This window comes from Nomascus leucogenys, chromosome 18 (genome assembly GCF_006542625.1).
Source record: "Nomascus leucogenys isolate Asia chromosome 18, Asia_NLE_v1, whole genome shotgun sequence".
Classification (NCBI taxonomy): Eukaryota; Metazoa; Chordata; class Mammalia; order Primates; family Hylobatidae; genus Nomascus; species Nomascus leucogenys.
In genome coordinates this window covers 97,971,177-98,093,072 of record NC_044398.1, presented here as the reverse complement: position 1 = coordinate 98,093,072, position 121,896 = coordinate 97,971,177, and the positions used below count along the sequence as shown (strand labels likewise).

Sequence of the window (121,896 nt, the reverse complement as noted above, 5' to 3'; positions counted from 1 at the left end):
CACGATGACAAATTAAAAAGAAATTACAGGCCGGGTGCAGCAGCTCATACCTGTAATCCCAGCACTTTGGGAGGCCCAGGCGGGTGGATCACTTTAGGCCAAGAGTTCGAGACCAGCCTGGCCAACATAGTGCAACCCTGCCTCTACTAAAAATACAAAAATTAGCCGGGCATGGTGGTGCATGCCTGAAATCCCAGCTACTTGGGAGGCTGAGGCATGAGAAACGGTTGAACCCGGGAGGCAGAGCTTGCAGTGAGCTGAGGTTGCACCATTGCACTCCAGCCTGGGGAACACAGTGAGAGTGTCTCCAAAAAAAAAAAAAAAGAAAAAAAAATCCAGGGGCCACAGGACTCACACCACTCAGCATGTTTGAGTCACCTGACCTGGGACACCTCTAGCTGTGCTGTGACAGGCCCTCTTCAGGTACTGCTGCCTCTGGGCCTGGATTCCACTACACAGTACTGTCACTTTTCCAACTTAGCCACCAGCACAACAGAGGACACAGATGTCCCCTCAGAGGTCATGGTTCTCAGGCCAAGGGTCATTTCAGGATAGCCGTCACAGACATCATCGTGGCCATGGCCTCAGACTGAGGGTGATCCCTGTAGATTCCAGGATCTGCAGCCAGGCTTGGGAACTGCTCTTAGGAATACACCTGAATGACTGTAAGGTGCCTGACTTTGCAGCTCCTCTTAAAGAGGCAGAGCCCCTTTCCCTTCTCCCTGAATCTGGGCTGGTCTGGTGACTTGTGCAGGCACCCACCAGAGCTGCCAGATCTTTAAAGAGAAACAAGCAATCTGGAATTTTTGTCAATCCCTGGACGTTTTTTTTGAGATGGAGTCTTGCTCTGCTGCCCAGGCTGGAGTGCAGTGGTGCGATCTCGGCTCACTGCAACCTCCACCTCCTGGGTTCAAGCGATTCTCCTCCCTCAGCCTCCCGAGTAACTGGGATTACAGGCTCCCACCACCACAGCTGTTTTATATTTTTAGTAGAGATGGGGTTTTGCCATGTTGGCCAGGCTGGTCTCGAACTCCTGACCTCAGGTGATCCGCCCACCTCAGCCTCCCAAAGTGCTGGGATTACAAGTGTGAGCCACTGCACTGCCGCCCTTATTTATTTTAAAATCTCGACTTTTAAACATGGGTAACTAATTTAAACTCTATAAAAATACTGTGAGGAAAAACTAAGCCCTGGTCATTCAAGTATGGTCAGGGGCCAGGCGCAGTGGCTCGAACCTGTAATCTCAGCACTTTGGGAGGCCAAGGCAGGAGGTTCACTTGAGGCCAGGAGCTCGAGACCAGCCTGGGCAACACAGTGAGACCCCTTCTCTGCAAAAAAATTTTAAAAATTAGCTGGGCATGGTGGCATGTGCCTATAGTCCCAGCTACTTGAGAGACTGAGGTGGGAGAATCACTTGAGCCCAGGAGGTCAAAGTTGCAGTGAGCTGAGATCGTGCCATTGCACTCCAGCCAGAGCAACAGAGCGAGACCCTGTTTCTAAGAAAGACAAGAAGTGTGGTCTGGGGACCTGAAGCATCAGCATCGTCGGCGAGCTTGTTGGAAATGCAGAATTGCTGGCCTCACCCCAGGCCCAAATCTGCATTTTAACAAAATCTCCTCGTGACCTGTGGCACATTAAAGTTTGAAAAGCACTGGATTAAACAAGCAGGGAACAGGACTTGGCTCCAGGACGCCGTTGTGACTTCTGTTTCAGGATAAGCCACACCTGCTAAGCCCTAGCAGTGACCTAAGTCCATGATTCAGAATCTAGACACCACCTGGTGGCTCCTTTTATTATATCAATTTATTCAAGTGATTGATTAAAAAAACTTCTGGGCAGCAGGATGACAAAATAGGTCTGTAAACATGATTTCATCCCCCCCTCCCTTCTTCCAAGGAGCTTCCTATGACAGGAAATCGAATCCTAGTTGGCAAATCCAGCGATGAGGTCTGTAGAAAAGGGGTCCTGTGTCACAGCCGGGAAGGCAGACTCGTCCCTTTAACCCACTCCAGCCAGGGGTGCTGGCCAGGATGTGCTGTTTTGTCATGATGTGGTCGCTGACTCTGGTTTGTTGGCAGCCCCTTCCCCAGGAGGAGGGAGACTCTTTGGCAGTGCGGCAGCCCTCCCGGGGGCACACGATTCTCAGCAGCAGACACAGGCAGGCAGGAAGCAGGCGGCTGAGTCTCTCCAGGGAGCGCGGTATTGCTAGGGTTGCAGGTGCCCTGGCAGGTGGCCAGGTGAGGGGCTGAGGCACAAGTGCTATCAGGAACTTGGCTGCCCCACAGGGGCTGAGGACACCCAGATGGTCCATGCCAGTGGCCTTGAAATTTCCCCTGCAGAAGCCAGACTGTGGGGAAACAAGCTTTCGGGACGTGCCACCCTGGGCAGCTTGAGGCTTCAGTCCTTGAAGGGGTTGTGGGCACCCCCTGGCTGCTCCTTCTCTGTGGCCAGAGGCTCCCCGTTCATCTCCTGCAGCGGGTGGTATGCATAGTCCCCATGCAGGCGCCGGTTCCTCTCTGCTCTGGACAGGAGCAAGGACAGGTTTGCTGCGGTGCTGATCAGCAGGAGGAAGGCCAGTGCCAGGGTGAGGGCTAGCCAGGCGGTCCTGCAGACAGGAGAGAAGCCCCAAGTGGGGGACTGCTGGGTGGGCTCAGGGCTTGGGGAGCACTTGAGGGGCTTCCCTCTACCCGGCATAGACAGCACTAAATTAGGTGCCTCCAGGGACCACACAGAGAATGTTATGAGCAAAATAGACTAGGTGGGAATGGGGCAACATTTAAGACATGTGCAGGGAACAGCAGAGGCAGTCATGACCTACAATGCAGGTCTGTGCTGCCCATCTCCTGATTTTTTTTTTTTTTTTGAGACGGAGTCTCGCCCTGTCGTTCAGGCTGGAGTGCGGTAGCGTGATCTCAGCTCACTGCAATCTCCGCCTCCTGGGTTCAAACGATTCCCCTGCCTCAGCCTCCCGAGTAGCTGGGACTACAGGCTCGAATCACCACGCCTGGCTAATTTTCGTATTTTTAGTAGAGATCAGGGTTCACCATGTTGGCCAGGCTGGTCTTGAACTCCTGACCTCAAGTGATCCACCTGCCTCAGCCTCCCAAAGTGCTAGGATTACAGGCGTGCGCCACCACGCCTGGCCTGATATTTTAAGAGAAGCCATTAAAAAAGTTTTTAAGGCTGGGCGTGGTGCTCGCACCTGCAATCCCAGCACTTTGTGAGGCTGAGGCGGGCGAAATCCTGTCTCTACTAAAAATATGAAAATTAGCCGGGCACCTGTAATCCCAGCTACTTAGGAGACTAAGGCAGGAGAATCGCCTGAACCCAGGAGGCGGAGGTTGTGGTGAGCTGACATCACAACACGGCACTCCAGCCTAGGCAACAGAGTGAGACTTCGTCTCAAAAAAAAAAGTTTAAAAAAATGTGAATGTTACTGATTATCAGATACTGCTAATATATTTTAACTTTTAAAAAATTATGTAAGCAAAATAAAACACAACTGGAGGCTGGGCATGGGGGCTGGGAGGCCAAGGCGGGAGGATCACTTGAGCTCAGGACTGTGCATCTCGTCTGTGCAACATAGTGAGATCCTATCTTTGAAAAACAGTAAGAAATAAAATTAGCCAGGCGTGGGGGCATGTGCCTGTCGTCCTAGCTACTTGGGAAGCTGAGGCGGGAGGATCGCAGTAAGCTGATTGTACCACGGCACTTCCGCCTGGGTGACAGAATGAGGAAACCCCCGGCCCCCACCCTGGCATCTCTTCTAGCCCAGTTTGCATTCTGAGCTCTAGTGGGGACGCTGACAACAGAGGCTGGGCACTCAGGCCCTGGGCTCTGCTCCAGGGTCCCCAAAGCAGACAGTGGGGAGAGCTGGTCCCTCTTCCTCTAAGGCAGGGAGCTGGCAGGGGACAAGGGCAGAGATAGACCTCACCGGGGAAGGATGCGGGAGAGAAGGGGGAATCTTCCCACCGTGGCCCCAGCTCCCACAGAAGCACCTACCTGGTGAAAAAGGAGAGTTCTCCCGCCCTCAGGGTGGCTTCAGATGGCTGGAGACACTGCTTTACTGTAACATACCAGAGACGGGCTGAAGGGGCTGGAGCAGGAGCGTCTGCCCATACTGCCTCCCCTCGGAGGGGTAGGTACCTCCAGAGATGCTGCAGTTGCCAGTCTTGGGGTCACAGGGACAATGGTGCTCACACTTACAAGGCCTCTGGCAGTCGGGCCCATGCCAGCCAAGGGGACACTCTATGGAAAGGAGATGGGAGGAGGGAGGAGGGAGGAGGCAGGTTGGGGCCTCCAGTGTCAGAGCCTTTCTCGACAGGATAGGATACCTGCCCCGGCCCATGTGTACAGAGCTGGGCTAAAGGTGAAGCACCCGCTGCCCTCCCTGGGCTAGCCCCTGAACGTGACCTTATTTGGAAGCAGAATCTTTTTAGAGGCACTTCAGTTAGGGTCTCAAGATGAGATCGTTCCGGATTTAAGGTGGGCCCTGGAGCCAGAGCCCAGGGATCCTTGTTTTAGTCGAGCCCTTTGTGGAATGGGCCGCAGCAGCCACAGGGGAATCATGCAGCGATGTGCAGGTGAGGCAGGGGCAGAAGACAAGAGGCAAGCGGTTCCCAGACCAGAAGGTGGAGACAGAGGCAGCAGAGGAGCAGTGGGGGCTGCCGGGCCACCGTCTCCCCATCTGCTAGTGGCGTGGCGGCTCCTACCTTCACTGCAGTTGGACCCAGTCCATCCAGCATCACAGCGGCAGCCGGCTGCCGAGACAAGACCGGGGAAGCCAGGTGAGGGCCTAGGGAAAGGCAGGGCTGGGCAAAGCCCCCTCCCTGGAACGCCCACTCACTCTCCGTGCACAGCCCGTGCTGGCTGCAGTTAGAGGGGCCACAGTCCAGCTCATCGCAGCCGGGACCCTGCCAGAAGTGCCCAGTGCACTGGCAGTGCCCGTCCACGCAGGTCCCGTGGCCGTGGCAGTCAGGCGGCTGGCAGCGGGGTTCGTGCACACACACCACGGTGGACACTTGGCGGGGACAGCGCCACATGTTGTCTTGGCTGTAAAGGGATGTGATGTGTGAGGAGAGGACACCCCCAGACGGCCCCTCAACTCCCTCCAGGCTGCCCCCAACCAAACCTCTCTCCATTCTCACCTGTCTACCCACCTACCAACCTACAAGATGAGGTCTATCTATTTTTGAGATGAGGTACTGCGATCCTTCCACCTGAACCTCCTGAGCAGCTGTGACCATAAAGTGTGCACCATCACGCCTGGCTAATTTTTTTTTATTTTTTCGTAGAGACGGGGTCTCACTATGTTGCCCACGCTGGTCTTGAATTCGTGGGCCTAAGCGATCCTCCCACCTCAGCCTCCCAAAGCACTGGGATTCCAGGCGTGAGCCCCTGTGCCCAGCCCTCTCCAGTCTTTTATAGGTTACTCTGCTCCCTACAATCCCTCCCAGCCCTGGGTCTTTCACATGTGGTGCCCTCTGCCCGGAAGGCTCTCCCACCCCTACCCAGCTACCACCTCCTTCAGATCTCAGTTCTTATTCTGTCATCCTCAGGGAGGTCTTTGCTGACCAACTGACCCTGTTCCTAGGCCTGGGGAGTACTGGCATCCTGGGGGAGGGACTGCAGCAATTTCTGCTCTCTTGGACCCCCGGGGCCTGGCACATAGCAGGCACTCAATATTGGCTGAATGAGACAGGCTGGGGCAGACCTGGCCTTCAGCCCTCATGAAGGCGGCTCTCACGTGCTTACCAGTGATCTGATGGGTAACTGGCCAAGGTCCCATTGAGCACGAAGGTGGCAGAGCCACCCCCATCCAGGTTGATAGCGTTGACCACGTCCTGTTTCAGCAGGAACTCCGCCATTTCCCACAGGTTGATGCTGCGGCACAAAGCGGTGGTGCTCAGGCTTGGCGCCCACCATCATTTCTGATTTAACTCCTTTTCCTTCCACAGCGCACAGCATCACGCCCACAGCGCAGGCACATTTCTAAGTGGCCCCCGCCCCCAAGCATGTCTCATCCTAGCTCCTGGAAGCTGTGAACATGTGAGATCACACCCATGCATGTGCTGTTACATGGCATAGGCATCCTTAAGGGAGGGGAAACAGCCTGGAGGATCTGGGTGGGGCCACTGGAATCACAGGAGCTGTTCAACACAGAGAACCTTCTTTGGCTGGTGGCAGAAAAGGAAGTGAGATTTGAAATGCGAGGGGGAGGAGAGGGTGGCTGGACAACTGGGGGAGGGGACACACATGGGAAGGAACCTGGGCAGCTTGAAGGAGCTGAGGCCCCAGATGGTGGCCAGCAGGGAAACCAAGACCTCAGTCCCACAACTGAGGAGGGGACGTGGATTTTTCCAATAACCTAAACAAGAGGATTCTTTCCAGATAAGAGAAGAGCCCTGCCTAACTAGCATCTTGGTTTTGTCCATGGGATACCCTGAACATAGAACATTCCAAGTTGACCAGCCTGGCCAACATGATGAAACCCTGTGTCTACTAAAAATACAAAAATTAGCCAGGTGCGGTGACTCACGCCTGTAATTCCAGCACTTTGGAAGGCTGAGGTAGATGGATCACCTGAGGTCAGGAGTCCGAGACCAGCCTGACCAACATGATGAAACCCCATCTCTACTAAAAATACAAAAATTAGCCGGGCGTGGTGGCGGGTCCCCGTAATCCCAGCTACTTGGGAGGCTGAGGTGGGAGGATCACCTGAACCCGAGAAGTAGAGGTTGCAGTGAGCTGAAATTGCACCACTGCACTCTGGCCTGGGTGACGGAGTAAGACCCTGTCTCAAAGAAACAAACAAACAAAAGAACATTCCCTGTTGAGTGTTGCTAAATGTGTGCTAGTTATGCAGCCAGAGCAAACCAAAACACTCTCTTTACAGGGGATAGAAATGCGGCTCAGGGAGGCTGAGTGACTTGTCTACGGCATAACATGGCTAAGCTGGGATTGGAACCAAGGTCTTCTCCCTGCTAACTTTGTGACCATTTCCTTGTATCCTATCTAGGGTTCAGGAAAGGTGAGGCCTAAAGCTGAAGACGATGAGTTCTTGGAATTGGCAAAGACCTCAGGACCCTCATCCTGTGGGAGGGTGAGGGGGCCCTGGGAGGGGGGACAGATAGGTGTCAACATCCCAGAAAGCAGGTAGAGTCAGAGGGTGGCTGTCACTGGGTCAACGTTCCTCCTAGCAGGACTGAGCCCCGGCCAGGGGGCCTCAGCTCGCAGGACTCACCCACGCTGCTCCGTTTGGCCGTCTGCATGAAAGAGCACCAGCTGCCCTTTCCGGTCGTGGCCAATGGCCGTCCTGGCTGATATCACATTCACAAATTTGCTAAAGGAACCTGAAGGAGAAGCAGCCTGGCTGATCACCGGCCCCTTGGGAGGCCTCCTGCTTCTTGCCTAACTCCACTTCCCACTGGTCTGAGCTACCTGGTACGTCCCTGGGAAGCACAGCAGCCTCCTTGCTCGTCCCCATGCCTCCCCTCTGCACATCCCAGTCTCCTCTGGGCAGCCGGGGGGCTCTTCTTACAGGTGAACCAAGCTATGCCAGCCTCCAGGTGAAGACCCTCTAATGGTTTCCCCTGTTCTTAGAACAAAATCCAAAGGGCCAGCATGCCCTCCCCAGCCTCTTCCTCCTGCTGCCTCAGCTCCTGGGTGTCCCCTCACCACCCTGCAGCCACTTTGCACTTCCTGTTCCCTCTGGCTGGGAACTGTGCTTTTCTCTAGCTTGCTCTTTTGTCAGATCACCTCCTTAGTGAGGCCTTCCTTGACTGCCCACTCTTTTTTTTTTTTTTTTTGAGACAAAGAGTCTCGCTGTGTTGCCCAGGCTGGCGTGCAGTGGCATGATCTCAGCTCACTGCAACCTCCGCCTCCCAGGTTCAAGCAATTCTCATGCTTCAGCCTCCCAAGTAGCTGGGACTACAGGCACACACCAGCACGCCTGGCTAATTTTTGTATTTTTTTTTGTAGAGATAGGTCTCACTATGTTGCCCAGGCAGGTCTTGAACTCCGGGGCTCAACCAATCCTCCCGCCTCAGCCTCCCAAAGTGCTGGGATTACAGGTGTGAGCCACCACACCTAGCTTACTGCCCACTCTAAAACGGCCATGGTATCCTGTCCCCATCCCAGTATTCCGCATCCCAGTGGTTCTCAACCTTGACTGTCGGTCAGAATCACCACGGAGGCCCGTTAAAACATAGACTCTTCGGCCTTGCCTCTGATTCTGCAGGTCTGAGGTGTGTGTGGCTTTGGAACAAGCTCCTGGGCCATGGTGACGCTGCAGGCCCATGAAGATTTTTTTCTTTTCACTTTTCTCTTCCTGTACCCACAGCTCCTGTCCCCGTCTCTCCCCTTTTCCCCTAACTTTATTTTTCTTTCTGAGCACTTACCAATTCTTTTCAGCATATTCTATAACTATTTTCTGTCCTATATATTCAACATAAGCCTATCTTCATCCCCATGAATCCCCAGTACCCAGAATAGTGCTGGGCACAAAGTAGCTGCTCAATACTTGTTGAAAGACTTAAGAACAGCTCCGCCCAGCCCACTGGTCCTGGTTCTCAAGAGGGCTGTTGCCAACAGCCTCCCCATCCAACCTGTCTCCTGTGTCTCGTCGCACTCTGTGGCTTGGCTCTCGTTGATGTAGATGCTTCCATTACGAATCAGCCACACGACCCCACTCAGCAGCTGCACAAACGGGTTCTCAGTGTCCAGCACCTCCTCCTCAGACAGGTACCTGGATCCGGGGAAGGTGGTAAGCTCACTCACCAGCAGGGGCAACTACAGATACTCAGGCTCTTTCTCCCTGGCCGTCCCAACCTGGCTGCTAGATTGCCCCTCACGCCCCAGGAACCTGCTGAGGCCTGAGTGTAGCTGAGACAACTTAACAGCCCTAGGAATCTCCCTGTTGTCAGAGCTGAAGCCGGACAGGGTTCTGACAATACGATCCCCACGAGCCTTTGCAAACAGTCTAGGTTTCATTTAATAGAAACGACCATCCCCCAACAGATCTCAAATCCATCTATGGCCGTCAATCTCCAGGCCATACCCAGCCCAACTACCACTTGATCCCTGTTATGGCCCTTCATTGGGTTCCTCGTTTCTCCACTGATCTCTCCCACCTGGTCACACTCAGGATCAGAACAAGCTTTATCATCATCAAATAATTTTTTTTTGAGAATCAAATAATTTTTAAGATAATTTTAAATAATTCAAATCATCAGTCTTGGCGGGCGTGGTGGCTCACACCTGTCATCCCAGCACTTTGGGAGGCTCAGGTGGGCGGATCATTTGAGGTCAGGAGTTCGAGACCAGCCCGGCCAAAATGGTGAATCCACTCCCCCGCTCCGCCCGCCGCCCCCCCGCTCCCGCTATACTAAAAATACAAAAATTAGCCGGGCGTGGTGGCACAGGCCTGTAGTCCCAGCTACTCCAGAGGCTGAGGCAGGAGAATCGCTTGAACCCGGGAGGCAGAGGTTGCAGTGAGCCGATATCACGCCACTGCACTCCATCCTGGGCAACAGAGCAAGGCTCTGTCTCAAAAAAAAAAAAAAAAAAAATCAGTCTTGATGAGTTGATGTTTCTGACACCCCACTCCTCTTTCAGTCCCTCATACACAGAAGCCCCCCTGAGTCTCTGAGCCTTTGTGCTTGGGGTTCCTTTGGACTGAAATGCTCTTCCTCCAGTTCGGACCTTGGCTGACTTAGTGATTACTCTTCAAGTTTCAACTCAAAGGCCACCTCGGAGAGGCCTGTTCCAGATCACCCTCCCTAAAATCAACACTATTTACAACCGGTTCACCCCGCTGGTTGCTCTGCTGCACACAGAACAATCAGAATGTATGTTAGCTATTTACCTGGCTTTTGTTGATTTTTCTAGTAACGGGGGAGGGCTGTTAAGGCAAAGACTGTGTTGGTCACTGCTATCTCACCAGGGGGCAGCACACTGCCTGATACAAGCAAGTGCTCAATGACACTGGATGATGAATAAACTCTGCAAGGAAGCGATTCCTATCCCCATTCTGCAGATGAGGAAACAGAGGCTCAGCTTGGTTAAGTGACTTGAACACGGAGGCACGGCTACAACCCAAATCTCAGGCCCTCTGCCCTCGACAGCACGGGGCTCCCTGCCTCCTCACCCAGTGACCAGGGTCCCGTCGCGGCGGATCCCGAACTGCGCGTTCTGCAGCCCTCCGGAGCTGCTCACCCGCCGCGCGTCGCTCACCACGTTCCCCAGGCACTCGCCCGAGTTCATGCGGAAGAAGCCCCCGTTCTGGGCGACGCGGCAGTGGGCCGCCCGGGCAGTCTCCTCCACGGTGGCGCGCCGTCTCGCCGCGCAGCCGCCGGGCCCACCGGGCTCCAGCACCGAGAAGGTGCGCAGGGGTTCAACGGCCCGCGTCAGGTGGCCGGCCACCGCGCGGTCCCTGAAGTGCGACACGAAGGTACGCACGGCCAGACCGCCGGCGCCGGGGGTCGCGGGGGGCGGAGGCCAACTCTCGTGCTCGCGGCGGCCGGCGCGCACCCGTGTGCAGTCCCGGGGGAGGCGCGCGCGCGCGCGTGGATAGGGCAGGAGCAAGTCGTCGTCGCGGGAAGCCCTGCGGGGACGGGCGGCCGTGAGCTCGGGGGCTGTCCTTGTGAGCTCGGAGGACAGGGGGGACCCCCCGAACCAGGCTCGCCCCGGGAGCTGCACTCACCCCGAGTCGAGGCCGCCGGACGCTTCCAAGAGGAAGCCGAATAGTGCAAGCCGGAGGAGAAGCCAGCGACCCGTGGAGGTCGCCATATTGGACCGGGGCCTCGGGTCACGTGGGTCGCCTCACGTGACTCAAGTTCCAGGGTGGCAGCTTTTAGCTCGGACTGAATTACCTGAGCTCTTTTCGGCTGGCGGGCTGGCGGGCGGTGCTGGTGATGGTAACTTTTTATCTCCAGGTAATCTCAGACCTACAGGAAGTTGCAAGGAGAGCATAAAGAACTCTCGTAGAACTTTTATTCATGTTTAGCAGTTTTTGGTAGGCTTGCCTGATTTACTCAATCATTTGTACTTTTTTTTTTTTCCTGAACCAATTGCAACCAAATTGCAGACGTCATGATCCTTTCTTTACCCCATACCTCACTATGCATCTCCTAAGAACAAGGGCATTTTCTTAACCACAGGGCGAATATCATTAGGACAACTCCCATTGACAGTTTTGTGATCTCATCCACAGCTAACCTTCAATTGTCCCTCTAATGTCTTTTTTTTTTTCCTTTCCTTTTTGGCTGCCCCTGACCCTGTAATCCAGGAGTTGCTTTTAGTTGTCATGTCTCTTTGATCTCTTAATCTGGAAGGCTCCTCAGCCTTTTGTCTTTTACTACCTTGACATTTTTGAAGACAGCCCAGCTACATAATTTGTGTGACTTAATGCAAAATGAAAATGTGGGGACACTTGCTAAAAACCCCAGAAAACTATTAAGAATTTCAAGATTGTCAGAGCAAACGGTTGCAGCAAGCCAGGGACCTTCTGAGTGAGCCCATGAAGGTGGCCCTGAGTACGGAAGCCAGTTTATTTTGTAGCATGTGCGTCAAGCTTCCTTTGAGAGGATTCTTCTCTTCAGGCCTCTTGTCCAGGGTTGGGTGGTGTCCAGGGTTGGGTGGTCTCTTGGTGCCAGTGCAGTGCATCGGCCGTTCCAGGAGCCACGGCAAGTCTAGTTAGCTTGATACTGTTGCAGTCTTGCCAGTGTACCTTAATATAGCAGTTTCTCCTTGTCTGAACTAGTACCCGGGTTCTTTGTTCTACCTCCAAGAAAACCAAGGAGCGTGGACACAAGGGTGGGGTTGGAGCGAACGTTTAATAGGGGAAAGAAGAAAGCTCTCCAAAGTGGAGAGGGGAGTCTGAGTGGATTTTCGGGTTACAGCTGAATGCAAAAACCTTCTTCTTCTTTTTTTTTTTTTTTAAGACAGAGTTTTGCTCTTGTCGCCCAGGCTGGAGTGCAGTGGTGCGATCTTGGCTCACTGCTGCAACCTCAACAGCCTCTGCCTCCTGGGTTCAAACGATTCTCCTGCCTCAGCCTCCCGAGTAGCTGGGATTACAGGCACACACCACCACGCCCTGCTAATTTTTGTATTTTAGGTAGAGACGAAGTTTTACCATGTTGGCCAGGCTGGTTTCAAACTCCTGACCTCAGGTGATCCGCCTCCTTCGGCCTCCCAAAGTGCTGGGATTACAGGCGTGAGCCACTGTGCCTGACTGCAAAAAAACTTTTATAAGACACTGCTCTCCTCCCGGTAACTGAGTAACTTCTTACCAGTAAAGCTGCCTGTGCACCTCCCCTTACGCAGCTGTGGGTATGTCTCTAGGCAAGTGCAGATGGCTGCTTCTCTTGTTTGTGTAACTGTGGGTTTGTTTTAGATAAGGCCGCCTTCTCCCTGTGCCAGTTTGCACGGAGCCCACCATGTATACGCCTGAAAAGGAGAGGAAACTTTTTCCCGGGAGCCTGCTAATTATACAAAGAACAAAGGGCTTCTGTGCTGGACCCTGTCTGCTTATCTCTGTGCAGGTCCAGCCTGAGTTTTTTCCCAGGTTGCTTTTTGCTTTATTTTTGCCAGTTGCTGTGACTTTTCAGGCAGGCCACTTCTGAGGTCGGAATTTTCCCCAACAGATTTTGCTTTTCCTTCTCCCTCACTACCACAGGTATGGGGCGACACAGATAGAGGCCAGGCCAGCCCCTTTTCATCCACAGTCAGCACTTCTGATGCTTGATCTCAGGCCCCTCCTTGAGCCGCTGCTCCTTGGACCCAGTGCACGGTGAGGGTTAGTGAATACAGTTAGAGAGTGTCCCCCGCAAACTCATGTCCTTACCAGAACCTCAGAATGTGAACTCGTTTGGAAATTGGGTCTTTGCAGATGTAATTAGTTAAGATGAGGTCATACTAGAGTAGGGTGGGCCCTGAATCCAATCTGACTGGTGTTCTTGTAAAAGACACAAATACACATGGAGGAAAGAAGGTCATATGAACACAGGCAGAGACTGGAGTGAGGCAATCATAAGTCAAAGAATGCAAAGATTGCTAGCAGCCACCAAGAGCTAGGAGAGAGGCGTGGGACAGACTCTTGAGCTTTGACAGAGAACATGGCCATGCTGATGGATTGCTTTTGGAAACTAATACAATTCAGGGACCTCAAAGGGGTCCCGGGAGCAGCTCTGATGCTCCTAGTTCACTTTAACCACGCACAAAATGGCTGCTCCTCCTAGAGGCTTAAATGACCAATATAGTGATGTGAAGGGAGTATATCTTTCTGATCTTTGCATTGGGCTGCTAAAAATAACCAGCAGAGGAGCCCAGGCCTGACGCCTACTGCCTGCCTCCGGAAGCGCTCTTTTTTCTGCCTCAGGAGTTACAGGAACAGGCAGTCTTTGGCAAGTTCTGACTTTGGTTTTCCCCCTACTTTGAGGTTTGCTACTCCTTTGCCAAGTTTTTCTAAGCACATAACGGCTGCCACAGAAATTCTGCATTTGAACAGAGCAGCCCGTATCCACAGTTCTAGCCAAATCTGCTAACGAAGCCAAGGGTTTTCTTTTTTGCTCTTCAGCTTGGAATACTTTTGTCCCCTCTTAGCGTCCTCGTTTGAGTTCTGCCATCATTTGTGTGTTCAACAGGCTGAGCACCTCGTATGTGCTCCATCGCAGCTGATCCCTGCCTTCATGGAGCTTAGCTTTTCAAGGGGAAACAGACATGAAACAGTCATGTGATGAATGCAAAAAGCAAAGGGCAGGACTGCAAGAGAAGGATGTTGCAGGTGTGGCAGGGAAGCCTCTCCAAGCCCATTTAGAATGTGATTTGAAGGAAAGAAAAGAAGGTGTGGCTGTGGGCAGATCTGGGCCAGAGCCTGAGGTGGGAAACAGCTTGGCAGGTGCAGCAGGAAGAGCCACCTGGTGGGAGAGGAGGGCCATGGCGGAGGGGTGGAGGTGGTGGGCAGGGTTGAAGTGGGAGGGCCAAGCCAAGGCCAGATCCTACTTGCAGGGATCCAGGGAAATGAGTATGGATTTCAGCCAAAGTGAAATAGTAAGCCATTGGGAGGTTTTTTAAAAAACTTTATTAAGATATAATTTATATACTGTAAAATTCTCCTGTTTTAAGTGTATACACTGCAATGATTTGTAGTAAATATACAGTGATATTCCAGCATCACCATTATCCAGTTTTAGGATTTTTTTTTTATCACCCAAAAAAGTTCTGTCATGTAATTCTATTATTATTTAGAGACAGGATCTCATTCTGTTGCCCAGGCTGGAGTACAGTGGTGCAATCATAGCCCACTGCAGCCTCAACTTCTTGGGCTCAAGCAGTCCTCCCACCTCAGCCTCCTAAGTAGCTGGGACTACAGGTGTGCACCACCACACCAGGCTAGTCTGTTTGTTTGTTTATTTATTTATTTGTTTATTTTTAGACGGAGTCTCTGTTGCCTAGGCTGGAGTGTAGATTGAAATGGCCTGATCTTGGCTCACTGCAACCTCGGCCTCCCAGGTTCAAGCGATTCTCCTGCCTCAGCCTCCTGAGTAGCTGGGATTACAGGGGCGTGACAACACGCCCGGCTAATTTTTGAATTTTTAATGGACACGGGGTTTCACTATATTGGCCAGGCTGGTCTTGAACTCCTGACCTCTAGTGATCCACCCCCGTTGGCCTCCCAAAGTGTTAGGATTAGAGGCGTGAGCCACTGCGTCCGGCCCGAAAAGTTGTTTTTATAAAACTCTTAGGAAATGTAAACGTAAAAGGATCAATATTTTCTTTCCGTGCTGTGTGGAGTGTCTGTTGTGTAAAGGGCTGGGAGGGCATTTATAGCATCCCAGAACCTGGTGTTGAGGCTCTGAGAGGCAGGAGATTCTATCATAGGCTGCATGTCTGGCCCCCAGGTCCAGTTGGGTACATTAGGGGTGCCCCTCTTCCCACGTGGACTTGCAGGGTGGTGTGGGGGCTGCCAGCTGGGCAGACCAGACTCAACCACGCTCACAGCCCAAGGTCCCTTCCACCAGCTAAGACCTGGACGAAACATCTCCAGGTGCCTCTTTTTTCTTTTTTTCATTTCTTCTATTTAATTCAGCAAATATTTTTTAAACACTTCTGTGTTCCAGGCTGTGTAGTAGGAGACAGGCACTTGAAGGGGAGTGAGACATCGTCCGTGCCCTAAAGTCGTTCACAATCTGAAAATAGAATTGACAAGCACACAAACGAAGCCAGAGTGAGGTGCCACAGAGCAGTGTAGGGAATGAGTTGGACAAGTAGGTGTGAGGAGGGGAGGAGGCTTCATAGAACAAGGGACAACCTTGGGGAATCTTTTTTTTTTGAGACGGAGTCTCGCTCTGCCGCCCAGGTTGGAGTGCAGTGGTGCCATCTCAGCTCACTGCAAGCTCTGCCTTGCAGGATCATGCCATTCTCCTGCCTCAGTCTCCCAAGTAGCTGGGACTACAGGTGTGTGCCACTACGCCCGGCTAATTTTTGTATTTTAGTAGAGACGGGGTTTCACCATGTTGGTTGGCCAGGATGGTCTCGATCTCTTGACCTCGTGATCCGTCTGCCTCAGCCTCCCAAAGTGCTGGGATTACAGGTGTGAGTCACTGCACCCAGCCAATCTTGGGGAATCTTAAAGGACAAATCAAATTTAACCAGGTTGGGGGTGGAGGCAGATTCGCAATTGCAAAAATGTGGAACCAGCCCAAATGCCCATCAATCAATGAGTGGATAAACATCATATATATATGATGGAATACTACTCAGCCATAAAAAGAAATGAATTAATGGCATTTGCAGCCACCTGGATGGGATTGGAGACTATTATTCAGGAGTGGAAGACCAAACATCATATGTTCTCACTTGTAAGTGGGAGCCAAACTGTGAGGATGCAAAGGCATAGGAATGATACAACGGGGCCAGGCACGGTGGCTCACACCTGTAATCCTAGCATTTTGGGAAGCCGAGGTGGGTGGATCACCGGAAGTCAGGAGTTTGAGATTGGCCTGGCCAACATGGTGAAACCCTATGTCTATTAAAAATACAAAAATTAGGCCAGGCGTGGTGGCACACACCTGTAATCCCAGCACTTTGGGAGGCTCAGATGGGTGGATCGTCTGAGCTCAGGAGTTCGAGACCAGTCTGGGCAGTATGGTGAAACCCCGTCTCTACTAAAGCACAAAAAACTAGCCGGGTGTCGTGGTGTGCACCTGTAGTCACAGCTGCTCGGGAGGCTGAGGCAGGAGAATTGCTTGAACCCGGGAGGCGGAGGTTGCAGTGAGCCCAGATCGCACCACTGCACTTCAGCCTGGGGGACAGAGCAAGACTCTGTTTCAAACAAACAAACAAAAAAACCCAAAAATTAGCCGGGTGTGGTGGTGCGTGCATGTAATCCCAGCTACTCAGGAGGCTGAGGCACAAGAATGCTTGAATCCAGGAGGTGGAGGTTGCAGGGAGCCGAGATCGCCCACCACTGCACTCCAGCCTCAAAAAAAAAAAAAAAAAAAAAAGTTACAATGGAATTCGGGAACTCGGGTGGGAAAGAGTGGGAAGGAGGTGAAGGATAAAAGACTACAAATTGGTTTCAGTGTATACTGCTCAGGTCCTGGTTGTACCAAAATCTCTCACATCACCACTCACGTAACCAAATACCACCTGTTCCCCAAAAACCTATGGAAATAAAAAATGAGAAAGAGAATAGGTAAAGACCTGGAAAAAGCAAGGATACTGGTGGGACGTTGCCCAAGTCAGTCTTCCTGGCTCTGGTGGGTGAGGGGGGCAGAAGCTTAGCTGCTGAGAGACAGGAGTGGGGAAGCAGTCATGAAAGGGTGGCTTGAACTCGCCCCAGCTCTCACCAATCCCTTCCCCGCCGTCTTGCTCTCTCAGACCTCATTCCAAGCAACAGTTCTGCAGACACTGTTCTCAACTCCTTCACACTAAAGCTACGTGACGGAGAAAGTCTTAACTCATTCTGTTTCCTGTGTATATTTACATCTTAAGAGAAAACACTTTCAACCAGGCATGGTGGCTCATGGCTGTAATCCCAGCATAGGCAGGAGGATTGCTTGAGCCCAGGAGTTCCAGGCCAGCTGGGCAACACAGCAAGACCCCTGTCTCTTTAAAAAAAAAAAAAAAAAAAAGAGGGGCCAGGCATGCTGGCTCATGCCTATAATCTCAGCTCTTTGGGAGGCCAAAGTGGGCGGATCACCTGAGGTCAGGAGTTCGAGACCAGCCTGGCCAACATGGACAACAGAGACAAACACTGTCTCTACTAAAAATACAAAAATTAGCCGGGTGTGGTGGCACGTGCCTGTAATCCTAGCTACTCGAGAGGCTGAGGCAGGAGAACCACTTGAACCCAGGAGGTGGAGGTTGTAGTGATCTGAGATTATGCTACTGCCCTCCAGTGTGGGTGACAGAGTCAGACCCTGTCTCAGAAAAAAAAAAAAAAAAAAAAAAAAGAGGAAAAGCTTTAAGAACATGATGACTTAATGGAATTACTTGTTTACAGTGGGATTTTATACCTTGAGCCGGGAGCCGGAGGGAATGCACTTTTGACTAAGGATTGTAGCAGGGGCACATAGAGCCACCGTGGGCCAGGTGCTCCCACCAATGAGGGCCTCTCTCTCGGGGTGTGTATTTGGAGGGGAGGGAAAGAAGGCCTTGGTGAAGCCCTGAGGTGGGGTTTGTGCCGGGGGACCTGCTTTTCCATCCCCCTCTCATTTAACTCCAAGTCCGAAGCCTGCTTTCCTCCCTGTCTTCCTCCCACCCGCACCTAACAATCTGCCTGTGACTGGTTTTTCCGCTGTCTGTGCTACTTGAACAGGAGGCTGTCAGGAGCTGTTCTGCTCCAACGAGGAGAACCATTGACTCATTTATGGGTGCTCCTTGTCTTGGCCTCGAGTTTTGTTTCAAGCCCTTTGGAGGGTTCCCTCTTTTTTCTTTTGAGACAAGTTCTTGCACTGTCACCCAGGCTGGGATACAATGGCATGATCATAGCTCACTGCAGTCTCAACCTCCCAAGTCTCAAGTGATCCCCCTGCCTCAGACTCCCAAGTAGCTGGGACCACAGGCACGGGTCACCATGCCCAGCTGATTTTTGTGTTTTTTTGTGGAGATGGATTTTCGTCATCTTGCCCAGGCTGGTCTCCAAATCCTGAGCTCAAGCAATCCACCCACCTTGGTCTCCCAAAGTGCTGGGATTCTAGGCATGAGCCACTGCGCCTGGTCATATGAAAGGGCATTTGAGTAGAGACTGGGGCAAAGTGGAGTGTGAGCCACGTGGATGTCAGGGGAAAAGTATTCAGAAAGATAGGAGGCCTTGCAAGGGGCGTGAACTCCGTGTGGGCTGGATGTGTCTGTTGAGTGGATAAATTCCAGGGAGTTTTTGCGCTACAGTTTGGCTGTGGCTTGCCACTGAGAAAGTTCTTTTTGCGTTTGTTTGCTTTTGCTTTTTTGAGATGGAGTCTTGCTCTGTCACCCAGGCTGGAGTGCAGTGGCATGATCTTCGCTCACTGCAGTCTCTGCCTCCCAGGTGCAATAGATTCTCCTGCTTCAGTTTCCGGAGTAGCTGGGATTACAGGCGAGAGCCACCATGACTGGCTAATTTTTGTATTTTCAGTAGAGATGGTGTTTCACCATGTTAGCCAGGCTGGTCTTGAATTTCTGACCTCAAGAGATCCGCCCACCTTGAGAACATTCTTTTTAATTTTCGGTTTCACATCAGTCCTTTAAATAGAGGACAAGGCTGTGAGCCAGGTCATCAGGACGGGTCATCTGCTTCCCCACGGGTGTGGTTGGGCTGCAGGGACCTTGTTGCTGAGACTAGGAACGGCTCCTTGAGGCAGATGCTGCATTAGTTTCTGGGGCTGATGTAGCAAGGTACCATCAACTGGGAGGCTTAAACCACAAAAATTTATGGTCTCACAGTTCAGGAGTGCTGGGATTATAGGCATGAGCCAAGGATTCCCTTTCCTTGAAAGTGACTCATACGCTCCGCTTTCCTCCACAGTCATTTCACCCTCTCCCTGGTTTGGTAACCGAAGCCTTCTGAAATGAACCAGTGTCAGGCTCCAGTGAGGACTCCATCCCCAATTCAGGAAGCACAGGGGTGGAGCATAATCCCCCCGATTTGTTTATGTGCAGCTGACTTCTGTCAAGGTGGTGTGCCTGTTTTGGAAAACCTTTGTTTGCAAGACAGTGTGAAAGAAATCCTTAAAGCTCACAGAGTGCCAGGTGGATATGACATTCTGGCCCTTGGTTCTCCCAAGAAAACAGCAACCTCCAGAAAGCAAGTCAAACTTGTCAGCAGAATCCAGGGATGTTCCTCGAGGCCTGACAACTTAAGAGCAGTCATGGGAAGGCATTCAGAGGACCGCAGCAGAGGATCAGGTCAAGGGAACCTACCTCCTAAAGAAAAGATCGAGAAGAACCATGTGCCCCACTACCCAGCTGGGCTGCTCAGCTGGGCACAGAAACAGCCAAGGATATTTTAATTCAGATGCTCACATATGACTAAGTTGCCACATGAGGATGATCCGTGGTGATTTTCCACCTTGAGGCAAAGCAGGACAATGCGTGTAAAGAGGTTTGCAGCCCTGGGACCGGGTTTTTAGCTGGTTTTTCTACCCTGGGCTCTAATGCATGCAGGCTGTCATCAGCACCACAGACAGCACCAGAACCCATAATAACTTCCCAGAAGGTTTTATTGCTAAATTAGTGTCAGAGCTCCAGGGAACACATTCAGATATAGTCACACTGTGTCAGAGCTCGAGGGAAGAGCTGTAAGCTGGGAACGAGAGAACCGATGACAAGGCAGCGGCCTCTTCTGGAAGCTTCTAGAGGAGCCCACAGTTAATGGGACATCAACACTTGAGGCAGCAGGTAACGTTTACCTGGCACTTAGTGTGTTATGGGCACTGTTTCCAGTATTCTAGAAACACAATACTCACAGCAGTGGAGGTAACATTGAGGTAGGGGCTGGGTTTTGTTTTTTTTTGACTCCCACTGTCACCTAGGCTGGAGTGCAGTGGCGCAATCATAGCTCACTGCAGCCTTGAACTCCTGGTCTCAAGTGATCCTCCCTCCTCAAGTGAGCCTCCCGAGTAGCTGGGACTACAGGTGTTCACTACTGCACCCAGTGAGGGTTGGTGGGGAGGTGTCTCGTTATGTTGCCCAGGCTGGTCTCGAACTTCTGAATCCAAGCGATCCTCCCACCTCAGCCTCCCAAAGTGCTGGGATTATAGGGGCGGGCCACTGTGCCCCTCCAAGGTGGGGGTTATTATTATCCCAATTTTACTGATGAGAAAACTGAGTCCCAGAGAACTTGGTGACTTTGCTCATGGACACAGACAACTGGGACTTGAACTCAGGCAGCCTGGCTACAGAACCACACCATCAACCTCTATGCTATACTGTGTTTTGTAAAATGACATGATGGCCATGTGATGCAGTGTAATGATACGGCAGAGTTTTGTGCTCAGGATGTAAAAATGAGTATGTGCTGCCTTTCGTGGTTATCTCTTGAGTTCTGGCTCATGACCTGAACTGTTTTTTCCAAGACAATTCCTTCTCCCACTTGGAAAGATACTATATTTGATACCTGAACAAATAGCCTTTAAGATATCAGTTTATGGGTCTTTTTAGAATCTGTGGCTGGGTGCAGTGGCTCATGCCGGTAATCCCAGCACTTTGGGAGGACAAGGCAAGAGGATCACTTGAGGCCAGGAGTTCGAGACCAGCCAAGTCCATATAGTGAGACCCCCATCTATACAAAAAATTTAAAAATTAGCTTGGTATGGTGGCACACACCTGTTGCCCCAGCTACTCAGGAGGTGAGATGAGAAGATTGCTTGAGCCCAAGAGTTCGAGGCTGCAGTGAGCCTAGGTGACAGAGCGGGACCTCATCTATTAATTAAAAAAAAAAAAAAGAATTTGTGTTGAGTGGGATTGGAGAGTTGAAACAGACCAAGAGGTTGTCCAAGGTTGTCCTCAAAGCTGAGAAACAAGACTCAACCCTGGGTCAGTTGCAGTTGAACTTTATTCATCCGTTCACACCTGGGTCCCTCCCGGCCCCCACCTACCCTGGCCCTGCCTACTCAGGGCTTCCAAGATGGGGAGTCGGGGTGACTTTGCTTATCCTGCAGATGCCTTCTTCCCAGGATGTGACCTGTGCCCTCGAGGATGTAAGGGATGAGGACTAAAGGGAGCTGTTCCTCATCCAGGCAGCAGGCGTGGAACCATCCGTCTCAGTGGCTGCTTGGTGGTGGCGGTGTGGATGGGTGTGGCTCTCCGTTTGCTGGGGGGTGTTCTGCCAGGATGTATAGGAAGCCACCCAGGGCTGCCACTGCTGTGGCTGTGTTGTGGGAGGAGCAGCCATCTGGGGGAGAGAGCCCCCATGAGTGCTGGGTGGCAAGAACCTTGGCCCTTTATTCAACACAGTCCCATTGAAAGTGCTTTTCAGCCAGGCGTGGTGGCTCACACACCTATAATCCCACACTTTGGGAGCCTGAGGTGGGCAGATCACTTGAGATCAGGAGTTCGAGACCAGCGTGAGCAACATGATGAAACCCTGTCTCTACTAAAAAAATATAAAAATTAGCCAGGTATGGTGGCATGCTCCTGTAGTCCCAGCTACTCGGGAGGATGAGGCAAAAGAATCGCTTGAACCCAGGAGGCAGAGGTTGCAGTGACCCGAGATCGTGCCACTGCACTCCAGCCTGGGCAACAGAGCGAGACTCTGTCTCAAAAAAAAAAAAAAAAAGTACTTTTCAGATGTCATTCCAGGCAACTTGCAAGACACTGAGTGGGTGCTTTGGTGCTCTCTTAGTCCCCTTTTGCTGGGCTGGGTGCCCTTCCACCAGCTGCTAAGGGCTCCCCTCTCTGGGAGGTATGTCCCTCCCAAATAACTTACCAATACAGGGATACAAAAGCCTGGCCACCTTGTCCCAGGGGGATGACTCTGTGGTGCAATTTATGCTCCAAGGCATTCCCCTCCTACCCTGCGGGGGGATCTGACCTGAGGCTGCATTCTGTCCAGCTCCTGCCTGGCTTAGCCTGCTTCCCTGACTTACCTACCTCATGCACCGGAATCCTGTCCCAGGTCCTATGTAAGACCTTCTGAGATGGGGAAACTGAGGCTCGGGTAGCCGAGCTGAGCCCCTGGCCCTCGTGACTCCACAGCTCATTTCCTGACCCCACCGTCCTTCCTCTTAGTTGCCTCTGGTCTGCCTGGTCCCATGTGACCTCATGGCTCATGGAGTCAAGAGTCTCAAGCCTGAGCACTTGTCTGAGATAATAACCCTTAGATGTAGTTAGTTCTTTGAGCTCAAAGTGGGCTGCACGCCTCTAGTCTCACAATCTGTGCGCTTGTGGGAGGGAGCCAGGAATTCTTTCCTACCTACCCAGACACTTTGGGAAGGGGAGGGGACCCCAGCCAGGTCTCTTGAAGGGAGGGAGAATGCAGATTTCAAGGTGCCAAATGATGAACCCTGGCAGGTCATGCCTCTTGGTGGCCTACTGTATGCCAAATACAATGGGGAGGGCTTCGCACAATGATCAGTTATTAGTCCCCAACAGTTTGGTGCCCATTTTACAGATGAGGAAAATGAGGCTCAGAGAGGTTGTGTGACTTTCACAGCAAGTAAGAGGCAGACGCGGGACTGAAACCTTATGCTCCTAGTCTCTATAGCAGCTGCCTCCTGCTCCGCGGGCTTGTGTCATAAGTGCCATAAGTGCAAGAATGAGCACACCCCTCCCGGGCAGTTTTCTAGGCTGCTGCTGGTCAACCTGGAGGTGTCCCAGGAAAGGCCTTGGGCTCTGGAATTTCTGTGGCTTCCGCCCCAGTCCCTAGGACAGTCCTCGTGTTGGGCTGTGGGGACAGGCAGCTGACCAGGTAGTGCACAGCAGGCCCCTACCACCCCAGCCTTAGGCAGCCCTAGTCCCTCTGTGTCATAAAGGCCTAGCTAGGGTAGGGCCTCTGGAAGTCTCCTGGGAACTTCTCTCCCTTCTCCTGCGTGACCTTTGGTGGCAGCTATGAAACTGACTCACTGGATTTCTGCTTTCACTCCTCTCTCCTGTCCACCTATAGGTGGGTGATGAGGCCACAGTGGGGTTGATAGAGAGATGTTTAGTTACTGGAATCATATACCCACGTATGTTGGACATCCACTCTGTGAGCTGGCTATTCCGTATCCCTTCCTGCTTTTGCCTGCAGTTATTTATTTTCTACTTTATTTTATTTTATTATAATTATTTTTGAGACAGAGTCTCACTCTGTCACCCAGGCTGGAGTGCAGTGGCACAATCTCAGCTCACCGCATCTTCCGTCTCCTGGGTTCAAGCAGTTCTCCTGTCTCAGCCTCCCAAGTAGCTGGGACTACAGGCATGCGCCACCACGCCTGGCTAATTTTTGCATTTTTAGTAGAGATAGGGTTTCACTATGTTGGCCAGGCTTGTCTCAAACTTCTGACCTCAGGTGATCCACCCGCCTTAGCCTCCCAAAGTGCTAGGATTACAGGCATGAGCCACCGTGCCTGGCCTATTTATTTTTTATTAATGAAAAATTGAAATCAAAGTCCTCTCTTTCTTCTTGGTTCCTCCCTTCCTGTGTCCTTCCCTCCTTCCCTTTCTTCTACATTATTTCTTGCCTTTCTTCCCTTCCCAATATACTTATATCCTGTTCTCACTTTCTCTACATTGGCGAACTGACCATACAGTTTATTGTCACAACCAGGACACTTTGGAGGAAAGAGGGCACTATTCATAATGGCTCCAAGACAACAGGTGTAAACTGGGGCAGCTCTGGGAGCACTGGGCTGTGTGGCCACCAAAACTGTTCTGGTCACTTGCCCATTCATTGGCTTTCGGGTCCCTTCTCTGCCTTTCCTTATTCCAAACGCCAGCACACAGACCTCTCCAAACTACCTTTCCCAGGATGCCTTGCCTACTGGTTTCGACCAACAGGAGGTGCAGGTGGAATGAGGGGAGAAGCCAGAATATTTCTCCCTTCCTCTCTCTGTCTCCGCCTTGTTCAGCCCCTGCAGGCTCTGTTAACACCGCCTCCTCCTGCCATTCTCCAGCTCTAGGGAGGGTAGTGGCTTCCTGAAACAGTAAAATCTCTGGGTTTTTCCACCTTTTCTGTTTTCAGCTCTTACAACACCTCTGAGATGAGTTTTTTCTAGTAAATTCCCTCTGTTGAAGTTCCTGATGCAGGTTCTATTTTCCTGACCAGACCTTGACTTAGAAGGGTTACTGTTGCGATTTTTAACAACTGAAACTTCTCTTTTATGCTCCTTTAACAAAAGACAGTATCTCTGGACTCCCCACTTTCTTTCTTTCTTTTTTTGTTTTTTGAGACAGGGTCTTGCTCTGTCACCTGGGCTGGAGTGCAGTGGTGCAATCTCAGGTCACTGAAGCCTCCACCTCCTGTGTTCAAGTAATTCTCATGCCTCAGCCTCCCGAGTAACTGGGACTACAGGCGTGCGCCACCATGCCCAGCTAAGTTTTGTATTTTTAGTAGAGACAGGGTTTTGTTATGTTGCCCAGGCTGTCTCCCCACTTTCTAAGAGGAGGCCATCACGGACCCCCATCCTCCCTTCCACCTCTCAAACATGAAGGCCCTCTGATTAGTGCCCCTTTGGTGATGCCAAGTTGAGCAGAGAATAAACACAGGCCTCTGTTTTGCTAGGATATTTCAGTTTCATGTCAAGAAACTCCCTTGGGTATTTTCATTACCTGAAAATTGTTTTTCTCGCCTCTTCACTCTCCTCAAAAAATGCTGCTGAAATTGAATAGCTTTAGGTAATTCTTCATCTTCAGCATCTGGGAGAAGAGCAAAAGTTGAACTTCTCAAGAGAGATTTTTATTTTTTACACTTTTATTTCTTTTTACTTCTTTTCTTTTATTTTAGAAACAGGGCCTCATTCTGTTGGCCAGGCTGGGTGCAGTGGCACAATTCTGGCTCAGCGCAGCCTCAAACTCCTGAGCTCACAGAATCCTTCCTGCCTCAGCCTACCAAGTAGCTGGGACTACAGGCATGAACTACCATGTCCAGCTGTTTACAAAAAAATTTTTTTTGGTAGAGATGAGATCTCAGTATGTTGCCCAGGCTGGCCTCGAACTCCTGGGCTCAAGTGATCCTCCAGCCTTGGCCTCCCAAAGTACTGGATTATATGTGTGAGCCACTGCAACTGGTCCCAAGGTGAATTTTTAAATGTTACTCACTAAACCTCCTGCCCCATAACATTTCAAGGAAGTTAGGTCTTCTCTTGAAACTTGAGGCTATTCCAGAAGTTTCCACCTGCACCTGTCTGCAGATCCTTTCTCATGGCCTGAATTTGTCATCTACTGATGGTTTTCCAAATTGTGACTCCCCAGACACCCACCATCAGAACCACTGGAGGTGCCTGTTAAAAATGGAAGTCCCTCCAAGATAAGCAAAAACTGACCACTAGATCGGCCTTACAAGAAGTGCTCAAGGGAATCCTACATCTGAAAAGAAAAAGACAATAATCACTATCACGAAAACATGAAAAAGTATAAAAGTTACTGGTAGAGGGAAAGCAGAAAGGAGAAAGAGAAAAGAAGCAAAACTATCACCAGAGAAAAGCACCAAACAGCAGTGATAACAATAAGAAAGGAAGAAAAAAAATCAAAGGATATAGAAGATAACCAGAAAGCAATGAAATGAGAAGTAAGCCCTCACATGCCAATAATAACTTTGAATGCAAATTGATTCAGTCCCCTACTTAAAAGATATATAGACTGGCTGAATGAATGAAAAAACATGACCCAACTTTATGCTGCCCACAAGAATCTCACTTCACTGGTAAAGACACATATGGAATGAAAGTGAAAGAGTGAGAAAAGATCTTTCACATAAATGGAAACCAGAAGGGAGAAGGAGTAGCTATACTTACATAAAACAGACTTTAAGTCAAAAACTGTAAAAAGAGACAAAGAAGGTCATTATATAATGATAAAAGAATGAATTTAACAAGAGGACATAGCAATTCAAAAAATATATGTATTAAACACTGGAGAACCCTAAAGCAAATGTTATTAGATATAAAGGGAGAGATAGACTCCAATACAATAATAGCTGAAGACATCTACACCTTGCTCTCAGCATTGGACAGATCATCTAGACAGAAACTCAACAAAGAAACGCTGAATTTAAACTGCGCTTAAGACCAAATGAATCTAACAGACATTTACAGAACATTTTATCTAAGTGCTGCAGAATATATATTCTTCTCATCAGCACATGGAACAGTCTCCAAAATAGACCATATGTTAGGCCAAAAAACAAGTCTCAGCAAATTTAAAAGAATTTAAATCATAGCAAGTATCTTCTTGACCACAATGGAATAAAACTGGAAATCATTAACAAGAGGAACTTTCAAAATTGTACAAATACAGGGAAATTAAACAACATGTTCCTGAATGACCAATGGGCAAATGAAGAAATTAAGATGAACATTTAAAAATTTCTTAACACAAGTGAAAATAGAAACACAATATGCCAAAACCTATGGGATATAGCAAAAGCAGTATTAAGAGGGAAATTTACATCAATAAATGCCTACATCAAAAAAGCAGAAAGATTTCAAATAATGAACCAATGATACATCCCAAGGAACTAGAAAAGCAAGATCAAATCAAGCCCCAAATTAGTAGAAGGAAAGAAATTGTAAAGATCAGAGCAGAAATAAATAAGACACTAAAGAAACAATACAAAAGATCGGTGAAACAAAAAGTTGGTTTTTTAAAAAGATCAACAAATAAATTATTAACTAGACTAAGAAAAAAAGAGAAAAGACTCAAGTAAATACAATCAGAAAGGAAAAGGAAATACTACAACTGATACCACTGAAATACAACGGATTGTTAGAGACTATTATGAACAACAAATTAGAAAACCTAGTGGAGTGTGCTGGGCACGGTGGCTCATGCCTGTAATCCCAGCACTTTGGGAGGCCGAGGTGGGCAGATCACTTGAGGTCAGGAGTTTGAGACCAGCCTGGTCAATATGGTAAAACCCCATCTTTACTAAAAATTAGCCAGGCACAATGGTGGGCACCTGTAATTCCAGCTACTCGGGAGGCTGAGGCAGGAGAATCGCTTGAACCTGGAAGGTGGAGGTTGCAGTGAGCTGACATTGCGCCACTGCACTCTAGCCTGGGCGACAGAGTGAGACTCTGTCTCCAAAAAAAAAAAAAAAAAAAAAAAAGAAAAAAGAAAACCTAGTGGAAATGGATAAATTTCTGGACACATACAACATACAAAGATTGAACCAAGAAGAAATAGAAAACCTGAACAGACCAATTATGAGTAATGAGATTGAATGTGTAATAAAAAGTCTCCCCAAAACAAAAAGCCCAGGACCTCACAGCTTCGCTGCTGAATTTTACCAAATATTTAAAGAATAAATACCAATTCTTTTCAGTCTCCTCCAGAAAATTGAAGAGGAGGAAATTTTTCCAAACTCATTCTACAAGTAGAAGTTCAGCATTACCTGAATACTAAAACCAGACAAGGACACAACAACAGCAAAAAAACTATAGGCCGATTTCCCTGATGAACCTAGATGCAAAAATCCTTAACAAAATACTAGCAAACCAAACCCAGCAACACATTAAAAACCGTTCATGGCTTTCCTACTTTGACCACTTCCAGTAAGTAATGAATGTTTTGCATTTAAAAAAAAATCATTCATCATGAACAAGGGGACTTTACTGGAGGGATGCAAGGATGGTTCAACATATGCAAATCAATAAATATGATACATTACACCAATAGAATGAAAGACAAAATCATATAATCATCTTAATAGATGCAGGAAAATGCATGTGATGAAATTTAACATCCCTTCATGATAAATCTCTCAATATATTAGGTATAGAAGGAACGTACCTCAATATAAGAAAGGTCATATATGACAAGCAAACCCACAGCCAACATTACACTGAATGAGGAAAAATTGAAAGCTTTTCCTGTAAGAACTGGAACAACACAAGAGTGCCTACTTTCACCATTTTTATTCGACATAGTACTAGAAGTCCTAGCCAGAGCAATTAAGCAAGAGAAACAAAAAAGGGCATCCAAATGAAAAAGGAGAAAGTCAAATTGTACCTGTTTGCAGATGACATGATCTGATAGACAGGAAACCCTAAAAGTTCCACCAAAAAAACTCTTAGAACTGATAAATGAATTCAACAAAGTTGCAGAATACAGAATAAACATACAAAAAATCAGTAGGATTTCATACACCTACAATGAACTAGCAGAAAAAGAAATCAAGAATGTAATCCTATTTATAAGAGCTAAAAACAAAATACCCAGGAATAAATTTAACGAAGGAGGTGAAAGATCTCTACAAGGAAAACTGTAAAAGACACTGGTGAAATAAATTGAAGAGAACACACAAAAAATGAAAAGACATCCAATGTTTATGGATTGGAAGAATTAATATTGTGAAAAATGTCCATGCTACCGAAGTGATCTACAGATTGAATCAAAATACCAATGAAATTCTTCACAGAAATAGAAAAAAAAAGTCCTAAAATTTGTATAGACCCACCAAAGACCCCAAATAGCCAGGCAATCCTAAGGAAGAAGAACAAGCTGGAGGCATCATATTACTGGACTTCAAAATATGCTTCAATGCTACAGGAAACAAAATATGGCCAGGTGAGGCGGCTGACGCCTGTAATCCCAGGACTTTGGGAAGGCAGATCACTTGAGGCCAGGAGCTCAAGACCAGCTTGGCCAACATGGAGAAACCCTGTCTCTACTGAAAATACAAATATTAGCTGGGCGTGGTGGTGGTGGGTGCCTGTAATGCCAGCTACTCGGGAGGCTGAGGCAGGAGAATCGCTTGAACCGGAGAGGTGGGGGATGCAGTGAGCCGAGACTGTGCTACTGCACACCATCCTGGGTGACAGAACGAGACTGTCTCAAAAAAAGAAAAAAAGAAAAGCAAATGAGCTGCATAGACATCTCTCAAAAGAAGGCATACAAATGGCCAACAGGTCTATGAAAAATGCTCACCATCCCTAATCATCAGAGAAACGCAAATCAAACCACAATGAGATAGCATCTCACACCTGTTAGAATGGCTACTATCAAAAAGACAAAAAATGGCTAAGTGCAGTGGCTCATGCCCATAATCTCAGCACTTTAGGAGGCCGTAGCTTGTGGATCACTCTGAGCTCAGGAATTCGAGATCAGCCTGGGCAACATGGTGAAACTCCATCTCTACAAAAAATACAAAAATTAGCCGGGTGTTGGTGGCTCCCACGTAGTCTCAGCTACTCAGGAGGCTGAGGCTGGAGAATCTCTTGAACCCCGGAGGCAGAGGTTGCAGTGAGCCGAGATCGCACCACTGCACTCCAGCCTGGGTGACAGAGTGAGACCCTGTCTAAAAAGAGAGAAAAAAAAAAAAGACAACAAATAACAAATGCTGGCAAAGCTGTAGGGAAAGGGGAACTCTTACACAGTGTTTATGGGAATGTAAGACATTATGCTACTGAAGTGATCTACAGATTGAATCAAAATACCAATGACATTCTTCACAGAAATAGAAAAAAAAATCCTAAAATTTGTATAGACCCACAAAAGACCCCAAATACACAGACATTATGGAAAGCAGTGTGGAGATTTCTCAAAAAGCTAAAAATAGGACTGTCATATGATCCATCAATCCCACTACTGGATATTTATCCAAAGGAAAGGAAATTGGTATGTTGAAGAGACATCTGCACCCCTATGTTTATTGCAGCATTATTCACAGTAGCCAAGATAAAGCAACCTGAGTGTCTATCAGCAGATGAATGGACAGAGAAAATGTGGTATACAGACCCAATGAAATACTATTTAGCCATAAAAGTAACCATATTCTTTCATTCATAGCAACATCGATGAACTTGGAGGACATTATACTAATTGAAGTAAGCCAGGCATGGAAAGGTAAATGTTGCATGTCCTTCCTCACATGTGGAAGTTAAAAAAGTTAATTTCAGAGAAGTGGAGTGTTGAGGCTGGGCGCCTGGAATCCTAGCACTTTGGGAGGCTGAGGTGGGTGGATCACTTGAGGTCAGGAGTTCGTGACCAGCATGGCCAACATGGTGAAACCCCCTCTCTACTAAAAATACAAAAATTAGCCGGGCGTGGTGGCATGCACCTGTAGTCCCAGCTACTTGGGAGGCTGAGGCAGGAGAACCGCTTGAACCTGGGAGGCAGAGGTTGCACTGAGCCGAGATAGCGCCACTTCACTCCAGCCTGGGTGACAGAGCGAGACTCCATCCCTGAAAAAAAAGAAGTGGAGTGTTGAATAGTGGTTACTAGAGGTGGGGAGGAGGATGGGGGAGAGGAGATAACCAGAGGTTGGTTAGGGGATGCACTAGTACAGCCAGGAGGCGGAATAAGTGGTACCGTTCCATAGCACTATAGGGTGATTGCAAATAACAACAATTTGTGGGATTTTTTTTTTTTTTTTTTTAAAGACAGTGTCTCGCTTTGTCGCCCAGGCTGAAGTGCAGTGGTGCAGTCATGGCTCACTGCAGCCTCGACCTCCTGCTGGGCTCAAGTGATTCTCCCACCTCAGTCTCCCAAGTAGCCGGGACTATAGATGTGCGCCACCACACCCGGCTAATTTTTTTGATATTTTTGGTATAGATGGAGTTTTGCCATGTTGGCCAGGCTGGTTTCTAATTCCTGAGCTCAAGCCATCTGCCTACCTTGGCCTCCCAAAGTGCTGGGATTATAAGGCATGAGCCTATTGTATATTTTCAAATAGCTAGAAGAGCGAATTTGGAATGTTCCCAACACAAAGAAATGACAGATGTTTGAGGTGATGCATCTGCTCTTTACATATTGTATACATGTATGGAAATATCACACTGCCCTATAAATATGTACAATTATTACGTGTCTATTAAGAATAATAATAAAGCCAAAAATGCAAGTTCCACAGCCCCATCCCCAACCTGCCAAAGCTTTACGTCTGGGGGCCTAAGAATCTTCATTGTATAAGCTCTGTTTTAAAAACGCACCATCTTATTTCAAAAGCTTTTGCTTCTTGGAGCATCACAAGCTCCTAATGAGGACGCTGGCATTTCCTGGGAGCTGCCATGTACCTGGCACAGGCTATGTGGCTTCAAATGTGTTAGGTCAACTCTCCTTGCAGCTCAGGAAGGGTGGGGATTACTATGCTCATTTATTTACAGACAGTGAAATTGAGGCTCAGAGGGGTGAAGCTGCTTATTCTAAAGGGACCAGCTGTCCAGTGTCATACGGCTAGGAAGTGGCTGAGTCCTCTACCTCTCCACCCTCTGCTACGTCACCTCCTCCCACGTAGTTGTTCCCGGCCACCCACCTGGAGAGCCTTCCCTGGAGTTCTTTTCTTCCTCACCCTGTCGTCTCCTTTATAGCTCTTATCAGAACGTGCAATTATTTCACTTCTTGGTTTGTTCAGGTGATTTATGTTTCTTTTCCTCGGGCCTCTGGTTTTCCCTAGAGCCTAGATGGTGTCTGGTACATTAGTAGGTGCTCAATATGTACTTGCTGAATGAATGGTGATGTGGTTTGGCTGTGTCCCCACCCAAATCTCATCTTGAATTGTAGCTCCCGTAATTCCCATGTGCTGTGGGAGGGACCTGGTGGGAGGTAACTGAATCATGGGGGCCGTTTCCCCCATACTGTTCTCACGGGAGTGAATAAGTCTCACAGATCTGACGGTTTTGTAAGGGGTTTCCCTTTGTGCTTAGTTCTCTTTCTCTCTTGTCTGCCACGATGAGAGACATCCCTTTCGCCTTCCACTATGATGGTGAGGCCTCCCCAGCAGTGTGCAACTGTGAGTCCATTAAACCTCTTTTTCTTTATAAATCACCCAGACTTGTCTTTATCATCAGCATAAAAACAGTACAATACAAATGGGCTTGTTAATGCAGCTGTAGGGGCCAACACCTTCCAATAAGACGACCTCCTGTCTTGCCACATTTTGGCTTCCAAGGCTCCGAGCCCATTTCTACTTGTGTGTACACGTCTGTGTGTGCACCTGCAGATTACAAATCCCTCAGCAACCTTAACACCAATGCATTGTTTCCATACCTGGCCTAGAATCTCAGAGCCTCCCCCACCCCCACTGCCCCCGCTCTTCACCAGGGCAGCAGCGCAGCTCACCAGGCTCCCCGAAGCATCCTTCCCGCTGTTTCTGCCAGCTGAGAATGGCCTCCAGCCACCGGAGCTTGTAGAAGTCAGAGAAGCCGCCCATTCCACAGAACATGACTGGAAGTAAAGACGGGGCCCGTCTGCAGGCCTGCCCCCAGGCCCACCTCCTCCCACTCCCCAGGGCTGCCACGGTGCCGCCTGCCTCCATCTGCCTGGGTTAGGCTTAGGACGTGGCCGTTCGATGCAGGGGTGGGAAGGAGGCAACTTAGGCCTTTGCCTGAGCAGCTAGGGGCTCCCACACTTGTGTCCTGCCTCCCACTGAGGGCCTTGGTCAGGGCTGCTCCAAAGTCAGGATGAGTGGAGGGGTTTGGACACCCCAGCCAGCGAGCAGCCTCCCAAGGACTCCCTGTCTGTCTCATCCATAAGGCTTTGTGGGTCTGCCAGTCACCTGGTCCATCTGTGTAGAGCTCCATCACTGGGGCAGCCTTTGGGGGCAGGAAGCTGTCACACAGTGGCAGGTAAAATACAGGCTGCCCAGTTACATTTGAGTTTTTGATAAACAATGAATATAATTTTTGAGTGTAAGTATATCCCATGAAATAGCTGGGATAAACTTATATTAAAAATGGATTCATTGCTTATCTGAAGTTCAAAGTTAACTGAGCACTCTGTATTTTTACTTGCTTAATCTGGCAACTCCGTGTGTGTGTGTGTGTGTGTGTGTGTGTGTGTGTGTGTGTGTGTGTGTGTTGGTGGGGGACACCCTGCTCCTTTGTCCCAGGGGCAGAATGCTGGCCATACTGTTTTCCATGAAGATGTCCCGGGTAGGGTAGGCGTATCCGATGGCCTCAGCTCTGCGGTTCAAGTCCATCATGTTGGCACAGAAGAGGTTGATATAGTCCTGGCTCTGTTGGAATGGTCCCTGTGTGCATCCCCTCTGGGGAGACAAACACCCAAAGACAAAGGAGTCAGTGGTACAGATGACAGACACACGCCCTGCTATGGGAAAGTCTTGCAGTTCTGAGACGGTCTTGCAAGGGGCTGTGTTTAGGGCTGTGTTTAGGGCAGGTCTTTTTCTCCTTTTTGCAGGATTTCTTCCCCATGCACACCCCCAGCCTGCTGGGACTCCTTCATCAGAGAGACCTGAGTTCGAGATCCAGCTTTGCCACTTAGGAGCGGTGTGATCTTTGTTTGCTAAAGTAACCTTTCTGAGCCTCAAGGGTTTTTATCAGGAAAGGGTGAGGCCTCTAGGAACGGCACCAGAGGGGCTCTCATGTAGGAGGATGACACAGCTGGGAAGTGCCCAACGTGATGCCTGGGCCACTAGGAGGTGCTATATGACCGAACGCGGGGGCAATGCAATCTACAACCAGCCTGAACCCGCGGGCAGCTTCAGTGCTACTCAAAGTGTGGGCCAAGAACCGGGCTGGTCACTCCCCACACTGGGAGAGAAGAACAGGAGTTGACAGCAGGCTTTAGACACTTCTGTAGCAGTGGTCAGAGTTACTTTCCACCTGCTGAATCTAATGATCAAAATAATTCCCTTGTAATATGGTTTTTATTGTATTTATAAAAATATTGGTCTGTCACAGCTTGCAGAGAAATAATAATTTTTAAATTCTGTTGAACAAAAACAGAGAGTGTCTCCTCAGCTAAGGATTTCTGGACACTGAATCACATTTTTTTTTGAATAAAGATAATGGACCCTACCTTTCTGTATGAGGAAATATATATGGCCAGGCACAGTGGCTGGTGCCTGTAACCCCAGCACTTTGGGAGGCCGAGGCGGGTGGATCACGAGGTCCGGAGTTCAAGACAAGCCTGGCCAACATGGCGAAACCCCATCTCTACTAAAAATACAAAAATTAGCTGGGCATGTTGGCATGTGCCTGTAATCCCAGGTACTTGGGAGGCTGAGGCAGAGAATTGCTTAAACCTGGGAGGCAGAGGTTGCAGTGAGCTGAGATCGTGCCACTGCACTCCAGCCTGGGCAACAGAGTGAGACTCCATTTCAAAAAAAAAAAAGAAAGAAAGAAAAGAAATATATATATATAGTGGCATATATATATAGTGGCATATATATACAGTGGCATATATATAGTGGTATATATATAGTGGTATATATATAGCGGTATATATAGTGGTATATATATAGTGGTATATAGCGATATATATATAGTGGCATATATATATAGTGGTGTGTGTGGTGGTACATATATAAAGAAAAGCAATATATATACTGGTGTGTGTATATATATATGCCACTATATATATATTTCTATTCTTTTTTTTATATGTATATATATAGACAGCAGCATATATATATATATATAGTGGCATATATAACGGAGTGGCATGATCTCAGCTCACTACAGCCTCTGCCTCCCTGGTTCAAGTGATTCTCCTGCCTCAGCCTCCCGAGTAGCTGGGATTACAGGTGCATGCCACCATGCCCAACTAATTTTTGTATTTTTAGTAGAGACGGGGTTTTACCATGTTGGCTAGGCTGCTCTCCGACTCCTGATCTCAAGTGATCTACCCACCTCAGCCTCCCAAAGTGCTGGGATTACAGGCGTGAGCCACCGTGCCCGGCCTCATTCATTTGTTTTTGTTTACAGAGTTCTTTCTGATGATTCTCTTTTATTCTCTCTTTCTCTCTCTCATTGTGTTTTTCTGATGCCCTACAGTCCAGTTCAGCAGGCAAACCTATCTGTTTCACTGGCCCAACAGAATCCCAAATGCCAGATCCCAAATCAGCTCAATTACACAGCAGGAGTATGGTAGGGGCCCTACTTCTCCCTCCTGAGGTCCCAAGTAGAAATCCAAAGCTCTGCTTATTTTCCTTGTGTGTAGCAGACAAAATTACACTGCCACAAGCCCCGTTGCATTTCTTTCTTTTTTCTTTTTCTTTTCTTTTCTTTCTTTTTTTTTTTTTTTTGAGGCAGAGTCTTACTCCATTGCCTGGGCTGGAGTGCAATGGCACAATCTTGCTCGCTCTAACCTCCGCCTCCCGGGTTCCAGCGATTCTCCTGCCTCAGCCTTCCCTTGTAGCTGGGATTACAGGTGCATGCCACCATGTCCAGCTAATTTTTTTTTGTATTTTTAGTAGAGAATGGGTTTCACCATGTTGGCCCAGCTGGTCTTGAGCTCCTGGCCTCAAGTGATCTGCCTGCCTTGGCCTCCTAAAGTGCTTGGATTACAGGCATGAGCCACCACGTCCGGCCACCCCTTTTCCTTTTTCCTTCCCCTTCCCCTGGCACGGCGGGGGCTCCCTGGGCACTCACCATTCTGGCCCAGAGGAAGAAGAGCAGTTGGTGGGACAGGCAGTAGCCCGAGCAGCCGGGCTTGGTCATGAGGCTCCTGCAGAGGTCTGAGAGGCCACAGGGCTCGCTGCTGTCCATCCTGGGGGAAAGTGGTTCCAAGCTGTTAAGGATGGAGCGCTGACTCCGCCCTGCATCTTCCCAGCCCCCCAGTTGTAGTTGTTGGAACTCCCAGTAGATTCCAGACACCCAGCTGGGCATGGGGGTTGCCAGAGAAAATACAGCAGTCCTGCATCTTGATTTGCTAAATCTGGCTGCCTTAGCCCAGGAAAGATTACGCTAGAGCTATTCCGGGGTTGAGGAAGCCACCAAGGCTGAAACTTCCTATTGCTCCGTGGGCCAAATCACATCTTTTCCAGCCCTGAACAGTGGGTACTTGAAACCAGACCCCTTGGAATCTGGGCCCAACACGCTTATTCCTCCTGCACCAGCCAGGCGCCGTGGCTCACACCTGTAATTCTAGCACTTTGGGAGGCTGAGGCAGGCAGGTCACCTGAGGTCAGGAGTTCGAGACCAGCCTGGCAAACATAATGAAACCCTGTCTCTACAAAAAATACAAAAGTTAGCTGGGTGTGGTGGCACGTGCATGTAATCCCAGCTCCTCGGGAGGCTGAGGTAGAATCACTTGAGAATCACTTGAATCTGGGAGGCAGAGATTGCAGTGAGTTGAGATCGTGTCACTGCACTTCAGCCTGGGAGAGAGAGCGAGACTCCATCTCAAAATAAATAAATAAATAAAAATAAAATAAAATAAAAATAAAAAATCACACACAAATACAAAAATTAGCTGGGCTTGGTGGCACACATCTGTAATCCCAGCTACTCAGGAGGCTGAGGCACGAGAATCGCTTGAACCTGGTAGGTAGAGCTTCCAGTGAGCCGAGAAAGAACACACCACTGCACTCCAGCCTGGGGGACAGAGTGAGACTCTGTCTAAAAAAAAATAAAAATAAATAAAAATTTTTAAAAAGCAGGGGTCCTTGGCTGAGGCCCAGCCCCTCCGTGAGTCCAGCTGTGTCCTGGCCCAAGCACTGCTCTGAAGGGTGCTGAGAGGATGCGGCCTGGGCATCTGCTGCCCACTTTGCCCATGGGCCCCTGCACCCAGGGCTGCCCTGGGGCCTTGCTCCAAGCCCACCAAACACCAGGATAAAGTGAGGAGTCCAACTAGGCTCAGTCCTGCCTTCCCCAGAGCTGCATCCTCACTGGGGATGGGGATAGGTCCATAAAACAAATGTAAATTGCATCTGTGGCTATAAGAGGTGCCAGGAGAGGCCCTCACAGGAGGTCTGCTATGTGCTGGGGTCAGAGGTAGGATGGGGTTTGGAGGTAGGATGCTGGTGCCAGCCCTGAAGGATGGGCAGACTTCCTGAGGCCCAGCAGGTGGAGTGGGTGGGGTGGGGGGAGCAAAGTCTTTGAAGTGGGAGGAAGCCTTGGAGAGTCTGAAAAGAGGCCTCTAGGGGCCTGGAGACTGGGAACGGCGGAGAGGAATTGGGGATTTGTCCTGGGGCCTGGAGGTGGTGTGTTCAGCCATGGCTGCTGGAAGACCTGCTGTGGCATGGGAGGCCAGCGGGCGGCTGGAGCAACGCGGACCCTGCTGGAGTAGAAGAGGGCAGTGCCTGGCGGCTACAGGGAGCTGCACCTGTGTCTGCACAAAGCCCTGGCTTCAGCCCTAGGGCTTGGAGAAGGAGGAGCGGGACAGGACCAGCTGAGAACGAGTGCGTTTGGGTTTCCAGCAAATAGGGCAAGTGCAGGGCCCACCCGGTTCCCAGCAGCTGCACCAGGCACGCGTCGCTTCTCTCCTCTGAGAATGAGTCCTGGGGCTCGAACGTGGGGTACACCAAGGAGGCATCAGTGTGGATCCAGGCATGTGGGAGCTTCCAAAACCCGGGCTGGAGGGTCAGCTGGAACTCTGGCAGAGAGGACAGATAGATGGGGTGGAGTGTGGGGGTGACCCAGGAGCGTGTCCCCACCTCCTCCTGCAGCCCTGCCCACTGGCAGGTGCAGCTCAGGACTCTAAGCCCTGTCTCCTGGTCCCAGATTGGGTTTGAAACACTCAAGAAAGCTCCTTTTGCTTATAAAACCATTTTCCCCCTAATCAATAGGAACAGTGTTGGGATGGGATTTGACTAAACCCACTGCATCCCATGGAAGCCCCAGATAAATAAAAGGGTTAGTTTCCCAGGTGCAGGGCTCACGCCTGTCATCCCAGCACTTGGGGAGGCTAAGGAAGGAAGATCACTTGAGGCCCAAAGTTCAAGATCAGCCTAGGCAACATAGCAAGACTCTGTCTCCACAAAAATAAAAAAAGTAGCCAGATGTGGTGGTGTGCACCTGTAGTCCCAGCTGAGGCAGGAAGGTTGCTTGAGTCTAGAAGTTGGAGAATGCAGTGGGCTATGATCAGCTTTTTTTTTTTTTTTTTTTTTTTTTTTTTTTTTTAAGAGGCATGGCCAAGAGCGGTGGCTCACACCACTTTGGGAGGCCGAGGCGGGCGAATCACTTGAGATCAGGAGTTAAAGACCAGTCTGGCTAACACAGTGAAATCCCATCTCTACTAAAAATACAAAAAATTAGCTGGGTGTGGTGGCAGGTGCCTGTAGTCCCAGCTACTCGGGAGGCTGAGGCAGGAGAATAACATGAACCCGTGAGACAGAGCTTGCAGTGAGCCGAGATCCGTCTCAAAAAAAAAAAAAAAAAAAAAAAAAAAAAAAAAGAATTAGCTGGGCGTGGTGGCGCATGCCTGTAGTCCCAACTACTTGAGAGAGGCTAAAGCAGGAGAATCACTTGAACCCAGGATGCAGAGGTTGCAGTGAGCTGAGATTGTGCCACTGCACTCCACCCTGGGCGACAGGGTGAGGCTCTGTCTCAAAAAAAAAAAAAAGAGAGAGAGACAGAGTGAGATGCTGTCTCAAAAAAAAGCAAAACAAAAACAAAAACAAACAACCCAAAAAACTCCCCCGCAAGAAAAACAAGTGAGGAGGTGGAATTAGTGGGGAGGTGATATTGGTTATACCCTTCGGTTTGGTGAGAAAGTGGAGCTCTTAACTAAACAGATGCCCAGTCACAGGCATCTTTAAGATGACATAGGCGGGGACAGTGTTAGGGACCAGGCCTGGGAGAGAGTGGGGGACCTTAACATTGGAAAGGTCAGCCTGGGCTGTGGTCCCTGCGGCTGGACTGCCGTGTGAGCATGAAGCATGGCCTAGCTACCTCCCCGCTCACCCCCATGCATCTGATGGGAGGGGGGACAGGGTTGGAACAGCATGATGGACTGGTTATTTGTGCCCCGCCCTTGCCATCCAGGAACAACTCAGCCAGACTTATTAGATGGGACCTTTTGCAGGGTCACTCGGGGCTGGTGAGGAGAGAGAGACTCTCAGTGGTCATAAGGCATGAGAAAGATAAACCCCATTGTTTTGCAAAATAGTGTGTGGACAACTTGAGGAATTTCTACTGACATTTAATGAAGTGGATTAAAATAATTTGGTGACATGGGATACTACTATTTTCTGTGCAAAGGGTTGAATTGCCTTTTGGACACTCTTCCCTCTGGGACAGCCCAGCCCCTCCGCTCTGGTCTAGGACCAGGACCTCCAGCTTGCGCGTGCGCTGAATGCGTGAGAGAAGACACCCTGCCTCCTCCGCACCCCTCTGTGTGGGTAGGAGAGCCCATCAGAGTCTGAAGTCAAGGATGACCGCACGTCCCCAGGGCTCGTCTGTGGCTTGCTCGGCAGACAGGTCCAACCTGGTTACGGACTGTCCCAGCCCAGCCTTGCCCCAGGAGAGCCCACACTGGGTTATTTCAGTCTACATCCCCGGAGGCACTATTCCTGAGGGAATGGGACACCCTGCGTGTGCTCACCTCTTAGGTACTTGGGGTCACTCAGCTTGAGGTAGAGGAGGGATCTCTGGATGGCAGCCTCCAGCTTCTCCCCCAGTGTCCCCACGCGCAGGGCCAGCGGCTGCAGCGGGGGCTCCTGGGCCCACTTCTCCTGGACACTTTTTAGCTGCTCTGGAAGGGAGCAGAGTTAATTGATTCTACTATTTGGAATCGGGACTTTTTTTTTGCCTTGGAACAGGAAAAAAAATGCCCCAAAGTCTAATGCTTCCTGGGAGCCTCTCTGCCTTCTCCAGCACTCAGAGGGGAAGGATTTACTGAGCTGACTGGAAATGAGGCCGGGATGGGGGTGATCTGGGCAATGAGAATGGGTGTCAGAGTGGTAGAAGGTGGTGGCTGAGAGCTTGGTTTCTGGAGGTGGGCCTGGGTTCAAATCTTTGATACTTGAGGTTCAAATCCTCAAATCCTTGACTCGTATACTTTCTTGCTGGATGGCCAGAGAAAGGTTGCAGGGTAGAGAACCATTGTGTACAGTTGAGCAGGTTGTACACTGCACAAGGGCAGCACACATTTGGATCATGGGTTTGTATATGCAGTAAGACAATTTCCCAGTAGATGGCTGTCAAATGACTTCAAGAAGGAAGTGCCTTTTTCTAATTCCCACAGAGGTACCCTGTGGGCTAGCAGTGGCTTTGTTGGGGTGGGAGACAATGGTGAAGATCCAGAGGTGGCCAGAAATTGGGGAGACATGATTGAGAGCATCCACGCAGGGCTGAGAGGGCGAGGGATGAAGTAGGGCAGCTGCAGTCAGCTAGGAACCTTGTTAGGGAGGATGGGCTAGGTTAAGAAGGATGCTGAGGTAGTCCTCCAGGGCGACGGGCTCTGTCACACCCCCTCTGCTCAGCCCCCTCCGTGGGCAAACCCACAGGGAAGAAGTACAGGCTTGGGAGTGCTGACAGGGAGGGCCTACCTGTGTGTCACAGTGTCTAGTCCTGTGATTGCACCGGGTCTACAAAGTCCAATAGGACAGAGGTCCCCAATCCCCAGTTCAGTACTGGTCTATGGCCTGTTAGGAAGGGGGCCACACAGCAGGCGGTGAGTGGTGGGTGAGCGAGCTGGGCTTCATCTGTAATTTACAGCCACTCCCTATCATTCGCTTTCATTACCGCCTGAGCTCCGCCTCCTGTCAGATCAGTGGCTGCATTAGATTCTCACAGGAGTGTGAACCCTGTTGTGAACTGCACATATGAGGGATCTAGGTTGCAGACACCTTTTGAGGTTCTAATGCCTGATGATCTGTCACTGTCTCCCGTCACCCCAGATGGGATTATCTAGTTGCAGGAAAACAATCTCAGGGCTTCCACTGATTCTACATTATGGTGAGTTGTATAATTATATATTGTAACATAATAACAATAAACAGAAAGTGGGCTGGGCACGGTGGCTCACGCCTGTAATCCCAGCACTTTGCGAGACCGAGGCAGGTGGATTACTTAAGGCCAAGAGTTCAAGACCAGCCTGGCCAACATGCTAAAACCTCATCTCTACCAAAAATACAAAAATTAGCCGGGCGTGGTGGTGGGTGCCTGTAATCCCAGCTATTTGGGAGGCTGAGCAGGAGAATCGCTTGAACCCGGAGGTGGTGGCTGTAGTGAGCTGAGGTGGCACCACTGCACTGCAGCCTGGGCGACAGAGCAAGACTCTGTTTCAAAATAATAAATAATAATAAATAAAAAATAAAGTGCACAATAAATTTAATGCACGTGAATCGTCCTGAAACCCTCCCCTCCACCTCAGTCCATGGAAAAATTGCTTTCCACAAAACCAGTCCCTGGTGTCAAAAAGGTTGGGGACCGCTGCAATGGGACATAGACCCTGCCCACTGGGAGCTCATTGTTTAGAGAGACACAGATGAGGAAGCCGTTGCTGCTAGTCAAGGATGCTGAGTGCTTTGATAGATGGAAACAGTAACGGCTGACAAGTACTGAGCCCCACTGTTAAGATGACACAGACACACAATCCCACGAGATACATGTGCATGATCGTGTGATGCTCCCATCCACCAGCTGCGGCTGAAGGATGAGGAAACCAAAACTCCACGAGAGCAGGTAAGTCAGTGCCATGCAGCCAGCTGGGGGAGATCCGGGATTTGAACCTGGGCAGTCCAGTTCTGAAGCTCTGTTCTGGGCACTGGCACTGCTTTTGCTCCCTTCTGGGCACAGTTCACGGTTGTGGTTGTATTAAGCGCTGAATTCCTAGGGAATCTGTTATGGAGCAAGATTATTGCGAGGAGAAGGGGCAGTGGATGTGGGATGTGGCATGGGCGGAGAAGCCGGGCTCACTGCAGCTGCCAAGGAGGGTGGACCCTGGTCTCAGGCTGTTAGGTGGGGCTGCTTTGCCAGTGAATGCTACCCAGTCGTGATTAAGAGAACCCCCTCCCTTCATTGCTAAAAGAGGATAATAATAATGGGTGTAACCTCAGGGATGACGGGGAGAGGGCACTGAAGTACCCCATGCAATGCACCTGGGTTGTGCCCACTTTGAGCAGATACTTAGTGAACTACAGCTTTTGCTATCACATGCGCCCCAGGAAGCAGCCAGCCCAGTGGGAGCCACCTGCGTGCTTGTGTGTGTGTGTGATATGCTTGTGTGCATGCGTGCTTGTGTGTGTGTGATGTGCATGTGTGTGTGCATGCGTGCTTGTGTGTGTGTGCATGATGTGCGCATGTGTGTGTGTGTGTTTGCCTTGGCCTGTCTCCAGCCCCCTTCTTGGGGATCTTATAGCTCTCAAAGTTAAACAAACACTTGACTGTTTTTGCAGAACCTTCAGGAGACTTTGGCTGGAAGTGGAGGAAGTGGGGTTGGAACCCGATCTTGAGGGTCCTCAGTTTTGTCCACAGCCACCTCACTCAAGGGGAGGGGCCCTCCCACAAATATCTGTTAACGGGGCACTCTCCCTGCTCCTCTTGTTCATAGCGTGTCAGGAGGGGCTGTCAAATGGATCATTTCATTCTGAGAAAAAGATGATTCCCAAATCCCTTCCCATGTTGCCTTTAAATCTTTCCTACTTCTAAAAAATTGCATAACAGTTAGCTGGGCCACAGCCGCCAGGAAGATCCAGCCCCTGGCCTCCTCTCTCCTTATAGCCTGGGGCCAGGAGACTGCCAGGTCCCAGGCGTACAGAGCAGGGCAGGGGACAAAGCTGAGAGCTAGCTTCCCAGTGTCCAGCCAGGGGAATTGGGGCTCACTCACCTTCCAGCACCCGGACCCCCACCATGCCATCCAGGTTGATTTCAGGCAGCCTCCGTTCCAGGAAGACGGTGGCTCTCTCCAGGGCAGACAGGATCAGGTCCGCAATGGTGGCTTTACTTTCAGCAATGTCCAGCCCAGGCAGGGAAGAGGACCACAGCGGTGGCAGTGCCGTCAGTAAGAGCAGGAGCAGCAGCCCCGGGCTGGCCATGGCTGGCCTCTGCTCACAGCTGGTCACACCCTCAGCACCCCGAGCTCTGGCCCAGCCCAGACTGCCTCTGCACGCCCTCCTCCTGCCTCCTCCCCACCTCCCCCGGCAGACCTGAAGACAAGTGGCCCGGCAGGGCTGCCAAGAAGCCTGGGGTGGCCTGGGCAAAGGACTCTGGGAAGGGTGGCTGCAGGGGGATGACGGTTAGGCAGCGGAGGTTAGGCCAGTCCTGGGCATAGAGCCTGCTGTCCGCGGGATGCTGGGGAGAGGGGTGTCCGCCCTGTCCTTCTCAGCCCTGATTCTCCAGGCTCACAGGCTAGATCTTTGATCTAGCAATTGCAATTCAACCCACAAATCCAAAAGCTCTGAAAGCAAAACGATTTTTTTTTCTTTCTTTGTGTTTTGAAATAGGGTCTCATTCTCTTGCCTAGGCTGGAGTGCAGTAGTTTGATCACAGCTCACTGTAGCCTGGACCTCCTGGGCTCAATAGATCCTCTTGCCTCAGCCTCCTGAATAGCTGGGACAATTGGCATGTGCCACCATGGTTCCCTAATTTTTGTAGTTTTCTAAATAGAGACAGGGTCTCACTATGTTGATCAGGCTGGTCTTGAACTCCTGGCCTCAAGCGATCCACCTTCCTCGGGCTCCCAAAGTGCTGGGATTACAGGCTTGAGCCACCACACCGAGGCTTTGTTTTAAATAAATTTGAAACACACTCATTTGAGGGCACATCTGCCTTGAACTGAGGCAAACTTCCTTAGAAGGGCACCGTCCAACTGAAATAGAATTGGAGCTACAAAGATGAGGCATGTGTGCATTTCCAAATTCCCTAGTAGCCACATCTAAGAAAGCAGGAATAAGCAGGTGAAGTTAATTTTAACGATCTAGTTTATTTGACCCAATATTTAAAATATTATAATTACATCTGTAATCAATATAGAAATGATTTATTTTTATTTTTCTCATACTAAGTCTTTGAAATTGATGAGTAGTTTATGTTCACAACACAATTATTTTATTATTTTATTTTTAAGAGACAGGGTCTCATTCTGTTGCCCAGGCTGGAGTGCAGTGGTGTGGTCATAGTTCACTGCAGTCTCGAGCTCCTAGGCTCAAGGGACCCTCATGCTTTAGCCTCCCAAGTAGCTGGCGCTCCAGGTGTAAGCCGCCATGCCAGGCTAAGCACATTTCAATTCAGACTATCCATCTTTCAAGGGCTTGATAGTCACATGTAGCTGGTATACTGGGCAGTGTCTTAGTTTTGTGCTACTACCACAGAATACCTGATACTGAGTAATTTATAAAGAAAAGCAATTCATTTGGCTCATAGCTCTGGAGGCTGGGAAGTCCAGGTTCAAGGGGCTACATCTGGTGGGGGTCTTCTTGCTATATCATCCCACGGTGGAGAGCAGAAGGGCAAGAGAGCTAGAGAGAGAGAGAAGAGAAAGAAGCTAAACTCATTTATCAGGAACACGCTTTTGCAGTAACAGCATGAATCCATTCATGAGGGCAGAGGCCTCATGAAAGATTCCATCTCTCAACACTGTTGCATTGAGAATTAAGGTTCCAACATACGAACTTTAGGGCACACATTCAAACCACAGCAGAAAGTGAGGACCTAGCGTCCTTATTTATTTCACTCAGTGTGAACGCGCATCTCTTTCCTTGCAGAAATTTTAATGTTGGTTTCCTGGGTGCTGTCTCAAACCTTGCTGGGGCTGTTGTATGTATGTGCACCACATTATCTTTCTAAAATCCAAACAATTTTGAATTCAGAAACATACTTGGTCCCAAGGGCTTCAGTTAAGACATTACAGATCTGTATCAATAATCAAAAGAACACCACTAAAGTGTGTATTTGATGCTCCCTATGTGCAGGTGCTAGGTTAGGGCTTCTCCATCTCTTAACTTCGTAATTGTTCTTTTTTCTACCCCTGGAGTATTTTTAGACATTTTAATCCTGAAAAATCTTTAATAAGAGGCTTATTGAGATATTATTCACATAACATAAAATCCACCCTTTAAATGTATACAGTTTCACAGTGATTTTTAGTCAATTCACAAAGTTGTGCAGCCATCACTGTCTACCTCCAGAATGTTTTTGCCGCTCCGAAAAGAAATCCCATATCCATTCCCAGAAACTCCCTATTCCCCCCTCCCCAGCCCCTGCCAACCATGAATGAACTTTCTGTGTCTATGGTTTGACCTATTGTGGATATTTCCTATAAATGGTTTTTTTTTTTTTTTTGAGACGGAGTCTCACTCTGTCGCCCAGGCTGGAGTGCAGCCGCGCCATCTCGGCTCACTGCAAGCTCCGCCTCTCAGGTTCACGCCATTCTCCTGCCTCAGCCTCCCGAGTAGCTGGGACTACAGGCGCCCGCCACTACGCCCGGCTGATTTTCTGTATTCTTAGTAGAGACGGGGTTTCACCGTGTTATCCCGGATGGTCTCGATCTCCTGACCTCGAGATCCGCCCGCCTCGGCCTCCCAAAGTGCTGGGATTACAGGCGTGAGCCACCGCTCGCGGCCCCGCCCCTGACTTCTAACAACGAAGACTGGATTTTATTTATATAGACGGAACTCTACAATTCGTACTTGTCAGCATCTGGCCCCTTTCTCAATGTTAGGATGAGATTCATCCAAATTCTTGTGTCACTATATTTTGAAATTATCTTTGAATCCTGAAGAGAGTTCTTAGATCCCAACACAGTAACAGCTTTACTTTAGTCGGGGAGATACACTGGTGTTTAGGGAGCCTGGTGTATGTGCGTGTGTCCTACTACTACTAATTCTTGGCCCCAAGGAGCTCCTGGAGGTTCCTGGGCCTCTCTTAGAGAACCACGTCTCCATCTCGCCCTCTCGGCCGACTTCGGAGGTTCGGTCTGCGGCTGCGCACAGCGCTCGTAAGCGCGGTCACGTGACTGCTGCGGACCCGCCAAGATGGCGGCTTCCTGCTTGGTGCTGCTGGCGCCGTGTCTGCTGCTGCCGCTGCTGCTGCTGGGAGGATGGAAGCGCTGGCGGCGGGGAAGGGCGGCCCGGCATGTAGTAGCCGTGGTGCTGGGCGACGTGGGCCGCAGCCCCCGTATGCAGTACCACGCGCTGTCGTTGGCCATGCACGGCTTCTCGGTGACCCTCCTGGGGTTCTGCAGTGAGTGGCCAAGGGTCCGGGAGGGAGGATGCTCTCTCAGCCTTTGATCCTCGGTTCTAACCGCCCCGGGGAGTCGAGGCGGAAGTGCTCCTTTAGTCGCCGCCTTTGGGCAGCTCTCCGAGATTGGACGAGCGGGTTCTGCCCAGCCTTTCCTGGGTGGGTCTCTAGGTATAGCCGGCGTTAATCTTGCCACGTGTCAGAAATGTGTTAAGTGAATCCATCGCGTGGTCTCACGTAATTCTCGTAGTAAGTGGAACCCAGGTGCATGGGACTCCAGGGCTAGTGCTGGTAGCTACGTCCGTGTGCAGCTACCCTTGTCAGGCTGTGTCTGAGTGTGTCTGAGCTGACAGGGTATCTCATTCCTCATCCCTCAACGCAGAGCTCTGCAGACAGATGTTTCATTTGTTCTTCATGTCCAGCTTTTCCCCACAGTGTGCAGGGCAGCGGTGTCTGCTCCCTCATTATTCTCCACGTTGGTAACTTGAGAGGATAGCTCAACCCCATCTCAGGGAGAAGTGGGAACAGCACTAGTTGCCTTTAATCCCTGTTTAGAATCTGCTATCCTAGGGTGATGGGGTAGAGTGGGACTTCCTAGGGATGGCTCTGTGGTGGAAAATTCCACTATCCAGAGAATCTCGATTAGTTTAATTGAGCACCTACTGTTTGCCAGGCATCGTGTTAAGTGAAGGTAGGTCAGATTCAGGCCCTCTCTCTGTGGGATATCCAGAGGAATCTGAGCAAGAATTGGCCGCATTCTCTGTTCTGGCTAGTGAGGAACAGAGAGAGGTTTTGAAATAGCTTACTTTCCAAAACACTCTCCGTGATTCAGTCTGAGTTGGGAGATTATCTGACTTTAGATTGCTGCTTCTGGTACATTAAAGGGATCGTTCTCATTTTTCAGACTCCAAACCCCATGATGAGCTTTTGCAGAACAACAGAATTCAGATTGTGGGCTTGACAGACCTTCAGAGTCTTGCAGGTAGGGTGCATTCCACTCCAGAATCCTCTGAATTCATGGGCTGGGGGCAGGGGGTGCTTGTTTGAAAAGCCGTGCAGATTGCCAGACGCTCCTTTGGTAGTCACAGGTGTTTTCTGACTTGCAGTTGGGCCCCGAGTTTTCCAGTACGGAGTCAAAGTTGTGTTTCAGGCTATGTACTTGCTGTGGAAGTTGATGTGGAGGGAGCCAGGTGCCTATATCTTTCTCCAGGTGTGTATCAGCCTCTGCCTCCCTCTGTGAGAACCATGTTAGCAGTTTACTTTCCATCACAAATTGGTAATATATTGCATATTCATATGTGTGTGTGTTGTGTGTGTGTAAATGTTCAAAGACATGAGTAGCAGCCTATGGGATGTGTCTATTTATGGCACCTATCCATGCTCTGTGTCATTACAGATAGTCTTACATTGTACTGACTGTGTATCTAAGTGTTTTCCATGTATTAACTCATTTAGTCCTCACAGTAACCCTAAGAAGTATTACATTTAGGTAATACAAGAACCTATTTCTTAAGGTTGTTCTCATTTAGATGAGAAAACCTAGACCCAGAAAGGCTCTGTAAGTAGCCCATCGCCATACAGCTAGGAAGTGGTGGAATCAGGATTTGAACGTAGGTAGTCAGTCTGGTTCTATAGTACACACACACACACACACACACACACACACACACACACATTTTTTTTTGAGACAGAGTTTCGCTCTTGCCGCCCAGGCTGGAGTTCAGTGGTGTGATCTTGGCTCACTGCAACCTCCACCTCCTGGGTTCAAGTGATTCTTCTGCCTCAGCCTCCTGAATAGCTGGGATTACAGGTGCCTGCCACCACGCCCAGCTAATTTTTGTATTTTTAGTAGAGACGGGGTTATGCCATGTTGGCTAGGCTGGTCTCGAACTCCCAACCTCAGGTGATCCGCCCACCTTGGCCTCCCAAAGTGCTGTGATTGCAGGCGTGCGCCACTGCGCCTGGCCTATTGTTATACTTTTAACCTCTTCCCTTGATCACTTTTTTCTTTAATAAATTTTTCTTTATTTTCTAGCTGAAGGAATACCTTTTTTTTCTTTATTCAAATCAATTTTTAATATGTAGAAGCACTTTCCTCTTTTCTTTATTTATTTTTATTTTTCCTGAGATGGAGTCTCTCTCTGTTCCTCAGACTGGAGTGCAGTGGTGCGATCTTGGCTCACTGCACCCTCCGCCTCCTGTGTTCAAGTGCTTCTCCTGCCTCAGCCTCCTGAGTAGCTGGGATTACAGGCATGTGCCACCACGCCTGGCTAATTTTTGTAATTTTCTTTTTAGTAGAGATGGAGTTTGGCTATGTTGGCCAAGATGGTCTTGAACTCCTGACCTCAGGTGATCCACCTGCCTTGGCCTCTCAGAGTCCTGGGATTATAGGCATGAGTCACCACGCCCTGCACCTTCCTCTTTTAATAGGCAGCTTCGAATTCCAATATGTGATGTACCATACTGCATGTATTTAGTCTGATGTTAATGGATACTCAGATTCTTCCTGATTTTGTTTTTACTTTTACAAATAGTGTGGCTCCAAGCACAGTGAGCATATGCCTTTTGCATAAGTCCAGTTTCTTTCTTAGGATAACTTCCTAGCAGTGGAATTGTGTAGTCAAAGTTGATGCATTTTAAAAATGTGTATGTTACTGGACAGCTTTAGAGTAAGGTTGGGCTAGTTTGGCCCCTGCTGAGTGGGGTACCTCTTCTCCCCCATGCTTGCCATCACCAGCTGTTGTTAGACCTTTTTAGAATTTGCATTCTGACAGGTGAAAAATGCCATTTCTTTGTTCTGTTTTTTGCCTCCTTGATTATTGATGATCTTGGACTTCTCAGGTTGGTTCTGTTTGCTTGTTTTTCGTTTGTTTTAGAGACAGAGTCTAGCTCTGTCTCCCAGGCTGGAGTGCAGTGGCACAATCATAGCTTAACTGCAGCCTCATCCTCCTGGGCTCAAGTGATCCTACCTCCTCAGCCTCCTTAGTAGCTGGGGCTACAGGCGTGTCCCACCTCACCTGGCTAATTTTTAAATTTTTTGTAGAGATGAGGTCTCACTGTGTTTCCTAGGCCGGCCTTGAACTCCTAGGCTCAAATGATCCTCCCGCCTTGGCCTCCCAAAGTGTTGGGATTACAGGCGTCAGCCACCGCACCTGGCCCATTCTGTTTCTTTTATGACTTTTTACACCTATTTGGGTGGTGGAGAGGGTCTTTCTTCTGCGTATTATCAAGAGCTCTGTAAAGATAACACTCATCACCATGTGTGTTGTGACTATTTTTACTGGGTTTGTTGCCGAGCGTGGTCTGGGTTTCCTCCTCTTCAAGTCTCTATCTTTCCTAGAACCCCCCAGGTCTGCCTAGCATTGCTGTCTGCTGGTTCGTGGGCTGCCTTTGTGGAAGCAAGCTCGTCATTGACTGGCACAACTATGGCTACTCCATCATGGGTCTGGTGCATGGCCCCAAACACCCCCTCGTTCTGCTGGCCAAGTGGTGAGAGTCTGGGAAGAGGGTAGAATACCGTCCCCCAAACCACTCAAGGATGAGTGAGAAGAAGGGCCATTGTGGGCCTCCGGAAGCTGGTTCCTTGTGTGCTCTGCAGGAGGCGGGGTGAGGCTGATGAATCAGGCTGAATGCTGGTTCCAAGTGATAGAAAGAGGCCTCAGCAAAGGACCACATTTTTGTGCCATGAAATGGAAGTGTCTGTGGAAATGGTTGATTTCGAGCTCAACAGTGTCACTGGGGCCCAGTTCACGTCTGTCTCCACATTCCCTTCTGGTGGTGGTTCCCGGAACTCTCCTAGCTCTCATCCCCACCCAGGCTCAGTGGGGAGGGCAGCCCTCTTTGATTGGCTCTTGTAGGTTACCTGCCTTCCTCTGATCTGTCTATTGAGGCCGGGGGCAAGTGCTCCTGCAGAAGAGCTGGGTCTCAGGAGCATCCATATCCCATGGACAGAGGGTGGGTGAGGGCAGATCCCCAAATTAAAACCCAGGGCTGCTGTTGGGAGCTGGAGAAGTGGGCCACAGTTGCTGCAGCTGATGTGACAGGGAGGGAGGAAGGGCCAGTGGTAGCAGTGGGATGTGGAGCTGGGAAGGTCACCTGCTGTACTCTGAGCCCGACTATAACATGTCTGTCATACTCTGTATGGCCAGCCTTCATGTGCACATCCAACTTCCGTGTGCATGTCCAGCCTCTGTGTGTACTTCCAGCCTTGGGCCATTGGCTGGCTGTGGCCTTCGCCCTGATGAGTTTGCTCACTGGCAGTAGTGACAGCAGCAGCAAACAGCTCAACTGAGCAAATTGAGCAAAATGCTCATTGGTGAGCACCTGCTGCATGCCAGTCCTCCAGCCTAGCCCTTTTTATATTTTACCCCATTTAATCTCCATGCACCTCAGGAGGGTGTACCTTTTACAAGTCAGGAAATTGAGGCTGAGAATGATTACGCCTCTTGCTACGCAGCTAAGTGTGAGGACCAAAATGTCGTCCCAGGCAACCCCATTTCTGAGCTTTCTCTGCATCTTGAGAGAGGAACAGGCCATGATACCCTGGCGGTGATAAATAACCCAGAATCACTCATGCGCTCTTCCGGCTCTACCCTGCGATCAGGGCTCAGTCTCCATTGGAGAATGTGTACAATGTTCACTGAATCCCTTTGCCCCACGTTGAGAGCAAGCCGTGGCCTTACAGCCCTTGCAGTGGTAGCACAGGGTGGCTGAGATCCGCTAGTGAGGCCTTTATTGTATTTCTTCCTTTTTTTTTTTTGAGACAGAGTCTCACTCTATCCCCCAGACTGGAGTGCAGTGGCGCCATCTTGGCTTACTGCAACCTCCGCCTTCTGGGTTCAAGCGATTCTCCTGCCTCAGCCTCCTGAGTAGCTGGGATTACAGGCGCCCATCACCGCGCCTGGCTAATTTTTGTATTTTTAGTAGAGACAGGGTTTCACCATATTGGCCAGGCTGGTCTCGAACTCCTGACCTCAAATGATCCGCCCACCTCGGCCTCCCAAAGTGCTGGGATTACAGGCATGAGCCACCACCCCCGGCCTGTAGTTCTTCCTTTTACAGCAAGAGAGAGGATGTTCACTTTGGCAGTGATACACAGTGTCCTTTTATTTATTTTTTAAATTTGTATGTATGTATGTATTTATTTATTTATTTGAGACAGAGTCTCGCTCTGTTGCCCAAGCTGGAGTGCAGTTTCCTTTTAAAGTGATTGTATTTAAGCCAACAAGTGACACAAATAAAGAAGGGTGTATACAGCGTAAAGAAAGAACACTGGCACAGGTGGGGCTCAGGGAGCACAAACTCTCCCAGCTCTGCGGCCTTTTCTCTGTTGAGGGATGTCGAGTCATGTTGTGGTGGTAGTGGAGGCCTGTCTAGGGCTCTGCTGACTGCTGATCCCTCTTTTCAGGTACGAGAGGTTCTTTGGGCGCCTGTCCCACCTGAACCTGTGTGTTACCAATGCCATGCGAGAAGACCTGGCGGAGAACTGGCACATCAGGTACCACGGCCTGGGATGACGGCGGCCTGGGAGAGGCGCAGGGCCCCTGACTGGCTGCAGTGAGAACTGCCTTGCCTGCTGCGGTCGTGCTGGAGGGGCAGTTTGAAATACTGAGGGCCTGGGAGGTGGTCTCTGGTTTGGGGAAGCCGGGGGAGGAGGGGGCAGAGTTTCTTTCCCAGCCAGCCAGGGGGTCCAGGCAGTTTTGGTCCTAGGACGTCTCTGTGTGCATTCCCAAGTGATTGCAAGGCTTCTTTTTGTCATCATCTGAGACTTGGATTCCCCAAGTGTCCTTCTTTTCCTGGAGCCTCTGAGTCCTCTATTCTTGAGGCCTTTCTTCCGCCCTCCCAATAGCCCCGCCATGATTTCATTGCAGGGCTGTGACCGTCTATGACAAGCCGGCATCTTTCTTTAAAGAGACACCTCTGGACCTGCAGCACCGGCTCTTCATGAAGCTGGGCAGCATGCACTCTCCGTTCAGGGCCCGGTAGGCCTTGCATCCTCAGCTGCCTTCTCTCCTGCTCGCCACTGCCCTGGCCTCTCCCCTTCTCACTGCAGACCTGGGAACCCACTCATCCAGGGGTTGGCAAACTAGGGCTACAGGCCAGTCTCCTGCTTTTGTAAATCAAGTTTCATTGGGACAAAACACACTCATTACCTGCTGAGTTGTCTGTAGCCGCCTTTGAGCTACAATAGCAGAATCGTGTTTTGCAGCAGAGAACCTGTGGCCCGCAAAGCCTGAAGTATTTACTCTCTGGCCCTTTAAGAAATGTTTGTGTACCCCTGCGCTGTCTTACTCTCCTGCCGGTGGGTTCCCAGGCCTGTGGCAGGATCTGTGGACCTGTGTGTCCCCTGTGGTGTCTCATGGGGCTAAGGAGGGGACCTTTGTGCAGGTCCACACACCCTGAGGTGTGCCCCTGGGTAAGCTGGGGTGGTGTGGGAGGGCGTCCTAGCACCCTCATCCTGAGTCCAGGGGATGATAAGACAGTAAGTCCCATGGAGAAAAGGAATGAGTCTGTCTTGTTTGCTATCGTAACCTTAGCACCCAGCAACAATATTAGAGAAAGCAAGCCCAGGCCTCGGATGGCAGGGGTGGCCTGGTGCTGCTTATGTGGCCGGGCACCCCAACCTTTGGGAGCCTGCAGGCCTTGCCACAGCAGGAGATGCCCGTCCCGGGTCCTGGGCCTGCTGTGTGGCCTCTCACAGGCTTTCTTTCTGCTCCTTCAGCTCAGAACCTAAGGACCCAGCCACGGAGCGGTCGGCCTTCACGGAGCGGGATGCTGGGAGCGGGCTGGTGACGCGTCTCCCCGAGCGGCCAGCCCTGCTGGTCAGCAGCACAAGCTGGACGGGTCTGCATGACCCCTGGGGCACTTGGGGTTGGTGTGATGGGCACCTGGCCAACCTGTGTTCTCCTCACCCCTGCCAGTCCTGCATGCCCCCATCCCTCCACGGTCTCAATGAGAAGGGGAGGGCGTGTGAGCTGGAAGAGGGGTGTCCAGAAACAGGCCCCTGACATTCAATTCTCTTCTCACAGAGGACGAAGACTTCTCCATCCTGCTGGCAGCTTTAGAAAGTAGGTGTGTGGCTGCGCTGAGGAGCTCTGGGCTTGTGGGGGCCACTGAGCTGTGAGCTGCTTGCCTGGCCTGCAGCATGTTCCTGTCCCGGGCCACTGTGTGGGGCAGCCTGGGGACAGTGGGGGTGGTGGAGGTGGGCCGCCCTGAATCCCCAGTTGGGTCACTGAGTGACCAGGCCCTCGGGCTGAAATGCCCCCTCCAGGAGAGTATCTCACAGAGGCTGGTGGCCTCCCCGCCAGAGCAGTGCTCTTTCTCCACCTGACCAGGTGACTCTGGCTATTGTTTATTTAAAAATTTTTTTCTGAATGGGCATGGTGGCTCACACCTGTAATCCTCGAACTCTGGGAGGCCGAGGCAGGCAGATCACCTGAGGTCAGGAGTTTGAGACCAACCTGGCCAACATGGCGAAACCTTTCTCTACTAAAAATATAAAAATTAGCTAGGTATGGTGGTGGGCGCCTGTAATCCCAGCTACTTGGGAGGCTGATGCACGAGAATTACTTGAACCCGGGAGGCAGAGGTTGCAGTGAGCTGAGATCGCGCCATTGCATTCCAGCCTGGGTGATAGAGCGAGAGTCTGTCAAAAAAAAAAAAAAAATTCTATCAGAAATTCCATGTAGAATTGTTTCTTTTTTTAAACACAGAGTTTGAACAACTGACTTTTGATGGACATAACCTTCCTTCTCTCGTGTGTGTGATAACAGGTACTGCCTGGGACCCTGGGTGTCTGGTTGGGGGATTGCGGAGCGGAAGGGGCACACAGCCTTTACCCTGTGCTTCCCAGATCTTGTCTCCTTAATCCTCACTCTAGCTCTCTGCCATGGGGTCTTATACTGCTTGACATGGGGGAAACTGAGGCTCAGAGGGTTTCACAGCAGGGCAGGGAGCCCAGATTTGAATCTGTAGATACCAAGCTTTCTACTTTTTCAGTAGTTTCCAAGCATCTTTTTGTTGTTGTTGTTACGTCATTGGTGTCCTTTTTTTTTTTTTTTTTTGAGACAGAGTCTCTGTTGCCCAGGCTGGAGTGCAGTGGTGCGATCTCGGCTCACTGCAACCTCCGCCTCCCACATTCAAGCAATTCTCATGCCTCAGCCTCCCGAGTAGCTGGGACTACAGGTGCCCACCACACTCGGCTAATTTTTGTATTTTTAGTAGAGACAGGGTTTCACCATGTTGGCCAGGCTGGTGTTGAACTCCTGACCTCAGGTGATCCACCCACCTCGGCCTCCCAATATGCTGGAATTACAGGCACGAACCACTGTGCCCAGCCGTGTCATTGGTGCCTTAACCAAGCCTCTTTTAATTTTTCAAACGGAAGAGCCCCTGTCCCACAGTTACTGCTGCTGAGCACTTTCAGGGTGACTCAGTGAAGAGGGGGAAAGGTGGAAGCGGTGTGGGAAGAGGCAGGGTCTGGGCCAGCTGCTGGTCACGCTCTCCTCCCTCCTCTGGCCTCTAGGCTCCCAGGAGTGGTTTGGAACCCGAGCCATGTGCTCTGGAGACTGTGGCAGGGCAGGGGCGGCTTGGAACCCGCACCATGTGCTCTGGAGGCTGTGGCAGGGCAGGGGCGGCTTGGAACCTGTGCCACGTGCTCTGGAGGCTGTGCCAGGGCAGGGGGAGTCCTCGTGTCCTTGTGCACAACACAGACAAAAGGCTGGGTCCACCCAGTGGGCGGTTGGGTGCCAGGCCAGTGCTTACCCCGCCATGTTTGCAGCCCGAGGCCAGCTGGCTGCAGGTGCAGGGCTATGCGTCAGGGGTCAGGGTGCACACACCCCTGCAGGTCTCGGGGCTCCTTGGTTGCTTCTGGAAGGGCCCGGATGGGGCCTGACTGGAGTTGCCGAGGGGTGGAGCTTCTGGGAAAGGGATCCCTCCTGGGGGAGAGTGTCTTGGGCCTGGGACCACGTGGCAGGGACAGAGATGGGTCCATGGCAGTGTCTGCTCTTCTCTGTGAAGGCAAAGGGCCTCTGAGGGAGTATTACAGCCGCCTCATCCACCAGAAGCATTTCCAGCACATCCAGGTCTGCACACCCTGGCTGGAGGCCGAGGACTACCCCCTGCTTCTAGGTGAGAGGCCAGCAGGAGGCTCAGGGAGGAGGCGGGGCCTTAAGCAGGGGGAACAGGGGTGGGCGGGATGTACTTTTTCTGAAAAGGTGGCTCTGGAGGCCACTTGGAGACAGGACCTGGGCTCTGGCTGAACTCCCGGGAGGAGGCTACTTCTTGGTTTGCCAGCCCCTCCCTGCCAGGTGGCCCCAGAGGCCCTTTACCAAGGGGTTTGAGGAGGCCACGTCCTTTCAGCCTGCCACGCCCTCCATTCAGTCCTCTTCCTTCCTGCAGAAGGGCTGGGCCTGGGGCTGGGGCCACTGTTGCCCAGGTGCGGGAGGGCAGTGGCTTTGGGAGGTGCAGGGACGATGTGTCAAACAGCGTTGCCTCTCCCAGTGAGATGGTTCTCCCTTGCCTCTGTCTCTTTTCCTGTTGATTTCTCCAAGTGGGGAGTCGTGGCTTGGTCCTGATGCGTCTCTAGAGCCGCATCTTCCAGCTTCGAGTGAGCAGAGCAGTTGGAGGCTGAGGGCCTTTTCCTGGTAGGATTCACCAGCTAGTCTTTGTTTTACACAGTCTTGCTCTGTTGCCTAGGCTGGAGTGCACGATCTCAGTTCATGCAACCTCCGCCTCCTGGGTTCAAGCGATTCTGCCACCTCAGCCTGCCGAGTAGATTACAGAATTACAGGAGCCCGCCACAACACCTGGCTTATTTTTGTATTTTTAGTAGAGACAGGGTTTCACCACGTTGGGCCAGGCTGGTCTTGAACTCCTGACCTCAAGTGATCCTCCCACCTTGGCCTCCCTAACTGCTGGGATTCCAGGCATGACCCATCACGCCTGGCCCCAGCTAGTCTTTAGAAATGTTAAGCTGTTTGCCTTTATTTTCACAGTGACAGCTGGTTTGTGGTGGGTGTGCTGTGGTTTATTATTATTCTTATTATTATTTTGAGATGGAGTTTCGCTCTTGTAGCCCAGGCTGGAGTGCAAGGGCCCGATCTTGGCTCATGCAACCTCCGCCTTCCCGGTTCAAGTGATTCTCCTGCCTCAGCCTCCCGAGTAGCTGGGATTACAGGCACCTGCCACGATGCTTGGCTAATTTTGTATTTTTTTAAATAGAGATGGGGTTTCACCATGTTGGCCAGGCTGGTCTTGAACTCCTGACCTCAGGTGATCTGCCCGCCTTGGCCTCCCAAAATGCTGGGATTACAGGCGGGAGGTGAACCTGGGAGGTGGAGTGGAGGTTGCAGTGAGCCGAGATTGTGCCACTGCAGTCCAGCCTGGGTGACAGAGTGAGACTCTGTCTCAAAACAAAACAAAACAACAACAAACCAAATTGTGGTTACGTAGAAAAAGTGTCAACTTACATTTTCAGATGTCCCAGCCAGGCCGTGTGGCTGCTTGGCCAGCTTAAGCCACTTGTGCTTGGGGCTGTCGGGGGCCTTATCCGATTTTCACTCTCCTCGGGGGATGTTACCTCACTGTGCTGGGAGGATTTGTGTTCCCAGGGCAGAGACCAGCGCTGTGACCCACCCCTCTTGCCTAGCAGGGTCGGCGGACCTGGGTGTCTGTCTGCACACGTCCTCCAGTGGCCTGGACCTGCCCATGAAGGTGGTGGACATGTTCGGGTGCTGTTTGCCTGTGTGTGCCGTGAACTTCAAGTGGTAGGAGCAGAACCCGCATCTTTCTGGGGATAGCTTCACGGATCCACCGCTGAGAGGGAAGCAGTGCAGAGCGAGCTGCCCACAGTGAGGCCCTGCCCCTCAGTCAGTCCAGCACACACTGGAGGCCATGAGGAGGAGCCGTGCGGTTACTGTGGCTGGGCTGAGCCTCACTGAAGTAGTTGCTTCCATTTAGAGCTCATGTTATATTTAGGTTGGTACAAAAGTAATCACGGTTTTTGCCATTAAAAATGGCAATTACTTTTGCACCAACCTAATATGAAAAAAAAGCATCTTAAATACTAGAACTCCACTCGGGGCTTTTGCTCCTAGAGTAGAATTGGCGGGAATTGCCTGCAGGCTTACATGGTTTGGTTTCTTTCTCTCCCATCATGTCCCTTTTGGCCACGCTCACATGGGGGGTTTGAATGAGTGTCATGCTGTGGCCTCACTCCACCCAGCACAGACGGGTGTTTGGAAGAGTGGCGTTAGAGGAGATTCTAGAAGCAGTAGCCTCAGCACAAGCTGAGCCCTTGGCCCCTGCTCAGGAGCCGGCCCCTGGATGGGATTCAGGGATGCGAGCCCCTCATGTGAGCTGAGCTCAGGGAATGTCAGGATCAAACCTGGTGCCTTAGAAAAGTCATCTTTTATGTGCTAAGCCAGTCCCCAGGGGTTGCCTTTTCTTGTTCCATGGCCATGGAATGAAGAAAAACATGCAAAAATCATTATTCAGTCCTTGAAGAGCATCCAGCACAGAAGGTACAAACCCTCCTAAGGCTCCCTCCTTCAATTGGTTTGGCCATTTTGCTGTGCACCCCCCAGGCCTTTATGCCCTTCAGATGCCAAATCTAAGAACCAGCTCCTGGAAACCACACCCCCTGTTCCAACCCCCAGCCTGGCTTGAGCGTGGGGTGGGTGGGAGCCCAGGTGGGCACCCCAGGGGTTTGGTGTCTTCTCCAGGCAGCTCTCAGGCTCCCTTGGTTCTCTCTGCAGTTTACATGAGCTGGTGAAACATGAAGAAAACGGCCTGGTCTTTGAGGATTCAGAGGAACTAGCAGCTCAGCTGCAGGTAGCCACATCTGCCACCACACCAGGGTGGGCAGGGTTCTGGAGACTGGCACCGAGCCACGCTCCCTGATCCCTGCTTCCCACAGCCAGGGTGGGACCATGTGGGGTCTGGTGGAAAAGCTAGGGAGGGAGCAGAAGTCACAGAGGCTGGCCTACTCTGCTGTCCTGTTTGGGTACAGTAGGCTCGGGAGAGTCAGGACACACCCCTACCTGCCCTCTGGATTTATGGAGCTGACACTCCACAAATGATGCTGGAGCCGGGTGGGCCAGGCTGCAGTTTAGGAAGTGATCAGGATCAGGTAGGTGGGCGGGTGGGCGGGTGGCCGGGCAAAGGGAGCTTCTGGGACCGGCCTTGAAAGATGGGTGGAATTCTGCAAAGGTTACTCGTTTCTTATTGCAAAAAGTAATACATCATTCTTGCCAACAGAATGATTGGCAGAATTTTCGGTAAAGGTCCGGGTCGCAAGTCATTTAGACTGGGTCCCCCAGTCTCTGTCAGAACCGTGGTACTCTGTTGTGCACTGAAAATGGCCACAGATCTTCTGTAGATTAAGGGGTGTGGCTTTGTTCCAATAAAACTTTATTTACAAACACAGGCTGTGGGCTGGATTTGGCCTGCAGGCTGTAGTTTGTGATCCTTGATTGAGACAGTTTAGCAAGGCTGAAAAGAACACTGACACCCCCTTGTTACCCACAGATGGGTGGGACTGTGTTGGCCAGAGGCCGAGAGGAGGCTGCTCACAGGGGAACGTACAGCATGTAGAGGCCGGAAAGTGCTCCAGGGCACCAAGTGTGGGAAAGTGGGACATACGGGGAAGTTTCCAGAAAGCATGATGTCACGTTGGAGGCGGAGCACTGCTGGGGTGTGAAGGGTCTAAAGTCCAAGTGAGGGAGTTAGGGACTTGAGAGGGGTTGTTGTTGGGTCGGGGACCTGGGGTCAGCCAGGTGGTGACCTGGGATGGGGCGGGGACAGGCAATGAGGTAAGCTCTGCTCTTTATTTTTTTGCAGATGCTTTTCTCAAACTTTCCTGATCCTGTGGGCAAGCTAAACCAGTTCCGGAAGAACCTGCGGGAGTCGCAGCAGCTCCGATGGGATGAGAGCTGGGTGCAGACTGTGCTGCCTTTGGTTATGGACACATGACTCCTGGGCCAGAGGCTGAACCCCAGGACCCCTGCTGTCCTTCCGCAGCTTCTTCTCGGAGTCTCAGGGCAAATCCTTTCGAGCAGCGCCTCCCAGTGGCCAGAAGCTGAAATGACGGCAGTGGTGCCGCCTGGTGAATGAATTGGTTCTGTGACCCTGGAAGCTGTGGTTGGCCGTAATTTCTTCTCTGGAGGTTCGGAAACGCTTCCTGTCTTCTTCTGTTCTTCACGCCCCATGCCCCTGCTAGCGTATTACTGTTCTGTGACTTCCCTGTGACCTCTGCAGTACTCCTCATCCTGCGTTTGGTCTCCAGGTGTCACCTTTCTGCCGTGTTCTTAACACTTTGATTCCTCTCTTGAAAAAAGCACCTGCTGCACCATAAGCCCAGGGATGTGGCAGCTGCAGTGGGCTTGGCTTTGTGAAGAACCGAGTGTGCCCACGTTGGGGGAGCGTCATACTTGATACACACGTTTTTATTTGCATAAAGAAATGCTATTTTTGGAGCCACAATTTTCATGTCTGATTTATGGTGATTTTCTTAAGAACCAGAACTGCTGGCAGAAAGGGGGCACCCACACGCTTAGATAGCCGATGTCTTATTAGAGGGCAGTTTGTGGTTCCTGATTTGGAATTTAACATTCTTCAAACATTCCAGTCCAATGAAAGTTTTATCCGCTTTCCCATATAAAAATTCTTCCCACGATAGTGACTTGATTCTCACAGTCACGTTGGAGTCGTGTGTGCGTCCTACAGTGTGAGGCTCAGCATTGCCATCTCCAAGTGCTCTTCGTAGGGAAACAGTTTCTGGTCATGACGAGCTTCCGCTTCCCATCTGATCCCGGCCCGGCCTGGAAACAGCACATGTGTTTCAGGATGGTGGTGTTTGGGGACAGGACATGAGCGTATTGTGTGGGACTTCTAGGACAGGCCTGGTGGGGTGGGGGGTGTCCAAGTCAGTTTACTTGGTTCACAGGTTCTCAGGCCCACCCAGGTGCCTAGAATTGGCCTCCAGGATGGGACCAGAAATCTGGTTTTGCATAGAAATGGCTAGCAGCGGGCACCGTGCCGCTGTCCACTCTCTGCCCGTGTCCGCACCAGCACTTGGCACAGCGGGACAGAAGCAGAGATCTGAACCCACATCTACCTGGCTGCTCAGTCAACCCACTCTTCACAAAGCTTAGAAAGCGGCCGGGCACAGTGGCTTATGCCTGTAATCCCAACACTTTGGGAGGCCAAGGCGGGCGGATCACTTGAGGTCAGGAGTTCGAGACCAGCCTGGCCAACATGGTGAAACCTCATCTCTACAAAAATACAAAAATTAGCCAGGCACGATGGCGGGTGCCTGTAATCCCAGCTACTTGGGAGGCTGAGGCAGGAGAATTGCTTGACCCTAGGAGGTGGAGGTTGCAGTGAGCCGAGATTGTGCCACTGCACTGCAGCCTGAGTGACAGAGTGAGACTCCGTCTCCAAAAAAAAAAAACCACACACACACACACACAAAGCTTAGAAGGGGCTGGCGTTCTCATAAGCACAGATGTCTGAAGAGCCATTAGCCAGAATGATTCTTTTTTTTGAGATACGATCTTGTTCTGTCACCCAGGCTGGAGTGCAGTGGCACAGTCATTGCTCACCACAGCCTCGACTCCTGAGCTCTAGCAATCCTCCCCCTTCCTGAGTGGCTGGGATGACAGGTGCGTCACCATGCCAGTAATTTTTTATTTTCTAGAGATGGGGTCCTGAATGCACGGCCTCAAGTGATGCTCCTGCCTTAGCCTCTTTTATTTTTTTTTTTTAGATGTAGTTTTACTCTGTTCTCCAGGCTGGAGTGCAGTGGCACAATCTCAGCTCACTGCAACGCTTCCCAGGTTCAAGTGATTCTCCTGCCTCAGCCTCCCAAGTAGCTGGGATTATAGGCGTGCACCACCACACCTGGCTAATTTTTGTGTTTTTAGTAGAGATGGGGTTTCACCGTGTTGGCCAGGCTGGTCTTGAACTCTTGACCTCGAGTGTTCCACTCACCTCAGCCTCCCAAAGCCTTAGCCTCTTACAGTGTTGGGATTACAGGCGTGAGACACTGTGACCCGGGATGATTTTCAATCACAGTTTTTTGTTACGAGTGGAAAATGCGTATTTATAAAAATGAAGTAGTAAAGACATGAACGTGTAGAAGTGTCTATAATCCTGCCATCCAAGGATGGCACCTGTTAACGTGTATATCAGGGATGTCCAATCTTTTGGCCTCCCTGCGCCACACTGGAAGAAGAAGAATCGCCTTGGGCCACACATAAAATACACTAATGCTAGCAATAGCTGATGAGCTAAAAGAAAAAAAATCATAAAAAAACCTCATATGTTTTAAGAAAGTTTACAGATTTGTGTTGGGCCGCAGGTTGGACAAGCCTGCTATATACATATTCTAGGTTTTCCCCTATAGGTATACTTATGTGAAAATGATTATTGTGATAAATTTTTTTTTGAGATGAAGTCTTGCTGTGTTGCTCAAGGTGGCCACAAACTCCTGGGCTTAAGCCATCCTCCCGCCTCAGCCTCCTGAGTAGTTGGGAATACAGGTACTCATAACCATGTGTGGGTGATTATTATCAGTTTTTAAACAAAAATGGGACTGGGCGCAGTGGCTCACGCCTGTAATCCTAACACTTTGGGAGGCTGAGGCGGCAGATCACTTGAGGTCAGGAGTTCAAGACCAGCCTGGCCAACATGGCGAAACCTCAACTGTACAAAAAATACAAAAATTAGCCAGGCGTGGTAGCATGCGCCTGTAGTCCTAGCTACTCAGAAGGCTGAGATGGGAGGATAGCTTGAACCTGGGAGGTGGGAGGTTGCAGTGGGCGAAGATGGCACCACTGCACTCCAGCCTGGGCAATACAAAGCCAGACTCTGTCTCAAAAGAAAAAAAAAAAAAAAAGAAAGGTTGGTGGGGGCTTATACTATGCGTGCTGTTTGGCACTGTTTTTTTCACTTAAAAGATATTGCAGGTTTTTTTTTCACGTAAGTATCTGAAGAAAGACTTCCTTTTTTTTTTTTCTTTTTTGAGACAGGGTCTTTCTCTGTTGCCCAGGCTAGAGTGCAGTGGTAAGATCAGGGCTCACTGCAGCCTCCACCTCCCGGGCTCAAGCCATCCTCCCACCTCAGCCTCCCGAGTAGCTGGGACTACAGGCGTGTGCAACCACACCTGGCTAGTTTCTGTATGTTTTGTGGAGATGGAGTCCCACTATGTGGCCCAGGTTGGTCTTGAACACCTGGCATCAAGTAGTCCTCCTGCCTTAGCCTCCTAAAGTGCTGGGATGACAGGCCTGAGCCCCGTGCCCGGCCAGCCTCCTGTGCGAGGTTGTGTGGGACTCTGTCGTGGAACCCAGTATGCCTTCGTGTGCTGGCTTGTTTGTTGGCTCTGTAGTTAACGGGCTGCCCCACGTGGACAGGCATTGGGTCGTCCGTGTCTCTGTGCAGGCAGAGGCTGCTGCGGGTGCATCTGTGCACATGGCTGCCAGGAGGGGCTGTGCTCAGGGGGAGCTGGGGCAAAGGCTGGTGGCAATGGGGGGCCTGGGTGTAGTGTGGAGGCGTGAGAACCAGGTGGCCGGGCTGCAGTCTGGGGGAGCTCAGGGGTCGCTTGGCCTCCGTGTGCCCTAGTGTCTTTGTCGGTGAGATGGGACAATGACAGCACACCCTCACAGGTGCTGGGGGCTGACAAATGTCAGGTCTGAGGACAGTGGCTGGCCCACTACGGGGCCAGTTCCCCTTCTCTACAGTCACCCTGCTCGTCTTCCATCGACTGGGTGCTCAGGACAGTGGCATGGTAGATCCGCCTGGACAGCCTGTGCTCCAGCGTCCTGCAGGTCACAGCTGTGTCCAGCCCTGACCCCGACTGCCTCTCCCGCAACGTCCATTTTATAGATGAGGAAACCGAGGCCCAAGGGCTTAGGGAACCCTGCTGTGAAGCACAGTAGGGCTGCTGGGCTCAGACCCTCCCTCCCTGTGCTGAGCTGCCCTCCTCCTGCCCCAAGCCCCCCACGCCGTGAGCCCACCCTGCTAACCGGCCTCTGCCCGAGTTCCCCGCATGGTGTGGGAGTGTGGGGCATCCTAGCTTTTCCCCGGCGCCCAGTTCTTTCACTTCCACTGGAGTCCTGCAGGGATAGCTCGGGGACCATGCAGGCCCAGGTGGGCGTGGGGGCTCACCTAGCTCAGTGGTGAACAGCTGGCACGTCTCTGGGTTGCGGATGGTAAAGGCCACGTAGACCTTAGGAGCCCGCTGGTGCTCCCGGCAGGCAGCCAGCCTCTGCAGGACCCCGACCAGCGACATGATGGCTTCTGGGCAATACAGCACGTCTACGGTGAAAGCTTCAGGTTACCGAAAGGGACCAGCGGACAGTTCCAGTTCATGCTGACCTCAGCAGCAGGGCGAGGCCACAGAGGCAGCGGTCATATGAGACTATTAGATGCCATTTGACCATTTGGGCCACTAGATGGAAAGGCAATTACTTGGGTGAAAAAGGAGAACCCTTAGTAAAGAAAGCTGCAGAAGACCGAAGCAAAAGAAAAAAATCTCCAGACTCACTGGTGTTCCTTAAAAAACCAGCTCTGGTTCTCGGCCTATCTAGAGGGCTTCGAATGACACAAAGCCTGACCCTGCCGTGAACTTCGTGTTTCAGGCATCTGCCGATTTGTCTGCTGGCTTGCAGGGGTGGGCCTGTGTCCCTGGCCACCGCTGGACTTGTGGTTTTCAGGGCTGGGGCCCAGGACCACAGGCAGAGCTCTGTTCCACCAGAGAGGGAGCTGAGTGCTGGCAGGGGCGAGGGGTTTTCGGTGGCCCAGCCAAACACCACCTTCTCTCAAGGGCCCTGTCCTCGTCCCAGAAGTGTTTGTTTTCCTCCTGTGGTCTCTGAAGGACACAGGGCATGGCTCTGGGACACAGCCATGTGGTGACGACTGTAACGGAAGTATGCGTGTCTCCAACAAGAGGGCTGTGGCTTGAAGGTCACCTTAAGAGGCACCCCTGTCCTTTGATGTCCCCCTGGAGGCCCAGAGTAACTCTTCTGGAAGCCCCATCATGTCCATGCCCGACAGCGTCCATTGTTCCCTTTTCCCAGAGCCAAGAGCTGGGTAGAGCTGCAAGGACACCGCCTGCACAGGGTGCCAGGGGCTGGGCATTACCTGCTGCAATGACAACATCTGGCTGGAAGGCAGAGAGCTGATGGACTGTTGCGACGTCCCAGTCCAGCTGGGCCACTGTCACCCTGGGGCTGTTTAAGTTGGCAGTGATGTCTGCCTCTAATGAGAGGCCATTGAGAAGGACATTCCCTCGGAGCTGCTCGAGGACCCGGCTGTGACAGTCGCTGAAGATGTATGCCCGGGGACGGCACATCTTGCAGATGGCCAGGCCTGTGAGGCCGGCGCCACTGCCAAGCTCTAGGACAGTCCTGGTGGGAGGAAAGGGGACCGTGTCTGCGACTGCACCAGGGTAAGCCTGCCTTGGTGCCCTGCCCTGCGCCCCGAGGTCACCTGTGATTGAAGGCTGCCGGGTTCTCAATGGCCCATTCTGCAAGGTAGAGGGCGGCATCCCATGTGACCAGGCCTGTGGTGCCGTGGGAGATGATGGCTGTGCTCTCGGACAGTGTGACCGAGCCTCCCGAGGGCTGCACCAAGAGAGGGCAAGAGAGTCAGTCCAGTGATGAGAAGGCAAGTGGCTTAGAAGACAAGTAGCCATCCACCACATGGCTGAATAAAACATGACAGGACCAATCGCCACTCAGCAATGAGAAGCAGCTAACTGTTGACATGCCAGCAGCTTGCACAGGCCTCAAGGGTGTCACGCGGCATGAAAGACACTCATCTCAGGCCACACAGGATTCCATTCATCGAACATTCCTGAGACGACGGAAGTCTGGCGATGGAGCACAGGTCAGTGGTGGCCAGGGGCCGGGTGTGGCTATGAAGGGGTGGCTGCCTTGTGATGATTCAATATGCTATGTTTTTCCTTTGTGGTTTCCTGTATCTATGTTTTATCTTATTTTTTTGAGCTCTGTTCCCCAGGCTGGAGTCAGTGGCACGATCTCGGCTCACTACAACCTCCACCTCCTGGGTTCAAGAGATTCTCCTGCCTCAGCCTCCAGAGTAGCTGGGATTACAGGCTTGAGCCACTACACCCTGCTAATTTTTTATTTTTAGTACAGACAGGGTTTCACCATATTGGCCAGCTGGTCTCGAACTCCTGACCTTGGATCCACCCGCCTTGGCCTCCCAAAGTGCTGGGATTACAGGTGTGAGCCACCACGCCCGGCCCTGTCAAGTATTCTTTGAGGACTGGACACCAGGTCCTTGTGAAGCAGGTAGTGTGTGTCACCTATTGGACAAATGCCCAACAACCCCACGAGACATACTATTGTTGTTGAAGTGCTTGATTTACAGACAGGGAAACTGAGGCTAAAGAAGGTTAACGGACCTCATGTCTAAGACTGCAGAATGGGTGAGTCAGGATTTGAACCCACACCCACGTTTTCACTTTGTCTGTGCAGGAAGGGTATCTGGGCTGTGAGGGGGAGGAGGGTGCCCTTCTCATACCAGCAAATAGCTCCGGTGGCCCTGCGTGGACTCCGTGGCCATCAGGGTCTCCGCCAGCGCCTCGTACAGCTCGTCCAAAGGCTCCGTGTGGACAGCCTCGTGCTGGGGGCAGACAGAGTCAGAGCTTGTTTGCTTTCGTTCTAACCTGTAAAAATGGCCAGATGATTTTCACCAAGTTTAGAGGGAAGATTTGGGATGGAATGGTGTAATACCGGCCAGCTGGCATATAAAATATTCACTTCGTTGGGCGTGGTGGTGTGTACCGAATAGTCCCAGCTACTCTACAGGCTGACATGGGAGGACTGCTTGAGCCCAGGAGTTCGAGGACAGCCTGGGCAACAGAGACCTTGTCTCTAAAAAAAAAAAAAAATTCACTTGGTAGGGAAACCTGGATGGGAGGGCCTTCAACAAGAGGTGTTGAGAGGGTAGGGTTAGGTGTAGTCTAGGGCAGGAGACAAGGATTCCGTGAGAGCTGCCACAGGACCATGACAGAGAGCTCTGTGTTTGGATCAAACACAGAGAGGAGGAAAACAAAAGTTGCTTTTAAGTGAGCCCAGGCAGAACTGTGAGGGCGGCCCATGCTGCAGGCTGTGGCTGTCAGCAGGCTGCTTCTCCATGGCTGGCCCCGTCCCAGGATTCACAGGGCAGCAGCAGGGTACACTGAGTGACTACTGCCCTCTCCTGGTGGCACAGGACAGACCTGCTGGTGACCACAGATGCACCCTTTTGGGGAGGACTAGGGAGAAAGCAGGTATTGGAGAAGCAGGGGATTGTTTATTTGCTATAAGTGTGGCCCTTTCAACTCAGCGGGTCTGCTACTGCCTACTGAGGAACAGCCTCTTGACATCCTCACGTCAAACCCTGCATGTTCGGGCCCATCTTTAAAATCCATCCTAGGCCAGGTGCGGTGGCTCATGCCTGTAATCCCAGCACTTTGGGAGGCCGAGGCAGGCGGATCACCTGAGGTCAGGAGTTCGAGACCAGCCTGGCCAACATGGTGAAACTCTGTCTCTACTAAAAATACAAAAATTAGCCAGGCATGTGGTGTGTGCCTGTAGTCCCAGCTTCTTAGAAGGGTAGGCACGAGAGCTGCTTGAACCCAGGAGGCAGAGGTTTCAGGGAGCCGAGACTGTGCCACGGTAATGCAGCTTGGGCAACACAGTGAAACTCTGTCTCAAAAAAATAAACAAACAAGTAAAAAATAAAATGCATCCTGTATCAGTCAGGAAACAGCTCGTTCCAGCAGGATCAGTGCGGAGAATTCACCAGGGGAACTAGTTCCAAAGGTATGGCAAGAGCTAAACCTTCCAACAGGGGCCCGTGGGGCAACCCACAGATGGACATGAGCAGGAAACCCCAACCCCTTCGGCAGGCAGGACAGACGGTGTGTGTGGGTGAGGGTTCCAGTGCTGTGGGCTGGGCCAGCCTGGTAGGAATGAGAATCCATATGCTAGGAGATGGGGCCCCAGAGAAGCAGCTGCTGCGGAAACCCCAGGAGGCAGAGTGAGGGAGAGATGCTGGCCTCCCCTTCTTCCCGCCCTGCACTGTCTCCCGTGGGTCACACGCAGCTGCAGCCAGTTGCCCGGGGAGGGCCCTGCCATGCTGGGGTTTGCGAAGCAGGCCCAGGGCCTGGCAAGGAGGGGGGCTCCAGCACGCAGGTGGCTATGCTGTCTGGCTACTGGGCAGACACTGCCCATAACTGACCTTTTTGATGAGTTCTGAGAGAAAGCACCGGGCATACTTGACTGACGGTGGGTGCTTCACACACACAGGATGCTTCACAGTCTACGGCAAAGGACAGAACACTGGTTGCTGGGGAGAGCCCGTCTTAAGTCTCCTGTGAGCTTCAAGTCAACACAGCAGAGGGCAAACTCCAGGCTACCCGATCCCTCAGCAAAGATGTAGATGGACACAGTGTTCTGGCCCCACGCATCTGAAGTTTGTCTTAAGATATAAGCTGTTTCCTAAAAATGCTTCCACTGCAGTGGCACAGGCTATGGCAGCATTTCTAATGCCCATTCTGAGCAGGAACACAGGGCATGTGGGCCCAAACCACCTCCCTCCCAGGGGAGCCAGTGTGAACCAGGGTTTGCAGTAAGGACAGTCGCCAACTGTCTGACTCTATGGAAGAGGCGGGAAGGCCCAGTTGGCAACTGCTCTCTTGGAGCGTGTGTCCCTGGGGACAGGACGGAGGGGAAGGGACGCTCAGGGTGACACTCCAGCTAAAGCCGAGAGAAGCCAAGTGCAGGACGAGCAAGTTCCAGGCCGTGGGAACAGCCGGTGCAAGCTCTGAGGTGGCCACGGCCTGGCACTTGGAAAGGAGGGCAGAGGGAGTGGTGCAGCAGGAGTGGGGGCGGTGGGAAAACAGGAGCCTGGAGGGAGAGGGAGGAGACGGTCCGCAGCGCCTGCTGGCTGGCAGGGATGCAGATTCTGCCCAAGGACAGCAAAGTACCCCACGCAATACACAGGCTCTTCAGGCTGGTGCTGGTTTTTCATTTTTTCTGACAGAGTCTCGCTCTGTTGCTCAGGCTGGAGTGCAGTGGCCCGATCTTGGCTCACCGCAGCCTCTGCCTCCCGGGTTCAAGCGATTCTCCTGCCTCAGCCTCCCAAGTAGCTGAGACTATAGGCGTGCACCACCATGCCCAGCTAATTTTTTTATTTTTAGTAAAGATGGGTTTTTGCCATGTTGGCTAGGCTAGTCTTGAACTCCTGACCTTAGGTGATCCATCCACTTCAGCTTCCCAAATTCCTGGGATTACAGGTGTGAGCCAGTGCACCCAGCCTTCTGCTGGGTTTTAAAGCAGCTTTCCCTACATTTCATGCTTCACCACCTATGAGAGTGAGGCTCAGGGTGCAACTCAGAGCAGCGTGCGATATAACTTCAGGATCTCCACGCTCGAAGCCCTGACCTACTGTATTGCCCCGAAAGTGTTCCCTGCTGTGGCTGCATCTTTTCCACGTGGATAATCTTGGTTCACTTCTAGCACAGGAATTCTTAACCGGGGCTCCTAGGATGGGCTGGGTGGGTGGGGGTGAGGATGTCTGCCTCCCCTGAGTTGGTATGGAAAATGTATTCTTCTGGTGCACTTCTTTCTGGGAGGGAGTCTCTTGCTTTGTCTTTTCAGAAGGGCTCATGGCCTTTGTCTCTTCAGAAGGTGAAGACCCAGGATGCAGGGTGATCTGCACTTGGCCCTCAAGGCCAAGGTCAGGCTGTGGCTGGGCCGGGTGGTGATCCTGCCTCTCACCTGCATGCAGATGCTCTTGAGTCCAAACTCCACCCTGGGCAAAGCAAGGGCCCATTTAGGTCTAGAAGAGACAGGAGTGGACAGGACAGGTCTCATGAATGCAAAAAAGAAAGTCTCTGAGCATCTACCAAATGCTAGAAGCTGTTCTGCACCTGTCATCTCTGTTTTTGCTGTGGCTGGTTTAAAAAACATTCCCTAGATTCCCCCCTCTCATGCAGATTTTTGTATATTCTGATGTCTTTGTCTTAGACAGAAAACGAAAGCGCTGGAGCTGTCGGAGGTGCTGACACCCACCTGCAGTGCTGACTCCATGGTTCTGTTCTTTGAACAGGGGTGTTTTTAAAGGGTACAAGCACACCTGTGGTGTGGAGGACCTCAGGTCTTCTGGACAGATTCAGGAGGCAGGGTCGTGAGTCCCAGGGACTCTGGGATTCTTACCTTCTGCAAAATATCCCGCAGCAGCTCAGAATCTGATGAGTCTTTTAACTTTGCTTCTAAGCTCTGTGTGGAGGGAGAGAGAGAAATCTCAAGGGCGCATTCACAGGAACATTAAACATGCAATAGAATGTGGGGGCAAAGCGCTATGTGAGCCGTCCCTGGGGACGTGGAGCCAGTTGGAAGTGGAAGCCACAGCGGCTGAAAGCCTGACCTTCAGATGTCACAGGGTGCACCTGGATGAGTCACAGGAAGAAGGCAAGAAGACTGACTCTTGGCCACATTAGTCCTGGCTACTTAGCGGCCACCTGGGTCATGGGCCAGCTCCCTGGTTGCACTGGTCAGCAAGGAATTACCAGGGCAGCCATGGCACCAAGGTCTGATGGGCTTGCCATCTGAGTTTCAGTGGAAATGCAGAATGTGCCCATACCAGCGTGGGTTACATTGTCCTCTTACAGGGGCCTCAAGCCCAGCAGTGAGCTTTGGCTCCCGAGTTAGGCAGACTGTCTCGGCTGGTATGTGACACAGGGCAAGGCACTTCATTGCTTCAGAGTTCCTTCCATGCCGTAAAAGGCCCTACAAGCCCTGGTTCTAATCGCTCTCTCTGGCCTGTTCTCCCTCACCCCTGGCCCACCCTGCTCACTCCACTCCAGCCACACTGGCTGCCTTGCTCTTGTTCCTCAACCACAGCTGGCTTGTTTCCACCACAGGGCCTTTGCATATCCTGTTCCCCAAGCCCTTCCCATGGCTGGCTGCTTCACCACTCAGGTCCCAGTTCAAATGCCACCTCTTTGGGGAAGGCTTCCCTGATTCCCCGACTTTGGTGACTCTTCTCCCCAGTTGCTCCATTCACCATTTCCCTGTTTTCTTGGCTTTAAAGCCACTCTCATCTGGTCTTTTCTTGTTTATTCATTTATTTGTTTATTCTCTGGCTCTCCCATGCAAGCAGAGCCTCATCTGTCATGGGCACTGCTGATCCATAGTGCCTGGCTCATGGAAGGCATTTATTAAACATTTTGAGACTGAATAAAAACACCAGCTAACACCGAGATGCATTCACCATGAACCAGGCACTGATCCACAGGCTTTTGTACTCAACCTTGACAACAACCCTAAGAGGTAGGTATCATTATATCCCCCATTTTATCAATAAGAAAACAATAGCACAGAGAGATGCGGTCACTTGCCCAGCGTCACACAGGGCCAGGGGTTGGGCCAGGATTCGAAGCAGGCAGGCTGTCTCCTGGGTCTGAACTCTCAACTACTGCACCCTAATCAAACAATCCCTCTGGTCAAATGTGAGTGATAATAGCACCCACCTCGTGGGTGTTGAGGGTGAGTCCAAGTTAGCATTCAGCGTGGGCATGTGAACAATTATAGTCAATATTGAATGGAAACCTATGATGCTTTTATGAAGGTTTCTATTTTGGGTTAAAAATGCACAAATTTCTCCTGACCAGAAGTGATCTCTGAGTGCTAAATATTTTATGTCAACGGAATAACGCAAATGATTAAGCAACACCCCATAAAATGGGGCAGACCCAGGGAGGAATACATATCCAAACTGACTCATCCCAGTGAGCTCACCGCACATGAATTACAAATGGGGCCGGGTGCATTAAGCCCCTCTGCTGGCATAAGGGAGGCTGCTGCCTGCCATGCGCCTGTGCTGAGAATGGCAGGTCCCCAAGGAGACGAGAGGCCACCCCCTTCTCTGTCTCTTCCATCACAGGCGTGAGAGCCTCAGCGCATGAGCCGATTCTGTGCAGGGCTCGCCATACAGATGAGAACACTGAGGCACGAGGGACAGTCTGTGACCTGGTCACCGCGGCCCTGAGGGCGCTGACTTTTTAGAATGGGCAAGGGCAGCTGTGTCCCAGTGACCAGAACGATTACTGCCTTTAAAAAGTCGTGAAAATGATCGTGAACTGTACCCCACACCGAGCGCGCGTCTGCCCCCCAAGACGGTGGAGACACCCCCAGCTTCCACCGCCAGCCCGCGGGGCAAGAGGGGTGCGAGCGATTCTGGCCAGGCCCCAGGGACGGGGAACTGGTCGCGCGGCCCTGACCGGCGGGAGCCCAGGCACTCACGTGGCGGGAGCACCCGGGGCTTCAGCACGGAGACCCATCCCGTCTGCCCCTGGACTCCCGCGAGCCCCCCCCGGGCCTCTCCGCTCGCCCCGCCGCCCACCTGCCAGGGGAAGGAACGCAGAGCGCGCGCCGCCAGGAAGCGGCGCTCGAAACTCTGCAGCAAGAGTTCAGTCCCCGCTTTCTCCTCGGGCGCCATGACGTGGGCGGGGCCGCAGCGTAGCCGGGAGACCGGGCGGAAGCCGCGCCTGGACTGAAGACAGGGCGGGCCCGGGGCAGTGCGTGGGGGCAGAGAGGGGGCGGGGCCCGGGGGTAGGGTCAGGAGGGGCGTCGTGAGGGCGGACCCTAGGGCGGGGCGAGGATGAGCGTTATGAGGGCGAGGCCCGGAGTGGGGCCAGGATGAGCGTCATGAGGGCGAGGCCTGGGGTAGGGCCAGGATAAGCGTCGTTGGGGCAGTTCCTGGGGAGAGTCCAGGTTGGCGGGTCCTGGGGCGGGGCCGGGGTAGGGCTATGCTGGAAGCGGGGCTTCGGAAGCGTCCAGGTTGGTGGCGTCCTGGAGGCGGGGGCCTTGCATGGGGGCAGGATAAGAGTCCTGGAGGCGGGCATTAGGGCGGGGCTAAACGATGATTGGGTTCAGGAGGCGGGACTCGGAGCACAGCCCAGGAGACAGGCCTTAGGGCGGGGCTAAGGCCAGACCCAGGGAAGGGCTCAGGAGGCGGGGCCGGGGCGGGGTGTTGACTGTGTCGTAGCACATGGCCAGGCGCTGCTCGGGCCGTGGGAGGCGGAGCTTAGGGAGGGGCCGGGGTCGGGAGGGACCCGGGACTGGGAGGCGGGCGGGGCGGGGCTCAGGGGCCGAGACGGAGCTGGGGTTGAGGCGGGGCCGAGACGGAGCGAGGGGTCCAGGGTGTGGGAAACGGGGAGGAGTTTGAAGAGGGGGTGGGAGTGTGGCTCAAATTCTGGAGGCGTTACCTGCGGAGGGTTTGAGGCAGGCCCAGGAGCGAGGCCACGGTCGGCCGAGGCGGGGCCAGGGGCGGGTCCTAAGAGCCGGAGCTTCGGGAGGGGCCGAGTCCGGCTTTGGGGCCCGGGAGGCGGGGCCGGTTAGGGCGAGGGTCCCTGGGATCGTCGGTTCAGGCCTTGGGCAACACAGGCACTCTGGCAGTTCCTGCGCCTTCAGGAAGGTCTTTTTGGCAGGGGCCTTACGGGTGCGAGCTTCGGTCCAGGAGGCCTTATCCTAGCCTCTTCTCCCTCAGCGCCACCCCTCTGGGGCCCGGCAGGAGGGAGCTTTCCCTCTGTCCCCCGGCCTTTGGACTGTCACCAAACAAGCCATTCGTTCACCAAATACTTATTAAGCGCCTACCATGTGCCTGGCAAGGGAGATGCAACAGTGAGAAAAACTAGGTGTGGTCCAGGCCCTCCAGGGGCTCAGGGGCTCCTGGAAGAAGTGGACATTGAAGTACTTAATCACACAAATAAGTATAAAAGTACAATAGCGATATCTGCCACGAAGGCGAGCAGACAGAGCTAGCGGGGCTTCCAGGAGTTTTGATCTTGCAGGGACAGGAAGGAGGAGTTAGCTCCTGCGGGGTGGAATTGGGGGTGGTGGTGATACAGACGTGGGGACAGAGTGGAAAACAACAAAAATATAATTATTTTAGTTCAAAGTTATTGTGTCTTGAGTTGAAAGGCAGGGCAGTTAGCAACACAGTTCAGATTTCAGTACTGCCCCTAAAATCTGAACTGTGTTCAAAGTCTAAAACGTTTACCTTAGCAAATCCCTCATAAAAGTCCATTTGGAAGATTCCCGAGAGCTAATTTGTCAAGTATACTTGCAGAAGGTAGATGAGGAGACGGATTAAATCTTATTACCTCTTTCAGATGAGAGGCACTTGAGCCCTGCTCAGCTATGAGAATAAGAGAGGGGAATTAATTCTAATTGAATACACTTGTTCTCTCATAGCTGTTGTTCCCCACCAGAACCAAATGAACGCAAGATCTGACAAAAAAATAAGGTTCATCTTTTATTCCCGCAGACTTTCATTTAAATCAAGAGGGTGGGACGTGGTTATTGCTGTGTTTTTAGACAGAATCAACGGTTTCTGGGTCTGAGATGTTGCATACACCCTCTCAGTCCCTGTATCCTGAGATGGAGTCACCTGAGAATCCACAGCAAGTCCTAACCAGGGATGGGTCTGGGTGGTTAAGGAAGGTTGGCTTCAGAACTGGGCCAGGGGCACTGCTTTGCTTTTGCTGTTTTGATCAGCTCTCCGCCTGCAGGAGACAAGGAAAACCAATGGGAACAGGTTAGTTACACTCATAAATCCTGGGATTATTTTATTAACTCACATAATAGCTATTAATTGCCTTTCCTCCAAGGAGCAAAAGGGCATATACGGTCAATGCTATAATAAGTAACACTGTATTATGTTATACTAAAATATTAATAAATCTAGGTTGGTTCAGTCTTTCCTGATGCCATAGATTGGAAGCGGATTGAGGAAGGACGCTAGCGGACCACAGAGCGGAGTCATGCACACAGAAGAAATCTTTTTTCTTTCTTTTTTTTTTTTTTTGAGACAGAGTTTCACTCTCTTGTTGCCCAGGCTGGAGGGCAATGGCGCGATCTCGGCTCATTGCAACCTCCACCTCCCGGGTTCAAGTGATTCTCCTGCCTCAGCCTCCCGAGTAGCTGGGATTACAGGCATGAGCCACCATGCCGGGCCACTTTTGTATTTTTAGTAGAGACAGGGTTTTAACACGTTGGCCAGGCTGGTCGCAAATTCCTGACCTCAGGTGATCGGCCCGCCTCTGCCTCCCAAAGTGCTGGGATTACAGGCTTGAGCCACCGCACCCGGCCAGAATAAATCTTTATCTTGGTGTGCGGGCTCTGGTGAGGGACAAATATCATCTATCTTGGATCTGAATCTGGAAGGATCAAGGTACTGAAGGGATTTTTTTGTTTCAGACAGTCTCCCTCCGTTGCCAGGCTGGAGTGCAGTGGCACGATATCGGCTCACTGCAACCTCTGCCTCCCGGGCTCAAGCGATTCTCCTGCCTCAGCCTCCCCAGTAGCTGGGACTACAGGCATGCGTCACCACGCCCAGCTAATTTTTGGATTTTTAGTAGAGACAGGGTTTCACCATGTTGGCCAGGATTGTCTCAATCTCTTGACCTCATGATCCATCTGCCTTGGCGTCCCAAAGGGCTGGGATTAGAGGCGTGAGCCACCATGCCCGGCCTCACTGAAGGGATTTTTTTCATGTCACGTGGCTCTCACAGGTGCGGTGTGTTCAGGTGCAAGTGAAGATTGGAACTGATGCTTAAAAACAAATGTAAAATTCCAGGTGGTGTTGCTATGGGGAGCAGCATTAGGACAATTTGAGTGGTTTCAGTTGCAAGAGTGTGTGTGTGTGTACGTGCAAGAACTACAGTCAAGATTCAACTTCTGGCTTTGAGGGTCTCTTTAATAACAGTAATAACAACCTAAGGCAGTTTAACAGTGTGGAATGGTTGCCTTTTAGAAATTAAGCTATGGGCATGGAAGTTCAATCAGTACACTGAAGTTTCTCCTTTATCTCTCCTATGGTTAATGGTTTCTGCAGAAAAGGACCAATTGATTTCTTTCTAAAACGTTGCTTCAGGGTATAGAGACCTTTATAGGTCATGTTTCAACTTACAGAAAATTTGTGTAGTTCAAATATAAATTACGTTCAATGTGGACTTTGTAATAGAATTTAAGGTTAAGTAAAGTTTCCATTTTCCTTAGGCTGTTTGCAGTGCCCAGCAGGCCCCATGATATCGAGATGGAAGTTATGTTAAAGGAGGAGATCGGTCAGGGATGGGCAGAATAAGGAATATGGGCAGCTCAGGCTAATGATACAATGATTGGGAGGAAGAAAGAGGGCCAGGCACAGGATAACGCCTGTGATCCCAATGCTTTGGGAGGCCAAGGCAAGAGGATTGCTTGAGGTCAGGAGACCAGTCTGGTCAACAGAGTGAGACCTCATCTGTACAAAAAAAAAAAAAAAAAAAAAAATTAGTTGGGCATGGTGTTCTGCGCCTGTAGTCTCAGCCACTTGGAAGGCTGAGGTCAGGGGATCCCTTGAGCCGGGGAGTTTGAGGCTACAGTGAGCTATAATCACATAACTGTACTACAGCCTGGGTGATAGGGTGAGGCCCTGACTCAAAAAAAATTGAGTCAGGGAAAAAATTGGAAATCTTAATGCTCGGTACCCAGGAATGTGACCTTATTTAGAAATAGGGTATTTGTAGATGTAATCAAGTATCGATGAGTCATACTGGATTGGGGGCTGCTGGTGAGGGGGCAGATGCAATGACTGGTGTCCTTATAAAAGAAGAGAATGAGGGCCACGCATGGTGGCTCATGCCTGTAATCTCAGCACACTTTGGGAGGGTGAGGTGGGAGGATCACTTGAGGTCAGGAGTTCGAGACCAGCCTGGCCAACATGGTGAAACTCCATCTCTACTAAAAATACAAAATTAGCACTGCGCAGTGGCGGGTGCCTGTAATCCGAGCTACTCAGGAGGCTGAGGCAGGAGAATCACTTGAACCTAGGAGGCAGAAGTTGCAGTGAGCCAAGATTGTGCCACTGCACTTCAGCCTGGGTGACAGAGGGAAACTCCATCTCAAAAAAATAAAATAAAAGAGGAGAATGTCAGGTGAAGACAGAGACACAGGGAGAAGGCAGCCATGTGATGAGGGAGGAGAGACTGGAGCGATGCATCTACAAGGAACACCAAGCATTGCCGGCGGCCACCAGAAGCCAGAAGAGGCAGGAAGGATTCTGTCTTAAATGTTTCAGAGGAAGCGAAGCCCGGCCGAAACCTTGATTTTGGACTTCTAGCATCCAGGCCTGCGAGACAATACATTTCTGTTGTTTTCAGCCACATGAGGGGCCCTCCTTGCTGTTGTGGTTGTTTTTTTTTGGAGACGGAGTTTCACTCTTGTGCCCCAGGCCAGAGTGCAATGGCACCAGGTGGGCTCTCTGCAACCTCCTCCTCCCAGGTTCAAGCAATTCTCCTGCCTCAGCCTCCTGAGTAGCTGGGATTACAGGCATGCGCCACCTTGTCCAGCTAATTTTTGTATTTTTAGTAGAGATGGGGTTTCACCATGTTGGCTGGGCTGGTCTCAAAATGCTGACCTCAAGTGATCCGCCCGCCTCAGCCTCCCAAAGTGCTGCGATTACAGGCATGAGCCACCGCACCGGGCCTTGTGGTTATTTTTTTTTAGACAAGATCCCGCTGTGTCACCCACGCTGGAGTGCAGTGGTACAATCTCAGCTCCTGCAGCCTCGACCTCCCTGGGCTCAGGTAATTTTCCCATCTCAGCCTCCAAGTAGCTGGGACTACATGCTTGGCTAATTTTTGTATTTTCTGTAGAGATGGGGTCTTGCTATGTTGCCCAAGCTGGTCTCAAACTCCTTAGGCTCATGCCATCTGCCTGCCTTGGCCTCCCAAAGTGCTAGGATTATAGGTATGAGCCACTATCCCTGGCCACCATTGTTAAAAAATAAAGAATTTCAAGATGGTGATGGCAGATTATTAAACCACACTGGGGACTCTTCTGTGTCCCCGTGGGACTGTCCAGGTTGCAAGCCCATGAAGATGGCCCTGGCTGCTGGGTTCTTGCAGTGCTGGACCTCCCGTGGCATGTGGCAAGGAGTTGTCATGGGTTATCACGACATATGATGATCAACTACAGGAGACCCAAAGACCACTCAGTCCTTTTTCGACGAATGGCTGTATATGTCATACTAGCAACAAACAGAACCGCCAGAACTCCTGTGATGATGCTGAGTCCGATCACTGCACCTTGCAGAGCAGATGCCCCCTGTACCTCCGCTCCTGTTAAGAAACCAGAGGGTTTTTAATTGCCTGATTATTAAGAGGCTGTTCTGGCTGCTCCTGATTCCCTGGGAAGTTTCCCATGTAGCCGCTAGTGAGTATTAATTATGGAAATGAAATGTACATTTAACCCAAGAAAATGCTCACTCTAGAGAAATCTCATAGGGAAGTCGTTGAAAGCAGATTTACTAAATGACCTATTCGCCAAATGATCCATTTGCCTAATGACCGCTTTGCCAAATGATCAATTTGCTGAAAGCCAATTCGCTGAAAATCTGTTTGTGGGATGTCCTGCTTATCAGTAACTGACAGTCAGACGCAGCTTATCCCAGGCTACCGGTGGGACGTGGGACAGGGGAGGGGCTACAAAATAGTTGTAGCAAAACTCCAAAACTTAAAAAGAAGAAAAATCCTCCATAATTTGGTGAATTGGTCATTCATTTAATTAGTTTTCTACAAAAGGGACTGCCTTATATATGTTCACAAGGAGATCATGGACAGTGGCTTACAAGAAGAGAAAGGATGTATATCACCCCTGCCCTCCCCTCTTTTCCTTTTTTTAAGAGGCAGGGATTGGAGTGCCATAGCACAATCCTAGCTCACTGCAGCCTGAAACTCCTGGGTTCCAGCAATCCTCCCGCCTCAGCCTCCCCAGTAGCAGGGACTACAGGCTTGTGACACTATACCCAGCTAATTTTTTTGTAGAGACAGGGTCTCACTATGTTGCTCAGGCTGGTCTCAAGCTCCTGGCCCCAAGTAATCTTCCTACCTCGTCCTCCTAAAGTCCTGGGATTACAACTATGAGCCACTGTGCCCAGCCCATTACTCCTTTTTGCATGTAATTGCTTTAAGCGCTCGTTAGATCACTGGAGAGTATCAAAGTCTCTCCTGGCAAAAGGAAAGATAGCCAGTGTTTGTAAACAACCCACAAAAGAAGGCAACAGCAAATTCTGAGATGATTTTATTCTTCCTTTGTATCACCCAGATTGAAGGAGTTTGAAGTCTTGAGAATTTGCAGTCTGGTTTCCGACTCTCCCTTCTCCTTTTTTCAGCATCGAGTGAACAGCAGGGTTTTGCTCCTCCCCTATGAACAGCTTTCTGTGCTATTGAAGGAGGGCTGATTTCCGTATCTGGAAGGGGCATCTTGGGGGCAGACTGTACACAGTGATTTCCTGAGGACCGGAAGGATTACAGCCTGACTTTTTCTATAGAGCGCCTTCCCTTTGCCTAAAAGGCACTATGTAAAATGTTACCAGCAGGTCGAGGGATTCCCTACCTCCTGTGCTGTCTGTTTGGAGCTGTTGTTATCTTGTTCCTGGGGCTCCAAAGCTGCTGGGAAACAGGATTGTTCTGCTTGAATTCCCTCCTCCCCACCATGAGACCCCTTTTTGATTCTTTCCTGTCTCAGGACAGAGCAGACCGTAGTGACAGTTTTCTGGCAGCTGCTTTTGTATCTCAGCTGGCTGCTGGTCATAAGAGTTCACGAGCATTTCCTGGGTGACTGCCAGGGAGCTGTTGTGGGTTTGGGGGTGACTCCTAGGAGCTTATACATGAATGGGTAGATGTGGATGCCGTTAAAAGGCTCTGCCAGGCGATTCCTCTTGAAATTTGGCCCGAAAGCTCTGAATATGGTCTTCATATCCATGAGGACATTATCAAAGCCATGGCTGCCTTTGTTGAAACACATTATAATTCTCTGAAAAATAATAACAATAAAAAAGCCATTTTAGATTCCAATCCGCTGAAAGAAAACTGTCCCTTAGTTAATCTCATGCTTGTTGGATCCATGAAGTCTTTGAAAATTTAAACTACAAGGACACTGCTCTCTGTGGTGGTGGAGAGAATGCCAAGGATTTAAAGGTCTTTAAGAAAGAGAATGTAGAAAGCGTACCCGTTGGAAACAGCAAGATGATGATAATCGTACTGACAGTAATAATAAGGTCAAATATATAGAGCTTGCTATGTATCATGAATTGTTCTGAATGCTTCATAAATATATGTTACCTCCTTTACCCTCATGGCAGCCCAGTAAAGGCGCCATTTCCCATTTTACAGCTGGGGAAACTGAGTTACAGAGCTTTTCTGCACTGAGTCATGAGGAGCAAATGCTAGATCAGGTAACTGAACCCAAGCCATCTGGTTTCAGAGCCAAATAGATGTATTTTTTATGGTATAAAAACATATACATACATTTTTAGGGGAAGGGTGGGGGTGGGATGGGATGAGGATTCTGGGTAATTGCTTGGTAAATGCCAAATACCTTTCTTGTCTGTCCCTCTTTTCAAATGATAAAGTAATGTCCATTGCAACACTTTTATTTTTTTTTTTGAGACAAGGTCTAGCTGGAGTACAGTGATGCAGTGATAGCCCACTGCAGCCTCAAATTCCTGGGCTCAAGCAATCCACCCACATCAGCTTCCCAAGTAGTTGGGACTACAGGCCCACACTACTATGCCCAGCTAATTAGTTTAATTTTTGTAGAGCTGGCAGGTGGCGGTGGGGGGGGTCTTGCTATGTTGCCCAGGCTGGTCTCGAACTCTTGACCTCAAGTGAACCTCCTGCCTCAGCCCCACAAAGCTCTGGAATTATAGGCGTTAGCCACTGTGGCTGGCTACAATACTATTTATTTATATTTTAGACCAACAGATATTCTAGCATATAAGAAATGTGATGCTGTCTGTACATTGAAGAGTTGGTCTAATATTGGTCCTGGTGGATACAGAAATTGCCCGTCTGCTCCGCTCTGGTTGAAGAAAGCAGTCCGACTGTCTCTGAGGCTGTGGAGCAGTCCATCAGGAATGAAAGCCCTGGGCCAGGCACGTTGGCTCACTCCTGTAATACCAGCGCTTTGGGAGGCCGAGGCAGGTGGATCACTTTAAGTCAGGAGTTCAACACCAGCATGGCCAACATGGTGAAACCCTGTCTCTACAAAAAATAGAAAAATTAGCTGGGCCTGGTGACGCGTGCCTGTAATCCTGGCTCCTCAGGAGGCTGAGGCAGGAGAATCACTTGAACCTGGGAGGCAGAGGTTGCAGTGGGGAGCTGAGATCACACCACTGCATTCCAGCCTGGGTGACAGAGCGAGACTCTCTCAAAAAAAAAAAAAAAAAAAAAGATTGGATGTCCTCATGATGGCCTCAAGCACGTTGGTCCCTGAAGAGAGTCAAGGAAGGCCCGCTTTACTCTGCACTGCAAAGCAGGCAGGTGGACGGGAATCTGAGAAGTGGATCAATGGGAGGCGTTGACCCAAAGGATTTTGTGCCTAATGGTCGGTTCAGCAGAATATTAAACTGAGCACAGCATCCTGTTCCCTCAAACTATCTGGTTGGTCAGTGGGGAATATTCTTGTCTCGTTAAATGTCCTCATGCTACTGTCAAGCTATCCTGTGACAACACGTCGTAAACTAGGTTGACAAATAGGCCAGGTGATTGTGGAATTTCTCCTTGGCAAGGCCTTAGCTATGGGCGTGCGACTGGTGTGCAGTAATCCCAGTGTTCTGGGCCCCTTGAAGGATAAAATATACCTTAGGTGATAAATTGTTGTATTTTAATGTGAATATTTCCACCCCGTGAGTTTTCTCATACCTGTTACACTCTGGAGTTGCAACAAGCTAACATGAAGCAAGCTGCAAACATAATTATCGCATTTGGCTGCTATTCACAGCAAGGGTTCTTCAAGCTGTACCTGGGGTAGTCTTCCCTCACGTGAGATTTATAGCATCATTTATTTAATTATTTATTTATTTTTTGAGACGGAGTTTCCCTCTGTCGCCCAGGCTGGAGTGCAATGGTGCGATCTTGGCTGACTGCAACCTCTGCCTCCCCAGCGTTCAAGCGATTCTCCTGCCTCAGCCTCCCGAGTAGCTGGGATTATAGGCACTCGCTACCACGCCCGGCTAATTTTTGTATTTTTAGTAGGGACGGGGTTTCACCATGTTGACCGGGCTGGTCTCAAACTCCTGACCTCAGGTGATCCACCCACCTCAGCCTCCCAAAGTGTTGGGATTACTGGCGTGAGCCACCGCGCCCGGCTATAGCATCATTTAAACTTTGTTTCTGCCGTGAATTGTTAGTTGGTAGTTAACAAAAAATAGACCATCTCATTTATGTGTCACAGTTAGCATTGGTTTTTGTGTTTTCTTTAGGCTTGTTTTTTAATTGTTTTTAAAATTGTGAAACACGGTCTTGTTCTGTTGCTGAGGCCAGAGTGCAGTGACACAGTCTTGGCTCACTGCAGCCTCAACCTCCTGGGCTCAAGCAATCCTCCCACTTTAGCCTCCTGAGTAGCTGGGACTACAAACACGAGCCACCACTGCTGGCTAATTTTTAATTTTTAGTTTTTTTATTTGAAATGAAGTTTCACTCTGTCGCCCAGCAGGTTGGAGTGCAGTGGCGTAATCTCGGCTCACTGCAACCTCCACCTCTCGGGTTCAATTGATTCTCCTGCCTCAGCCTCGGCACCCACTACCATGCCTGGCTAATTTTTAAAAAATATTTTTAGTAGCGACATGGTTTCACCATGTTGGCCAGGCTGGTCCTGAACTCCTGACCTCAAGTGATCCACCCACCTGGGCCTCCCAGAGTGCTGGGATTACAGGCATGAGCCACCATGCCAAGCCTAATTTTTGAATTTTTTGTAGAGACCAGGTTTTGCCATGTTGTCTAGGCTGGTCTTGAACTCCTGGGCTCAAGTGATCCTCCTGCCTTGGCCTCTCAAAGTGCTGAGATTACAGGCATGGCCCTTATGCCTGGCCCTTAAAGCTGCTTTTTAATAACAGCTTTATTGAAAGATAATTCACGTACCGTACAATTTACCCATTTAAAGTGTGCAATTTGGCCGGGCATGGTGGCTCACACTTGTAATCCCAGCACTTTGGGAGGCTGAGGTGGGAGGATCGCTTGGACCCAAGAGTTTGAGATGAGCCCGAGCAACATGGCAAAACCCTGTCTCGACCAAAAATACAAAAAAATTAGCTGGGCATGGTGGTGTGTGTCTGTAGTCCCAGCTACTGAGGAGGCTGAAGTGGGAGGATGGTTTGAGCCCGGGAGGTGGAGGGTGCAGTGAGTTGAGATTACACCACTGCACTCCAGCCTGGGTAACAGAGCCAGAACTTGTCTCTAAATAAATAAATAAAGTGTATAATTCAGTGGTTTTTAATATATTCAGAGTTGTGCAGCCATCACCACCATCAATTTTAGAAATTTTAATTACCTCAGAAGAAACCCTGTATCCATTAGCAGTCACGCCTTATTTCCCCCTGACTATCCCCACCCCTGGCTCCTGGCAACCATTAATCTACTTTCTGTTTCCTTGGATTTTCGTATTCTGAGCATATATATATATATATATATATATATAAATAGAATCATCTAATATTTGTCCTTTGGTGTCTGGCTTCTTTCACTTAGCCTAATGGTTTCAAGGTGTATCCAGGTTGTAGCATGAATCAGCCCTTCATTCCATATTTTGGCTGATTAATGTTCCATCACACGGGTAGACTGTACTTGTTGGTCCATTCGTCTGTTGTTGATGGGCATTTGTGTTGTTGCCAGCTTTTGACAATTATGAATAATTTTGCCACGAGCATCTCTGTGTGTGTTTGTATGAACAGGCTTGCATATTTTTTGATATGGGCAAATGAGAACCAGTGGCAGGGGGCCTTTATGGTGACTTTTTCGGTGATCTTTGTGTACTCTGTATACTCATCAGCCATGCAGGCTTGGGGACAGCACCTAACCTTACATTTCTTCCTTTTTTTTTAAGATAGGATCTCTCTCTCTGCCACCCAGGCCAGAGTGCAGTTGATGCAGGGCAGGGGAGCCCCGAAGTGGAGTACAGTGTGTCCAGAACTGGTGGGTTCTTGTTCTCACTGACTTCAAGAATGAAGCTGCAGACCCTCGCGGTGAGTGTCCCAGTTCTTAAAGGTGGCGTGTCCGGAGTTTCTTCCTTCTGGTGGGTTCGTGGTCTCGCTGGCTTCAGCAGTGAAGCTGCAGACCTTCAAGGTGAGTGTTACAGCTCTTAAGGCGGCGCGTCTGGAGTTGTTTGTTCCTCTCGGTGGGTTCATAGTCTCGCTGGCTCCAAGAGTGAAGCTGCAGACCTTCGCGGTGAGTGTTACAGCTCGTAAAGGCAGTGTTGACCCAAAGAGTGAGCAGCAGCAAGATTTATTGCAAAGAGCAAGAGAACAAAGCTTCCACACTGTGGAAGGGGACCGAAGCGGGTTCCCACTGCTGGCTGGGGCAGCCTGCTTTTATTCCCTTATCTGGCCCCACCCACATCCTGCCGATTGGTCCATTTTACAGAGAGCCGATTGGTCTGTTTTACAGATTGCTGATTGGTCCATTTTGACAGGGTGCTGACTGGTGCATTTACAATCCCTGAGCTAGACACAAAAGTTCTCCAAGTCCCTACTAGATTAGCTAGTTACAGAGTGTCCGTTGGTGCATTCACAAACCCTGAGCTAGACACAGGGTGCTGGTTGGTGTGTTTACAAACCTTGAGCTAGATACAGAGTGCCAATTGGTGTATTGTAAATACCCCTTAGCTAGATATAAATGTTCTCCAAGTCCCCACCAGACTCAGGAGCCCAGCTGGCTTCACCAAGTGGATCCTGCGCAGGGGCCACAGACGGAGCTGCCTGCCAGTCCCGTGCTGTGGGCTGGCACTCCTCAGCCCTTGGGTGGTCGATGGGACTGGGCGCCGTGGAGCAGGGGGCGGCTCTCATTGGGGAGGCTCTGGCTGTGCAGGAGCCAGGGTGGGTAGTGACGAGGCTCAGGCATGGCAGGCTGCAGGTCCTGAGCCCTGCCCTGCAGGGAGGCAGCTAAGGCCCGGCCAGAAATAGAGCACAGCAGCTGCTGGCCCAGGTGCTAAGCCCCTCACTGCCCGGGGCCGGCGGGGCTGGCTGGCTGCTCTGCGTGCGAGGCCCGCTGAGCCCATGCCCACCCGCAACTCACGCTGGCCTGCAAGTGCCGCTGCCCAGTCCCGGTTCCCGCCTGCGCCTCTCCCTCTACACCTCCCCGCAAGCTGAGGAAGCCGGCTCCAGCCTCGGCCAGCCCAGGAAGGGGCTCCCACAGTGCAGTGGCAGGCTGAACTGCTCCTCAAGTGCCGCCAAAGTGGGAGCCCAGGCAGAGGAGGCTCTGAGAGTGAGCTCGAGGGCTGCCAGCACGCTGTCACCTCTCAATAGCACGTGAGAGTTCTTGCCTTTGCCCAGGAAAGAATTCAAGGGCAAGCCGGAGGTATAGAAGAAAACAGCTTTACTGAAGAGGCAGCGTTACAGCCCTGTGACTGCTCCTGTAGGGCAGGGCTACCTTGGAGGCAGAGAGTTTGCAATCACATTTATACGCACTTTTAATTGCATGCAGATTAAAGAGCAGTTTATGCAGGAATTTCTAGAACATGGGTAGTAACTTTTGAGTCTTTGGGTCATTGCCATGGAAAGGGGCAGTAACTCCCGGGTGTTGCCATGGCAATAGTAAACTCACGTGGCACACTGGTAAGCATATCTGATGGAAAGCTGCTTCTGCCCCAGCCCTGTTTTAGCTAGTTCTCAATTTGGTGTGGTGTCCCAGCCCTGCCTGTGGAGTCAAGTCCTGCCTCCTATCTCACAGTGGCGTGATCATGGCTCACTGCAGCCTCAACACCCCTGGGCTCAAGCAATTGTCCCACCTCAGCCTCCTGAGTTGCTGGGACCACAGGCATGTGCCACTACGCCCAGCTACATTTTTTTCCATTTTTTGTAGAGATAGTGTTTCACTGTGTTGCCTAGGCTGGTCTCAAACTCTTGGGCTCAAGCAATCTACCTACCTTAGCCTTCTAAAGTGCTGGGATTACAGGTGTGAGCCACTGCACCCAGCCCAACCCTACATTTTTAATTTCAAGTCACTTCTCTCTAGGTTTTGATTTCTTCTTTAAAATGGTGGAACTAAGAACATCTATTTTATAGGGTTGTTGGGAAGGCAAAAATGAAAGAACTGCTATTCAATGTTTAGTGAAGTGCTATGCACAATTTTGAATAATGAAGTTGGTGTTTGTTTTTTATTATTTGTTTATTTATGTTTTAGAGACGGGGTCTTTGTCTGTTGCTCAAGCTGGAGTGCAGTGGTGCAATCACAGCTTACTGCAGGCTTGACCTCCTGGGCTCAAGAAATCCTGCCACCTCAGCCTCCTGAGTAGCTGGGACTACAGGCACGCATCTCTGTGTCTGGCTATTTATTTTTTTGTTTGTTTTTTTTTGTAGAGATGGAGTCTCCCTATGTTGCCCTGGCTGGTCTTGAACTCCTGGCCTTAAGCAATCCTCCTGTCTTGGCGTCCCAAAGCACTGAGATTACAGGTGTGAACCACCATGGCTAGCCTTATTTTTATTTTTAAATCAGCCTTGTCAAGTTGAATTGGTCATTAATCTTGTATAATGGTAATTTGGGGCAGCATTGGTTGGGTGGGGGTGGGGAACATTTAGGACCCTGTGGGCTACAACTCCTAGTGTGTGCACTCATTTTATTTTATTTTGTTTTGTTTTATTATATTAATTTTATTTTTTTGAGACAGGGTCTCATTCTGTTGCCCAGACTGGAGTGCAGTAGCACGATCTTGGCTCACTGCAACCTCTGCCTCCCAGGTTCAAGCGATTCTCCTGCCTCAGCCTCCAGAGTAGCTGGAACTACAGATGCGCGCCACCACGCCCGGCTAATTTTTGTATTTTTAGTAGAGTTGGAGTTTCACCATGTTGGCCAGGCTGGCTTCAAACTCCTGACCTCAGGTGATACACCTGCCTCAGCCTCCCAAAGTGCTGGGATTATAGGCATGAGCCACTGTGCCCGGCTGTGCACTTATGTTTGATTTTTGCAGAACCACCCTTCCCTAATGGTTGTCTCCTAGATACAAGGTGACTTTATTCATTTTAGAATGAAATTACCCCATTGATACTGTAACCAGAGTTGGCATACATCACGATTGGCAGAACCGGCTCATGTTTAGCGAGGTGGAAGTATTCTGGAAACTCTTCCTCCTTGTAGACGTGGAGGGGAGGGTACGCATTCTTCAGTGCCTGGTAAAGGGCTTCCTCTTGCCCCAGTTTGGGCAGGGGCATCCCAAAGCCACCGTAGCCCACAATATCAAACTTGACCAAGTCCCTGAACTTGATGTAGTTGGACAAGGGGATCTTGTTGGCATTGGGTCTCTTCTTCATGGTGGTCATCCCATGGTCTCACGTGATGATGACACTGAAGTGCTCTGCAGGCTGTGCTTCTCAGTGGCTCCCACCAGATACCCGATGGTCCTGTCGATTTGCTGAATCATCAACTTCCTGTTCTCTGCCTCTAGCCCGAATCGATGTCCCACGTTATCTGGCTCTCTGTAGCACAGAGTCACAAAGTCAAAGTCTTCCTTGGTGAACCAGTTCATGATGGTATCGATGTTCTCCCTCCGCTCTGTCTCTTTGCTCTTTGGGTGAGTGTAGGACTCCACCAGGGACTGCTGGACAGCCTCACCCTCGTATTTAGCAGCTCCCCTGGAATAGTGGGATGATGCCACTTTGTTCCCCTGCAAGTACAAGAAGAAAATTCCATCAGGGCCATTTCTCATACCGTTGTCACAATCAGCAAAGCTCGAGTTGTCTACATCTGTGCCGCAGTCCAAAGGCGTAGAAAATATGTGATCTTTGGAGTCAGGCAGGGTGGAGTTAGATTCTGGGCTTCCCCAGGATCTCATAGCATCTACAACACTGTTAGTTACAAGATGTGCTATTATTTTATGGGCTACTAAGCAGAAAAATGCTGCCAACGAGACCGTGACATTCCAGTGATTGTAAGGTGTATTCCAACTTCAGAGATGGCAAAACGAAAAATAATTCCTTAGAATAGAGGGAGATGGTAATTTCTGAGTTGTTGGTGGTGATTCTGTGTGTGTGTGTTTTTTTATATATACACACACATATGTATATACACACATATATAAACATATATACACATACGTGTGTATATGTGTATATATACACATACATACATGCGTGTATATATATGTGTATATATACACGTACATATATACATATACAAATATAAATAGTGGTGCAGTGGTACAATCATAGCTCATTGCACCCTTGAACTCCTGGGCTTAAGCGATCCTCCCACCTCAGCCTCTTGAGTAGCTGGGGCCACAGGCATGTGCCACAGTACCTATTTTTTTTTTTTTTTTTTGAGACACGGTCTCGCTCTGTCAGCTAGGCTGGAGTGCAGTGGCACGATCTCAGCTCACTGCAACCTCTGACTCCTGGGTTCAAGCCATTCTCATGCCTTAGCCTCCCAAGTAGCTGGGATTATAGACATGTGCCACTATGCCCAGCTAAGTTTTGTATTTTTAGTTGAGATAGAGTTTTGTCGTGTTGGCTAGGCTGGTTTCGAACCCCTGGGCTGAAGTGACCCACCTGCCTTGGCCTCCCAGAGTGCTGGGATTACATGTGTGAGCCACTGCGCCTAGCCCTAATTTTTTTTTTTTTTTAATATTTGTAGAGATGAGGTCTCACTATGTTGCCCAGTCTGGTCCTGAACTCCTAGGTTCAAGTAATTCTCCTGCCTCAGCCTCTCAAAGTGCTGGGATTACAGGCATGAGACACCACGCCCGGCTGGTGGTCAGTTTTAAAATTTCCCTGTGTCTCAGTGTTTCTACCTGTAGAATGCCAAAAAATAGATGGCATCCTTGTGAGGATTAAGCCAGCTAGCTTTTTTGTTTGTTTGTTTGTTTGTTTGTTTTTGAGACAGAATTTTTCTCTTGTCACCCAGGCTAGAGTGCGATGGCGTGATCTTGGCTCGCTGCAACCTCTGCCTCCTGGATTCAAGTGATTCTCCTGCCTCAGCCTCCCAAGTAGCTGGGATTACAAAGCCAGCTAGCTTTAAGTTACAGTGTTGAGCATCACATTTTGGCACGGAGTAGGCACTCTTTTCTTTGCCCCCAGGTGGGACTAAGCCACCACAAGCCTTCCCTGGTGTGTGCAGTGGGTGATGAATGCTTGCCTGCTCAGCACCCACTTCCTGGTGGGCTGGGTCACATTACTCTGACTCTCCCTTGAGCTTCAGTCTGTGCCTGGTTGAAGATGTATTGACTCAACCCGAGGATCCAGAGGTGGGATGTAGCTCTGGCCTGGCCAGAGGACCGAGGATGCTGCATGCCATGGCTACAGCAACTGGTTCAGCTTTGAGCTCATGTCCTAGTCAGAGCCAATGAGATGTAATCTTGGGATATCTCCTGGGCTATTGGGAAGTGGACAGGCTGCCCTGCTTATCCCCATTCCTGATGCTGAGGGATCTGAGAAAAATCACTTGTAAAATTTGGGGGTGTTTGGAAGAAGGGGAGACTGATGTCTCCTTCTCTCTACAGACATCTGATGAGGTACAGAGCTTGACTAACCTACCCAGAGGCAGAATGATATCGTGGTTAAAAGCGTGCTCTGGGCTGAGATCTTGCCACGGCACTGCAGCCTGGGCGACAGAGTGAGACTCCGTCTCAAAAAAAAAAAAAAAAAAGTGCTCTGGGCTGGGCGCGGGGGCTCATGACTGTAATCCCAGCACTTTGGGAGGCCGAGGCAGGAGGATCGCTTGGAGTCAGGAGTTTGGGATCAGACCCTATCTCTAGAAAAATGTTTTTTAAAGTTAGCTGAGTTGGTGGTGAATGCCTGTAGTCCCAGCTACTTGGGAGGCTGAGGTGGGAAGATTGCTGGAGCCCGGGAGTTCAAGGCTGCAGTGAGCTATGATCAGGCCACTGCACTCCAGTTTGAGGGACAGAGACCCCATGTCTCTGAACAACAAAAAAGTGTGCTCTGGTGCCGCACTACCTGGTTAGATCCTTTTTCCACCACTTAGATGCATGTTATATAAATGCTCTCCTCAGTTTCCTCGTCTGTAACTTGGGGATGATAATGCTGCCCCACGAAGTGGTTGTGGGGACTAAATGCATGTGGGCACATTGGTAAGTATTCAACAAGCTTGATTTTTCCTGGAGAGGGAGAAAAAGCATGCAGTGAGGTGGCATGGTCAGGTGCACTGGGGCAAGGATTATTTCCTCTGGCTTCTGCCTCCTGGGAGGTACTAAGGATGGATCTGAAATGTGTCTGCAGACTCCAGAGTTGGGGACTGCAGAGGGAAATTGAGATCAGGGAACCCAGTCTGGTAGAAATGGGTGCAGCATGGGGCATTGGGTTCCTTCCATCAGAGGCATAGGGTGTGTTGCAGACAGTCATGAAATGTTGCTGAATCTTGCAAGGGACCTGCTGTCCTAGGGTTGCTGCTTGAGACAAAGACCCTTGTCAGTGGAACCTGGTGACCTTCACCCTTCTGTGTCAGGCTGCAGACAGCAAGAGATGGCAGCAGATTACACCCAACAGGAAAAGGGCCATTGCCATCCCACAGATGGCCATAGGAGGAGATGACATCTCTCCCTCTCCTCCTCCAGCAGTGTCAGCTGGGGAAGAGGTGGGTGGGTGTGCACAAAAGAGTAGACCACAGACCATGCTCCTTCTCCTCCAGTCTGCTGGGGCCCCAAGAGAGTCTGCAGCCCTTGGCCAGGGACCGGCCGACACACGAGAACAAAAGTCCTTAGGCTGGGATAACATGGTGGTGCGGTTCATCTTCTGGAGTTCCTGTGAGATCAGACTGGAGCCAGTCTCCAGCTGCGACCCTATCTTACTTTGCTCCTTCCCTGCCATATGGTGTTTTCCTTACTCCTATCTCCTGAGAGTTCTTCCTGAATCAATTACACCCACTTAATCCCTGCCTCAGGCTCTGCTTTTAGGGAACTTGACCTAAGACAGAAATCTTAGTACTAAATACTTTGCAAGGCCTCAGAAGCTCTGCTATCCACAGGCAGGTGAGATATTAGCTTCCCTACCGCCTGGCAGTCAGAGTCTATGATGTGATTCAGCTTTGTGGAAATGCTTCTCTAAAGAACTTCCCCCAATTTAAGATGATCTTAATTTGCTTACTTGTTTTCTGTCCGTTTAGCTGCTCTAAAATGTGAGCTCCAAATCAGGGGCCATTTCTGGTTGGCTAACCATTTCCTGGGACCTAGAATGGGCCTAGCTCAGAGCAGGTGCTCACTATTGATGGAATGCATGTTGAAAGAATGCATGAATCTCATCTCCTTTTGTGAGTGAAAAACTCATCCTATTCTCACTCCTAATTAACTTTCTTTCTTTTTCTTTTTTCAAAACGGAGCCGTGATCTGTCACCCAGGCTGGAGTGCAATGGTGTGGTCTTGGCTCGCTGCAACCTCTGCTTTCTGTAGTAAAGCAATTCTCCTGCCTCAGCCCCCCGGGTAGGTGGGATTACAGGTGCACGCCACCACGCCCTGCTAATTTTTTGTATTTTTAACAGAGACAGGGTTTCACCATGTTGGCCAGGCTGGTGTCGAACTCCTGACCTCGTGATCCACCCGCTTTGGCCTCCCAAAGTGCTGGGATTACAGGCATGAGCCACCGTACCCAGCTACTCTTGATTAACTTAATGGAAATATTTACAGAGATTCTTTCTCTTCTGGGTTCTAGCGTCTTATCTGTAACCTCTGCAGGTAATACATTTTCCTTCCTGATAATAGCATTTCTATGGTTGCTTTAACTTGCAAATCCTCTAATACTTATTTATTCCATTTCTGATTGGCATTAGACATAATTCTCAATTTTTAGTGACAGCACTTTTGTTAACTTACATATAAATCGATTTTGCCTTGAAATGTGACATTGACTAGAAGGATGAAACTTCTAACGCTGTAGAACATAGTTTGGCTAATTTATTATTTAGAAGAAGCTAATATTGCCATCGTGAGGGACTTAGGTGGCTCTGAAGAACCAGTTGTATTTCTGATGTTTGCAATGTTAAATCACAGATATTGCTAACGTGAAATAGTTTCCGTATGCTGTGTTCTCAATACACACCTTTTCCAAATATATCCCAAGCTATAGTCTTAGGAAACTGTGATTTTTCTTATCTGGTCTCATAGGAATTTGGGGAGCTATGTAGGATCTCCATAAAATGAGCTCCAGAAAGACACATGTGCACACACACACACACACACACACACTCACACACGTACCACACCACACTTGACTCTGTTTATTTGGGACCCATGATTATCAGAAGTGCTATTTTCAACAAACACTTCTGAGAAATAATCTGAACACTTAATTGGATGCAAAAGAGTGGGTATTTACTATTCTACCCTTTAATTAGCGTAATCAGTGTTTCCAGCAGCAAAAGCAATTGGAAAATCGCTAGTTTTATTAGGTTCATTATTCTCCCTTAGCATAGTGTGGCATCAGCATGGCTATTATTCTTAAATTGCCTCTTTAAAACAAGGGCTGGTGCTTCTTACAGGGAATTCCTAACTCTTGGGGTTTGTAGAGGGTCCAAAACTCTTTAGAACCTGTAATTCAAGGAAAGGCCCCACTTTGGTTTTGCATTTAGTCTGGTCTCTTTGGGTGACAGAATTTATGTCACAAGGTGCACATGTTTGGGGGAGGCTCATGGACAGCCCATTGTGCTTGTGCTTTGGTAGGAAGTACGTGCAGTTAACGGGAAGGAGTTAGTTACTCATCTAGGGAACAATTGGGTAGAAAGAGATGGACTCCCTGTATTTGAAATTCAGAACTCAAGCTTGGCTCTAAGTGTTTCCTTGCTTTGCTGTGCTCCAGGGGAGTCACTGAGCAGAAGGAAGCCAGTTGCCTGAGATTCTTCAAAGCCCCAGCCCTTTTGGAGGTTACATCGTTATTCTCAGAGCCTTTATGATGCATAATAAAGACCTAGCTTGGACCAATATTAGGATGAGTTATCTTGCTATTAACATTCTTTTAGATAGAAGTTGCTGGTCCCATCTTGCTCACAATCCTCCAAAGTTTGAAAGTTATTTTCCAGGAGACTTGGCTTACACTGACAGCTGCCCTCCCACCCTCTCTCCAAATTTCCTCTTGGGAGTAGCCTAACGAGGTGCTGTCACAGACCCTGGCCAGCCACGATGACCCCACCCAGACCATCCCTCTGCTGTTTCACTCTTTGATACTCTCTGGAGCTCTCTGGGGAGGGGTGAGACCTGCCGTCTGGTTTGTACGGTTTGCCCAGGTCTTACAATCATGGCTGGCTGCCTTTCTCTGATAACCGGGACTCCTGAACTTGGTGAAATATCTCAGCCATCGATCATGTTAAATTACCGGGGACATTCATTTAAAATCCGAGCCTGCTCCAGATGGACTCTCTTTCTGCCCTGACTGTGAGAGAAGCCCTGCTGGACAGTGGAGATGCTCGTGGGCTGTGAGCAACAGATGCAAAGGCTGCCAGGAATCCCATCTTTGCAGCATCATGTGCCAAGGCACATCAGTTCCTGGGTATCTTGATGGGTTCTGGCAGCATTACTGTCATTGAAGGAAAACATTTTAGCCATATTAAAGGTTAATGCAGCAATCCCCACACAGGCTGCCTGGAAGGGACACGGGAGAAGGGTAGGTTTTCCCTGTGATGGACAGGAGGCAGGCGGCCCTCCCTCAGCCCTGCCTGGCAATGCAGATGTGTCCCCAAAAGGCACTGGGGTCCAGCTGGAGTGCTGTGCCGAGGCGGGCTGACCCGGGCCGTGGGTTCGCTCTGATTGCAGCACTTTCCCGCCAGCTCCTTGGAGAGCTGGCAGATGGCCCAGCCCCACAGCAGGAGCCGCGAGTGGCAGAACGAGATACAACAATTTGATATCCACTTGCCAGACGAGCCGGGTGTCGTCAGTCGCCTGGCTCTGCGCCCAACCTCTTTTTGCATAAACACGAATTCAGCCAGGAGGAAAAGCACTCTGATTATGAATTGAGCAGAAGGAAACAAAGTTCTGCAGATAAACACCAATGAGACAAAAAGCCACGAATAAGAAAAATGACAGAAAAGGAGTACCTTCCCAGAAGCCTCCTGCCAGTGAACGGCCACCATAGCAAGAGCATGGAGGCCCTGGGTTTTGAACTGTGAGATAAGGAAGATGATGAAAACCTCCCTAGCAGCCAGGCAAGCACAAGACTCCTGTGAAATCCAGGTCTAAGTGTTTTGACCACAGAAGTTATATTATGTCATAGGTGAGAGCTGTGAGTTGCTGAACCCAAAGTGAGTTCAAATCCGAGCTCTGCCTCCTGCTACCTGTGTGACTTTGAGAAGTTCCAGCACCGCTTTGTGCCTCAGTTTTCTCATCTGTTAAATGGGCATAATCACAGCTCCTGCCTCAGAGTTGTTGTAAATTAATACATGTAAAGCATGAAATCAGCCTGGTATACAGTAAGTGTTATGAATGTTATTTTCTTGGAAGGACAGAACTGATTTTCATGGTCGAAGCCTGAAAATCTAAAAAATGTGAGAGAAGAGGAAAGAATCTAGAGTCTCACCATGAGGGGGAAAAGTAAACTTGAAGCAGGACAGGGTCATTGATAATTTCCTGTGATTCTACAGCTGCCTTGTACACTGTGGTGGCTCCTAGCCACTTGCTGTTTAGATTTTGTGATTTAAAAATGAATTAAGGCCAGGCATGGTGGCTCACGCCTGTAACCCCAGCGCTTTGGGAGGCCAAGGTGGGCAGATAACGTGAGGTCAGGAGTTTGAGATCAGCCTGGCCAACATGGTGAAATCCCATCTCTACAAAAATATAAAAGTGAGCCGGGCGTGATGGCGGGTTCCTGTAATCCCAGGTACTCAGGAGGCTGAGGCAGGAGAATTGCTTGAACCTGGGAGATGGAGGTTGCAGTGAGTGAGATTGTGCCACTGCACTCCAGCCTAGGGGATAGAGTGAGACTCTGTCTCAAAAAAAAAAAAATTAGTTAAAATAAGAGAAAATTGAAAATTCAGCTCTTCATTCTCACCAGCCACGTTTCAAGGACTCAACAGCCCATGTGGGTGGCTAGCAGCTCCCATGTTGGGCAGCGCAGAGTAGAGCAAGTCCGCCGTCGCAGAATGTTTGATTGGACCGTGACTGAATAGTCTATTGCAGTGGTCCCCAGTTTTTTTTTAGCACCAAGGACCAGTTTCCGTGGATTTGTGGGGGGAAGTTTTGGGGTGATTCAAGTGCATTACATTTACTGTGTACTTTATTTCTATTGTTGTTAACATTATAATATATAATGAAATCATTATATAACTCACCATAATGTAGAATCAAGCCTTGAGCTTGTTTTCCTGCAACTAGATAATCTCATCTCAGGGTGGTGGGAGATAGTGACAGATCATCAGGCATTAGATTCTCATAAGGAGCACACAACCTAGATCCCTTCCACATGCAGTTCACAATAGGGTTGGTGCTCCTATGAGAATCTAATGCTGCTGCTGATCTGACAGGAGACAGAGCTCAGGCAGTAACACCAGCCAGGAGGAGCAGCTGTAAATACAGATGGAGCTTCACTCGCTAGCCCGCTGCTCACCTCCTTCTGTGCAGCCCAGTTCCTAACAGGCCACAGACCACTACCGGTCCATGGTCTGGGGGCTGGAGACCTCTGGTCTATTGGATAACACTGGCTTGGAGTGTGCTGACCAGCCAAAGAAGTGCTGAGACGATTTGGCCTCCATTAATTAGAATGATGGACTTTTTTTTTTTTTTTTTTGAGACAGAGTTTCACTCTTGTTGCCCAGGTTGGAGTGCAGTGGCACCATCTCGGCTCACTGCAATCTCTGCCTCCCAGGTTCAAGCGATTCTCATGCCTCAGCCTCCCAAGTAGCTGGGATTACAGGTGCCTGCCACCATGCCTGGCTAATTTTTGTATTTTTAGTAGAGTTGGGGTTTTGCCATGTTGACCAGGCTGGTCTTGAATTCCTGACCTCAAGTGATCCGCCTGCCTTGGTCTCCCGAAGTGCTGGGATTACAGGCGAGAGACACCGCACCTGGCCAGATGGACTTTTTTTGACCATTTAGTTCCAAGCACCTTCCCTGCATTTTCTCAGTTAATCCTCCCAGTGAGTCTTTGAAGCAGGGACTATGACAATCGTCATTTCACAGATGGAGCAACTCAGGCATAGAGAGCAAGTCAATGGCCATGGTCGCCCAGCTGAGGAAGGATGGAGCCGTCTGAGATCCTGTTCTGGGGATCTAACTCTGTAGCCTGCATTCTGGGCAGCTGTATTCTCCCATGTTGCTATCTGACGAGCACAGCATGGGCTCAGAGTACAGAGAGGAGGAACCAGGTAATAAGGATAGGTCTGGGGCGAAGGCTGGTGCCTTGGGGAAGAAGAGAGAGGTCCCATTCTAAAGGGATGCCATTGGAATCTCATAGTGATAAAGCAAAGCCAACAGGTTTTGGGGCTGGGAGTTAAACACACAGCTCTGGTTTCTGCCTTTTCACAGTGGTGATGAATGGGCACTGAGACCCTCTCAAGCTAAAATTGTCATCATTGCTCTTCACAGTCTGAAGGTGCATGAAATGCTCAACTTTCTTCCAAAGGGCTTTTATGCCTAAGTCTGTGGTTAGTGTATAAACAGATATTTACTGAAGTCCTGCGGGGTGCAGACACTGTGGCCAGCCCTGAGGCTACAGTCGAGATGAAGCCAGTCTCTGTCCTCATGGAGACCTGTCTATTGATAAGAAAAGAGAAAGCTCACTGAGCCTTGACCCTGTGCCCACTGCTTTTGATGCATCTCTCATTTAATCCTTCTATTAAACCTGTGAAATAAACACATCACCATCGTCCCTATTTCACATTTAGGGAAACATATGCTTAGAGAGGGTAAGTAACTTGGTCAAGGTTGCACAGCTTCGAACTCTCGTTGCACAGGCGCAGGAATGAGAGGCAGCAGCCGGGGAAGCCAGGGACTCCGGCAGTCCTTGTCTCTCGGAGGTGATCCAGAGAGAGAGAGAACACGATTGTCTCAGCACTGGGTCTTCTTCTGAGTCTTGAAGGAGCACTTCCAGAGCGTCTCGGTGTTAAACATCATGTTGTGAATGACTGCGTGAGCTCTGACCCAGTGACCTTGGGGATAAAGGAGGGGAGGTACAGATAAGCTCTTCGAATGGATGTTACCGGGGTGTCAGTGTTCTTTGAGGGCACAGGCTATGTGTCACCAAAGAAAGAGCTCAGTGCCTTTTCTCATTGCTCAAGAGATTGAAGGGGTAGGAAGAAAAGATGTTAAGTTATAAACATGTTTCAGTTTTGGTACCACTTGAACCAATTTACGTTTTGAAGAGGAAAGAATCTTGCCTACAAAGTCAGCCCCCAGGTTTTCCTTCTGCTTATGGAATCCAGGCAATGGGCAAAGAGAAAAAGAAAACTAAGGAATCAGCCAGGTGCAGTGGCTCATGCTTGTAATCTTGGCCCTTTGGGAGGCTGAGGCAAGTGGACTTCTTGAGTCCAGGAGTTCAAGACCAGCCTGTCCCACACAGTGAGACCGCATTTCTACAAAAAGTACAAAAAGTTGCTGAGCATGGTGGCATGCACCTGTAGTCCCAGTTACTTGGGAGGCTGAGGTGGGAGAACTAGTTCAGCCCAGGAGATTGAGGCTGCAGTGAGCCATGATTGTGCCACTATCCTCCAGCCTGGGTGACAGAGTGAGGCCCTGTCTCAAAAGAAAACAAAAAAGATGAGAAAAAGAAAACTAGGGAATCTGGACAGAATAAGTTTATATATATAATAAAGAACTGAGATAGAACTGGGTTGACTGAGTAATTATTTGAATTGCTTTTGACTGAATTTTTCCTATTGCAGTCTACCTTTGTTTTTATGTGTGTGTGTGGTTTTTTTTTTGGGTTTAGTTTTGTCTTTGTGCTTTTTTGAGACTGGGCCTTGCTCTGTTGCCCAGGCTGCTAGAGTGTGGTGGCACGATCTCAGCTCACCGCAACCTCTGCCTCCTGGGTTCCAGCAATTCTCCCCCCTCAGCCTACCCAGTAGCTGGGACTACTGGGCATGTACCACCAAGCCCGGCTAATTTTTGTAGTTTTAGTAGAGATGGGGTTTCACTATGTTGGCCAGGCCTGGTCTGGAACTCCTGGACTCAAGTGATCCGCCTGCCTCGGCCTCCCAAAGTGCTGGGATTACAGGTGTGAGCCCTTGCGCCCAGCTAGGGTCTCCCTTTCTTTGAATTCACTGCAGTGCCAAGACTGGGACATGTGGAACTCCAGGTGTATACGGGTTATGTAGAGATGCTAGGGGCTGATTAAGGAAGGAAAGAGCTGAGAAGCCTGCAGACCATGCTTTCGCAGACTGTATGGGCCCTGGGAAAGGACAAGGGGACAGAAAGGGAACACTGGATGCCCTGGAAGAGAAGATGCATCCAAGTCATCAGGGAAGTTACTAATCCAAGGGAAGAAATGCAGAGACAGGACCAAACACGCTCCTTCCAAGCCCTTTCTGTCCGCTCAGTCACCTCTATGCTTATTTTTCTTCTTTCCTCTAAGTAGTGTCATGCGTTTTCTTCCCATTCCTAGTCACTCCTAGTCAACTAACTCCTCTTTTTACCATCTTTTCATCAGAACTTGAAACCTCCTCTCCTTCATGTATTAGTGACCATGTTTCTCCATAATACTGCTAGAAACAAGAATTGAAACTTGGAAAACCTGCATTTGAGTACCAGATCTGCCTCTGCTAGCTATTTGAGAAGTTATTTTATTCCATTCTTTTTGTTGTTGTTGAAACAGGCTATCACTCTGTCGCCCAGGCTGGAGTGCAGTGGTTCAATCTTGGCTCACTGCAGCCTCAACCTCCTGGGCTCAAGCAATCCTTCCACATCAGCCTCCTGAGTAGCTGGGACTACAGGTGTGTGCCACCACACCTGGCTAATTTTTAATTTTTTTTTTGTTGTTTACTTGTTTTTGTAGAGATGGGGTCTAGCTATGTTGCGCAGGCTGGTCTCAAACTCTTAGAGGGCTTAAGTGATCCTCCTGCCTTGGCCTCTCAGATAAAATGGGAATAGTTCCCTTGTCCCTCTCGAAGCGCATGCGATGGGCGTGTGGTTTGCTTCTTCAGTGCCCCACTGCTCAAACCTCTAGGGGAGCATACAGACAGGCAGGGAGCCCCATGGCACTATCTAGGGGTGAATGTTTAGAGTTGAAGCCCCAGTGGATGTGTGTTACAGGGTGTTCTTTTAGTTTAGCTGTCTGTAGGTAGCTTGTGTTAGTCGGCTCAATTAGACCCCCGCCTTATTGCAAGGACAGACGGCTCTCTTTGTCCTGGGGTTCTCGCCTTGGTGTACCAGAAGTGGTGCGATCTCAGCTCACTGCGAGCTCCGCCTCCCGGGTTCACACCATTCTCCTGCCTCAGCCTCCCGAGTAGCTGGGACTACAGGTGCCCACCACCATGGCTGGTTAATTTTTTTGTATTTTTAGTAGAGATGGGGTTTCACCGTGTTAGCCAGGATGGTCTTGATCTCCTGACCTCGTGTTCTGCCCGCCTCGGCCTCCCAAAGTGCTGGGATTACAAGCGTGAGAGTGCAAGGTTTTATTGAGTGGAAGTAGCTCTCAGCAGATGGGGGAGCCAGAAGGGAGATGGTTTTCCCCTGGAGTCGGGCGAGTGGCCTGACTCTTCTCTGACTGCCCCAGCCAAACTCTGCTTGTTCTGCCAGTCAGTGGCCTGTGGTGTGCCGGTGCGCGTTGGTGCGTTCCTCTTGGAGTGCAGCGCCCATGTGTTCCTCCGCGGATGTGCTCCTCTCGAAGTCCAGCCGCCTGTGTGTCTGCCTGCTAGGATCTCAGGGTTTTTATAGGCAGAAAATGGGGGTGTGGCAGCCAGTGTGGTCTTGGGAAATGCAACATTTGGGCAGGAAAACAAAAATGCGTGTCTTCACCTAGGTCTGTGGGCACAGGCCGTGGGGTGGAGCCCTAGCCAGGGACCACACCCTCCTCTACCCAGTACTTCCCTTCCTCACTTCTATATCATTTAAAGGGACCACATTCTTCCCTCCCGAGCACTTCCCTTCTGTATCACAAAGTGCTGGGATTATAGGCATGAGCCACTCGTCCCAGTCAATTCCATTCTTTTAATGCAAACTAGAAAATAGGTGTTCAGAAAGGCCTGCCCTATCCACCTCAGGGAGTTGCTATGAAGATCAAATTAGATCATGTGCAACAGAAGTTTAGAAAAGATTCCAAAAGCACTGCACAATAGGAATGTATTTTTAAACTCCACTGAGTGGACTTAAAACTATGTTTTTTTCTTTCTTTTTTTGGTTTGAGACAGAGTTTCACTCTTGTTGCCTAGGCTGGAGTGCAATGATGCCATCTTGGCTCACTGCAACCTCTGCCTCCCAGGTTCAAGTGATTCTCTGCCTCAGACTCCTGAGTAGCTGGGACTACAGGCGCCTGCCACCATGCCTGGTTAATTTCTTTCTTTCTTTCTTTTTTTTTGTCTTTTTAGTAGAGATGGGGTTTCACAGTGTTGGCCAGGCTGGTCTGGAACTCCTGACCTTAGGTGATCCACCCACCTTGGCCTCCCAGAGTGCTGGGATTAAGGCTTGAGCCATCGCACCCAACCTGTGTTTCTTTTTTAAGCAAGAAAACAAATGCCTCTCCCCAGCACTCACTAAACCAATCCCTCTGTTTTTTTTTCCATAGGATTCTTATCCTTCTTGCCCCAGTGCAAACAATATATTTTCTTTTGGCCCTTCTGTCCATCTGTGAAAGGGTCAGGCTTTCTAGCTAACCCTTAATCAAATATTTTTGATGACCAAAGTCAAGACAGTACTTATTTATTAATTTTTTTTTTGAGATAGAGTTTCGCTCTTGTTGTCCAGACTGGAGTGCAATGGCGCAATCTCGGCTCACTGCAACCTCTGCCTCCTGGGTTCAAGTGATTCTCTTGCCTCAGCCTCCCAAGTAGCTGGGATTAGAGGTGTGCAACACCACGCCCAGCTAATTTTTGTATTTTTAGTAGAGATGGGGTTTCTCCATGTTGGTCAGGCTGATCTCGAACTCCTGCCCTCAGGTGATCGACCCATCTCAGCCTCCTAAAGTGCTGGGATTACAGGGGTGAGCCACCCTGCCCGGCCAAGACAGTGCTTATTAATGCCTGGGATGCATTCAGGAGCACATGACCTGGCTGTGACTGTTCTAACAAAGTTCCCCAAATGGGTGGCTCAGGACAACAGAAAGTCATTCTCTCCAGTTCTGGAAGCTTGATGTCTGAAACGGGCAGGGCTGTGCTCCCTCTGAAGGCTCTAGGGATGAATCCTTCCTTGTCTCTTCTGGCTTCTGGTGGTTGCTGGCAATCCTTGGCTTGTGGCCACATCATTCCATTCTCTTCCTTCATTCTCATGTAGCCTTCTCCCCTGTGTGTCTCTGTGTCTTCTTCTCTTCCCATGAGGATGCCATTATTACTCCATTTGAGGTCCATGCTATTCCAATATGACCTCTTTGTAATTAGATCTGCAGTGACCCTATTTTCTTTTCTTTTTTTTGAGATGGAGTCTTGCTCTGTTGCCCAGGCTGGAGTTTAGTGGCACAATCTCAGCTCGCTGCAACTCTGTCTCCTGGGTTCCAGTGGTTCTTCAGCCTCAGCCTCCGAAGTAGCTGGGATTATAGGTGCACGCCACCATGCCTAGCTAATTTTTGTGTTTTTAGTAGAGACAGGGTTTTGCCATGCTACCCAGGCTGGTCTCGAACTCCTGACCTCAAGTGATCCTCCTGCCTCAGCCTCCCAAAGTGCTAAGATTACAGGCATGAGTCACCATGCCCCACCCCTATTTTCTAATAAGGTCACATTCTGGGATTCCTGGTGAATGTGAATTTTTGGAGGACAGTATTCAGTCTAGCAAAAGGCAGGACATCCTCATTTTCTTCCCTACCTCAGAAATAAGGAAGTTAACTTCAACCCCTTGGAGAGAGGCTTCCTGAGCTTCCAACAATCAATTATCCAAATATTAGTCACAGAGGAGGACTAAGGGTTGTGCATAGCACGTGGCCAGCCCGTTCTCAGAGTCTGTCAAGTTTAAGGTGAACGCTAATCCTGAATGAGTTTTAAAATGTATCTGGCATTTCCTCGTCATCGTAAAATGTTCTCACATCGTGATGGCTGGGGCTTCCCTCTCAGGTGTAATCTGTGAAGTCAGATGTGACACAGCCTGGGTGAGGTGGGCCGAGCTGGGAACTGGGTTAGGAGGGAAGCTGGGGAATGATCTCCAAGGTCTCAGATCCCAAACTGGCTTTAGCCTGATTCACCCAGAGGGATCTCATAAAAAATGCACATTCCAGGGCCCACCCAGACCTAATGAATCAGAATTACCTGGGCAGGAGCCTGGGGAGCTCTGTTTTCAGAAGCAGCCTAGCCCAATCCTATGGTCAGACAGGGCTGGGAAACCGAGCTCTGTCTAGGGCGGTAGTTCCCAAACTCGTCTGTGCTTCAAAAAATACAGATGCTGATGGCCAGGTGTGGTGGCTCATGCCTGTGATCCCAGCAATTTGGGAGGCTGAGGCAGGAGGATCACTTGAGCCCAGGAGTTTGAGACCAGCCTGGAGAACATAGGGAGATACTGCCTCTATAAAAAATTTTAAAATTGGCCGGGCGCGGGGGCTCATGCTTGTAATCCCAGCACTTTGGGAGGCCGAGGCGGGCGGATCACGAGGTCAGGAGATCGAGACCACGGTGAAACCCCGTCTCTACTAAAAATACAAAAAATTAGCCGGCCGTGGTGGTGGGCGCCTGTAGTCCCAGCTACTCGGAGAGGCTGAGGCAGGAGAATGGCGTGAACCCGAGAGGTGGAGCTTGCAGTGAGCCGAGATTGCGCCACTGCACTCCAGCCTGGGCGACAGAGCGAGACTCCATCTCAAAAAAAAAAAAAAAAAAAAAAAAAAAAAAAAAAAAAAAATTTTAAAATTAGCCGGGTGTAGTGGTGCCCGCCTGTGATCCCAGCTACCCTGGAGGTTGAAGTGGGAGGGTTGCTTGAGCCCAGGAGATGGAGGCTGTAGTGAGCTGTGATTGTGCCACTGCACTCCAGCCTGGGTAACTGAGCGAGGCTCTGTCTCAAAAACAAAACAAAACAAAACAAAAAACAAAACACAGATGCTATGTCCCATTCCAGAGGTTGAGGTTTAATTGTTCTGGGGTGTGGTCTGGGTTTTGGAAGATTTAAATAAAAATCCCAGGTGACCCTAAAGTGTAGATGAGTTTGGAAACCACACATCTAAGGCACACTTGAATGGGGGAGCAGTGAGGTGGCGTGGGCTAGCCGGCCAGAACCCAGGGGTGGGGCATTAGGAACTAGCATTGCAGAGGCCATGAAGGCTGGGAAGCATAGTGTCTGAGGCCCATAACAATGCTTGGACATGAATGCTTTAGACCTAAGACAATTGGCTCCGAAATGTGCAAACTGCAAGGCTGAAATGAATGCATGTTTAATGCTTTGCAACATTGTCAAGTGGTCAGCTGCAACTCCCTTCTGAAGGCATGATGCCTGAGATACGCCTGTAATGGGGGTTGATTTTAATGAATTTAATATGGTGTGGAGTGGGGCCTTGAAGAGTGAAAATGTCAGTTCTAAGTTGGTTGCAGGGGTCTGGGCGAAGGTCTTAAAACCCCATGGTGAGCAGATGGCCAATCCGAAACACCCCAATTTTAAAACGGGGCCTTTTTTCCAAGAGGCTTTTTGAAAATAGCTCCTATTTTGAGGGGAGGAACCCTGGCAGGAGAGAGCCAGAGTTAAGCCCAGCTGAGAGGGGGTTGGCAGGCAGGGGCCTGCCTGGTCCTCACTGAAGCTTGCTACTTAGCGTGAGCTTCCTAAACCAGTGCAGATTTGCTGGCCCACTGAGCCTCCCAGATGAGAACCTGCATTTCAACAAGGTCCTCAGCGCAGCAAAGTTTGAGATATACTGGGCTAGAACACCCAGGGGATCCAAAGGTTCTCTGAAAACTAAGGAAAATAGGCAGCGTGTGGTGGCTCACACCTGTTATCCTTGTACTTTGGGATGCCACGGTGGGTGGATCACTTGAGGTCAGGAGTTCGAGACCAGCCTGGACCAACATGGTGAAACACCATCTCTACAAAAAATACAAAAATTAGCAGGGTGCAGTGGCAGGTACCTGTACTCCCAGCTACTCGAGGGGCTGAGACAGGAGAATCGCTTGAACCTGGGAGGTGGAAGTTGCAGTGGGCTGACATTTCACCGCTGCGCTCCAGTCTGGTGACAGACTGAGACTCCGTCTAAAAAAAAAAAAAAAAGATAAATAAAAAATAAAAATAAATACTGGGCTAGAAGACCCAGGAGACCCAAAGATTCTATCAAAACTAAGGAAAATAATCTAGGTCGCAAATATGTTCTCTTTCTCCTTCTCCCCATTGCCCCCCTCCACCAGTAATCTTCATAGACTCAAATAGAGTTGATGTTCTACAGTCAATTCTAGTCACTTTTATTTATATTTATTTATTTTAGAGATGGGGTCTCACTATGTTGCTTAGGCTGGTCTCAAACTCCTGGGCTCAAGTGATCCACCCACCTCGGTCTCCCAAAGTGCTGGGATTACAGGCATCAACAGCTGCACCTGGCTGTTACTTTCATTTTTGATGTTCAAATTATCCCTAACATGGCCAGTGGGAGCTAATGCCTGTGAGACCATAGATTCTTTTTATGCCCTCAATACATTTGCGTGTTTACCTTACATTTTTATTACGGAAAAGATTCTGTTTTTTCCACTTGTTTCTATTTGATAATGAAGCCCTCAGTGCCTATCACCAGCTTCAGCCGCCGTTATCTCATTACCAAGCTGGGTTATTTTGAAGCAAATATCTTCTAATATTTAGCCAGTGTTCAAATTTCCCTAACCATCCTGAATGAGTGTTTAGAATAGTTGTTTCATTGGAAGCAAGGTCAAAACAAGTACATTTTACATTTTTAGGCCAGTCTTGAAATTAACTGTAAAACCATATGTGGGGTAGGAGGCGGGACTAGCCTCTCAAGGCGGGGCCTGGATACCAGAACCAGTTGAGGACTAGCTAAGACAGATTCCACAATGAATAACACCAGGAGGTGGGAATATTAAGGTCCATTGTGAAGGTTGGCTACCGCAATTATTTGATCAACTAGTTATCCACCCTGACTGCAGCTGAGAGAGATTTGTTTTTGCTTTTTTTTTTTTTTTCCGGAGACAGGGTCTTGCTGTGTTGCCCAGGCTGGACTCAAACTCCTGGGCTCAGGGTTCTTCTGCCTCAGCCTCCCGAGTAGCTGAGACTACAGGTGTGTGCCACTGTGCCCAGCAAGATTTTAAAAAATACATATGCCCGGACACCACTCTAAACCAACGAAATCAGAATCAGATATAGTGAAGTCATTAATCGTTTTGCTCCTGGGTCTTTAAGACAGTTTTGCTCCTGGAAAACTCCTGGGAATGTGGTAGAGAGAGAGAAAGAGATGGGAAAATAAAATTTAAGAAGTGTTGCTATGCATTTTGAAAATAATTTTTCTTTGGTATTTGTCTTGAGGGACGGCAGTAAACATTTCAATTGCCTTTAAGTAGGCTTGGATGCTCGAATGATGGTTCTTTGAATGCAGCATGGAACTGGGATTGGGCCACATGGCAGCCAGCGTGAGCCTTTATGCCACATTTATAAAACATGAATGTCATGAGGCCACTCTCAGGGACCTTACAATTTGGAGGGTTAGGTCAGATCCACAAATCTCTTCTATCTCATGATAAAGGAAACCTGGCGTGTAGCAGGAGATGGCGTGATAACCGTAACATATTGCATGATCAATACTTGTATTCTTCTTAGCAATATTAAACTTTCTGACCCCCTCCATTGTGTCATCATTTTGCTTAATACAGTTTCTGCCTCAGCATCAGTTTTTAGGCCTGGCATAAGCTGTTTGAAACCCAGGCACATCCCCTGCCTGTCATCTTTGGCCTAGTTAACACCTCCCCTCCCGGCGTGGTGGTTTGGAGAACCTGCTTGTTCCTCATCCCACTGATCCCAAACCCAGGACATCCCACAGCTACCGGCCACGATTAAACCTAATGGAGATTCAATGCCTTTCTTTTGATTCTCAGGGACTGACATTCATTCACTTAAATACTTGCACAGTCGGCCAGGCATGGTGGCTCACCCCTGTAATCCCAGCACTTGGGGAGGCCGAGGTGGGTGAATCACGAGGTCAGGAGTTCGAGACCAGCCTGGCCAATATGGTGAAACCTCATCTCTACTAAAAATACAAAAATTAACTGGTTCTGCGGTGTGTGCCTGTAATCCCAGCTACTCAGGAGGCTGAGGCAGGGGAGTTGCTTGAACCTGGGTGGTGGAAGTTGCAGTGAGCCAAGATTATGCCATTGCCCTCCAGCCTGGGCAGCAGAGTGAGACTCTGTCTCAAAAACAAACAAACAAAAAACCCAAAAACTTGCAGAGTGAATTTAGGAAACCATGAAGTCCAGAGTTTGATCCAATCCCTTCCTTTTTCTCTTTCTCAAATATTTTGAGCCAGGTGCTATCCTAGATTGTCTTGTGATATTTACAATCTAGAAGGCAGGAGAGAGAACTAAGAACAGAGAGCATGTTCTGAGATGTCTGCTGTGTTTGCAGGTAGCTTCCCTCAATTTCTCTACTCACTGGCCATGCTGGAAAGCAGGTCTTGGCACCATATTTGTGCCATGGTACTCCCCCTCCCTATACTCAATTGGTTGGCCAGAAGCCCAATTCTCTCTCTCTCCCTCTTTCCCTCTCTCCCTCCCTCCCTGTCTCTCTCTTTCTCTCTGTCTCTCTCTCTCCCTCTCCTTCTACCAAGACATCCAGTAACTAACAGATCAGCTGGTGGTAGGCTCTGCTGGCTGCCATGATGGGCCACCAGCAAAAAGGGAAAATTGGTTGTGAGTGAGAGAAGCAGAGATAAGAAAGTCCACAGGGCTGTTAAGAAAGACCAGGGGCGGCCGTGCGTGGTGGCTCACGCCTGTAATTCCTGCGCTTTGGAAGGCCAAGATGGGCAGATCACGAGGTCAGGAGATCGAGACCGTCCTGGCTCACAGAGTGAAACCCCCATGTCTACTAAAAATACAAAAAATTAGCCAGGCATGGTGGCAGGTGCCTGTAGTCCCAGCTACTTGGGAGGCTGAGGCAGGAGGATGGCATGAACCCCAGGAGGTGGAGCTTGCAGTGAGCCAAGATCATCGCACCACCGCACTCCAGCCTGGGCGACAGAGCAAGACTGCGTCTCAAAGAAAAAAAAAAAAGACCATGGGCTTCTGAGAGCCAGAAAGAGGAATTTTGGTTTCTGTACTGCAGTTTCCATTCTCTCATTTGTTTCTTGTGCCCATGAGTTTGCCTGTTAGAGATAAGGTGTGCTCCTTGTCCTCAAGCTCATGCAAATGGGTTTCTGTTTCTTACAATCATTGTTTCCAGTACGGATGGTGACTGATGCTCTACTAAATGCTGAAGAAAAGCAGAGTGGAAGCACAGAAAAGAGGGCTTCTCTGAGGAGGTGACGTTAGAGCCCAGTTGGAAGGCAGGAGTAAATGTGCACCATGATTTTTTAGGATTAAAACCAAGTGTCTCACTGCTTGGGCACATGTAGATAGAGGTGATTTAACAGTAAACGATCCCAGTTGTACCCATTGTCAGTTACCTCACCACAGGGATTATGTAGCCCTGACTTTGCTTAGTGCTTATTTATTTTAGGTTGTTGTTGATCCAAACCTCTTACATGATATGCGCCTGGAACAAGTGACAGCATCGTTCATTGATGTTGTGGACAAAACACTGTTTTATTACTCAAGACTGGGTAATTTATAAAGAAAAAGAGGTCTAATGGGCTCACAGTTCCATGTGGCTGAAGAAGCCTCAAAATCATGGTGGAAGGCAAAAGGCACGTCTTACATGGCGGCAGACAAGAGTGATGAGAGCTGTTTTGGTTATTGTTCGCTGGCCATAGAATTTACTTCTATATTTTGAACTAAGACGAGAGCCAGGCACACAAGACGGTTACAGGTCTGCCTGTTGTTTTTGATGATGATGATGATCATGATGATGAAATGGCTGACATGGTTAATGACTTGCTTTTTCTCATCATCTCAGACCTAGAATTTTGGCTGGACCATTGGCTTGGGATAGATGAAAATCATTCCTTGTATCCCCTGATCTTAAAGTCAAGACTGAACCAGCCTCCAAACGCAAGCCTTCATGGGGGCTTCAGATACCATGAGGAATGGGTGTCCCTGCAATATTGTCATGGCTGTCAAAAGTGTTATTGGAGCTGGGCAAATGGGCGCTCTCCTGCCATTCCATCCTGCTTAGATTTCCCATTCAACACCAATCTTTTTTCCTTTTTTTTTTTTTTTTGACAGAGTCTCGCTCTGTCTCCTAGGCTGGAGTGCAGTGGTGGGATCTTGGCTCACTACAGTCTCCACTTCCAGGGTTTAAGTGATTCTTGTGCCTCAGCCTCCCAAGTAGCTGGGATTGCAAGTGCACACCATCAAGCCTGGCTAATATTTTTTTTTTTTTTGGTATTTTTCGTAGACACAGGTTTCTCCATGTTGGCCAGGCTGGTCTTGAACTCCTGACCTCAAGTGATCCACCTACCTCGGCCTCCCAAAGTGCTGGGATTACAGGTGTGAGTACCCATACCTGGCCCCATTTCCTCTTATACCGTAAGTTATTGCCTGCAGATGTGTTTTCTCCATTAGTTTGCAAGCTTCCTGAGAGGTCTGTGCCTCATTTATTCTGGAATCTCCCTGGCACAAAGCACAGGGCTTTATCCTCAGCAGGCATTCAACAAATGTTTAATTTCATTCAATAGCTCCTCTTACCACTGCCCCCACCTTATTTGCAGGTGGCTAAGTACAATCGGAACAAGTAGGTATCATAAGATTTAGTCCAGAGTCAATTTGGGAAGAAATTACTTTAGTGATATGAAAAGAAACCATGCTGTTTAGTCAGCATACTTCTGAGAGTATCCTCTGTCCAAGCATTTGCTGAATTTCTATCTACTAATTTTCAGGTGGAACAGTATGGTTGCAGAGAGTCCGTTTGGACATAGATATACTTTCATGCATTCATGTCTTTAACAATAATTTGTGGCCCTACTGTGTTTGTTCACTGACTCCTTTGAACCTACCATATAAGCTATATCTTTATTTTCCTCGTAATTTGGGAGGTCCAATGCTTCATTAAGCTCACATGCCTGAAATTAATGAAGAAAATAGGTCGTTAAGCAGCTAGTATAAAAGTAGCCACCAAATCAAGTCCATCACCCGCCTTAAGTCAGCCCAGTACTCCCATCTTGAGCGGAGAAGCCCATTTTGAATCACAGTCAAGACATTGATGGAAAAACAGCTCCCTCTGGGGATCAAAACCACGCTGGCCCCAGATCCTCCTCCCCAGAGTTCAACTCATTGCTCACCCACTGAACCCAGAACAAACCAGAAGTGCTTGAAATGAGGACGCGTAGCTCCGTGTACCAGTCGGAATTTAAAACTGTATCAATTCCTGCTATAGAAATGAGGCTTCTCCCCAGGACCAGCATTCCACCAAGGCAGCCCTTTTCTGGATGGAGAAAATAGAACCCGAAGGCACCCGTTTCCCTAAACTGCTCTTGCTCATGTGTAAGTACAAATGAAAAATGCTGACGCTGCTTCTGTTGGCATTGCTTTTTAATTACGGCCATCAATAAATCATTTTATCCTTGAACAAGACTTGAGAATGGCCCGAAGGCAGAGGCACGATTCCTTAGGAATTAGGCCAACAGAGAATGGGCTATCTTTCTTCCCACTTCTTCTCTTACTCTGCTGTCAGAAACAGAAACGTTCTCTGGGAGTAGCTGGGAGCAGACGGCCACACTTGAGTTCCATCTGGGGGTTCTGTTAACACAGTTTTACCCCAGCCTGCCTTGATGGCCACTGCCACACAAGCTGCAACTGTTCTTTCTTCTGCGCCTTTTGTTACTTCGTTGTCTTTCAACTCTTTCTACTGTAGTGAGCTGAATGGTGGCTTTGCACAAGATATATCCAGATCCTTGTGCCTAGAATCCGTGGAGGTGGCATTATGTGGAAAAAGGGTCTTTGTAGATGTAATTAAGGATCTTGAGATGAGATTATCCTGGAGTATTTTAGGTAGGCTATACACCTAAAGACAAATGTCCTTGTAAGAGGACACTTTTGTCCGGGCGCAGTGGCTCATGCCTGTAATCCCAGCACTTTGGGAGGCTGAGGCGGGCGGATCACCTGAGGTCAGGAGTTCGAGACCAGCCTGACCAACACGGAGACCCCATCTCTACTAAAAATACAAAATTAGCCGGGCATGGTGGCGCATGCCTGCAATCCCAGCTACTGGGGAGGCTGAGGCAGGAGAGTTGCTTGAACCCAGGAGGAGGAGGTTGCAGTGAGCTGAGATCATGCCATTGCACTCCAGCCTGGGCAACAAGAGTGAAACTCCATCTCAAAAAAAAGGATACTTTTCCTCCAGAGGAGGAGACCCAGACAGAAGAGAAGAAGGTAAGGTGATCACAGAGGCAGAGACTGGATCGTGCAGCCACAAGTCGAGGAATTCTAGTAGCCTCTACAAGCTGGAAGAGGGAAAGAATGGATTCTCCCCTAGAACCTCTGAAGGAGCATGCTCCTGCTGACATTTGATTGATTTTGGACTTCTGGCCTCCAGGCTTTTTTTTTTTTTTTTTTTTCTCAGGCAGAGCCTTGCTCTGTTGCCCAGTCTGGAGTGCAGTGGCATGATCTCGGTTCACTGCAAACTCCACCTCCTGGGCTCAAGCCGTTCTCTTGCCTCGGCCTCTCAAGTAGCTGGGCTACAGGTGCCTGCCACCATGCACGGCTGAGTTTTGTATTTTTAGTAGAGATGAGGTTTTGCCATATTGGCCAGGCTGGTCTCGAATTCCTGGCCTCCAGTGATCCACCCACCTCAGCCTCCCAAAGTGCTGAGATCATTTAGGTGTGAGCCACAGCACTCCGCCCAGACATTGTTTGAAGCCACCCATTTCATGGTTCTTTGCTGCAGTGGTTGTGGAATATGAATGCACTCGTGCTGTTGCTTGGACTTCGCTGACCTTGTGTCTGTTATTCCCTGGCAGTTCTACAGGGCCTGGAGCTGGTACTAAAAACCTCCCTCCTTTCCCAAATTGTCCCCAGCTTCCCCATTCACTGAAGGCCCTGCAGTCAGGAACAGTCAGGACTTTGCACCGAGTTGCTGTGGGTGCTGGGCCCACCCGACCCTTCCTCTTGTGTGATTCATGGACCCGTGGCATTGTGTCACCTGGGAGCTTTTGGAATTGAAGACTCTCAGGGCTCACCCTGGAGGACCTGCTGGGCCAGAATCTGCATTTTAACAAGATGCCTGGGTGATTTGCGTACACGTTCAGATCTGCGAAGTGCTAGTAGGAGAGGCTTTAAGGTGGTAATTAGATCTTTTCTCCACCTGCAGGAATCTTAGTTTCTTCTTGTTAAATCTATTAGCTGTGGCAATGGCATGGGGGTTATAAAACAAAACAAAATGCTTACATCAAGAATGCACCCTGGTGTGTTATGGATGTGGGTGAAATGAAATGTCTGGAATTTGCTTTAAAATATCCTAAAATAGCAAGAAGGAAAAAAAAAGTGGGAACTGGAATGAGATTGGCGAAATGTTGACAAGTTCTTGCAGTGGGATGATGGGTGCATGGGGGTTCATGGTGCAATTCTCTCCCTACTTTTTGTGCATATGGGAAATTTCCATAATGAAAAGTTAGAGGTCGGGCACAGTGCTTCAAGCCTGTAATCTCAGCATTTTGGGAGGCTGAGGTGGGTAGATTGCTTGAACCTAGGAGTTCAAGACCATCCTGGACAACATGGCGAAACCCTATGTCTACTAAAAATGCAAAAATTAGCCAGGCATGGTGACAACATGCCTGTAGTCATGTTGAGGCATGAGGTTGAGACATGAGAATCACTTGAACCCAGGAGGCGGAGGTTGCAGTGAGCCGAGATCGCACCATCACACTCCAGCCTGGGTGACATGTCGAGTGAGACTTGGGCCTCAAAAAAATTTTTAATTTTCTTTTTTTTTTTTTGAGATGGAGTCTTGCTCTGTTGCCCAGGCTGGAGTGCAGTGGCGTGATCTTGGCTCACTGCAAGCTCCACCTCCAGAGTTCACTCCATTCTTCTGCCTCAGCCTCCAGAGTAGCTGGGACTATAGGCACCCACCACTATGTCCGGCTAATTGTTTGTACTTTTAATAGAGATGGGGTTTCACCGTGTTAGCCAGAATAGTCTCGATCTCCTGACCTCATGATCTGCCCACCTCGGCCTCCCAAAGTGCTGGGATTACAGGCGTGAGTCACCATTCCCGGCCTTAATTTTCTTTAATTTGTTTCTTTTCTGAGACAGGATCTCACTCTGTAGCCCAGGCTAGAGGGCAGTGGTGTGATCCCGGCTCACTGCAGCCTCTACCTCCTGGGCTCAAGCGATCCTCCCACCTCAGCCTCATTAGTAGCTGAGAGTACAGGCATGTATCACCACACCTGGCTAATTTTTTCACTTTTTGTAGAGGCAAGGTCTTGCTGTGTTGCCCAGGCTGGTCTTGAAGTCCTGAGCTCAAGCAATCTTCCGGTCTCAGCCTGGGAGTAATCCCAAAGTGCTGGGATTACAGGTGTGAGTCACTCTACCCAGCCTCCACTGTTTTTTGTGACTCCACTTTTTCTCCCCTCTTGGAAATGACTAGTCTTTGAGGGAATGTCCTTTTTGTCTCAATCTCTGGTTTCTTTGCTCAGTGCTCCTGTGTTTGGGGCTTTGTTGATCTCCTGGCCTTTTTCGGCAGCGTCGTCCCTGGAGAGCAGGATGAGAGCTGATGGCTTCTCAGCATCTTTTAACTCTGTTTCCAACAACATCTAGTCGGCATCTGTTGTTCTCGGCAGCTGGGACTTCATTTTCTTTCTCTTTCTCCACCTCTCTAACCTCTTTAAGACTCTGTCTTTGTCATGAGTACAGTACCACCTGTGTGGCCCGTAGGCTGTCTTACTTACATGTGATCTGCATATTATGTCTTTACTTCAGGGCTTCTCAAATAGGGGGTGATTTTGCCCCCCAGAGAACATGTGGCCATGTCTGGAGACAATTTTGGTTGTTACAGCTGGGGGAGGTGGTGCTCCTGGCATCTAGTGGGTAGAGGCCAGGGATGCTGCTAAACATCCTACAATGCCCCGGAGAACTCCCACTAAGACAAAATAGTGATCCCGCCCCAAATGTCAGTAGTGCTGAAAGTGAGAGACCCTGGTTCCATCTTAGAGATCATCCAAGCACATTTGGCCAAATTGTTTTTGCTACTGTCCCATGAAGAAAAGACAGACTCATGACTGATGGCAACATCGATGGGAATTTTGTTTACCTCTTCTTGGTGGACTTGGGGATACGATGACTTACCATTCGTGCAAGTTGTGCATGGCGCACCTCCAGGGGGCGCCACCCACATAGTTATGAAAATGCCACCCCAGGAATTGCACAGTACATAGTCTACATGGCTTTAAGCAGTTGCTCTGGTTTTGGGGTTGCCCTGGGGTGCTCTGGAACTGGGAGGGAACTTTATTTCTGGCCATTAGAGGCCCTGAGCATGACCTTGAGTATCCTTTCAAGAAAGGAGAAATGTTGAACAGAGAGGACCTCATTTTTATAACTCTTGACCATCATCTAGTTACGGAGCATCCCCTTTTCACCCCTGGGCCATATCCATTTGACGGATGTAAAATCATCAAATTATAATATCATGGCTTACACTTTTGATAGCTTCTGCCCGGAACATGGCGGTAAGAGCTTCTCATTTTCAACTGATTCATTGGGGGAGGAAATATACACGGCTGCCCTAAGACTTTCTATTACCCACCATTTGCTTGATGGGATTTCTTGAGTTTCTGTAGCATAACTTATTCTAACTGGTCCTCAATCACTTTGCAATAAAACCTGAGATTATGAAAATGTTCATTGTCATTACCAGTGACAGAGCAGTAAGTACAGAGTTCTGGAGAGGGAAGGAATCGAGAGATTTAAACTAGCAGAATGAGCCGCTCACCCTCAGAATTGCTTTTAATCTTGGTGGGAACTGAGGGGAATTTCGACAGGGTTCAGGGGAACTGAGGGGAGTGGGGCTGGGAGGTGGCTGTTTGCATGTGTGGTCAGCAAATCCAGTGAGGGGGTCCATGTACTGTGGGCAGCCCCACCGATGGAGTTGGGATTGCCCCGGACTGAGTACTGGGTCATGAGACTGCAAACCCCCATTCTCAAGACATCGAGGCCCAGGCTGGTGCAGGAGATACATGGCAGTGTGTTAGCCTTTCTTCCATTGCTCCTCCCCAATGACAGTCCCCGATTTTCCACCGAGGAGTCACTAGTCCCCCACGGCATGTGTGGGACTGGCCACTCCTCACCCTGATCTGGGGCTGGGGCCTGTGGTCCCAGCCTGGATGTCAATATCCTTCCACCACCCTGGCCACAGTGATTGGGTGTGAGAAGCAGATTAGCCAAAGGAGAGACAGTCTTGGGAATTTCATGTTCATGCTTAAGGAAGTAAAACAGAAAGCAGGGGGAGGGTGAGGGGTCATTCTGATGATATAGTTTGAGGACCTGGATGTAGCCACACCTGTAGCTGTCAACTCTGTGCCATAGTACTGCTTTTGTTTTTTTCCTTCAAATTTAAATACTTTCATGAGGCAAGGTCTTGCTATGTTGCTTAGGCTGGTTTTGAAAAGTCACTTTTGGGGGAATGCTTTCACTGCGTCACTTCCTTTCTAAGACAGCTCAGGGAATCAGAAGACAAGGGAGATGACTGTTTTTTTTTTTTTGAGACAGGGTCTTGCTCTATTGCCCAGACTGGAGTGCAGTGGTGCAATCACAGCTCGCCACAGCCTTGATCTTCTGGACTCAAGCCACCCTCCTACTTCAGCCTCCTGAGAAGCTGGGACTGTAGGCGGGTACCACAATGCCCAGCTAATTAAATTTTTTTTTAGAAATGAGATCTCACGATATCACCCAGGCTGGCCTCAAATTCTTGGGTTCAAGTGATCGCCCTGCCTTTAGCTTCCCAAACTTACAGATGTGAGCTCCCACACCCAGTCAATGCTGTGTTCTTATGCACCTGGCATCCCCCCAGGCCCTGAGTGATGATCCTCCTGCCTCGACCTCCGAAAGTGCTGGGATAACAGATGTGAAGCACCATGTGTGGCTCACATAGTATTCTTATCGGTTAAATTGAGTCTCCCTCGAAAGATGTTGAAATCCTAAATTCTAGTAGCTCAGAATATGACCTTATTTAGAAATAGAGTTATTGCGGGCCGGGCGTGGTGGCTCACGCCTGTAATCCCAGCACTTTGGGAGGCCGAGGTGGGTGGATCACCTGAGGTCAGGAGTTTGAGACCAGCCTGACCAATATGGAGAAACCCGTCTCTACTCAAAATACAAAATTAGCTGGGTGTGGTGGCGCATGCCTGTAATACCAGCTACTCGGGAGGCTGAGGCAGGAGAATCACTTGAACACAGGAGGCGGACGTTGCATTGAGCTGAGATCGCACTATTGCACTCCAGCCTGGGCAACAAGAGTGAAACTCCGTCTCAAAAGAAAGAAAGAAAGAAATAGGGTTATTGCAGATGCTATTTATCAGGATGAAGTCATCCTGGAGTAGGGAGGGCCCTAAGTCAATGACTGGTGTCTTTATAAAAGAGGAGAGGACACGCTGAGTCACAGAGACACAGGGAAGAAGGCCATGGGTTGGACGGAAGATTGGACTGGTGTGTCTGCAAACCAAGGAACACTGAAGACTGCCGGGAGACCACAGGAAGCTAGGACGAGGCAAGGCAGGACTCCCCGACAAGTGCAGGAGGGAGTGTGGCTCTGCTGGCACTTCCATTTCAGACTGCTGGCCACCAGAGCCACAAGACAATCAATTTCTCTTGTTTCAAGTCACCCAGCTTGTGGTACTTGGTTGTGGCAGCCCTAGGGAATGAATATAAGTACTTTTTTTTTTTTTTTTTTTTTTCTGTTTTTTGAGACGGAGTCTCCCTCTGTCAACCATGCTGGAGTGCAGTGGTGCGATCTCGGCTGACTGCAAGCTCCACCTCCCGGGTTCATGCCATTCTCCTGCCTCAGCCTACCAAGTAGCTGGGACTACAGGTGCCCGCCACCACGCCCGGCTAATTTTTTGTATTTTTAATAGAGACGGGGTTTCACCGTGTTAGCCAGGATGGTCTCCATCTCCTGACCTCGTGATCCACCTGCCTCAGCCTCCCAAAGTGCTGGGATTACAGGCATGAGCCACCGCACCCAGCCAAATATAATAAGTACTGTTAAATTAACTCTCCTCTTCTCTCCATCTTCTTCTAAATCATTGTTTTTGCCTAAGCAACAGCTAGGGTCTAATACAGATGTGATGACTCACTTCAAACTGCGGGAAGCCAGCCCCCATGTGACCCAAAGCTCCTGCTGCCTTGGCCCTGGGCGCAGAGACTGGACCATCATTGTGGGGGCTTGCTGGAGGGAGCAGGGCAGAAGCCACAGGCAAAAGGCCTTTGTGATCTGGAGGGAAGTGAAGGAGAGGGAGAGAGATGAGAGAGGCTGGCAGAAGATGGGCCAGGGGCCAGGCTGCGTGGGATCTTCTGGGCCACAGAAAGACATTTGAATTCTCATGTAAGAGAACCAGGACACCATTGGAGGGTATGAGTCACCTCATCTAACTGAGTTCTGTAAATGTCAATGTTTTATTATTTTTATACAATTCTTTAAAAGTGATTTTTTTACCTTTTTATTTTAATTATTTTCTTTTTTGAGATGGAATCTTGCTCTGTTGCCCAAACTGGAGTGCAATGGCACGATCTCAGCTCACTTCAACTTCCACCTCCTGGGTTCAAGTGATTCTCCTGTATCAGACTCCCAAGTAGGGAGTCTGGCACCTGCCACCACGACCAGCTTATTTTTGTATTTTTAGGAGAGACGACGTTTCACCATGTTGGCCAGGCTGGTCTTGAACTCCTGACCTCAGGTGTTCCACCCACCTTGGCCTCCCAAAGTGCTGGGATTACAGGGGTGAGCCACCATGCCCGGACTTATTTACTTTTTTTAAAAAGATCAGGCCTGGCACGGTAGCTCATGTCTCTAATCTCAGCACTTTGGGAGGCTGAGGCGGGATGATCAATTGAGACCAGGAGTTCAAAACCAGCCTAGGCAACATAGTGAGACACCACCTGCCCCAATCTCTAAAAAAATGAGAAAATTAGGCACGGTGGCTTTTCTGTATCCCCAGCTATTGGGGAGGCTGAGGTAGGCAGGACTGCTTGAGACCAGGAGTTTGAGGCTCCACTGAGCTGTGATTATGCCACTGAGCTGCAGCCTGGGCAACAGAGTGAGACCCCATCTCAGAAAAAATGCCACATTCTTTTTTTTTTATTATTATTATACTTTAGCTTTTAGGGTACATGTGTACAATGTGCAGGTTTGTTACGTATGTATCCATGTGCCATGTTGGTTTGATGCACCCATTAACTCATCATTTAGCATTAGGTATATCTCCTAATGCTGTCCCTCCCCCTCCCGCCACCCCACAACAGTCCCCGGAGTGTGATGTTCCCCTTCCTGTGTCCATGAGTTCTCATTGTTCAATTCCCACCTATGAGTGAGAACATGTGGTGTTTGGTTTTTTGTTCTTGCTATAGTTTACTGAGAATGATGTTTTCCAGTTTCATCCATGTCCCTACAAAGGATGTGAACTCATCATTTTTTATGGCTGCATAGTATTGCATGGCGTATATGTGCCACATTTTCTTAATCCAGTCTATTGTTGTTGGACATTTGGGTTGGTTCCAAGTCTTTGCTATTGTGAATAGTGCCGCAATAAACATACGTGTGCATGTGTCTTTATAGCAGCATGATTTATAGTCCTTTGGGTATATACCCAGTAATGGGATGGCTGGGTCAAATGGTATTTCTAGTTCTAGATCCCTGAGGAATCACCGCACTGACTTCCACAATGGTTGAACTAGTTTACAGTCCCACCAACAGTGTAAAAGTGTTCCTATTTCTCCACATCCTCTCCAGCACCTGTTGTTTCCTGAGTTTTTAATGATGGCCATTCTAACTGGTGTGAGATGGTATCTCACTGTGGTTTTGATTTGCATTTCTCTGATGGCCAGTGATGATGAGCATTTTTTCATGTGTTTTTTGGCTGCATAAATGACTTCTTCTGAGAAGTGTCTGTTCATGTCCTTTGCCCACTTTTTGATGGGGTTGTTTGTTTTTTTCTTGTAAATTTGTTTGAGTTCATTGTAGATTCTGGATATTAGCCCTTTGTCAGATGAGTAGGTTTAAAAATGCCACATTGTTTTAATTGCTTACTTTTACAGAAGACCACTGGTCCTGGTGGGGAAAGGCCTGGGAACAGGGAGACCCCTCAGGTGGCTGCAACCCCGGTCCTGGTCCTGTCTGCAGGCTGGGTCTCGAGGCCCAAGTGACCGCCCTGCACCCCTGCACCCCTGCTCCCCCACACCTCACAGTATATTCTGACCTGGTGCTGCTGCTGGGGCATGGCGTTGGGCTGCAGGAGCCGCCTCAGCCTCCCTAGAGCTGACCAAGCTCTGCTTCTTATTCTGGGGAATGACGGGTGCTGGGGCTTTGATGGGCATTGGGAGAAATGGGCAGAGTGGTGCTTACCCGGGATGGTGGTGAAGTGGGACGGGGAGGTCATTGTGACAAAGGGCGGCATGAGGTAATTGGCCTTGACGCCCTCCCCGGCCAGACGGTCCAGGTTGGGGGTGTCCACATCCTGATCCTAGTCCCAGCAGAAGCCCTGGAAGGAGATCAGCAGCAACTGTGAGTGCTCTTCCTCCCTGGGAGGGGGTGGCCACCCAGCAGGACAGGCGGCAGCAGCAGCAGCAGCTGGAGGGCCCCGAGCCCTGTCATCCCCAGAGCACCTGTCATGCACTCCTCACAGAGTTCATGGGCTTCTCCCTCTTTAGTCCGTTGTTGAACGAAGTTCATATTAATAATTTAGCCCAGCTCTGTTGTGGGACAAACAACCTGGAGAGTAACAAGGTGCCGCATATCTGCAGGACAGGATGAAAGTGTTCTGGAGATGGATGGGGGACATGGCTGTACAATGTGGTGGATGCGCTTAACGCCACTGAATTTTTCCTTTCAAAATGGCTAAAATAATAGATTTTGTATGTATTTTACCACAATAAAAAATCAAACTGGCCAGGCGTGGTGGCTTAACACCTGTAATTCCAGCACTTTGGGAGGCCGAGGCGGGTAGATCATTTGAGGTCAGGAGTTCGAGACCAGCCTGGCCAACATGGAGAAACCCCATCTCGACTAAAAATGCAAAAATTAGCCGGGCGTGGTGGTACATGTCTGTAATCCCAGCTACTTGGGAGGCTGAGGCAGGAGAATTGCTTGAACCCGGGAGGTGGAGGTTGCAGTGAGCTGAGATCACACCACTGTACTCCAACCTGGACGATGGAACGACTCCGTCTCCAAAAAAAAAAAAAAAAAAAAAAAAATCAAACCATGTGAAATATTTTGGACTCTTATACTAATTCCAACATTTTGAAGATCTGGGGAGAACAAACTAGATTGGTGCTTTCCTTGGCTTAGTATGTCCTGTTTTCATAGGGAGAGCAAATTACTGTTCCCCAGCACTATTAAATTGACTACCACAGGATGGGCATGGTGGCTCACACCTGTAATCCCAGCACTTTGGGAAGCTGAGGTGGGAGAGTCACTTGAGTCCAGGAGTTCGAGACCAGCCTGGGCAACATGGTGAGACCGTGTCACTACCAAAAATACAACAACAACAAAAATAGCTAGGTGTGGTGGTGTGCACCTGTAGTCCCAGCTACTTGAGAGGCTGAGGTGGGAGGATCACTTGAGCCCAGCAGATTGAGGCTGCAGTAAGCTATGATTATACCACTGTACTCAGCCTGGGTGACAGGGTGAGACCCTGTCTCAAAAAAAAAAAAAAAAAAAAATACTGCAGTGGACTCAGTGATCATGAGGCCAGGCACTGTACACATATACATCATCTCGTTTAATTTTTTCTCTTGTTTAAAATTATTTTTTTCCTCCAATCCCCATGTTGATCAACATTTTTTTAATCCTAGGAATTTATTAGTTGAAAATTTTGTGTAAGAATTAAAAATTGCCTGGCACGATGGCTCACGTCTGTTATCCCAGCACTTAGGGAGGCTGAGATGAGAGAATCACTTGAAGCCAGGAGTTTGGGCCAGTCTGGGCAACATAGTGAGAATGCAACACTGTAAAAAAATTTAAGAAGCTGGGTGTGGTAGCATTCACCTGTAGTCCCAGCTACTTGGAAGACTAGGTGGGAGGATTGCTTGAGTCCAGGCAGTAAAGGCAGCAGTGAGCTGTGATTATGCCATTGCACTGCAGCCTGGGCGACGGAGTGAGACTCTGTCTCTAAAATAAATCAATAAAATTGTGGTGTAATATATGCAACATTTACCATTTTGTGCATCTGAAAGTGTACAATTCAGTGACATATTGTACATTTATCATGTTGTGCAATTATCACCACTACCTAGTTTCAGAGCTTTTTCAACACCTCAATTGGAAGCCTCATATCCATTCAGCAGTCACTCTGCATACCCCCTCCTGCAGCCCCTGGAAACGTTTAATCTACTTTCTATCTCTGTCGATTGGCTTAGTCTGAACATTGCATATAAATGGAATTGTACAATATATGACCTTTCATGTCTGCTGCTTTCACTGCGCATGTATTTAACGTTCATCCATATCACAGCATGGATAAGTTTTACTTTCCTTTTAGACCCTATCTAAAAAGAAAAAAAAATTGTAAAAAAAAAAAAAAAAAAGAATATAGGATGGAGATCAGATGTGTCCTGCGAAGCTTATAATATTTACTATCTAGCACTTTACATAGAAGCTTGCCTACCTCTGAATGATATGCAGGTACAGGGATGACATTTATCTTTGCACTTATAGAAAGACCTATAAATTGTATAAAGACATCATCACTGGAATTCCAGTAACAAGAAGCGGCAAGACATGACGGTGTGTCCAGGTGTTCAGGTGAAGTTTAGGGAAGGTCTTGTCTTGACGAGGTCGGATGTGAGACCCAGATGAGATAATCCCATTTCCCCTGCTGAAATTGCCTGAGAATTTCGTTCCAGTTATTTGCATAGGTTGATTCTTTTGGTGGGGGGTGGGGTGGGTGAGGAGGTGAAGTGTCAGGGGAGTTCTATTTTGTATTTGCACAACTTGGCTTTCTTTTTACTTGGTGTGGTGTTTTGCTGTATGAAGGAATTTCATAGAATTTTGTAATGAGTATGCAGCATAGTGGTTTGAATCCTGCCAGGCCGAGGGTCATAGCTCAGCTCTGCAACTCATTATCTATGATGCCTTGGGGCAGGTCCAATAATTCTCCAAGCCTCTGTTATATATTCCATGAAGTTGTGAGGTTCAGATGAAATAATGCATGCTGGCAGCAATGGTTACTGCTCATGGGATTTCCATGTGCTCCCCGTATTCCCCAGACCCCAAATAGTTAGATGGATCCGTGCCAGGGTCCAGTGCTCTATAAGTGGAAGTCACTGACATCACCTCTAGTCTAAGCTTTTGAGGGCTTGGGGATAACTATCTCATTCTCTCATCTCCTGGTGCAGTAACTATGGGAGAATCCTTGCATTAAAATGGTAGAATTTCCATCATTCTAGGTCTTTGAGTGGCCATATGGAGCACACCATACCCAGCCAACCCATTGTGGACATGGAATGTAAGAAATCAACCTTGGTTGCTAAGCTGCTGAGACTCTGGGGTTAATTTGTTACTGCAGCATAAGCTAGTCCATCCTGACACATGTAGCATGCAAACCACTTACATTCATGATAAGCGCTCCACAGATGTTGGTTACTTTTGGTAGGAAGATAGATTGCCTCTGAAAGTTTTGTTAGCTGATCTCATGATGCCAATGTTGCTATTTTGTAATTGGATAAATTGGACTAGACTTTCCTTCCAGCATATGGGAGAGACAGATGACTGAGAGACAATAAAGCATTATTATCTTCAATTTGTGTCCTTGGATACCCTTGGTGGCAATGAACAATGTATGCTCCTCTGAGAAAACTGGACTAAGGCCGGGCGCGGTGGCTCACGCTTGTAATCCAGCACTTGGGAGCCGAGGCGGCGGATCACGAGGTCAGGAGATCGAGACCACGGTGAAACCCGTCTCTACAAAAAAATACAAAAATTAGCCGGGCGTGGTGGCGGGCGCCTGTAGTCCAGCTACTCGGAGAGGCTGAGGCAGGAGAATGGCGTGAACCGGGAGGCGGAGCTTGCAGTGAGCCGAGATTGAGCCACTGCACTCCAGCCTGGGCGACAGAGCGATACTCCGTCTCAAAAAAAAAAAAAAAAAAAAAAAAAAAAAAAAAAAAAAAAAAAAAAAAGAAAACTGGACCTAAAGGAGAATGGGAGATGATACCAGAATTGGGAATGTCCAAGGCCCCAGGGATTCCCTGGTCTGGAAAAAACTTTGAGTCCTTGGTGGGAAGATTCTCCAAGGGAACATAAATGCTTTTACTGTCTAGTTTGGCTCTTTGAGAATTAAAACTTTTTTTTTCATTCCAGTAGCTTTTGGGATGCAGTTTGGCTCTTTGAGAATTGCATACTAATTTTTTTTCTTTTTTGAAATGAAGTCTCACTCTGTCACCCAGGCTGGAGTGCAGTGGCGCGATCTTGGCTCACTGCAAGCTCCGCCTCCTGGGTTTACGCCGTTCTTCTTCCTCAGCCTCCTGAGTAGCTGGGATTACAGGCGCCCGCCACCACGTCTGGCTAATTTTTTGTATGTTTAGTAGACACGGGGTTTCACCGTGTTAGCCAGGATGGTCTCGATCTTCTGACCTCGTGATCCACCTGCCTCTGCCTCCCAAAGTGCT

General features: G+C 49.7%; 4 protein-coding genes and 1 long non-coding RNA gene across 13 annotated transcripts; 2 read left to right on the top strand and 3 right to left on the bottom strand.

Moving 5' to 3' along the window:
* Positions 1 to 1,758: 1,758 nt before the first annotated feature.
* Positions 1,759 to 10,809, bottom strand: NAGPA (N-acetylglucosamine-1-phosphodiester alpha-N-acetylglucosaminidase). 2 transcript variants are annotated; one of them, XM_003269242.3, is made up of 10 exons: positions 10,703 to 10,809; positions 10,148 to 10,603; positions 8,607 to 8,746; positions 7,244 to 7,352; positions 5,755 to 5,883; positions 4,847 to 5,052; positions 4,713 to 4,760; positions 4,147 to 4,248; positions 4,003 to 4,066; positions 1,782 to 2,605 (listed from the first exon to the last, which is right to left on the bottom strand). In XM_003269242.3, the coding sequence occupies exons 1-10, from the start codon at positions 10,786 to 10,788 to the stop codon at positions 2,398 to 2,400; spliced, it is 1,548 nt and encodes a 515-aa protein (XP_003269290.1). In that variant the 5' UTR covers positions 10,789 to 10,809; the 3' UTR covers positions 1,782 to 2,397. The 2 variants fall into 2 exon arrangements, with proteins under 2 accessions (XP_030653816.1, XP_003269290.1); XM_030797956.1 differs by lacking the exon at positions 4,147 to 4,248 and having other exon boundaries at positions 1,759 to 2,605.
* Positions 10,810 to 21,016: 10,207 nt separating this feature from the next.
* C18H16orf89 (chromosome 18 C16orf89 homolog) lies at positions 21,017 to 43,017 on the bottom strand. 3 transcript variants are annotated; one of them, XM_003269243.3, is made up of 8 exons: positions 42,574 to 43,017; positions 39,346 to 39,495; positions 37,245 to 37,395; positions 35,451 to 35,568; positions 32,968 to 33,103; positions 32,179 to 32,283; positions 24,730 to 24,816; positions 21,017 to 21,373 (listed from the first exon to the last, which is right to left on the bottom strand). In XM_003269243.3, the coding sequence occupies exons 1-8, from the start codon at positions 42,779 to 42,781 to the stop codon at positions 21,243 to 21,245; spliced, it is 1,086 nt and encodes a 361-aa protein (XP_003269291.2). In that variant the 5' UTR covers positions 42,782 to 43,017; the 3' UTR covers positions 21,017 to 21,242. The 3 variants fall into 3 exon arrangements, with proteins under 3 accessions (XP_003269291.2, XP_030653537.1, XP_030653538.1); XM_030797677.1 differs by having other exon boundaries at positions 21,017 to 21,304; XM_030797678.1 differs by lacking the exon at positions 32,179 to 32,283 and having other exon boundaries at positions 42,574 to 42,906.
* Positions 43,018 to 45,689: 2,672 nt separating this feature from the next.
* Positions 45,690 to 59,617, top strand: ALG1 (ALG1 chitobiosyldiphosphodolichol beta-mannosyltransferase). 3 transcript variants are annotated; one of them, XM_030797674.1, is made up of 13 exons: positions 45,690 to 45,926; positions 46,828 to 46,905; positions 47,030 to 47,133; positions 49,264 to 49,412; positions 51,331 to 51,420; positions 51,794 to 51,904; positions 52,645 to 52,766; positions 52,952 to 52,990; positions 53,636 to 53,695; positions 54,942 to 55,052; positions 56,575 to 56,689; positions 57,680 to 57,755; positions 58,764 to 59,603. In XM_030797674.1, exons 1-13 carry the CDS (start codon positions 45,719 to 45,721, stop codon positions 58,893 to 58,895), a joined length of 1,395 nt encoding a protein of 464 aa, XP_030653534.1. In that variant the 5' UTR covers positions 45,690 to 45,718; the 3' UTR covers positions 58,896 to 59,603. The 3 variants fall into 3 exon arrangements, with proteins under 3 accessions (XP_030653534.1, XP_030653533.1, XP_030653535.1); XM_030797673.1 differs by having other exon boundaries at positions 56,572 to 56,689; positions 58,764 to 59,402; XM_030797675.1 differs by lacking the exon at positions 45,690 to 45,926 and adding an exon at positions 46,117 to 46,172 and having other exon boundaries at positions 58,764 to 59,617.
* Positions 58,304 to 71,513, bottom strand: EEF2KMT (eukaryotic elongation factor 2 lysine methyltransferase). Of its 2 annotated transcripts, XM_003282546.4 has the most exons (8): positions 71,343 to 71,509; positions 69,155 to 69,217; positions 67,176 to 67,256; positions 65,472 to 65,573; positions 64,413 to 64,546; positions 64,065 to 64,330; positions 63,090 to 63,239; positions 58,304 to 59,743 (listed from the first exon to the last, which is right to left on the bottom strand). In XM_003282546.4, exons 1-8 carry the CDS (start codon positions 71,436 to 71,438, stop codon positions 59,643 to 59,645), a joined length of 993 nt encoding a protein of 330 aa, XP_003282594.1. In that variant the 5' UTR covers positions 71,439 to 71,509; the 3' UTR covers positions 58,304 to 59,642. The 2 variants fall into 2 exon arrangements, with proteins under 2 accessions (XP_003282594.1, XP_003282595.1); XM_003282547.4 differs by lacking the exon at positions 65,472 to 65,573 and having other exon boundaries at positions 71,343 to 71,513.
* Positions 63,235 to 96,721, top strand: LOC115831139. 3 transcript variants are annotated; one of them, XR_004026667.1, is made up of 4 exons: positions 63,235 to 64,811; positions 73,196 to 73,538; positions 79,125 to 79,217; positions 82,865 to 82,909. It is a non-coding gene; the product is annotated as an uncharacterized LOC115831139 (long non-coding RNA). The 3 variants fall into 3 exon arrangements; XR_004026668.1 differs by lacking the exons at positions 63,235 to 64,811; positions 73,196 to 73,538; positions 79,125 to 79,217 and adding exons at positions 71,674 to 71,779; positions 90,457 to 90,649; positions 95,851 to 96,721 and having other exon boundaries at positions 82,865 to 83,003; XR_004026666.1 differs by lacking the exons at positions 63,235 to 64,811; positions 73,196 to 73,538; positions 79,125 to 79,217 and adding exons at positions 71,674 to 71,779; positions 90,457 to 90,649; positions 91,930 to 93,360 and having other exon boundaries at positions 82,865 to 83,003.
* The last annotated feature ends 25,175 nt before the right edge of the window (positions 96,722 to 121,896 follow it).

Bases quoted from the DNA above. Each gene is read 5' to 3' on its own strand.
- ALG1 (XM_030797673.1), top strand. From the start codon at position 45,719: ATGGCGGCTTCCTGCTTGGTGCTGCTGGCGCCGTGTCTGCTGCTGCCG. The intron at 47,134-49,263 runs GTGTGTATCAGC...TATCTTTCCTAG, and splicing joins GTGCCTATATCTTTCTCCAG to AACCCCCCAGGTCTGCCTAG. The intron at 57,756-58,763 runs GTAGCCACATCT...ATTTTTTTGCAG, and splicing joins AACTAGCAGCTCAGCTGCAG to ATGCTTTTCTCAAACTTTCC.
- EEF2KMT (XM_003282546.4), bottom strand. From the start codon at position 71,438: ATGGCGCCCGAGGAGAAAGCGGGGACTGAACTCTTGCTGCAGAGTTTC. The intron at 64,331-64,412 runs GTGACCTCGGGG...TCCTCCCACCAG, and splicing joins CCGGCAGCCTTCAATCACAG to GACTGTCCTAGAGCTTGGCA. The intron at 63,240-64,064 runs GTAATGCCCAGC...CTTTCACCGTAG, and splicing joins AGATGTTGTCATTGCAGCAG to ACGTGCTGTATTGCCCAGAA.
- NAGPA (XM_003269242.3), bottom strand. From the start codon at position 10,788: ATGGCGACCTCCACGGGTCGCTGGCTTCTCCTCCGGCTTGCACTATTC. The intron at 10,604-10,702 runs GTGAGTGCAGCT...CCGTCCCCGCAG, and splicing joins TCCGGCGGCCTCGACTCGGG to GGCTTCCCGCGACGACGACT. The intron at 7,353-8,606 runs GTTGGATGGGGA...CTTCTCCTTCAG, and splicing joins CGACGAGACACAGGAGACAG to GTTCCTTTAGCAAATTTGTG.
- C18H16orf89 (XM_003269243.3), bottom strand. From the start codon at position 42,781: ATGGCCAGCCCGGGGCTGCTGCTCCTGCTCTTACTGACGGCACTGCCA. The intron at 33,104-35,450 runs GTGAGTGCCCAG...TTGTCTCCCCAG, and splicing joins TCTTCCTCTGGGCCAGAATG to AGGGGATGCACACAGGGACC. The intron at 21,374-24,729 runs GTAATGAAAATA...TCTCTCCCCCAG, and splicing joins GCGAGAAAAACAATTTTCAG to ATGGCTGCTCCTCCCACAAC.